At 52.4% G+C, this 141,074-nt stretch overlaps 3 protein-coding genes across 7 annotated transcripts; 2 read left to right on the forward strand and 1 right to left on the reverse strand.

Moving 5' to 3' along the window:
• Positions 1–1,490: 1,490 nt before the first annotated feature.
• On the reverse strand, positions 1,491–3,418 carry CCDC185 (coiled-coil domain containing 185). Its single transcript, XM_037069368.1, has one exon. The coding sequence runs from the start codon at positions 3,416–3,418 to the stop codon at positions 1,547–1,549; it is 1,872 nt and encodes a 623-aa protein (XP_036925263.1). The 3' UTR covers positions 1,491–1,546.
• A 9,016-nt stretch (positions 3,419–12,434) lies between these two features.
• Positions 12,435–101,940, forward strand: SUSD4 (sushi domain containing 4). 2 transcript variants are annotated; one of them, XM_037069356.1, is made up of 9 exons: positions 12,435–12,663; positions 13,284–13,466; positions 59,874–60,086; positions 73,729–73,902; positions 78,051–78,239; positions 96,130–96,327; positions 97,311–97,458; positions 99,590–99,966; positions 100,938–101,940. In XM_037069356.1, the coding sequence occupies exons 2-9, from the start codon at positions 13,319–13,321 to the stop codon at positions 100,964–100,966; spliced, it is 1,476 nt and encodes a 491-aa protein (XP_036925251.1). In that variant the 5' UTR covers positions 12,435–12,663; positions 13,284–13,318; the 3' UTR covers positions 100,967–101,940. The 2 variants fall into 2 exon arrangements, with proteins under 2 accessions (XP_036925251.1, XP_036925252.1); XM_037069357.1 differs by having other exon boundaries at positions 12,436–12,663; positions 97,314–97,458.
• A 21,845-nt stretch (positions 101,941–123,785) lies between these two features.
• TLR5 (toll like receptor 5) lies at positions 123,786–138,173 on the forward strand. 4 transcript variants are annotated; one of them, XR_005069892.1, is made up of 4 exons: positions 123,786–124,067; positions 124,165–124,308; positions 132,054–132,219; positions 134,110–134,171. XR_005069892.1 is itself a non-coding variant. In XM_037069419.1 (3 exons), the coding sequence occupies exon 3, from the start codon at positions 135,536–135,538 to the stop codon at positions 138,110–138,112; it is 2,577 nt and encodes an 858-aa protein (XP_036925314.1). In that variant the 5' UTR covers positions 130,313–130,779; positions 132,054–132,219; positions 135,532–135,535; the 3' UTR covers positions 138,113–138,173. The 4 variants fall into 4 exon arrangements, 2 of the variants coding, with proteins under 2 accessions (XP_036925314.1, XP_036925313.1); XR_005069893.1 differs by lacking the exons at positions 132,054–132,219; positions 134,110–134,171 and adding an exon at positions 128,244–128,519; XM_037069419.1 differs by lacking the exons at positions 123,786–124,067; positions 124,165–124,308; positions 134,110–134,171 and adding exons at positions 130,313–130,779; positions 135,532–138,173.
• Positions 138,174–141,074: the final 2,901 nt, after the last annotated feature.

Consider the following 141,074-nt stretch of genomic DNA (forward strand, 5'->3'; position numbering starts at 1 on the left):
AAAAGATAAAATGCCGCTGTTTTTGACAGCATGGATAGACCTTGAGAATATTATGCTAAGTAAAGGAAGTCGGTCAGAAAAAGCTAAGGACCACATGAGGTCACTCACATGTGGAACACAAAACCGAAACTCATAGTCACAGACGTCGGTGTGGTATTTCCCAGAGGAAAGTGGATGGAGGTTGGTGGGTAAATGGGGTCAGACAGATGGTGGAGGAGGAGGATTTGACCTTGGGTGGTGGGCATGCCATGCAATATACAGATCACGTATCATAGAAATGTACCCCCCAAACCTATACAATCTTATTAGCCAATGCCACCCCACTAAATTGAATAAAAAATAAATGTGAGAATGTGACTCTCACACTGATCTCCAAGCAAGGTTACCTTTTCATGTCATTTCAAAAATATTAATGGGACAAAAATCTTCCAGGGGGACTTATTCTATTTCTCTCTCCTTTGAAGATAAATGTTGCATTAGGGACTCTAAAAGAAAACTTCTAAAATGTTAGAAGCCATCTAGATGTGGTGGGTTAAATTCTACTTGGCTTCTGGCTCCTTATTCTAAAACATCAGCATTCTGAATCTCGCACACTCAGTCGTTCATTCAGAGCTGGCTAGGTTAATTAGACACAGTGGGGGCAGATGGAATGACATCATGTATCTCGAGCAAAAGAAACAGAGGAGGAAGAGGGGCGACTAGAAGGATTCCAGTCGATTTCTGCCCCAAAAGATTGGATAGTACTGACTAAAAGGGGTGGGGAAAATCAGAAGGAAAGTTTGCAGCGAGCTCCGGGGCAGTGCAGCTGGGGGAGAGCCGTGCAGTGGTAGCCCCAGAGGAACTGTAAGCATTTTCTATCCACGTGCAGAGGGAAGGCCTAAGCAGCTCTGGAAGGAACTACAGACAGCTGTATCCAGAAACACTTCACAGGACGCCCACGCCATGGAACAATCTGAGAAAAAAGAAGGGGCTCGCTTGTGGAGAACACTAATAATTCAACACATTAATTTCTTCACCGCAGGCCTTTTCAGAGCCTTGGAAATTTTGTGTGCACTGTAAACTCCCAAGGGTGGGATACAGTAGGCAGGGTTCCCCAATCTGCTTGTTTACGGAAGCCCCCCACCCCCCACCCCCTGAAACACACTTAAAAAAAAAAGTCTACCCCCAGCTGCCTTGGGAATTTCTTAGGCTTGGTACTTCACACTCTTCCCTTTCCTAAGTTCTGGGAGGGGAGATGCCAGGCACGGAAGTAGTTCTCCTCCTGGAATTTTTCTCTGGTGCCCCCGAGCTGTGCCGGATGTGTGCTTCTCAGATTACTTGAGAGCTAAATGAATATATTCTATTTAAATCAAAATTCACAAAGGCAAGTGATTTTCTTAAAATACCCAAACTTCTAGTCTCAAGATTCTCAGCGATTCAAATGAATCCACACACGAGTTCATGAGAGGAAATTGCAGCTATTTTATATATTTTTAAAAATCAGTGCTCACTTAATCGGATTATAAAATGAATCACAGCGCGACCTCCTAGCTGCCTGGACTGTAAGCTATTTGCCGACAGGTTCCCAGTAGCCCCCTCGGTGCTGGCCAGCCAGGAGCTGGGCCTTCCCCGCTGCGTGATCAAAGGCGCTGTTGTCCCTTCTGGAGGTCCTGGAGATCTTCTGGAATTCTTCGAAGGTGGCCTCTTTCTCTCGCGAGATCTGCGCCATCCTCTCCTCCTTTCTCCTGATGGCTTCCTTGATGCCCTCGATGTGGCACTTCTCCTCCTTCTCGGCTTTCAGCTTTAGGACGTGGTGGTTCTTCTCCCGCAGGAGGTTGAGCTCTCGGAGGTGCTGCGCTCTGTCGCTGACGCTCTTGTGCACGTGGCTCCTGGCCTGCTGGGCCCTCTGGTTCGCCAGCTCCACCAGCAGCTGCTTGCGCACTTTCCTCTGCTCCTCCAGCTCTTCCGCGCGCAACCTGACCTGCTGGGACCGCTCCTCTTCCCTCTGGGCCTTGTCCCTCAGCTCTCGGTGTCGCTCCTTCATCAGGCCCCGGTGGATCTCTTGGGACCGCTGGGAACTCTGTTCCAGGGACAGCTTCCGCAGGAGCTCCTCCGCCTTGGCCTGGCAGTCCATGAGCACCTTCCGGGCCTGGTAATTCACTAGGGAGCTCAGATTGGCTTCCCAGACCTTCTTCTGGTCCTCGGTGGTGGGCAGCTGCTTCTTGGGACAGGCCTGCTCCAGCCTCTTCTGCACCTCCAGGCTGTCCTGCCCGCGCTGGTCCTGCAGCGTCTCCTCTTGCTCCCGGAGGCCCTGCACCTGGCCCTGCTTGGTGAGCTTGGCCTCCGGGCGGGCCCTCTCTAGCTTGTCCTGGCTCTGGGTCTCTCTGTCTTCCGATGGCACCTTCCCCTGGTTCTCCTGCTGGCCCATGTTCTTGGCTTGGCTGTCCCGCAGCCGTGAGACACGGTGCTCCTCGCTCGGGCGAGTCTTGCGCTGCTCCTTCTCCAGCTGCCACTGGGCCCGGCTCTGCCGAAGGAGCAGCTTGCGCTCCCTCTCCAGGGTCATCTGGACCTTCTGGTCCGAGCGCTTGAGCTCCTCCCAGGCCACCGCCGCCTGCTGTTGCAGCTCCCGCATCCTCTGCGCCTTCTTGAGCCGGATCAGCACCAGGGCCACAATCTTCTGGTCCCTGGAAGACACTACCGCCTCTTCCAGCGTGTTCTGGAGTATCTGGGTGTGCCGGCACTTCATCTCCTTGCTGGAGACGGAGGGCTGGGAGTGCTGGCTGGTTAATGTCCCGATATGGTCACTGCTGTCCCTCTTCGGGGTGTACTCACAAGCGGACAGCGTCCTGAACTCGTGGGAGGGCACAGAAGACTTTTCCGAAGGAACCGATGAAAGGGACCAGCGATCGAGACCTCTGTAGACCCGCCCTGCCCAAGGATCTCCACTCAGCCGCTTTTCTGCCCGGAAAGTTCCTCCTAGGGGAGCGTAAGCGCCCTCGGGGGTCGGTGGGGGAGAATCTCCCCGGGCTGGAGCACAGTGCTGGCAGAGCTGGGCCTGGTGCGGCCAGGCCGTACTGTGCTGGCTTCCACGCGTGGATTGGGGCTGGGTCCTCGGCTCCCGCCAGGCATCTTTAACGCGCCAGCTGCGGGGCCTGGGCTTCCTGGCGCGGTCCAGGGGCCTCCTGGCCACATCGTTCAGGCTGCGACTTTCCCTCGATGAGTCCCGGGACCGGTGCCGGCGAGGCCGTGGGGTAGGCGAGCAGCGTGGGGGAGTCCAGGGAGCCGCAGTCTCGCTTCCCTCGTCCGGAGACCCGGCCCAGGAGCCCCGCGCCGGCTGGGTCTGGTGCCTGGGCCCGCGCAGCCGTGCGGAGGACACGCGCTCTTTGCTGGGCCGCGGGGCCTCCCAGAGGTCCCGGTAGAATTGGCCCATGCCCTCCATGCTCCCTCCCCGCGCGCCCAGCGTCTGAACCAAGATACCGGGGCCTCCAGGGGGCGCTGCGGAGACCCCCTCCGCCCTCGGATGCGCGGGGGTGAGCTCTGGGGCGCGCTTGTGACGCGGGGCCAGTTCACAATGCTCCAGGCGCGTCACCCGCTCCCGCCTCCCTAGAACCCCTCAGGGGAGCAGGGGTAAGGAGGCTGAGGGTGGGCTCAGGGGATTCCGGGGACTGTGTAGGAAATCAGGGGTGAACTTTAAGGCTCAGGGTGCTTTATGAACCGTCCCTAGCATTTTAGGCAGGAATTTGATCTTGCATCTGTATGCCTTAAAGTAGCAGGCTTCTGAAAGAATCTGGGTGGAGGCATCACGTCCAGAGGGAAGGTGAGGGGAAAGGGCCAGGGGCATCGGCCGGGAGGGCAGAGTTAGGAGTTCTCTGAGTAATCCTTGGGTGACCTTCGCAGAGCATGCAAATTAAGCGGCTGTGGACCGCACATTAACACAGTGTCCCACACTTTTGACGTTTTAAACGACATATTATGTTTTGTTTACTTTTTTAAACTTTAGAGCAGGAAATAAACTAGTTCCTTTACCCCCTCTAATGGCAATTGCTGATTTTGTAAAAACAGGAATAACGTGTACACGATATTCTGAAACAGCATCAGCGAACACTGGGCTGAAACCGTATTTGTTGCTTTTTGTCCTTTTTCTCCAATTTTGTGGAGTTATTTATTTCCTTGCTGAGGCACCCTGGGCTAATGGGAAAAGCCTTAGATTTGAATCTCCTCTGTCCCTTTCCACCTGTGTGGTCTTGGGCACATTGTCTGACCATCAAGTTCAGGAAAGGTGGAATGCAGGGCTGAGTGGAGAGCCAGAGGAAATCATGTACCAGAAGCTTAGCAGCTTAATGTGTTTAACAAATATTATTTTGATGTTCTGCTAGGCTTCAGTGAACAACTGTAAGATTGAACTAGGTTTACACAAGTTTGTACAGGTTCCCAGCTTATGAAAAGAAGAATGGACTCAAGGTAAAACAGGTCAAGGGTAGCTAGTGTGCCCAGGACGGCTGATCCCCTGTGGATCTTGGCTAAGTCACTTCTTCCCTCTGGCGTGCAGTGAGGACACAGTTCTGGATGACATTTTCCAAAAGGGGTCACTCCTTAAAGAAGAAAAATGAGTATTTACTCACCCCAGTCCTCTTCACTCCTCCCTCCTTGGGGTTTCCCTGTAACCCCAGCTAGACAGCACCAGTAGAATTGACAACGTTTCCTTAGGACAAATCTGAGACTGGCCATGATAATTGATCTCCTCTAAGGTCCCTGAGTTGATGGCGGGAGTGTTGACTTCAAATTCACTTCTCCTTCCATGACATCATGCTGTCTCTCAGAGACACACTTTGAATCGACATGCATGCCATGGATTGGATGTTTGTTCCCTGCCAAGTTCATCTGCTGAAACCTTACCCTCAATATGTTGACATTTGGAGGTAGGGCCTTTGCTAGGAAATTAGATATAGAAGAGTTCATGATGGGATCCATGCCCTTAGACGAAGAAGAAGGCACCAGAGCTTCCTCTATCTGCCATGTGAGGACACAGCCAGCAGGGGGCTGTCTCTAAGCTAGTGAGTGGGCCCTCCCCAGAACTGAATGTGCCTGCACCTTGATCTTGGACTTCCTAATCTCCAGGCTGTAAGAAATAAATATCTGTTGTTTAAGCTGCCCAGCCCATGGTGTTTTGTTTACAGCAGCTCGAGCTGCCTAAGATGACATGCTTTTAAGGAAACTATGATCGGATGTGCACCAGAGAGTCGTGGCAGCCATGTCACTGAGTCACTGCAGTCACTCAGTGCAGAGTCACTCAGTGCAGTCACTCAGTGCAGAGTCACTGAGCCCTCTGCGGGGGTTCCCTCTGCCTGGTGGGACCTCCTGGGCAGTCTGCAGCACCTCTGCAGCTGAGGATGAGTTGTTTCTGCCATTGAGTACCACTCACACACCATTGTTAGAGAAGCTGTTTTGTGATTTTGTAATTTTTAGGAAGAGGCAACTTAAAAAAAATTAAATCAAATTTGAAGTGAAATCATTTAACTTTAGGTTAGGAACTACCTGTCCGTGAACTGAGTCGCCCTGTTACCTGAGGGTCGTACATCTAGGTTAAAACTTGGTGAAACGTTTTGCACACCCAAATGTGGCTCCGGCCACTCTGTCACGGAGCGGTGCTGGGGGCGGTGGGAGTGGGGAGCACATCCTTGAGCAGAAGTAGGTGAGCATGACATCCAAACTATGGAGTGAGAGGGGCAGAGGACGGAGCCCAAACTTTGGGGAGAGAGTCGAGTGGGAGGAGAGCTGTTTTGGGGGAAAGTGGACACCAGGAAGGGGGGCTGAACCCAGCTTCCACTGAGCCTAAGGAACACAGGCTTCCTCCCATTGAGGAGCCCGGTTCTGGCTGTTCCGCAGTCCCAGGATTCCTTGCAGCTGCCCTGGGCCTGTAGAGGGTGGGGCTGAAGGATGTTGGAGCAAGTTTTAAGGCCTCTATTTCTGCTTTTGTCTCCGTCTCTCTGTCCCCAGAGTAGTCAGATGTTATCTGTCTTATATCCTGGGGCTTCTAGGGAGGTCTCATTGAAAGCATATGGGGTTCTGCTTATAAAAAAGTGGAAATCCCCCTGGCTGTTGTAGCTCAGTGGATTGAGTGCAGGCCTGCAAAACAAAGCATCCCTGGTTTGATTCCCAGTCAGGCACATACCTGGGTTGCAGGCCATATCCCCAGTATGGGGTGTGCTAGAGGCAACCATACATTGATGTTTCACTCCCTCTCTTTCTCCCTCCCTTCCCCATATCTCTAAAATAAATAAAATCTAAAAGAAAAGTGGAAATCCTCTATGTGGACAAGGAGGGGTCAACAAAAGTCCTGAAACCAAAAGAGTGACCTGATTTGGTCCATACTTTAGAAAGCTCACAATGGCAGAGGAGTGGAGGAGGAATTAAGGTGCAAGGGGAGGGAAATTGAGAGAGTGGGACCATTAGAATTTGGGGCCAGCAAGCAGAAAGTATAAACCAGGACAGTGGCTGGGAGACTGAAAGGGGTAGAGTCAAGGGACAGTTCAAAGGTCAAAGGACTGTGCCCTGAAGGCGAATTGGATCTGGAGAAAGAAGGCCTCTAACTTGGGTGCCTGGGCAGATCATGGGTGGCCGTGGCAAGAGGTTTCAGTCTAGGTGACATAGAAAACGGCGATCTCGGAAATCAGGTGAACAAAGCTGTAATAACAAGCAGGACCCCCAGAGAGCGGCAAACAGAATGTCTGGAAGAGACGACAGCCAGGGAAGATACCCTTGTCCTCGGAGGGACCAGGCGAGCAGGGCCGGTCTCCTCACCTGCATCGTTAGCACCTGATAAAGACCCCAGAAGGATGACAAGCTGGAAAGCCACCAGCAGCTCTTCTGGGAGAGAGAGAAAGAGACGTTTTTTCAAGTGTTAAGCTGCCTCGCAGTCCCCTGATACTAAGAACCATCAGCCTCCTTTCAATTTGGCAGAGAAATCCTCCGCGCACGTCTCGGGGAACTGGGGCCTCTTCTCCTCACTCAGAGAACGTGGTGAACCTGCTTCCACAGTTTGGATTAACCCCTGGAATAGAAACTCGCTCTGGGCCTTTGCTCGGAACAACCGCCAATGACTACAGCGGCTTTCCCTTCTGTCTCTCAGCAAGGCTCCCAGCTCCAGGACTGGTCAGGGAGCTGCCGTGGCCAGCGGCTGTGTCCAGCGGCCACCCACAGGGAAGAGCCCTCGAACGCAGGTCCAATGGGCATGTGCTGAAAGTATAAAGGGCACGCTGGATTTCCAAACTTATGATGGAAAAAAAGTAAATGTTTCAGCACATTTTTCGTATTGGTTACTTGTGGAGATGGTATGTTGAACGCGATGGACTCAATAAAAGATGTTACAAACATTAGTTTTGCATGTTGCTTGTTTTAATGGGGCTCCTGGTAAACTTCAAGCCACGTGGGTACGTGACACATGTCATGGTGTGTTTCCATTGGCTGGTACTGCTGCAGGTAACTGAGTGGTCATGACAGCTTTCAGGATTTGGTGGTTTTTATTTCACGTAAATGTACTGCTTTGAAATCATCCTTTTCTAAGAAAATACTATTTGGGTCAGAAGGCTTATTTATTTCTCAGTGCCTGGGTGGGAGGGTAAAGGATTAATTTTGGAAATTCGGTTGAGTTTCATAGGGGTTCAGTCCCTTCACACCCCACTTTTACTTTTCCCATACTTCCCAGGAAAATGGATGCTGCCACGTGGCAGTGTCTGAGAAGACAGAACAGGGCCCTTTCTCCAGGTGCCTATGAGTGATAGGGACTCATCAAAAATAGCAGCCCCACAAAAGAGTAAAAAAAAAAATCTTACGTAAACACTCAGGGCAGTAAATGAAAAACGTACCTTAATACAAAGGATAAAAATGGTAGATTAGAAGCTTCTTTTTCAGAAAAGCAGAAAATAGGGGGGGATAAGAGCCTGGGAAATATGGAAGTCAAGTTCCCATGGAAATAATCATTTACCCACAATGCAAATATTCCACGTGCACGAGAGTTCGCGTGTGTAAAAACGGTGGCGACACACTCTGAGCACGTGGCGGGGCGTTGCACATACAGTCCTCTGGCACACGGGCCAGGATGGAAACCCGCCTCGCCCCCACCTCTCCATGCGCGGTCTGGTGAGTCAGCGTCGCACGCAGTCACGGCCGGACAAAAATCACGTGCGGACGGCGGAGCAGAGGCGGATTCCGAGTATTTCCAGTTTGGCTGCATCTTAAGACTCCGGTGTTTTTCCACTTTTGTAACCTCAGTGCCATTCAGATCTGGAGATGGTAATTAACCGATTCTTTGGAAGAAAGGAAGGGCTCAAAACGAGTGCTTTCGGAGCTGAAAGGGAGTTCACGTCCACCGGGAGATAACCGGATGGAGTTACAGGATCACTCAGCGGAGACACAGAAACACCACACGCCACAATGAAGTTGCTGGTTTTTGGAAATGTTATCACAGATAGTTTGTAATGTTAAACGTAGGAAGGAATTTCCCAATGGAAACTTGAGAAAACAGTTGCGCTGAATAATTGATCTTCTTCTGAGTTATTTCTTCATCATCCTCAACATAACATAGATATTATATTGGATATTTCTTAAAAGAAGGTGTTTTGCTGAAACTTAAAAAAAGTGTGAGTTTTTAGGAGTTCTGTGTTTTGTTTTATTTTTTTTCTGTTCTGCTACAATTGAGTTTGGCGTTTTTAACGTCCAAGGAGATTGTTTTTCAGGAAGGTGGTGTCAGTGAGCGGAGAGACCTCCAGGACCATGTGGTGATGGACGGTGGGCGGCGACCGCTCCATCACCGCTGGCTCCGCGTGCGCGGTGACGCGTGGCACGCTGTGGCTCTTCTGCTGATGCCATCGGCAGGGTGAACACCCTCAGCCCACTCACATTCCAGCCTCGCGAGCTTAACATACTGTGGAAAGACTTTCAGTGGGCATCTCAGAGTGTTTTCACTCAAAGCCACCCCTACATGGGGCTGGAGTCGGAGCTTGGCAACTGTGGGTGGCCTTGTCTGTGAACCGCCGGGAATGGTGTTCTTTCTTCAAAGCTGGATTCGAGGGAAGACTTCTCTGACTCTCCTCCAGGTGAAATCCTCCACTGTCCACTCACAGTGCCCTTGGAGCACCAGGCTCTCTCCTTGGTGGTATGGGTCTGGTGCAGGGCTCCAGTGGGGGATTGGGAGCTATGTGAAGATTTGAAACAAACATTCAATATACGTCATATGAAAACCTTATATACCAGCTGGTGAAGTAAAATACAGGGCCCGGCACAAATAACGCCCCTTCTTTTTATTACAAAATCATAAGCATGTAATTCTATAATAAAACAATATCGCTCTCAAGCATACTATAGTTCATTTTAGGTAAAAGGCTCATATTGAAACTATAAATTATTATACTCATATTATTACCCTACTAATCACCCTCAGGCAGGTGATACTTCTGCTGGGCCCTGTATACCTGCTACCACGAGTTGCAAACAAAAGTTGTGTTTCTCTAGAGCTGTTCCTTTATAGTTGAGAAGGCCAAGACTGATATCCCAGAAGCCAGATCTATTTGCCTCTTCTCAGCCTCATCTTGATTTCTCTATCCTATTTGGCATTGAGGTCCACCTTCTATTTGAATTTTCCCCTCCCCTCCCCTTCCCTCCCCTCCCCTTCTCAGAGCTACTTGCACAAAAAATAAATCTAGGTGTTCCCTGACCAGCGTGGTCAGTTGGTTGGGGTGTCATCCTGTACACCAAAAGGTTGAGGGGTTCAATTCCCAATCAGGGCACATGGCTGGGTTGCAGGTTCAGTCCCCAGTTGGCGAGTATATGGGAGGCAATCAATTGATGTCTCTCTCTCACACTGATATTCCTCTCCCTCTCTCCCTTCCCCTCTCTCTAAAATCAATACACTTTAAAAATTACACCTATTAAAAAAAGAACTCCAGAATGTAGGGACATAGGTGGTCAGCCTCCAGGTTGCCTCGTACACCCATGATTTTGTTTCCTGTCACCCTGTGCCTCCTCCCCTCACAGCTGTGTAGCCAGCGGGATTCTGCAGAAAGAACCCATGTGTGACTTCGGGATTCTGCAGAAAGAACCGATGTGACTTCTGAGGCTGGGTCATAGAAGACACGGTGGTCTTCGCCTTTCTCTCTTGCATCACCATGGGATGAGAGCAGTCACCTTAGACTCAGATCCTCCGGCCCAAAGAAGCCTTCAGAGTCCGGACACCTGGCTGACCACTTGCCTCAACCTCATGAGTCGCCCAGCCAGAGCCCCCCAGCTAAGCTACCCCAGGGTCTTGATGCACAGAGGCCAGGAGACCAGCGATGCTGTGCTTTGGGGTGATCCGTCAGGCATCAGTAGATGAGGAAGGGGGTACGCTCTTTCGATTGTATGTTCTCAGACCCCATCCCAGGCCTACGGACTTGGGTTCTGTGCAGAGGGGCTGGGAATCTGTGTGAATATTTCTGCTTTTCCTCCTTTTTACTGACTGGCTTTCCTCTCCCCACCCCCCTCCTTTTCCTACAGTGCAGTTCCCCAAATTTCTGTCCAGGGCCTCTTCCCTTTTCCCTATACTCGCCCCAGGCGAGCGCATATATTCTGTGACTTTAAGGGACAGCCTTGGGTGATGCATGGACCCACTTTTCCCACTCTGACCCCTCTGCGAAATACCTAAGTTGTAATTTCCACCCATTCACTGGATATTTCCAGATGGACTTCCCTCCAGCTACTCCAGTTCAACATCATGTTCATAACCGTCGTCATAAAACCTCCTTTTCAATTGTGTTCCCTATTTTTATTAGCAGTTTACAGCTTGGTCTCCTAGACTGTGAATCTTCATGTCATCTCTGCATCCTGTCCCCACCTCTGAGCCATCCTGGTCCCTGAGATCTGACAAATCCCCTCTTCAGAGCCTTCCCTGGTCACGGCCATGGTCCCTGTGGACCATTTACTCTTAGGAATTGAAAACGATGCGCATGATCCACAGGGATTTTTGATTTGATGGCTATCAGAAAAGCTTTACAAAATTTACTGAGAAAGTAAATGAAATAAATATATATTCAAAGTGTGAAGGTCAGCCATAGGACTTTGGAAAAGTGGGAGGGTCCCCAACTAACACCCCCGAGCCCCCAAGTACAGGCTTTCGGCAGGAACGGACTTGTGTTAGTCAACATCATAAAGTGATTCTGTGCAAAACTGCCACCTCTAATTTCATAAAGCAAAAATAAATATAAATAAAAATGCTGAGTTTGATTTAGCTAGCAGAAGTTAATTTATCCTGAAAGAATTTGTTAAAGTTAATCCCAGTACGAGTGGACCCAGTAAAAGCCGCAATTTCCAGACTACTCTCGGTTTGGGAGATTGGGGGAAAGCCGGTAGAGGCAAGGGATGCTCTGGTGGCGGCACCAGAAACACGGTATTAATCGCAGCAAACTTCTCCGGAATGAAGGGGTGCCCCTGGTTCCGAAGTGCTGCCTGCCCCTATCACCTCGTTTGCACACACCCCTGAACTACCCTGGCTGGACAGCCGGCGGCCAGAGCCAGTGGGAATTCAGAACCTCACCCGCTACGGGGCGAGCGCGGGCACGGGAAACGGCACGGAGACGCCCAAGAGGCGAGCTCGCCCTACTGAGGGCTGGGAGGACAAACAGCCTAGATCCCCTTGGGTTCCCATTCACGTCCCCAGACAGGCCCCGTCCCCGCAGTGAAATTTCTGCAGCGGCACGTACAGATCCCTCGGCCCCTGACCACAGGAGAGCGCAGAGGGGCGGAGGTTTGGAGGAACCAGTGCACTCCCAAGACGGGCTTAAAAGAGTCCTCACGCAGGACGCCAGCGGTTTGCAGAAAGTCAAATGGCTAAAGAGTTGGGGAGGTGGACGAGTGTCCTTCTGCATCCGAGGGGGCGAGCAGAACCTTGGCTCTGGGGAGGGGACGGCTACAGTCCACAACGCTGGAAAATAGGCGTAGCCATCGGCGGCACCCGCCACCCACCTCCCCCCGCGCGGAGAGGTGAGGGTGAGGGCCTGGAGACTAGCGCCGCCGCGCCTCCCGTCCCAGGGTTTGGCGCCACCGCCGCCGCCGCAGCCTGAAGCAGAGCGCTCTCCCACGCTGCGCCGCCGGCGCTGGGGGCACTAGACGCCGCATGGAGGCCGCGGCGGGTACCTGGCTGTCGCTCTGCCCAGGCGGGGACCGAGGTCCAGCGCCAGGGAGGGGTCCACCGGGCCCGCGCGCGTGCGGGAGGTAGGTCGCCAGCAGTTCGCGCCCCGACAGGTGCAAGCGCGCAGGCTTCCGATTGGTCGCGGAGGTGGCGGCGGCCCCTTCCCACTCCCCGCAGGCTCCGGCTCCCTTCCCTCGCGGCCGCCGCGCGCCTCCGCTCCGCCCCTGCCACCTCCCTCCTTCCGCGCCGCCGCGGCGCGCTCCCGAGCTCAGGTAGCGGGAGCGCGGGCTCCTCCTCGGGGGCGCGCGGCCGGGCTGCGGTCCTCCCCCACCACCCCGCACCCAGCGGCTCGGGGAGCCAGGGGAGGGAGAGCGCGGGCGGGGGCAGCCGGAGCCCCGCCGCCGAGGCTTCCAGTCTCTCTGGCTCGCGCAGCGGCGGCGGCAGAGGTCGCGCACAGATGCGGGTGAGACTGGCGGGGGGAGGCGGCGGAGGAGGGAAGGAAGCTGCTTGCATGAGACCCACAGGTAAGACCCAGAGCCCCGGAAGGGGCTTTGCATCCCGGGGAGGGGCGCGCAGGCCCAAGAGGGGGAGTTGGTGCCTGGTTCTGCCCCCCGGGGTAGGATTTTTATTTATTTGTATATTTGTTTATTTTTGACGGCGCAGGGCAATATCATTGGGGACCGGGCAATAGGACTCATCCTCATCCTGGGGTAAACCGGAGAAGTATCCTGGGGGATCGGGTGCCACATGTGAGATTCCTAAGACTGACCTGTCTAGGCCCAGGAAAAAGTGTTTTTTCCGCCCCGAGACACTGGAAGGCTTTAGACTTTCCCCTCATGGTCGCAGCCGCTGGATCCCGGGGACCGGCGCAGAGCCAACGTGCGCTACCCCCGGCCCTCCCTCCCCTCCTCCATCCCTCCCCGCAAGCGCAGCATCCCGCCGCGGCTGTTACTCAATGTACCCGCGCTGGGGGGATCTCGCCGTGGGAGAAGGGGTGGGGGAGGACAGGGGATAGAGCCTGGAGCCGGGGAAGCCGAGCTTCACCCCCCGCCCCCCATCCCCGAGTCCCATGGCCGAGGAGCGGAAGCGTGTCCTCGGGAGCTCAGGCAGCCAGGGGTATTGTCGTGTTCGTTCCTGGTTGTAGACTCTTGCAAGCCGGATGCCCTCTGTGGATGAAAGATGTATTATGGAATGAACCCGAGCCATGGAGATGGATTTCTAGAACAGCAGCAGCAGCAGCAGCAGCCTCAGTCCCCCCAGAGACTCTTGGCCGTGATCCTGTGGTTTCAGCTGGCCCTGTGCTTCGGCCCTGCACAGCTCACGGGCGGTGAGTGACTCTGCTGTGACCAGGGGGGCCAGGACGGCAGGGAAGGGGAGGCTGGCTGGCAGGACAGCCCTGCCACTCCCCCCATACACCCAGACTTCTGGGGCATCTGAGAACCCGAGGAGCCCCTGTGTCCCAGCCTAAGACCATCCTCTTTCTAAGCTGCTGGAGTTCCCCCCAAATTCCTCTGGAGCCCGCACAGCTTCACACCCCCAGTCTTCTGTCTGGAGCTTCCCATCAGCTGCCTAGCCTGGCTTCTCTGAAGGAAGGACAATAAGCCTGGCCTATTATCTCACTTTGGGGGGGCGGCGGGGAGAGAGAGAGAGAGGAATTTGTGGTTCCTGTGTGCTTGTGGACCCCTTGTCTATGCCCTCAGCAGACACAGGGCAGGCAGGTTTCTGTTGCAGGAGCCCCCTTCATGAATGCAAAGGGTCTGAGAACAAGGCTGGGCTGGCTGCAGGACAGGTTTACTTGCAAGTTAACTTTCTCTTTCCTTGGGAGGTGGCATGTGCAGGCATGTCTGTGCGTGTCAGGGGTGGGGAGGGGATGCAGAGGGGTTTTTTCAGATGTGTTTCTGGAGGATTGCTTGGCTTCTCCAGGCCTGAGTTACAGGGGGAGCCAAGTCCAGTGCTTTCGTATGAAGTGCAGGTTGGCTGGGGTACAGGTTAACCTCAGACCCCACAGGCGGCTGCCCTGTAACATGCTCGGTTTTGGGGGGAGTGGGAGAGACTGAGGTCCCGCCTGCATTTCAGAGCCTAAGAATGTCTCTGCCTCCCCGGTCCACCACTGCCCATCACTGCTGTCCTTCCCACATTTTCCGTGAGAGCTTGCTGATGTGTCCATGTTGAAAGGACGGAACCACATTCCAGGGCCAAGATACCATTCATATATAAATAAGTTATAATTGGTGGAAAAATAGGTATCGATTGATATGCTTAAACCATTTTAGTGCATTAAGATATTGCTGTTTCGGAGAATCCCAAGGTGAAGATGGGGAAAAATGAGTGAAAAATTAGCAAAAGTGGGGGAGGGTAACAACAAGTTGGGACTTGAGCACGGAGCCATCAGTAATGCAGGGCTCCCCACGAGGGACGGGAAAGGCCTTGTCTGCAATGCACCGGCCAGAATTGGTGAGGAGACATTTGCTTTGGACGGGGGCCCTGTTTTGCTTTTCCCCAAAAGGTAACTTCTTTGGTGCTCTTATTTTTATGATACTGTCTCTCAGGCAGGTTCCCTCTTCATAGAGGGCAAAGTCAAATGTAACGCCAGGATGGCACCTGTGTGGGGCTCTGGTCCGAGCCCCTGCTGAGCCCTGGACACCTGAGCTATGCAGGTGGGCAGGGCGGCACCGAGCAGGGATGACTCATTTCCTTCCCCCTTCCCTTCTCTTGACTTCTGTTTAGCGTCTATTGCCCCAAACCAGGCCCACGTGATCTCCCCTCCTCTTGGCGTTTTCTCCCGTGGAGGTAGCAGAGTCAGGAGCATGCATCCATGTGCATTTTGAGGGTCCTTATTGAAGGTGTGAGGTCTGAGCACCACAGCCCGGACTTGGAGGCTATGTTCTTGGTTTTGCCACTTGCCCCGGGATCTCAGGGCGCAGTGAAGCCCCTCCGGTCTCACATCAGTCACCCACCAACATGTCTTGGATGCCTGTCTTCCGAGGGGAGCGGATGTCAGGCAAAAAGATCCTGAGCTTAGAGGACGAAGCTGGAAAGAAGGGTTGCTGTCCCCTCTCAGTTTTAGAGGTCTCCCTTTTTAGGTGCTCAGACTTTCATCTTGAACTCCTTCAGACGCAGGGTCTGATTTCTGGACGAACACTTATTAAATCAGGACTCCTCTGTGAATAAACAGCTTGGGTGGGGAAGGGTGGCAGGACTGTTCTGTGGAGTTCACTGTTCAGAGATGTCTTTCTTAGGGAAGAAACCCAGATGGTGGGGGCCCAGGATGGCAGTGAAAGGCAATTCACTTTAGTTCTAGATTTGACTGTGCATAGGAACCGACCTGGGATGTTGCTAAAAGGCAGGTTCTGGTTCAGCCCGTCAGGGCTGGGGCCTGAGAATCTGCATTTCCAACCAGCTCATAGGGGATGTCCTTGTTCCTGGTCCAAGGACCACACTTTGTTAGCAGCTCCGTGGACAGACGCCGAGGCGTTCCTGAAAATCAGCCAGTCCGGCACAAGAGTTTCGGCTGCCCCTCTCAGGCACCCAGATGCAGATGGCCTGGGCGGGGGCAGGTGTTCCCCAGAGTCTAATCTTCAGGTGATACACAGAGCCGAAAATTAGCCTTCTGAGAGTGCTCGCTTTTACTTTATGGACAATGAAAGGTGCATATTTAAGAGACACTGCTCTGAGATGTGGATTTTCATTTTTGATTGCTTTCAGTGGAAAAGGAATGCCGTAACAGCAAGCCCTAATAGCCTCAGCTGGGAGGGGAAAAAGCATGTGCCCGGTACAAGTAGGACGGAAAACGCCTGAACTAGAAAGGGAGAAATTGAGAAAATGATCAGATGAAGAAAAGGAGGGGGAAAGGACTCTTATCAGAAATGAAATGCTTTGTCCTCCAACGCCGGACATTCAGTTCAGTTCTTTGAGCCCTGGGAGAGCTTTCGGGAACCTGAATTGGCTTTCGGTGACTTTGGGGTGGCTCTTCCCAGGTTGTCTTTTGTAAATTAGGAAAACAGTCTTCACTTGGGGCCACTAAGACCACATACCCTGAGAGGACTCAACAATCGGGTTGATTGGGAGACGCAGGCCCCGGCTGTTTCCAGAATCTGTGTGGAGCCCGGTTTGGCTGATTCCCTCTTCCTCCCTCCCAGTTCCTGGTCACAGGGGCAGGGTTTGGGGGAGTTTGGGCGTAGGGGAAAAGAGTGAGAGTTTGCTCCATATACCAGTCCTTGACGACAGGCTCGTTAGCACAGCCCTATGTTCTCAGGAACCCAGGCCCAGTGCTGTTCCCTGAGAGCTTGGGGGCCTTTGAAAGCCCCATTAAATGAGGGTGATGCTGCCTAGCTTGCAGGGCGGGTGGGAGGGGTGGCAATCACGTGGGTGCTGTCTCTATAAATGCAGAGTGGTGGTGAGGAGGGGCTGAGACAACCATGTAATGACCCAGGCTTTTGCTTCGCTCTCTCCACGCATAGCGAGTGCCTGTCCCCACTGTTCCAAGCACAGAGATCTATGATATTCCTTTACCTGAAAGAACCTTTCTTTATTTTTTGCCCAGTGAGCAACTGTCTCCTCAAGACCCAACACAAATGCTCTAATCCGTTTAATAACTTCTCCGGTCACTGCATTCTGCCCTCACCTGGGCTCCCACTGCATGGGGTATAACTCTTCTTCGTAGTGTCTCATCCACCAGACCATAAGTCCCCGAAGGCCAGGACCCTGCCTTCCTTCATTTTTGTGTCCCAGGCGCATGGGACAGCCCTGGACGCATAGAAGGTGCTCGATGCTAGTTGACAGCAAGAAAAAAGGTCCCCCAATTACCGGCACGCCATTTAGAAAAGAATGAACACGGGTGGTGACAACGTGCAAGAATGTCGTGGCACTCGAGGCCACCTCCACTTGGAGGTGGTCTCAGAAGCTGGAGGAAAAATCAGGGAAGTCTCCCGAGAAGAGGTGGTGCTTAGGGTGGGCTCTGAGGGAGGGGGCCAGCGGTTGGAGCACCTCCAAAGGTTTCACTCTACAAAAAAAAAGAATTTTATTTACTTTTCAATTACAGCTGCCAGACCGTATTGGATTAGTTTCAGGGGTCTAACATGGTGCTGAGACATTTCTGTACCTTACCAAGTGGTCACCCTGGGAAATCTAGTGCCCACCTGACACCATGCATACTTACTGCAATATCATTGACTGCATTCCCCGTGCTGTACTTGACATTGCCCATGACTATTTCTATAACTGGCAATTTGTACGTCTCAACCCCTTTACCTTTTTCCCCCCGGCCCCTCCCACCCTGCTCCCATCTGGCGACCACCAATTTGTTCTCTGGATCTATGAGTTTGTTTCCGTTTTGTGTGTTTATTTCGTTTTTTATATTCCACATAGAAGTGAAGTCGTGTGGGATTTGTCTTTGTCTGTCTGCTTTACTTCACTTAGCATAATACCCTCAAAGTCCATCACAAAGGTTGACTCCAAAGTAAGAATTGGAGAAGATGGTCTGTGAGAGTCATTTACTCTGCTGCCCAGTGTGTGAAGGTCTGAGCCCAAGACACTAAGTTCTAGGGGAAATTCCGGCCCAGTTTCCTCTTCTTTAAGAAAAAGAATCCTGGGCTACTCTAAGACAGAAGAAATTACCCGTTCAAGAAGAAAAACAAATAGGAATAATTAAGGGAGTGGCTCATAAACTAGAGTTAAAAGTGCATTTAAGAGAGCCTTTTAATTGAGAAGATTGTAATTGCTTTATTAATTTTAAACAAGGTAAACTGGGGACATGAGAGAAGCACAGCAAAATGATTCTTGACGTTATTTGGGACTGACAGTGAACTTGGACACACTGTGGGGGAAAAGCCGCTATTACCCATATTGCCCCACTCCAGAGAGAAGTGCCCCAGTGGGGCAGGCGCTGCGGCCGGCACACGTACGAACCTGCAGAATGAATGCCTGGTCTCCAGACTTTGATTCTTCGAAGTGAGAGGGATTGCTGAGCTCCGTAAACTTGATCGATGATCATTTCATCATTATCTCATTAAACCAAGCTCTTCAAGAGAGTATGAGTAAGGTTTGCATTTGGAAATAAAGGTTCGACCTGGCTGTCTCATGTTTCTGTTTGAAATTGGTGACTTGAATCTCCTGGAATTACCCGCGTGGGAGCCAGGCTGCACAATCAGGGTCACTCATGGGCTTTATTCCCCTCTCTCTAAGTGACAAAATCCAAGAAGACCTTATTTCTTCGGTCTGATTGGATCTATCGAAGATATAAGTGATGGACTTGGGAGAACCAGCAACAGGGAGGTTCTTTAAAGAAAGAGATGAAATCCATGCTTGCGGTGGATTGTGTAAAATCTGTGCGTCTACGGCTTTGTTACAATCCAGCTGGCTTCCAAATTCAGATGCTCAGTGTATAGAAGAAGCCTTCCGACTTCCCTGAAGGCTTAACCTCAGAAGATTTCAGTTCTCTCCAGGCAAGAAACAACAGGTACTGCTTGTTCAGTGGACATCTGATAGGTTTGGAGGATTAATCTTGGGCGAGGCTCTTGATTGTTCTATTAGACTACTTCCGTTAACTCACTCTGAGTCTCAGTGTTAGAATCCCACCCAAGGATGCATTTTCACAGCTGCTTTTGGGGGGGTACGTCTGCAAATTTAAGCCATAGGATGACAGTAGATACTCGATGGCTGATTGGAGGAGCCACCTCTATGCTTAAATGATACACAGATAACATGGGGGAATAGGCTGTTTAGAGCCTTGAGTTCCTTCCGTAGAGAACAATCCAGTTCTGAATTACTACCTGGCCCTTCAAGAGTGTGCCCAGATTTCTCCCTTTGGCAATGGGGGCACCTGGTTGGGTTTTTTTTTTTTTTTTCTGTCACCTTTCTGTTTGCACCATTGTTTTGTAGATGGGAGCTGCTCATTTGCTTATCATAATGACTTAGAGGAAGAGACATTTTAGTTTCTTGAGGCAAAAAGAGCAGAGAGTTGTAATCACGTCCAGTAGGAAATACACGTGACCACTTGTTCCTGTCCCCACCTGGGTACATGGCAGTTCGCTAACCTCTGCCTCAGTTTTATCCTCACCATCTGCGAAATGGGAATGACATTGCACTGCTTGCCTCCCATGGTGGTTGCGAGAATCAAATGAGTTCATGGGAAAGTGTAGTTATTTGAGGTACCGACACTGTCACCCACGAACTGGTGCTTGCTCTTTTCACTGTGCAAAGGGTTTCTAAGAGCTTCCTTTGCTCTGAAAGGGTGCTATGTGACAAATGCATTGTAACGCCCAGTGGAGCAGGCAGAGATGCATGTGTGGTGTTGAGATCATTAGGTGGTCACCCATCCTTGGTCCCCGTAGCCCCCTAGGGCTCTCTGTCATGACCTGGCATCGTGGGTCCTACAGCGGCCTAAGAGCGTGACATTTGAGCTGAGTCTTTTTTATCCCCACATTTAAATCATTCTTCCTTTCCCGTTATAGTTGACATACTGATACCTTATTATCTTAGCTTCAGGCGTTCACCCCAGTAATTAGATGTTACATAACTTACTGAGTGATCGTCCTGATAAATCCCGCACCCACCTGGCGCCACACGCAGTTAGGAGAGTATTACTGACTGTGTTCTCTAGGCTGTACTTTACATCCCCATGACCACTCTGTAACAACCAATCGGTACTTCTCAGTCCCTTCACCTTTTTCACCCATCCCCCCAACCTCCCTCCTGTGAGTCTTGAGTGATAAAATCATTTTCCAGGCAGAGCAGGTAGGTGGTGAGAAAGTGCTTTTTTCAGGAGAGAGGAGAGCTAAGCGGAGAATGAGAAAGGATGAGTCCTGGAGACCAGGACTAGGGAAGGGCAGCCTTATGGAAGAGAAGAGACAGGGCAGGCCCGTGGGACTCACGTGGCAGCTGCGTACCGGGCTCAAATGTTTGGGGGTTACACCACACTCGGCCGGCGGGGAGCCTACAAAATGGTCTGCGGGGGTCTGGCATGGTGGGATCTTCGCGTTCAGAAAAGAATTTTTTTGCAACGTGGAAGCTGGAGGCGAGATCGGGAGGCCTTACGCATTAACGATTTCATTGTGCATCCCCCTTGACCAAGTGGAGGGTGGGTACAAAACCTAAAAGCAAAGCCCCGCTCTTGGGGAACTTAGATTTCAGAGAGGGCCAGTTAGGAACTCTTGCATTGGCCCAGGAGGGATGTGATGAGGGCTTCAACAGAGAGAAATAAAGGCATGTGAAAAAGAGGCCAGAGCCAGCAGCCGGCTGGTCGAGGGGGTGGTTCTTAGAGTCCCTGCAGTGGGCATTTGGAGGGAGGCTAATGAGTTCGTTTTGAATGAGGAGACTTGTGTGGCCTGCAGGACGTCCATTTGCGCACTGTCATCCATCACGCAGTTGAAAACGCGCTTGGGTGCTCTGGAGAGTGACAAGAGCTGGAGATTTGTGTGCTGTCTCCGTGGAGGGGTTGCCAGGGCCGCGGGTCGGGTGGGGCTCTCCCAGGAAGAGAGTGCAATGAGCCAAGGAGAGGGTTTGAGGATGAGGCCCAGGAAACGTGCGCATTTAAGTGTCAAGGAGAGAAGCCAGTAAGGAGGACGAGCCATTGTGCTGATAATCAGTTTTGGCAAAAATACAGTGACGAGAGAACTTGATCCTGGCTGTCGTTTGTCCACTCTGAAGTGGGGGCGGGAGATTCATCCTTATGTTATCATTAGGGTGAAGTTAGTGCTTTGAGCTCAGGCTGCTCACACCACTGGACCCAGAGGAGGGCAGGGCCAGGAAAGGGTAGGGCTGTGGCCGGGAGGGTGGTGGGTCTGCAGAGAGGTGTCTGAGACTTGACTGCGAAGAGTCAGAATCTTTTCCAGCCTTCACTGGGAGAACCGGAGTTCATGGGAGACTTCGGGTACTTCCCTTCTGGGGGTGTTGAGCAGAGGGGACCCTGGGCATGAGTCTAATGACAGTGGCTGGAGGGCTTCCTCCCTACTGTGGCCCCTTCTACATGCCCGGGGCACTGGGACTTTGTAGGCGCTCACTGCCGCCCACGCATGTCCTTCCTGCACAGGCCTCTGGCAGCCCTGTCCTCCAGCCCTTCAAAGATTCCTCTTCTCGAGCTGTTGGTGATTCTTCAAAGGCGCGATTGTCCGAGGGTGATCCCTCTGTCCCCTCCCCCGTGACTAGCTTGGTCACCTCTGTGGCAGGTCACTTAGCCTCTCCAAGCTTTGGTTTCTCCATCTGAAAATCAGAAGTAACGGGGCTGTTCTCTTCACTTCCCAGGGGGCGGGATGTGCGCAGACAGAGGAGGCAGGGTCAGGAGACCAGGCATTTGATAAATACAAAACAGTTGTGATCACAGGTCTGGAAGGACACCTGTCTCCGCGCGGCGCCTGGGGCCAGTTTTGCCCTTTGCTTCCCTAAGTCCTTGGCGGGGGAGGCTCAGGAATGCCCCGAGCAGTGTGGGAATGCCTCCCCACGTGCAGGTCCTGACCCCTGAAAGCTCATTTTGTGTGGACAGGATGTCAGGCAGCCGGAGGGGCTCTTTTGCTGCAAAATGGGCTTGTCGATCTGTGCTCTGTCCCTGACGCCTGGTGCGTTTGGTGAACAGTCTCGTGTGGAGATGGAGAAGGTCCTCGTGCCGTGGAGAGGAACTTCTCAATAGCTGTTGGACCAAACCCAGCTGGTCCCTTTTGTGGGCTCACAGAAGCCTTGGGGTTGGGTGCGGAGTGGAGAAACTGAACATGTGAGGCAGGCAAACGACTCATTACAGGTGCTTCAGAGGGCCCATGAGGGGGTCGGGTGCTCTGTGTCCCTCTATGCCTCCCCCTTGCCCTGGGTGGCGTTTCTGCTGCTGGGAGCACCTGGGCACAGCGGGCCAGCATCTACAGCCCCCGGCAGCACGGCGGGGTGAACGGGGAGCTGCGTTTAAATCTGGAGCATCACTAAGTGTTTTATCCAGGTTGGGTGCCTCCGCTCACCTCCAGCTGCCGGCTGCCTCTAATTCTTGGGAATCTCTTTATAGCTCTGCAGGTGGAATGCCGCTTTCGGGGATTCTGTGGGCTGGAGATCTTGGGATTCCTCATCCGTGGCGGGGATGCCTGGCAGTCTTCTGTGTTCCGGCCTCCGAGCCCTTCAGGGAAGCAGCCTGCCAGCCAGCCCGGGGCACCCCACTGCAGCCTGTTTGGGGGCTCCTGGAAGATCGCGGTCTGATCTGGGGAAGGAGTCCTTAAAATGAGACCTGATCCTCAGGCTTTGAGTGAACAGAACAGGTTCTTGCATGGCTTTGTGAGGTACCTGAGCACGCCACGCCCCCAGCCACCCCAGTTTGCCTCTGCCGACTTCACTTATGTGGCAATGAGGGTGCAGAGATTCTGCCCTTTGTCATCACCAGATGAAGGAGCCCCCAATTCTCTGGGGGCTCCCCAAACCTACAGAGGCCGTGAACCTGCCTTGTCTCTGTCACAGTCCCCTTTGCCTTGGGTGAATTGCAGCCCCGTGCGAGGGCCGATTCCCGTGAATCTGCTGTTCAGATTGTTCTCTCTCAGTTTCCTGCTTGCAGCGTGGTTCCCAGGGGCTTTCATCCACAGCAGAGCTGGTGACTGGTCCCTGCCTGCACTTCACAACATGGCTTGTGTGCATCTCACCTCCTACGTGCCTTGGCCTTCTAAGAGTTGGCATTTTCTCTGGTACCTGCTGTGTTGATGTGGCTGCTAAATTGGGTCACGTTCTCGGTGCTGTGGCAGGAGCTGACTTCCACGGAAATGCAAGAGGTTGTACCGAGCCTGTTTCTCCCTGGGCTTTCGATTTGCATTCAAGCTCCAGGTTTCCGGCGCTGTTCCTGGATTAAGATGGACACACACAGTCGCTCTCCTACAGCTGAAGGACAAGATGGCCACACGTTCACTATGAGTTCCAGAACATGCTGCACTAAGGATGGTCCGTTGACCTAGAAAGACGAGGGCAGAGGGTGAAGTTCAAATCACACTTGCTGTACCTAGTCCTTGCTTTGCCCTAAGGTGCTGGGTCGGTGCCTCCAGCTGGCCTTCACACAGCTGGGCCTGTAATCCCTCGTCTCCTTTCTACCATCACAGAGCCTTCCTCTCTCTTGTGACACAGCTTCCATTTCAGGTCCATTTTCCTGTGACCTTGTGGGTAGCCCCTGGCTCCCCCAGCTCTGAGAATTCTCAGAACACTGCAGTCTTAGACTGTTGGCCTGGGAGGGCCACGGGGACAGACCAGACCAGGTGGTGGATGCGAAGCCCCTTAGCTCCTTCACAGGATCTGCCTGGACAGGTGGGGACTGAGGGGACCTGGCCGAGCAAGCCACCCCGGAGCCTCTACCTGCTTTCCGTGCGGTGCCTCCTCAGAACCTTTCACCAGCCCGTGAAACCCCTGCACCCAGGATGGCCCTGTCGTTCTAAAGAGGAGGAAAAAGGGTCTCTGTCACCCACAAGGCACGTCGGGGTGGCCACTGAGAACAGGTCCCCCCGGGACTGAATCCTAGCTCTGCGGTGTGGTTGCTTTCTATGTGGGGCAAACTACTTAATCTGTCTCTGCCTCAGTTTTGTCATCTGGAAAATGGGGGGAACGCCCACCCCACAGAGCTGTTGGGAAGATTCAGCAGCTCACACGTGGAGAGCACACAGAACAGCGCATGGCACGTAGAGGGACGTGAATGAGTGTTGACCGTCTGTCTCCTCATTATCTTCATCGTTACTGTCTGTTTTGTTTTTACTTGTAGAAGCTCCTGGGAGGCTGGATCCACAGCCGAGTCATCTCCTTTTTTAACTTGACCGTGCTGTGCACATTCTAGATACTCAGGAAACATGTCCACTGATTAATAGACGGGCTGAGATGGCGGTAACCTTAAGGTCATGCCTCCACAGTGGGTGCTGTTTCTGCAGAGAAGGCCCCAAGCCCACCCCCAGAGTGTGGCCAGTGGGTTAGTGGGCTCTGCAGCTGGTTTGGTGGCCGAGACTTGCTACTCCATGAATAAGATACTGTTGAGCATCCGGTTATTACTAAGGTCTTCCTTCCGTCTTGCGTCTGACATCTGGGTCGGGTGGCAACAACAGCCACATAAATGGCGGGAAGGACAACGGGAGCATTGACGTCTGGCTCTGCCTTGAACCCTGTCGCTCCCCCGGTGCGTGAAACACTTGGAGAGGCTCCGTTTGCTCTACTGTGACCTGCTGGGGTTCAGACGTGGCTTTGACCTCCTAAGTTAGGGTGAGGAAGTGGGCAGGACTTTCAGCTTCCTATCTTCCATCATCCGCTCTTATGCTTACTCAGCAGGAATCACAAAGCCCTTACGATGTGCGAGGAGTGTGGTAGTAGGTACTGAGACTAGGAATAAGGATACGCCTTCGAGAAGCTCGGGTCTGTGTGTCGATGTGTGTTACCCATGCACTTGGGTGGCCATACCAAAGAACCGTAGCCTGGGGGACTTAAACAACAGAAGTGTGTTTGCTCACGATTCTGGAGGCTGGCAGTTCAAGATCAAGGTGCCAGCAGCGTTGGCTGCTGTAGGGGGCTGCCCTCTAGCTGTGTCCTCAGATGGCCTTTTCTTGCTGTGTGTGCGTGGAGGGAGAGAGGGGAAGGAGAGGGAGCACACTGATGTCTCTTTTTATAAGGACACCAGTCAGGCTGATTTAGGACCCCACGTTCATGACTTTCTTTAACCTTAGTTACCTCCTCACAGACCCTGTGCTCAAATACGCACGTCAGGGGTGAGGGCTTTAACCTAATATGAACACTGGGGGCAGATTCAGTCCTTAGCAGATGCTAAAGAAAGATAAATGTTAACTCTGATGAGAAGGGACCCAGAGCTCTTACCCTAGCCAGGGGAGAGCAGGGAAGGCTTCCAGGAAGAGGTGAAAGCAGAGCTGCATTCTGAAGGGCCAGTGGCAATGAAGTAAAGAAAGGGAGGCAGAAGCAGTATGAGCGAAGGCGTAGCCGCAGGAACTTGCCTGTGCACCGTGAGGGGGCAGGGTGGGGGGTGGGAGTTCACAAGCCATTCACTCACCTCTTCCTGCCTCTTGTGGAGACAGTGACCGAACGTTTCCTGAGGTTGGCCGGACACAGACTCTTCTGCAGACACTGCGGGCGGGGTCCAGAGGCGGTTTGGGAGCTCCCATTTGCAGAGCTTCCCAAATGCAGGACCTTAACCGTTTGCTCTAACCTGATCAACTTACTGCTAGACACTCCCATTACTCGATTGCAGCTGCTGGCCACTCCAAAATCAATGGTAAGTGGCTCCCCAGGCCACCCAGTGGGCTCACCCCTGGTTCAGGTCAGGTAGATATTGAATTATCACATGGAGCTAGTCTGCGGAAAAGTGACTGGTTAATATCTGCCGTAATAGGAGGCTATCTCTGGTTGTATTTTTAAGTCATTTCCAGTTTCTCTCTTAGGGCGCAATTTCTTCTCTCCTAATCAAAACATTTCCTTTGTTCCTTCGCTGATATTTGAAGTTGAAATGAGCGGAGATCCCGAATGATTTGTGAGTCCAGGTGTGGTTGCGGGGCCGTTCTAAGGCGCTTGTGTTCCGAGACTTGCAGCGCTTTTCATTGAAGCAGCGGTCTCTGCAGAGAAGGTGCTGGGGTCTCCCTCCCTCTGCCAACCATCTCTGCCCCCCACATCCCGGAGTGCTTAGCCTTGAGCCATGGACCAACCTCTGTTGCAAGGGGGTCTATAGGCCTCCCCCACTCTCATCCTGGAACATGTATGCAGACGTGTGTGTGCACCTCTCTGAGGGGGGTCTACAGCTTTCAACAGGCTCTCTGATGGGTTCATTACACAGAAAAGGCTCAAAAAAAAAACCCCCCCCACAGGCTCAGAACCAACTGCTTGGAGTGGGTCTGCGGCTAAACCATTGACTGAGGTCCTGCGGAGAAGGAAGCTGTTTTCAAGGGCGTGGGAAATCATGTGCCCTGTGTCTGATTGCCTTTCTCTTCAAGTTTTGGGCCTGAACACTGTGTGCTGAGGTTCAAGGTGAACTGGGGGAAGAGAAGATAAAGGAGAAAGGCAGACAGGGTGGTTGACAAATTCACCTAATCCCAGGGCCGTCAGACAGCTGCCCCTTTAATTTAACCCTCACCCTCCCCGGTAAGTTGTCAACACTGCACATTAAAAAAAAAACCAACAACCCTCTATTAAGTGAGTTCTCTATAAATATTTAAAAAATAAGTAGATTCAGAAGAGGTAGGATTTATTCAGCACTGTTGAGCTTTTATTATGTGCAAGACCCTGGATCAGGCAGGCTAGGCGAGTCTGAGATGAGTGATAGGCAGGACCCCAAAGCCTGTGCTATTACTGAAAATTATGTCTGGAAGATATCCATCTTTATTTTTTCCCCCTTGAAAATGTGGGCAGAATGAGAAACAGTCGCATGCACAGACAGGAGCAGTGCTTTTGTGTCGATTATGTCTGTACTTCCCGGTGCTGTTGTGACACGTTGAGGCTGGAGGGACCGACCGCACAGCTGTGACGGGGCCAGCGTTTCCAGGGTTGTGAGCTGATGGTTTCAGCGCCCGTGAAAAACGTTGAGTCTTTTTTGTTGTTGTTTTAGAGTTTCATTTCTGCCACACTGGATACTGGAAACATAACACATGCCCCTGTTGTTCACATCTCTGGTCCGCTCCGTCTGGGCCTTGGGCTAGTAGAGTTAGGCTGGCTTTGGGGGTGGTGTGGGCAGGAAGACCTGGGAGAGGGGTGAGTGGCCACTTTCACAGCTGGTTAGTGGCAGAGCTGAGACGGGGACCCCTCCTCTTCGGTGGGACGTTTCTGGAACATCGTTTGCCATCCTTCGGACAACTGGGGGTTATAACGACAGGCTCCACCTTTTGGGAGTAATTTGGATTAAATGAGATAATATGTGGAAAAAGCACTTCAAACCAGGCCTGGCCCAGACACAAGCTCAATGTGTGCCAGCCCTCATTGCTTCTATTATTCCTTCCTTTCTCTGAATCTTGCTTTCCATAAAGTCATTTACCCCTTCTGAATAGGTCCTTTCCCCCTCTGTGTCTTGGGCAATGTATTTCAGGTGCTTATAAGCTTCTAAGTACTTCTTTCCATTTCCTTCAAATACATTTTTAGTTCCAGGGGACACTCAGATCAGCCTTGCACTTTTTTTGGAGAATTTGGATATGCTGTTGTTTTCAGAGTTCACTCCCCGGGGAAGGTCACCGTTTGTCCCTGCCTGTGTCTCCTGGAGCAGGCTCCCCAGGCTGGGGCCCTCTGGTCCCCTGAGGCTTGGCCGAGGGGCACTGGCGGCCAGCTGTCTGAGCGTGCTGGTCCTCAGCCAGTACGACAGGCTTCTTTCTGATGACAGCCACAGACTGCTGATGGCCTCCTGCCGGGCGATGCTGTCGTCCCCGGGGAACAGAGACTCCAACTTGCAGGTCTGTCGGTGTGGTCCGTGGGTGGCTGGGAGCCTGTTACTGCAGGGAGACTGTGTGGTGTGAACTGCCGGCCCTGAGCCAGGCTCCCCTGAAGCAAACCTCCAGGGCCCGGGCTTAGAGGATGTCCCGCTGGGGACGCCATGCTCGCCAACCGTGACATCTTCCTCTGCCTTAGGGCGGTGACACCCACCATAGCCAACACAGCAGCAAAAGTACCATGAAGCAATTAGTGATCCATGGGAGAATATTAATTCAACACTTAACATACAAAAAAAGGCAGAGACATGGTATTTGTCATGCTTAAGACCTTGTAACCAAGACCTTAAAATTAGAAAACTTTTACAAGTCTGTGTTCACCGGATTATCAGTACAGCCAGCACAGCGGAGGTCAGATGTCCACATGCCTTAAAACGCTGGTCTCGGGCCCCGACTGGTGTGGCCCAGCGGGTGGGAGCATCAGTTTCTAGTCAGGACACATGCCTAGGTTGTGGGGTTGGTCCCCGGTTGGGGTGTGGTTGGGGTACCTACGAATGGGAACCAATCCATGCTTCTCTCCCATCCATGTTTCTCTCCTTCTCATCTCCCTCCCTTCCCCTCGCTCTTAAAGTGGGTAGATGAAATCTTACACAAATGTGCTTGTCTCAGATAAGAAATCACAGTATGATAAAACAGTGGCTTGGATGAATGACTTCCTTTGTGCATTCCATTTGGAATTACAAAGTACTTACTATGTGAAGGGCACTATCCCAGGTTCCAGAGAGTGATGTCTATAGTAGGACCCTTGCCCTCAGGGGCCGAGATGTGTTTAGTTGGGAAATAATTCTGTCACCTGTAATGGGGACAGAGGAAAGTCTGTGTTGAGGGCGTAATCAGAGCACTGTGGAGTCCAGCTTGAAGAAGGCGCGATTGGTAACAGGGAAGCCATTCCAGTTAGGGGAATGGGTGTCCCCTTGCGAAGGGTGTCCGAGTGCACAGGGGGGAATGGGGCCCAAGAGATTTCAGCAGAAAGAGTGTGGCCAAGGGCGTTGCCACGGGCGAGCACGGGGTCTGCTCCCTGCCTGGGAGGGACTCACAGGGGCTTGACCTGAGAGCATGTTTTGTAGACATACGGGCAGTGAGGCGAGACAAGCAGTAATAATAATAATAATAATGGTAACACTCATGGCTAATATTTATCAGTTACTGTTTTATGCCAGGTGCTTTACATACATGAACTCATTTAACCCTACGCATCAGATACTGTTTTTATCCTCATTTTCAGGCAAGCAGAGACTAAAGGACAGACCCAAGGTCCTGGAATTCAGAGGTGCCGGGCTGGGGTCTCCATCTAAGCCACCTGGCATGGGAGCCTGGCTCTCCACCACCAAGTCCTTGACTCGCTGCCACCAGAGACCCAGATGCCAGACTCCCAGTGAATTTATCCACCGCCCTGTCTGTTTCTCCTCATTAGACCCTCTTTCCCCAGTACCCCTTGAACCCTAGCCCAAAGGTGGGGAAGCCCAAACCCTCAAGCAAAGGAAAATCATAAATAGGAAACATCATTTTCTAATGTCTTGGAAACCATTTCCTTCCTTAGAAAGGCATCACTGGCGAGCCCCGGGGAGTGCTCGTGGGGGCAGCGTGGCTGAGCCAGGCGTTAGGGCCATGGCCCCAGCTGGGTGACTTCGCCTTTCCCGGGACTGTCGGCAGTACCTGGAGGCATTTTGGGTTGTCCAGACTGGAGCGGGGGAGGGTGTATGCTACCAGCTTCTAGAGGCCAGGGGTGCTGCTGCCCATCTTATTACACCCAGGGCAACCCCCCAACAAGGAAGTGTCCAGCCCCAGATGTCCATGGACCGAGGGCAAGAAAACTCCTCTGGGGTTCAGTCTGGCTGTGGTGGGGTGCCATGAAGGGAGGAGGTGGAGGCAGGAGACCAGGAGGAGGTGTTGCAGGTGAGGGGTGCTCGGGGTCCAGAGGAGAGACAGGCAGTGGCAATGGGAGGGGAGGGAAAGCCGTGAATTCGAGAGAACAGAGGGGGAAATCTGAGGCGCGGCAGCCAGAGGTCTCCGGCGTGTGCTCCGAAGGGAAAGGCAAGACCATTAGCTGTAATGGAGACGTTGTGAAGAAAGCTTATTTTAGGAAGATGATGAGCTTGGTCTTAGGATGATTTAAACGTTGACATGCAGGTAGATTTGCCCAGCAGGCATCTGAGAACAAGAGGATGGAGTGAGAGAAGCCGGGGTTATAAATGCGGATTCAGGAGTCATCTCCTGGGAAGTAGTAATTACCATGTTTTCAGTTGTCTAGAGAGAAGCCTGGGGGACAGGGGCCCCGGGGGCTGGGGAAGAGGGAGGGGTCACGAGGCCTGGCTTTGAATCCCAGCTCCAACAGTTAATAAGCTTGTGATCTTGAACATGTCCTTGAACCGCTCTGTGCCTCGGTTTCCTCGCAGGAGACCGAGCGACTGTTTAGAGAGATTGACGGAGACCCAGGTTAGTTGCCTGTCTGCCAAGGGACAAAAGGGTTTAGGGTCGGGGATGGTCAAGGATCTGAGACTCTGCAGAGTCTGAGAGGAGCATGGGAACTGAAAGCAGTCCCCGTGTGGAGACCTCATTGGTGACTTTGGGGATAGCTTTCTCACGATGGCTTGCGAGTGACCTGTCAATCTCAGCGGGCCTCCCTACAATATCCAATTTTTTTTTACAGTGCATAATAGAAGCTGTGTCTATGTGTACCTAATAGCAAATGACTGGTATCATCTTTTCTTTCCTCCCTTAAATAAGAGACAAACTGTGGAGGAGAGAGAATGAGATGAATAGATGAGAAGTTACAAATGAGAAGAGAGAGACCGCAGGCAGGAAGACATGAGTATTTCCACAGAATCTATCTACTTTCTAACCCCCAAACCCCTAGCCTTGCACAGAAGAAATAGTGCTAAATGTTCTAAACTGAGGAAACTTGTCCAGACGGACTCAAGGAAGCAATCTGCCTGCCTTCCAGGGGTCCATGTGGGACCCTTCTGGACCCTAGACAGGCCTGCTTTGTCTCAGAGCCCTTGGAAGGGGGTGTGCCCAGCCTCACGTGGGAACTGTCCATCCCAATTAAACCAGGGCCTCGGGGTCTGGAGGTGGGCCCGGCAATTTCCCCATGTTGAAGCCTCAGGCACAGAGCTCCCACACACAAGGAGCAGGGCCCCTGTCCTTGGCGGCTCTTCAAGGGGAAGCTTTTCTCAGCCGTAACAGTTCTTAAAAGCAATTTCTCCAGTGTATGAAGTGTATAGCCTGGCCTTTCCTCTCTTAGAAATAAGCCGGCCAGTTTTATTCTCCAGGAAGCCCGATGCCGGCACTGCGTTACTGTGTTAAGAACGCCGGGCAAGTGGGGAGCTTGAACTCTCACCTACTTTGAGTGGTGGGAGCCCCTCACGGGAGAAGCTGGGTCCCTTATCCACTCCTCCCTGACCTCTGATGGTGACACTTTCGCCTGCCCGGACCTCACGCCCAGTGCGTGCCGAACACACACAGTCCTCCCACCTCTCGGAAATACTGTGCGGGGGATCTTAGCCTTGCAATGTCGAAACCTGCACGTGCCCCTTCTTCCCCCTCACTAGGTGGTCAGCTGCCCGTCTAGGGAGGCATGGCGTAGACATAGCTCTCCAGGCGGAGCGTCGACAGATTCCCCAAAAGGTGTGACTCAAACATTCCGTTTGAACTGTTCTTGGGAGTCTGGGCGACTCCGTGGAAATCGAAGGTTTCCTTAAAATGTGGGGTGCTCATCCATTTAGTTTTTATTTTCTGAAGGGGCTGAGAATCTGGGGCTTAGAGGTAGCTAAACAGAGTTCGACCCGGTGCCTCGGGGCTGGGCTCTGTTCTCACTCTTTCCGGTGGCGGAAATGAAGATGAAGGTGTGAGGGAGGGAGGTCAGGGGGATCTGTGGGAAGGGGCACCTATGGTAGTGGCTACAGAAATTACCTACACGGGGACTCCATGGCTTGGAGTAGAAAACCGTAACTAGTTTTAATAATTTCCCCTTACTTAAAAAATATAATATATATATCTATATATATAATTTTTAAAGAAAATTTGGATAAGCAAAATTAAGAAATTAAATGTCACGCCAGCCCTCTGTTAAAAAATATGATGTATGTACCTTTCCTATGTATATACATTTTCCCCCAAAATGGTACTATAGACATTTTGTGACCTGTTTTTGCTACTTAACAATACATCGTGATATCATTTATACCCTTTTAACAGTTCATCTTTTTTGACATCACTTTGAATGTACAATGCTCCATTTTATGTGCATCCCATAATTTATTTAACCCTTGTGGCACACGTACAACGGTCAGAAAAGCACAGAGGCGGTTTGTCCATGGGGAGGGGACAGTCTGAGGATGACAGAAATAGATGTGTGCGTGCAAGCTGGAAAGAGTGCCACACAGGACACGACACAGAGGAGGGGGACCTGCTTAGACTGTGCTGGGGGAGTGAATGAGGAAGCCCGTGCTGGGGAAGTCGGCTTTGAGCAGAGGGTCAATGGCTTTCACCAGGTGAAGGTCAAGAGAGAAGGTGTTCCCGGCAGAGGGAACCGCCTGTGCAAAGGTCCTGTGGCAGGAAGTAGCCCTGGGTGGCCAAGAACCAAAGAAGACCAGTGTGGCTGGAATGAAGCAAGCCTCTTGTCTTTACTGGCCATTTGCAGTTTTTGTTTTGAATCGTTGGTTCGCCTTCTTTGTCAATCTTTCTGCTAATTCTTAACATCTCTCCCTTGTCCATTGATTAAGACTCCTCAAATATTCACCCTTTTACATATATCTCAATCATTGCTCCCACCATTTCCATTTGCCTTTAAATGCATTCGTGATCATTCTATGGACCTTTTTTTCTCGATGGTTTCTTCCATGCGGTGCCATGCTTAGAATGTTCTTTGCCAGCCCAAGGTTATTTAAATATCCACCTATCTTTTGATAGTTTATTATATTTAAACTTTTACTCAGTCTGGAAATTTGTCCCTGTGTCTTGAAAGAAGTAGGGATATAGTTTATTTTCATCTAAATGCCCAGCAGGTTGTACCAATACTACTTACGGAGTCGTTCGTTTGTTTTCCATTGTTTTTGAAATACCACCTTCATAATATACCAACATCATTGAGATATTTGGGTCTGTTTCTGGACCTGCTGTTATATTCCATTGATTTGATGTCTCGCCCTATGCGTCTGCCTCACAATTTCACTCCTTGCTCCTTTAAAAATCTTATAAAGCCAATCTCCACTTATTACTCTTCTCTTCCAACATGTTCTCCGCTAGTCCCGTGAAATTATTCTTCCAGATCCATTTCGGAATCATTTTGCTAATTTTGTAGATTAACTTGGGCACAAGTGACATCTATTCAATACTGGTGTTCTCCGAGTAATGGCAAACCTCTTTGTTATTTTAAATCTCCTTTGGGTTATTGGGTAGAGCATTTCTAAAGAAAACCTCATCCCCGAGGACGCTGCCGTTCTGTCTAGAAAATATCACAGACCCAGAGAACACGACTGGAGTGAAAACTAGACCAATAGCAGGATACGGAGGACCCTCGGGTGGTTTTCTCCGTCCCGAGTGCCCCAGGTGGCCCCCGTCCTCTGGATCCTGGTTCCACGGAGACTGTGATCTACCTCAGCTGTGGCTATGAAGAAGCCATAAGATTCAGGTGTTGCTGTGTCCAGGTCATTTATGCTGAGCGTCCATCTGGAGGCGGTGCATGTTACCTCACTTACCCTTCACATGACCAGCAAATTAGTGCCCACTGGCTCTGATCTACACCAGCGTGAGACCCTGAGAAAGGACAGAGTTTGGCCAAGACGGAGAAGGGTCATGATGGGCCGGCAGGAGGCAGTAGGTTGACATGGCTTTGAACCCAGGCGTCTCCAAACACAAAGTCCCACCTCTTTGCACTGTGCACGGTATTTGCTCCCTTCCTTCTGGCTGAGTGGCCCCCTTGCTGGCCATTAAGTGGGCAGGGAGGATTTGGGAGCACCCCCTGTGGGTGTGGGTGTGGGTGCACACACAGTTGTCAGTACTGGGGCCACCGGGCAGGAATGTGCATTGTCTTTCTATCTGTGTGTTTGAAATAAGATCTGCCCCCGCAGGCACTCGGGGACCCCCACAGTGGATCCAGGGACCACTGGCGCTTCCAAGCTGGGTGTTCTGCCTGGGGAACTTGATGGATTTGCCCCTTCCACTTCCTGCGAGGCTGTCACAGCTGGAAGGCGGCCCCGGCGGGTGGGCGGTGGGACCCTCTGCGGGCTCTGCTGGTGGCAGCTGCCCTGCCTCGCGGGGAGCCCGGGCTGGCGACATGCAGCCGCAGCGCGGCTCGGCTATTTTTAAGCTGTCCGCTCTGCTCCAGTGGAGGCTGCCTGTGTCTGATGCTGAATCATGATCCATCTTGCTAATTGCAGCAGCGCCGGTGGCCTGCCAAGCACCCAGACAGGCATCTGGCTCTGCGTTCTGGGTTCCCGTGATACAGCGGGGGTTGGGGGGGGCAGGTAGGATGACGAACACCCAGGAGAACACAAGTCCCCGGCAGGCCCAGCACTGCCACGGTGCCAGTACACACCTTGGGTTTCATAAGTGTGCAACAAGGACACTTCCCTAAAGAGCTCTGGGTCGTTACCGGGTCTGCTTCCAGGGGAGGCCTCTGCAGCCAAACGTGCATTTCAACAATCAAGTTGCTCTCGTTCCCTCCCTCGGCACAGGTAGCAGCTTCGTGCTGGTGGCAGTAAAAGACTACGGGAAACACACAGGAGGTTCGGTGCATGAGGTCAAGTACGCCTTTTTCTAGAAGTCAGCCTTGCCCGAGCATTTATTTGACTTCTGAAACAACGGCGATTTAAGGAGCGTTCCCACAGGGAGTTTGCACTGTGGACACGCTCTCTCCCTCCGCAGGCCTGTCTGGGCGGGTTCTTTCTCTCTCCCTAAGCACTTTAGGACTGCATGGGCCCACCTTTCTCCTCCTGTGGGGCAGAGGTCATGCTCTTGACCCCTGATCTTTTGGCTGGAACTTCTTAGACCCAACTGCCCAGCATTCAAAGCGGACCGAGCGGTAAGGCCTTTGGACAGAGGGCCCCTTTGCATGAGCGAGAATTTAAAGGTCTAAGGGCTGATAGCCCCTTCTTACTTTTGAAGGTGGCATGTCTGCTCTGCAAGGCCTCTCTGCACAGGGTGCTCTTCTTGCTTCTGCTCGAACACAAAGGGGACTGCGGTTTCACACAATGGGACTGTGCTCTTCAGTCACAGTCCTGTGTGCTTCCCGGGCTCTGCATCGCAGATGGAGGTCCCCTGGGGTCCAGCTGTCCCTTTGTGTCTGCTGAGATGCCCATTTCTTCCTGCCACCCCTTGGGAAGGAGTGACAAGTCCGAGGCTCTTCCTAGCTTCCCGAGCGTGCGTCCTGTCAGTCCCAGCAGGCAAGGTCAATGACACGGGAGCCCAGCTGTCTGGGGAGAAGGAGTGATGAGCACACACGTGGCCCCCCTGCTCCCAGACAGGCGGGGTATGAACCTCTGGGCACTGTTCATTGTCTTCTCAGGGTACCGGGCCTGGCCCCAAAGCCCGTGGTACAAGCCAGAGCGTTCTTCCAGGCCCGACTCTATATTCATCTTCGGAGAGCGTGATCCCAGCAAGGTGACTGCGGAGCTCTGTCCCCTGCAGTTCTTCCTAGACGGGAGGGGCACAGGAAGACACCTCTGAGGGGATAAAGGAAGGGTTTCTGTGTCATTGTTTGGTCAGAGGAGGCTGGAGGATGAGAGCTGCGTGCCCTTCAACTTAGCAAGTCAGTGTCTGTTTCCCTCGGGGCTGTCGCAACGCCCCCTGAACCGTGTGAGGGCAAAAGCGGGGTGCCGGTGTCGGGACCCACCGGCTCTGGGTGAAAGGTGGGACGGGCTTCTGCTTCCTGTGGGCCCTTAGGTGTACAATTTGCAGGGCTTTGTTCTGTCCACGGTGACCCAGTGCATCAGAAATGGCTGGGGGGTTTCTACAAAGATTGCTTGGCCTCGTGCCCGGAGGCCCTGGGAGGGTAGATCTGGGTGCAGAGTCAAAATTGATCTATTTAACAACCACCGCGAGAGTCTGATTGGGTAGCTAGCTAGTTGCATGTGGTGACTCCCTCAGCCCCACATGGGATCAGAGAGAACTTGACATCCCTAAGGGAAGATGGCCAAAACCCCGAGGCAAACTGGCCAGCGGGACATGCCATAGACCTGAGGAGGCACAGCAGACTGGCACGGTGGGGAGTGGGGGGCCATCTGAGTCACCCCACCACTGCCCCCTGGCTCCTGCTCAGCAGACGCCAGGCCGACATCTCCAATCAAAACCATTCCTTGATCCTGCCCTCTCCTAATGTTCTCCTCCCTCCAAAGTCGAGCTCCTGGAGATAATGGTCCATTTTTAGTCTCTCTCCTCACTTCCAACTCACTCTTCAACCCACTGCAATATGGTGTCCACCCCCATCGCTCCACTGAAATTATCCTGGTAAATGTCACCGCCAGAAGACACGTCAACACCACGTCCGTGCACGCAGCGGAGCCTTGCCTGTCCTCGTCTTTCCCGAGCCCTCTGCAGCACTGACGGCATTTTCTCGAAACTCTCTCCTCCCATGACTGCCATGACGTCACTGTCACGGCCCTCTTTGCATCTCAGTCCCCAGCGTCGGTCCAGGGGAGCTCCTCCACCTATATCTGGGTGCATTTGTCCCACTCTGATTTTTTCTCTGGACCCCATGAGAACACGCAGCTGCCTACTGGACATCTCTACTGAATTGCTGCCCACACACCTCAAACTCAACTTGTCTGAAACTGAACTATATTCCTCCTTCAAAGTGCTCCTCTTTCCCAGTTCCCCATCTCGGGGAATGGCACTACCAGTCGCTTGGCCCGCCACATCAGAGGCCTGGGTCACTCTGTGTCCCCAAGTTAGTCTTCCCTGGCAGTATTCCACGGTAGACTCCTGGGGTATCGCCCGCCTCCCCTCTCTGCTGCCCTCATTCCTGCTCTCTTCCTGTTGCTCCCAGACCGGACCTTAGGAGATACTTCCCAGCTCTGGGGCCACCCCTTGCAATGCCTCTCCCCTCCCAACAACAGCTTGCTCTTCCAAGCAGCTCTTTGCTGGCATTGTCTTACTGCTCAAGTCCTCCACTGGTTCTGTTGCTGTAGATGGTGGGTCAAGGCAGAGGTGTGACGACAGAGCCCTCTGCAAGCTGCACCCGTCCTTCTGTCCTGCTTCGTTTTTGCCACTTGTCCCTCCTTTCCGGCTGAACTCAATGACTGGACGCTCCCTGGCTGCTCTGTGCAGCCCCGATGGCCCTGGTCACAAAGCAAAGGACTCACATATCTCTCAGGAGGCACTGGCTCCCAGCCTTCTCCCCTCTGGTCCCTCTAATTCTCTTCTACCCACGGACTTTGTGATCTAAAGGAGAAGGTCCACCTTTATTAAGCTGCAGTTTCACCCCATTTTTGATGAAAGATGTACCTACATGAAAATATCTACGTGTTCACCATGAGCTAAGACTTCCACCGCATCGTATTTCCACGCAAACAAAACCTGCATTTTTACATGGGCCTGGAAGACCTGTCCTGGATAACTGTACTATTTCCACTCACCTGTTTAAAGAAACAAAAAGTAGTTCAAGCAGCCCCTCGGAGTCCAGGGACTTTGGGTGGAACAGATGTCGTCCTGTTTGAGAAAGAGGCCCCACCCAGAGGGCTGGAGGGCCTCAGTCGCAGGCTTTCTCGGCTCCTGGGATCTTCACTAAGGGATCTGGTGTGCGTTGGCCTCATTTTCTCACCCCGAGCCTCCTTTGTTTTTGCCTCTGTTCCTGCTGAACACAAGGGCTCTGCCTCCTGAGCACAAAGGCTAGCCTGAGCGATGACTTTGTAAACTGACCCTGCAGCAGGTGACCACGCAGCTGACGCGGGCGCAGGAAGGGGAAAGCGTGACCTGATGGTTTTGCTCCCAGGCCACCATGTCCTATTTATCTTCTGAGCAAATGGTTTGCTTCTGTGCAGTTGAAGTTCCAGTAGAGTGACTGCCGCTCACACGCACTTAGGCAGGAGCGTGTCTCCTCCCACCCGGCTTTCAGGAGTTTGGTATTACGTGGATCCTGACATCGTCTCTCACACTTTGAGCGACATCGAGACCTGTGAGGCTTCATCCACTCAGGGCAGTGTGGGAAGGCTCTAGAAGGCCCCATTCATGCCTGCTGCTAATATTTGAGCGCCAAGGGGCTGGCGGTAACTAAGAGACACAGTCCGCCCTCACAGAGCATACAGCCTAGACCACAGGGAAGATGACAATAAAACTTCTTGCAGGGAAGTGTGCTGTCGGGAGTATGCGTTGGCAGGGAGCAGGGCTGGCAGCAGGCCGCCAGTTGGAGGGCTGGTGGCCGTAGCCTTTCCCACTGTCCTAACTACACTGTCACTAGGTTCTAGGTTCTTCAGGGGCTGTTTCTGAGCCACGTGAGTTGGGCTGGAGTCCCAGGCTGTGGGACACAGCAAATGGTACCTGCACAAAAACTCTCAGAACGCTTCCGGGGGGCCAGGAGCTGGGGAGACAGAGCCCGAAGAGCTGGCGTTCAAGCCCACCTGGAGCATTAGCTGCGTGACGTGTCAAATCCTTACACACATAAGGACTAACACATATATATATATAGGCTTCTGTTGGGGGGACATGGGACAAAGGCTGTGCCAACAAGATCTACAAGGACAGGCTCGAGGAAGGCAAGGGGTCACGCAGAAGATGCCATTGCGAGCCACACCCACAACGGCCCCTCCCCTCCTCAGTGCCCCTTCAGCCAGGGGGAGCAGTAAGGAACAGACGCAGGAGCCTGAGGGGCCCAGCCCAGGGGCACCAGGCCACGGGAGGGAGTTGTCACGCCTGGCCCCGTTTCCCTGTGGCCTGAAGAAGGAGAGGCTTGTCTGTGGAGGCTCCCGTCTTCCCACCACTTCCTCCAGTCGCCGAGAACCACAGAATAACTCATCCGGTGCGGCCAGGCCAGGCCGTGTTTCAGCGCCGGGGATGTTTATTTGAAAGCCTTGAATCCAAAGTACAGCCTTAAAAATAAGGAACGGCCTCTAGCGGACAGGGACAGGCCCTCGGGAACTTTATATCTCTCTGGGCAATGAACTTGGCAGGCAGGTGTCAGGTAACGCTCCCTCCTGAAAATGACTAGAGATGCCAGCAGCAGCAAATATCCGATTTTTGCAAGAGAGAAAGTAATTTAATCCTTGCAATGCTTGCTGGAATTCAGGTGCCGTGTCCGAATATAGATACGTCATTAATAAATGCACGATGACGTTTTCCGTAGATGGGTGGGTATATGGTCAGGTTGAAAACAGGTTGCTCCGAGGTGGCCCAGCTATGCTTCCTAACAGCATCCTCCAAGTATTTTATGGGCTGAGTCTCATGTATTTTATGGCCACATATAGCATCCCGGACACATTGCCAAGACTGCTGTTTTACTTCGTAATTGGCACTCGACCAAGCGGGCTAGAAGCCAGGGAGAAAGGGAGCTTGTAACCAGGGCCAGGCAGGTGCCTGCATGCCCAAGACTCAGGCCTCCCCGCCAGGGTCCACGGATACCCTCTAGAATGGCCACATCGGGATTAATGGCCACATCAGGATTTCATGAGACATGGTGTAGGCGGGAGGTCGGCTGGGTGAGGGGGACGGGAGCCTGTTTTGCAAAATGTCCTTCTAGCATGGATGAAGGCCTGTCCCTGCCTTACCCATTAGCGGTTGTTTTGTTGTTCCCTCCGTTGCCGTTTCCAATACAATGTGGCCATGTCGCTGCCCCTCAGTGGGGTGATTTCTTGGTGAAGACAGATGAGCACATGTCCTTGCGGCGTCTCTGCAATGGCACTGCCAGGTTGGGGCAGGGATTGGGGGGGCTCCCCAGGCTCCTGGGGCTCCTGCATGTGGAAGCAGACGGCTTTGGTGGGGTCTCTCGGATAACCCACACCAAGTCTTGTGAAAGTCTTGCACAGTGTGTGAGTCAGGCCAGGGGCTGTTGAAACATCTCAGATCCCAAGAACCTCGTTTCTGCCTTGCGTGAATCGTGTCAGAGGCCTTGGAGAGAAACCAAGGGTTTTGAAGTCGGCAGAGGAGGGTGACTAATTTTCAGTCTGTGCCGGTATTGCTTTTAGGGGGCCCTTCGAGCTGTGTTCTGCCCAACCACGTGGAGAGACAGGGTCAGCTGTGTTTTGCTGGAAACCACAAGCTTTGTGGGCACACAGCGTTTCTCAGCTGGCTTGGATGGGAATGAAGGGAAGGGGAAAGCTAGCCTTCAGGAACTCAGTGGCCCAGCGCGTTGGCCGTGGGCTAAGGAACAGGTCTGTCTGTCACGCTGGAATTTGGTGGTGAACTCTGAAGCACCACCAGAGCCAGTCCAAGTCGTTCTGATTTTTACCCTTTTGGTAACAGGCAGGGGTCACCACTCTGAGCCATCAGAGAAAGTAGTACGAGTCTGATGGGGATGCAGAAGCATAGGCATTGAATAGGGGAGGATTCATTGAAGAGCCTGGTTGGGCCTGTCATAGAGAAACACCCTCCCCTGAAACAAGTCGGTCAGCCATAGCTCTAGCTGTTATGAAAATGGGGGCAGCCATTTTTATTGGAACAAGGGTTCCCAAATCACCATTTGTCAGAACTCCTCTTCTCTCTCTCTCTCTCTGTGCCATCCGTCCATCTTTGATTTCTGGCAGGTCGCCATGTGTGAGTCGAGGAGACCCTAGCTGTCTACATAGCACCCCCCACCCCCCAGGACTCTCCTATTTCCACATGAAACCCACCAGCTATGGTGGCTGGTACCACGAGGCTAAATGCTGCAATCAGTTGTGTCCACAATCTGTTTACCTGGATTTGTCTCCGCTGTACTTGAACTCTGGGGTTCCAATTGCCCGAGGTGCTAACTGTACATGAGCTGCAGGAGGCCGGGGACGTGCCGTTTCATTTCTATGAATGCCAGGAGAGAGAGAAAGTTAAAAGCAGTAACTGAGACAAATGGTGTTGGTAGTGGCAGATCCTCTTTTCTGCTGTCACTTAACCTATTTTATTTTTCTAACTGTGGACTTTATTTTCTCCTCCGTTGTTCTCTGAATCTCCTTGTTTAAGACTAAAACCATGGTGAAAACAGGCAAGGAGAGTCTTAGGAAGAAAGAATAACGATATTTCAGGAGAACTTAGGAAGCATATGGAGCAGGTGAAAGGAGGAAGACCTGGGGTGTTTCCCAAACAGAAAACGTTTATGATTTTTAAATATGAAATGAGAGCAGTGACATGTGGGTTGTGGTTTAGCTCTTCAAGTTGCAGACCTCAGATGGAGTGCCCTGGCCGCAGCCCGCCGGGATGCTTTTAATTTAGTGATGGCGGCAGAGAAGTCACAACAATCCGCAACTGAGAATGTGCTTGGGGATCCGATGAGTGTGGCAATGAAATGGGGATGAATGTGAGTTGCTTTTCCAAAGAAAGGCAAATGGAGAGTTAAGTTGTACTAGCACGCACAAGGAGTCTCCCTTCTCTCCTCCGTTTTTCCATGCACCTATCATTCAGCTATCTGTCTATCCTGCCATTTCAATGTCCATCCATCCATCCATCCATCCACAGTCATCCTTCTAGCTACCCTGCCATCCATCCACCTGTTCATCTACCTATCAGTTTATCCATTCATCCATTATCTATCTATCGGTCTCTTGCCATTTACTCATCCATCCATCCATCCATCCATCCGTCATCCATTAGTCCATTTACTAAATCACCTGTTACTGAGCTCTACCCATGTAAAGGCCAACAGGAAACACTTCAGGGATGCAAAGCTAAATCCGGAGTATGTGCCTTCTGATCGCTTAGAGTCAGAGATGAGCCCAGGACACAACAGACTATAAAATAGAGGAAGTGGAAAAAAAGGAATATGTAGGTAGAGGCATGTGGGAGGTTGGAGGGGGAGGAAATGACCAACTGGGGGGGAAAGGGCATGAATGGGACCGCATGGGACAGGCAAGGCAATTTCAGGCAAAGGTGTTTTCCAGCTTTTTGGAATGAGACTGTAAATGATTAAGTCAGAACAGACAACCCACCGTCATTCTTGTTCATTTATTGATCAAGAATAGGATTCTTTGGGGAAATGAAGGCTATTTGTAATTCCTGTCTTTTATCTGCATGTGGTTTAGCCTTCCCCCTGCCTATAAATCGAAAACTGGACTTAAAGCCCTTCTTCTCGGACTCTTCCTTCCCACTATAAGGCTGCAAGGCACAGAGAGCTGGAGAGGAACAGATGTTAGCGGAGGGGGCCCGCCGAGTCCCAGGACAGGGATATCAACTTGACCCGAGTGAAGGTCAATTGTCAGGACTGGACATGGGGGCTGAGTTTTGCATTCTCGGCACAACCCAGTGACAGATGGACTTGGAAGCCCAATGGAAGGTACGTGGTACTAATGGTCATCAAACTCCAGGCCAAAATAAAAGGTGGTGGATTGGTGGTAGGGGCAAATACTGTGACAGCCAAGAGCATCCATCTGGGAGCCAAACTTGACCCTGAGTGGCAGAGTCCCTGATGGATACTAAGGAGTCAGCGGGTCTACCAGCCAAGGAAGCAGGGACAGCCCCCGTGGCCCAGCTGTTGACATATGGCCCTGATGGCATTGGCAGAGTCAGGCTTACACCCAGCGAGCCTTTCGGATGCTCCTGAAGTCAGGACATGGGGCAATAATGAGGGACTGGGGACAAGGCTGATGAATGGCAAAGGCAGCTGTATTATTGGTCTCTCTTTTCCTGGACAGGTGCGTTGAGTCTTTGAATGGTGTGGGCAGTCGGGTGAGAAAAAAGCAATAAAAAAAGAGGGACATTTCGACCAGAGAGAAGTCCCCAGTATGTCTCATGAGAGGAATCGGGAACTTTTTGAAAACAGAGTTGGTAGATTCTGTACTCAGAGCAATTCAGACAACCCAGTGGCTAAGTGTCTATTGTTGGGTGCCCAGAGCAGGAAGGGGCCTGGTGCTGGTCTTACTTCTGGGGCGGCCACCTACCCTGAGACCGTGAGCAAGCCACTGAACCTCTCAGAGAGCTCTGGTGTCCTCAGGATGTCAGGGCCCCGTAGAAAGGACCGAGGCTACACCTGAGAACCCTTCGTACAACACGGGCAGTCAACGCGGGGAGTCAAAGGTATTTTAGTAACACTCATCCTTGGGCATTTGGACACTATGATGATCATATCTAGTGGCACAGGAAAAAATGCTCATTGTCTTTAAACACTTTTTTTTTTGGAGAACACTAATTATGTCGCTGCTGACAGATGACATCACCCCTGTAGTGTTCCGTCTCCATCTGAGCTTGAGTGTGGAGGGAAGGATTGAATGGAGGGGCTTGCGGCTTAGGATGGTTCGAGGCAGCTGTTGAGAACCATGTTCTCTGATTCCTGCTTCCCTGTGGACAGGAGTCAGCAAGAAATTACCCCTCAAGGAGATAAATTTTCAGTGGACTGACGCTTTCTGAACAATTAGGCAGTTTGGCCCAAGAGACTCTCTGTGCCAATGCAATACCTTATTGAATCCTTAAAGCTGGCAACAACTCCCTGAGACAGGGCTATGCCGGTGGCCCCTGACCCAGGGGTGCCAGGCGAGGAGAAGACTCTGTTCACGGCTGGGCTCTGGCCTGGAACCCCGTCCACCTTTCTCCAAACGCACAGAGGCCGCCTCTGGGCTGGCAGTGGCCCCGTGCCCCTCACTGAGTTAGAGGGACCCCAGCGCAGACAGGACAGCGAGCCGCTGTCCAGAGCTCCTCAGATTCCCTGTCTGCAAGCATGGTGGAGTCACTCAGTCTGCTTCGAACCCTACACAGAAAGTCATTTTCTTTTCTCCTCTGTGGCAAATCATTTGAAGCCGTGGGCTAAGCTGAACGTGGTTTACAAGAAACTGGATGCAAATGAAGCCTGGGATGACTTATGAACGGTCTTTCCTTAGAATTCTGTGGCACCACCGCCAGCTCCAAGTTTAGTCTTTGCTGTCACTCCCAGTGTGTTCCTGCCAGAGTCAGGTGTTTTTGGAGTGTTTCTTATGGCCAAATTCAATCCAATGATGGCATTATTGGGGGATTCTTTGATTTTTTAATAGGCTTCTTTTCTCTTTTAAGTAAAGACCTCAGCGCTGTGGGAGTGGGTGTCCCAGGGACACACAGGAAAAGAATCCCACACTGGAGCACAGGGAACTGATCTTGGGGTGGGGTTGGGTGGGGTGAGGGGAGTGTGCGTGTGTGTTTACAAACGCAGGTTCTGCTGGTGAGAACAGAAATGCAATGACACGGGCGATGCTCGGTGGTCCTGCTGTGAGTGCCCGGTGCCACCTCATTACTTGTTTGCAGACACCAGGCTCAGCCCTTGCTCTCCCAGGAGCTGATGAGGATGCTGGCTGTAGGGAAGTCTTGGTGTCGTCATGGCAACAGGGAGGGGCATGCTGGCTTTGAGTCTTCCTTCTTGTCCTCTGGTCACTGGACGTCCTGCTGGCATCCAGGGCCGGGGGTCCTCCCCTGGTGTAGTCCTTGGGCCTGACATCCCTCATCCTGGCCACCCGCTGACTGTGCACTCTGAGTCTTGTCCACATTCTCCATCCCGTCCCCGNACTGGAGCACAGGGAACTGATCTTGGGGTGGGGTTGGGTGGGGTGAGGGGAGTGTGCGTGTGTGTTTACAAACGCAGGTTCTGCTGGTGAGAACAGAAATGCAATGACACGGGCGATGCTCGGTGGTCCTGCTGTGAGTGCCCGGTGCCACCTCATTACTTGTTTGCAGACACCGGGCTCAGCCCTTGCTCTCCCAGGAGCTGATGAGGATGCTGGCTGTAGGGAAGTCTTGGTGTCGTAATGGCAACAGGGAGGGGCATATTGGCTTTGAGTCTTCCTTCTTGTCCTCTGGTTACTGGACGTCCTGCTGGCATCCAGGGCCGGGGGTCCTCCCCTGGTGTAGTCCTTGGGCCTGAAGTCCCTCATCCTGGCCACCCGCTGACTGTGCACTCTGAGTCTTGTCCACATTCTCCATCCCGTCCCCGGCCTGGGTGACACACCCTACAGTTTAGCTCTGAAGCCCCTTGCTTCTCCGACGGCATCTTCAGGACATGCCTGCTGGATCTCAATTTGCAGCTACCTTACATGTCCCCCACTGGCTCCCTTCATGCCATTTGCAAGCCAAGGGACCCCTCCGGGTGCGGGCATTGGGGCCCTGTCTGTCAGAACCCTGCACGTCACCATTGCATCTTCTTTCTGTTGTGGACATCTCCTGCTGATGCCAATGCGTCCTCAAGGCCATTTGCTTTACCCCGAGCCTGGAAGGGATGCAGGGAATGAGCTTTTATCTTCTTCCCTCAACCTCCCTGCCTTGCTCCCCCTCCCTCCCTTCACTCCTTTGCCCTGTGCTGAGGATCAGACCCAAGGAGAGGAGGCGCAGGTCCTGGTTCTGCCCTTTGTCCCTCTCTTGCCTCTTCCTCCAGCCCCCGACCGAAGGTGGAAGGGGCGTCCACTTCCTCTGCCCGCTGGGTGGCAGGTGGCAGCCGTTCCGCCCCTGTCCCCTCCTTCCTGCTCTGTGGCCTTCCCTGTGCTCTGCCCCTCTTCCCTGGGGAATGGGCTGCAGGGAACACGATGATAAGGACATGAAAAATGTATCAGCTTAATATTTTCAAAATACCATTCCTGTAGCACAGATATAAATAAAACATGGGCTGTGTCCACGCAAAGCTTGCTCTAGTTAAGGAGATGGATTCATAACCTATAATTTCAAAATAATTTGGTAAATTCACAACTACCGTTGTAGTTTTCCACTCCTCACCACACACACACACACCCAGGCCACCTGCCCTTCCTGTCACCTATACAAGCACATATTATGGCATTTTCCACCTTTTATCTTGCATCACAGTTACTGTGTACAGATTTTAGCCCCTGGAGGGCATGAGCCTCATCTGTTTTGTGGCACTTGGCAAAGACTCTTACATTTCTTAATTTTAAAAAATAACATAGTATGTTAGGACCTTCCTGTGTACCAAGCTCTATACTTAAAGCCAAGGTTCAAAGATAAGTAGAACAATGAACTCTCAGGAAACTCACAGTCTAAATCAAGGTTCTCAAGAGAATTCATGGGATCTGTGAATCTAGATTAGAAAAAAATTACTTTTTTATTTTCACTAAAACCTAACTGAAGCGTGGCATTTCCTTTACTTACAAAGGGAGGGGGAGACTGGAGCTCTCCGTCTCGAACGCTTTGGTTCCTTGGTGAATTTTCAGTGGGTTTGGGGCACATGCGCAGGAACAAGCAAAGGGGTTAGAGCGTGCCTCTTGGGGAGAGGGGGTTGGGTCAGTCCCGGTGCGAGGGGCGGGGCCTGTGTGGTCACTGACCTCCAACTCAGGTGGGAGAGCAGTACAGAGCCGCTGGGACGTGGGGTGAGTCCAGGCTGCCACAGCTGAGCAAACCTGGAGCCAATGGGTTTCTGGGCCCAACGAGAAACAGTGATTTGAGAAAGAAGGGAAGGAGGGAGGGAGGGAGGGAGGGAGGAAGGAAGGAAGGAAAGAAGGAAGGAAGGAAGGAAGGAAGGAAGGGAAGGAGGGAGGGAGGGAGGGAGGGAGGAAGGAAGGAAGGAAGGAAGGAAGGAAGGAAGGGAGGAAAAGAAAGGTCTTTTGGAAATAAGGAGTATGAACTTTGGCAAGGACCACTTCCCCAAACTTCTTGAATACTTTTCTGGAAGACTAAATGGAATTTCAAAGCAAAATCTTTCCAGACACAGGTGCAATCTGAGAAATTCCAAGACCCTGGCCCCTCACGCATGTGGCGGGCTCTCCCCTTGCCGACACCCTTGTTCACCAGCGCCCCCTGCAGGATCCCCATAGGCGCCCTCCTTCGCCTGCTTAAACTCCCCAGGTTCTGCAGGTCACAGGCTCCCAAGGTGGGGTCAGGTAGAGGGGAGTGAGCTGGCCAGTCCTGGTTTCAGATCTTGGCCCCGTGACCTCCTAACCTGAGGACCTCGGGTATAAGTCACGTAACCTCTCTGAGCCTCTTTTTCCTGGGCTGTAAAATGGGTGTGTGGCCATGAGCCCCAGCCCAGGTAGCTTCGCCCTCTTCTGGGCATGGCGCCAACCTGGTAGCTGGGTCCTGGAATTAGCAGGAGTGTATTTGAGTGAAGGATTCGTGAGAGACAGGCTCGTCCTCAGGGAAGGAAGGGGCAGGGAGATAGATAGCTCCAACCAGCGGCAATTATCAGGGGCGAGAAGAGTCCCAGTCCTGCGTGGTGTGTGTTGTAGCCCTTCCCCAATTGCCCCCACCCTCCAGGGTTCTGTCTGGCAGGAGCCCAGAGGAGGTCATGGAGTGAGCTAAGGCTGAAGGAGCTATTTGCAGGGGAACGCTGTAAGCCACGAATGCGGGGCTACGTGAGGTTGGCCTCCCCAGCAGAATCATGGAAAAGGGAGAGACATTGTCCTCACTTCTTCTCCCCAGGATCCTTGGTCGTGCCTGGTTACTGGATGCTGGGTAAACGTATGCATAGACACTCTCCATCCCTACCCGTCCCCCCACCCCCGGTCAATTTCTGCTCCTTAAACTTTTTGCAAGTCCTGTTAGGTTTTGTTCTCCATCCTTTCCTGTCACCCTCCTTGCATGCCCACCCCACAGCCCCAGTGCCCCCTTCCAGCCTCTGTATTCGGGTCTTAACATCCGCAGCCATTGTCCCCAGCCTGCACGGTTGGAAGAGCTTTGTTTGTGAGTTGGAAGCACAGGGTCTGTTCTTCTGGGGTGGCCGAGCCCCGACCCTGGGTCATCTCTTTAGCATAAATGAGCTGGGAGCCACCATGAGTAATGAAGACACATGTCACTCAGGAAATTCCAAGGACTGAGAAGGTACCTGCTAGGAACGGGGGCCAGAGGCCAGCCATGCTTCTTATTTTATAGCAGGGTTCTGCTTTTCTTTGCGTCTTGCCCCCCTCCCCACCTCTGTTGCTCGGCGTGGTCTGCGGGCTCCTATCAGCAGGTCTCCGCAGCTTGTCACCAGGGAACACCTCCCTGGTTTCAAGTCAGAGGTGACCTAGGAAACATCCTGAGCCTTTTTCTTCAGCTGCCTTGTGGCTGGTGGGAAACACCATGAATCACAGAGACGGGGAGGGGGAGATGTAGGGTTTTCCTTGAGTCCCTGAATGAGGGACTCTTTGGTTCCGGTCAAATCCCCTGCCCCTGGGCCTCAGTTTACCTATCATGTCATTTTTCAAGTTGCATTTGATTAACCTTTCAAAGCAGGTAGGGATCCTCGCCTCCTCAGGTGCACCCCATCTCTGAGAGATGCACAGGGTTGTTCCAAATTTCTCTCTTTTGGGTAAGGGACCAAAGCTCTGGAACCTTCTGTGATTTACTGAACACGTGAGCCACTGATGGGAAGGAGCCAGCTGAGCAGTGACGACTTCCGCTGACCTTCCTTCCCGTGTCTCGTGCCTTCGAGGCCAGAACCGCTTCGGCTCCCAGCCTCTCCTATGGGCCAACGAGCAAGACAAATCGTAGGCTCCATAAAACATTAAATAGCAGCTGCCTCATTTTCTTCCTCTCCCACTTTGAGAGGGTGACAACCTCATTTGCATGGCAGCTCAAGGTGTGACTGTCCCAGCCTGCAGGAGCCAAGGGCCCTTAAGCATAACCGGAATCATACGGTCTTTTCCCGATGGGCTGATATACAATATTTTGAGTACCGCCGTTTGTGCGTGGAGCCATTAGCAGTGCAAATGGAGCACGTGATTGCCACTCACCCCGTCGGCTGCTAATTAATATACCCGACAGGTGGAGACACTACCTACACTTCTCACTGGGATAATCGTGGAGAGATGAAATTAGAAAATGCATTGAACTTAGAGAAAACTAGCTGACAGCTGACTCCGAGAGCAGAAAGTCCTACGCTGTTCTTTCAGCGACAAGGGCAGAGACACAGGCCAGGGCCCGGTATACCTAAGTCCCAAATGCGGATTACCCCATTATGCTTTCTGGACAATAAGGATAGCACAGGCCGCGTTGGGACGTGAGAGAAAGAAAGACTTATTTGCTTCTATGTCACAGAGGTTTGGAGATTTTATAAAATTTTGCAAGAAAAAACAAACAGTGGCAGAAAAACCCGAGCCTATTTCTGAGTACACAGCTATCTGCTTGCATTTTTTTCTTTGCACACATCTTCAATGTACTCATTCCTGTATTTGACTGCGCAGAAACTCCCTCCACCCCCATCCCCACTGTAAGGTGGCGTTTTAAACTGCAAATCAGGGTAGAAATCTGCAGATAAAAAGAGGCAATTTTTCGATGCCCTTTAGTGACTTAGATTTTTTTTTTTTTTTTGGAAGTAAGCTGCTCCCTGGCCGCCTAAGGCTGCTTGGAGAACGTCTTCCATCGTCTGTAGTTTTTCTCTTTATCCTCCAGGTGGCGTGTAGATTAAGATCAGAGAAAAGGCCCTGGATGGTGTGCCTCAGTTGGATGGAGCGGTGTCCCGTAGCCAAAAGGTTGCGAGTTCGATCCCAGGTCTGGGCCCGTGTGATCCCCAGTCTATTCCAGTTGTGTGTGGAAAACAACCAATCAATGTTTCTCTCTTTCACCGATGTTTCTCGCTCTCTTTCCCTCTCTCTCTAAAAACAATGAAAAAAATGCTCTTTTTGAAAATGCCCTGGGTGGAATTTTTTTAAAAAAAATCAGAGAAAAAGATATTTGTTTTGGGAACTGGTGGAATTTCACCCAGTTTTGAGTCCCCTCATTTCTTCACGAACTGAATGGACTCCATGGACATACTTACCATACAGTGTTTTGGAAGTTAAGTAACTTCAGATAGGATGTAACGGCTCATTATCAATCCCCATCAGACGGCTGTTTCATCCTCAGCATCCAGCTGCTTTGCTTCTCCCCTCTCCTGGAGCCCGTTTAGTTCCCGCGTGCCGGTGACCCTCTCGGGGCGGAGAGCTGCAAACCACACGGACGGCATTCTAGACCTCGGCGGCCCTGAGACAGTTCAGAGTCTCGGGCACTCAGAGGGAACTCTGCTTCTCCTACAGGGTGGTAGCTAAGGAAGCCACTAAAGTGATGCTGTATCATTTGCTGGCACCTCTGTGGAATGTAACACCCACCAGAGCAGAGCTGGTCCTCAGCCCCACGCTCCCCTAGAAGAACCTCGCCGTTCTCGCCTTCCTATTGGGAACTGGGCCCTCTGTCATGCACCCCTGACTTAACACACCTCAGGCTAATCCTCTTTAAAAGAAAGGAAGAAACAGCCCTGGCTGGTGTAGCTCAGTGGATGGAGCGCGGGCCTGTGGACCAAGTAACCGCGGTTGGATTCCCAGTCAGGGCACATGCCTAGGTTGCAGGCCAGTTCCCAGCAGGGGACCCACGAGAAGCAACCATACATTGATATTTCTCTCTCCCTCTCTCCTTCCCTTCCCCTCTAAAAATAAATAAATAAAATCTTAAGAAAGGAAGAAAAAAAACCCCAATCTCTTCTTTGACTCAGCACTGAGTGTACTGAGTTCTAGCTGTTACTGGGACAGCTCAGTGGTGACAGAAAACAGCCTTCCTGCATAATACTGCCCTAGGTCCACCGGTGGTTTCTTTTCTGTGTTCCGTTCCCATGGTACCTTGCTCTCCTTCCCTACCGCCAGGCCCTAGAAAAGTCCAGGTGGTCCTTCAGATTGTAACCCCCCTGGTCTGGACGCCAGTTTGTGAATGAACCCATGCGGGGAGGGGCTGTGCGGATTTCCGACAAGATTGTTTTAAAGTCAGCACTGTTAACTGTCCATAAAGTGACTGTGGAAACGAATACTCTCCAACTGTTAGATGGGTCTCATGGGGTCATTATGTGGCTGAACTGAGACCGTGTATGTGAAAGGCTTTGTAAACTTCTCACGTGTGGAAGACGGCATTAGCGTTCCCCTGAAGCTGTTACTCATAGACAAGAGAGGAGATTTGGGTTTTTAAAAAACAGCAAATAGCCCTAAGCACTTTGGGAATGTGTTCTGGAAATTTTTTTGTTTGCTTTAACCCACCCCCCATGAATTGTCTTCTGGGCTGCCTCGGTTTAAGTGTTTAACATAAGTTTTGAGAGGTTGTTCCCAATTTGTATCAGACAGAGTCTAGAGATTCTGGGATTTAAAAGTGGAAGGAGCCTGAGAAATCACCCAGTTGCCTTGCTCAGTGATGAGACTCGAAACCCCTGGAAGGTCAAGTTCTCCGTCCAGCGTTGCAGAGCTTAGCTAGACAGGCAGCCTCATTATTGTTGGGAAGAATTTGCTTTGGAAAAGAGCCACAGTTTAAACTTACGGGTTTATTTCGAAACTCATCCTTGCCTTCTTCAGGGCTCTGTCAACCAGTAATCCTGAAGTTCGTGTCAATTGGGAAATTTCCAGGTCACCCTTTTCGTGTTGATGGAAGAAATCCTCAGACTTTGCTGATGAGTGGTGGTCTGTGCTTGCTTTGTTTTGGGTAGATAAAGGTTTATTCCATTTTTCCGTGTTATAATATCACAATCTGAAATGATGTTGTTATGTGGTGGGGCGTAGTTTTAGAAGGCAGAGTCATGAGATGGGAGTGGAAAAACCTCATTATGAGTTAGCACTGTTACCAGTTTTATTGGAGCTGAAACTGAGTGAAAGGATTTAGGAGTAATTGGGTAATCAAAGTGAATTAAATCAACAGGGAGGAAATATCAGCCCTGGCATTGAATGGGGAACGCTGTGACTTCCACATCTGTGGTCTTTATCCATTTTAATCAAGTCTAAATTATGCTATTAAGACTTATTTTTGCTGTATTTCCTTGCTCAGACATAGCAGGCTTTCTATTCATCTCTGGATCTTCCTTGAAACGTGAAAACATCCTCACTATTTCTAGGGAACTGTTACCTAACCTGATTACCATCCAAGTAGTCAGAGTTGCTATTATGTGTATAACTAATAAGTATAACAACGTGATGGTGTTATTATACTTATTATACATTATGGTGCCGTGTTCACTGTGCCCTGTGGGTAATGGGATCCAGGAGGCTGAGTCTTCAACTCCCATACATATTTCTGAATTCCCCAACCCACTGTAGTGTCTTCACAAAAAACTAGGTTCAAGTGGTCTCTCATTAGTGTAAATTTGCTGTAGTAAATAGTAGCCGGGGCCATTGTATGGTAGCAATATTACTTAGTAACGAGCCTGGTCTTTGCTGTGTTTTCCAAGGGACACACTGGTATAGTGAAAAACCTGCTTGGCCTAATAAATGGTAACAGTAATCGGCTTCCCTTCCCCCCACGCCCATACCTCTTAAATACGTGCCTGATAATACACTGAATTATGGAATGACATAGCTCACTGAGTTCACAAGCAAAATTAATTTAGAAACCTTTGGTTTCCTTGGTCGAGTTTTCCGTGTTCTCTCCTACGGAAAAATTTGTCTAAATCTGGTTCTTTTGCTCTGAGCTCTTTCTTCACGAGTCCTTGAATTCTTGTTGTTTTCGGTTTGGCCGGTTTTGGTCTGGCTCACGGGTGGTGTCTGGAAATGTGCACATTCTTGTGTCTGAATTGGGGGTTCCACGAGCTTGACCGGTTACCCTAGAAAGGACACTGAAGAGGTTTCTACCTGGGGCCGGCTGCGGTCTTCGTAACCAAGACCAGCGCTCTCGCCGCACGAAAATCTGCTTGCTGGCCCTCCGAGGTCCCCTCCGAGCTTGGGTCTGACGTTAAAGGTGTCAGGGTTCAATTCTCTGGAGGTTTGTGCTACCCTTGACTGTCTTACGGCCTAACCGTTGGCCAGGAGAAAGACTCCGATGCTATTCTTAAATTCAACGGTCATTTTCAAAGACACTTACTTCTAGGGCAAATTAGGGAAAAAATAAACTTGAATATTTTGGGGAATTAAGGTCGCCCTAGGAATTTAGGGATTGCCTCTTTACAAAATTTGTATTCTTTGTTCTTTAGGGAACTCATTGAAAATTATTAACATAAGCACTGAGGATACACATTGAGTGTGTGCCCACCACAGGTCACGCTTTGCATATATTTACATCTCACTTAAATTCACAGTTGTCCTAGAAGTAGGTGCTATGCTGATAATACTCATTTTATATATAAAGAAACCCGAGATGCAGAGAATTTAGGCACCGTGGCCAAGGTCACGCAGCTGGAAAACGCAGTCAGCATTCAAAGTGCTGGTCTCCCTCCAGAACCTGTGCCCTTAGGCATCACCCACATCATTGGAAGTAAATTTACGTCTTCACACAGAAGGACAAGGGATGGTCTTTGAAAGCAGGGTTCTCAAACCTTTCTGGCTGTGAGCCGCTGACAGAAATATATTTTACGTTGCAGACTAGCGTGCGTGCCCACAGAGGACTAATGAAACCTCACGGAACAATACTCTTCCCACGTGGATGCATCCTGACTTTTCCTTTCGATTTCATTTGTAGAAAGTGCTGGTCGTGACCCTTCGAACCGACTTCATGACCAACTTTAAGGTCACAGCTTGTCCGATAAACAAACTGGCAAGTTGCAGGTGCAGGCTCACCTGTCGGAGGCCCCGGTTCACATCCTCTGTTGAGTGAACAGCTGTCGGCTCCCTTCCCCCAGTGCCTGGCACTGTTAGTTGACTGAGTGAATGTATAAATAGATTATTAAATTTTTATTAAATGTTTTCTCCCATCTCTATTTTTTTTAAATGCCCTTCTCCCCCTTTTCTATCTTCTTTTCAAAAACAAAGGGGTGAAATTTTGCCAAACAGGGAGATAATTTAAGCTGGAACAGAGAAGGTCAAGAAACAATAATGACTTTATTATGGAACTGTGGATTAGAAAGGAAACTTCTAAAAGAAAATGACATTTCCCCATTGATTTTAATGGCAATGTTAACAGTTATGAATTGCTGTTTCTACCACACTCCGATTCTGGGACTTCCTCTTACTTCCTCCTCCATCTCTACAAGAGTTGAGGCATTCTGGGTGGTCTTGGGCTCTGCTTCACTCTGTTCTTCTAGAATTTTCTGGAAGATGTTTGGCAGCTCATAAGCTCTCCGTCATTGGTCGGGAGCAGGGAGGGGACCCTTATGTCTGAGCTTGACCTTGGCTCAGGACAGGTTTCTAGTGAATGTAGTACTTCTCTAGAAACCCGAGTGCAGACACCCATCTTAAAGCAATGACAAGCGTCTCTGGTAGGTTGGTGGGCAGAGCGTGGACCAGCCCAAATGTACGGCTGGCTGGAAACTCCCGGCATGCAAGGTAGCTCTATGTTATCAGGATACCAACAGCCAGGAGCACTGCGTTTAAAATATTGGTGTCAGAGAATTGTGTGATTGTCTGTTATGTGAGAAATACTTGATTCTCTGTGTGAGGAAATATATTGGTGTTAGAGAATTATTTAAGCTTATTTGCCGAATAGGTTTTGCCTCATTTGATTAAAAAAATATTGTCTCTTTCTTCCTCGTCTTTTTATTGCTGATGCCTTGTTAGAGATACAACACCAGCTGAGATAGGCTGTGCAATAAGACAGGATAGCAATGCACATGTTCGTTAAAAATAAAACCAGTTGCGGTAGTTCTGATAGGAAGGGATTTTTGAGGTGATAGGGAAGTTCAAGGTGTCGGAAGGCGACGTGTGCATTGGAGATGGTCAGAGGACCTGTTATCAACAGATGCTGAGCACCTGTGTGATTCTAGTTTGTGCTTCTGGCTCCACGAGTCCAGGGGACTAAGCTTTCAGTCTTTAAAAATCGGGAAGGGTTCTGAAGGCTTTTCTCTAGTACGATGAAGGGTTCCCTTCCTGATAGAAAGGCTTATGGAGGCACAGTGGTATTTTTTATTACTGGTTGTACGGGTTTAAAATAAATTTTACCTGTGTCGCCGGGGGTGAGAAAGAGGCAGATTTCAGCCCAGGGGCAGCTGGGAGTAGAACGTGCAGACTAATGGAGGAACGCCGCGTGTGGTCCAGGGGACTTTCCTAAGCTCCCCTGAAATTCTTCTGTCTTTATGCTCCACCCACGAGGGCCATCTGCACCGCCGTCTCTACACCACTTACGTTTCGGGAAACCAGCATCTGAGGTCCGGCCGTGATTTCCCCAGGAGCCTTTTCAACGGCAGCGATGCCCCCGAGAAGCGCGCCCTTGTCGGTAGCTGGGAGTGGCCGACTGCCTGGATTCTTGGGTGTGCTGGGTGGCAGGTCAGGGGCCCCAGCCCCGTGCCACCGAGACTGGGCGCTGGGAGGTTTTCTATGGAACCATTAAATGCTTCACCATCACTGTGCGAGTGTTAACAGATACGGGGACTCAGAAACATTTACAAACGTTCTTTCTTGTTTATCTACCTATCTGTTTATTTATTATCCTCGCCTGAGGACATGCTTATTGATTTTAGAGAGCGGGAGAGGGAGAGGGAGAGAGAGGGAGAGAAACACTCATGTGAGAGAGAAACATTGATCATCGCCTGTCTCAGGCACCTTGATTGGGGACCAAACCCGCAACAGGGAATCGAACCTGTGACCTTTTTGTGTACTGGACCATGCTCCAACTAACTGGGCCACGCTGGCCAGGGCCAAAGGTTCTTTCTGTGGAAGTGTGCATGACGTCATGAAGATCTGTGGCATTCTGAGGCTGAGATGGGACAGGAAATGGCTACCAGCGAAGGCCACATTCTAAGAGGCGAGGTTGCTGGGCGGCACATGGGAAGGCCCAGCCTTGCGTTTCAGCTTCGTCATTAGCTGTCAGAGTGACTGGAGTGGCCACATCACCTCTCCAGGCCTCGGCGTCCTCCTCTGGGAGACAAAAGGGTCAAAACAGAGACCTCCAAGGTGACTTTAATGCCAACTCGGTAGGACTGACAGTGAGTGCTATGGGGGAGGGTGGGGGGGGAGACTTGGGGGTTCCAGTTGAAATTTGCAAACATGTCTGTTTAAACTTTAGTGAGGACAAAAGCCCAGGACCCTCTCACGAAGTAAATGGGAAACAAATATCTGTTTTCCTGTCTTTACCCCATTTCTTTCCCCAAAGACTCATGGAGCAGTTTGCAGAGAAACTGAAGCCCAGCCCCCACCCTAAATCGATGTGGCTACATTTGATACACTCTTCCTTTCTAGAATATGACTTTCCGGTCATAAGAAGCCAATAGATGGCTTTCCACGCCTCTTTCGTTTTGCTGACTCTTTCCAAGGACGCCTGCAGTGGCTCAGAGCAGAGCCGTCTGGCAGGTTTCGGCAGACTTCAAAGTAACCAGCCGGCGACCCCCTAATGAGACGGAGGGTTTGGTGAGTCCCTGCGCGTGAGGACAGGGCCACTCTCACTCCCTGTCACTGCCCCAGCTTTTGTCTGGAGAAAGGGAGGGGGGATCTTGCCTACCACCAAGGACCAGAGTTTTTCCTGGGGTCACAAACACTGGACAGGAGATTCAATGCCAGTGACAGCGATGCCAAGGACCCAAGAGGGTGACACAGGCCAATGGAGCACCAGAGGGGACCAGCGGCTGGACTCTCCCCGGGGCTGTTCAGACGCTAGGGCCCGGGCACTGCCTCCCCCACCAACAGGCTACTTATCTGAACTCGGGAATGCAGGGAGACGTTGTGTCCTCTGGACATGGGGACCGTGAATGGGCATTCATGTCATTCTCATTTTTGAAGTGCCTGAGTACCTTTAGGAAAACTATATTTAGCCTAAGATCTCCAATAGAAGATTCTCTCTCTCTCTCTCTCATACACACACACACACACACACACACACACACACACACACACACATTCATAAGAAATTGGCCAGTGCAGTTACGGAACTCTGAGAAGTCCAAGGTCTGCTGTTGACAAGTGGAGTCTACCCAGGAGAGCTGTAGGCTCCATCTGAGTCTGCATCCGCAGGCAGGGGGAGAGGGATGTCCCCAGCTTGGAGACAATTGGTCAGAGAGAGCGGATTCTCCCTGACTCCACCTTTCCCTTTGCTCAGGTCTTCAACGGATTAGGTCAGGCCCACCCACAAGGGGGAGGGCAATCTGAGTGACTGAGTCAGCTCAGAGGTTAATCTCCTCCAGAATAACCCTCACACACCCCCTGAAATTCTGTCTGACCCCATATCTATCTGTGCATCCCTCGGCCAGTCACACTGGCACTGTAAGATGAACCATCACAAAGACCGTCTCTTGTCTAGAAGCGCCGCACGCTGAATCGAATTCAGGAGGAAGTGACAGCGGAGGCCACTTTGGCAGACCCAGAAAGTGGGGTGTCCCCTTCTCCCTCTCCCCACCGAAACAGGCACATTGGAAATCACCCTGCGACCCCTTCTCTTCTCCAAGCTGTGGCTCCTCAGTGCCAAAGCACACCCAGAGTTTAAAGAATGGGAGGGAGATTAGTTGGGACCTCAGGACTGCAGGATCCCAGGAGAAGGTTATTTAGTGGGCCCACATGCAAGTCAGTTTCCACTCTCCTCCTTAACACCGGAGCCAGCCTGGCGCCTTCCTGGACACCTTATCAGATGGGGCTGCTTGTCACTGGGACCGAAAGACACTGAGAAGACCTCTGCAGGGAAAAGGGCCCAGGCTGGGAGCCGATCCACTAGGGGGCATTCGAAAGGTGGAATCCGACGCTCTAGCAAGCCCTGGAAAAGTACGGCTTTCCTCAATGGGATTAGCTGTCCCCAAATGAAGAATATCTTCTTTTATGCCGCCCTGCCTTCCGATCGCTTTCTGTCCCCCCTGCTTGTTCTCATTCCCCTCTTCCGTGCCAGCGGCTGGATCCCGTGGCCAGCAGCATCCTGACCGTCAGCACAGTCCCAGGCCTGGGCACAGAGTCGGAGGGTAACTATGGTTACATGAACACAGAGAAACTGGATGGGGATGTTCTTTTAAAGGGGGAGGACCGTGTAAAAGAAGAGAGCAGAACTGGATGCATGAGGGAATTCTACTGTTCTCACATGCTGATTTTCACAATGCTTATATCATTTATTTATTAGTGCAGGAGGCATTTTTCTGATGGATTCGGGGCCAGATCTTCATCTCCCCCTTGGATTATGTCCTTCTCTGTGAGAAGACAGTTTTGTGGCTCAGGGTAGGCGGGTGTGACAAGCTGAAGGGTCCGTGCCTAGGACTCAGCAGTCAGCATGGCCCATGTGTTAGCAGGCTGTGGCTGGTCTAACAGGGTGTGTTGGGGGGGGTGTAGGGGGAGACACAGGTGTCTCAGCCAAATCCCTAGCATACACCTAGAGGTTGGGGAGCTCAGTCCCGACAGAGCTGCTGCCCCACGTGGGAGCAGGCTCCGAAGGCTGGACGATGCCGAGTGAAAGCGTTCTTCCTTTCGCTCCCACGTGGAATCTGAAACACAAAGCAGAACAGAAACAGACTCACAGACTCAGAGGGCAGACTGGTGGTTGCCAGAGGGGAGGGGCTGGGGGGTAGCTGGGTGAAAAACGTGAAGGGGAGTAAGAGGTACAAACCTCCAGTTATAACATCAATAAGTCACTGGGATGTTAATATACAGCACAGGGAACACAGTCAAGGTTAAAATAACTGTGCGGTGACAAATGGTTACTAGACTTATCGTGGCGACCACGTCGTGAGGTACATAAATGTTGCACATCTGAAACTACGATATTGCATGTCAGCGATACTGATCTGAAGCGTCCTCTGTTTGGTGAACTCTCAGGCCCGCTCCTACTCAAAGGTGCAGTCGAGTCAGGGGTGGATGCTGACCGTTCCTCCTGCCTCCCTCCTCGGCTGTCCACTTGCTCCCCACACCTCATGACAGCTGTACAGAGTGTCCATGAGCATGGCTTTCAGCACGACATCACTGATGAATGTCCGGGGTCATGAGGCCTCTTGGGGAGGGCAGCAAGTGAGTCTTCCAGGGGCACATCAAGTCGGGATGAAGCCCCACCCACCAGCCGAGCTCAGTACGTGAGAGAGGACCAGCCCGCTGATGAGTCCGATGTCTGGGTGTTACCTGAAAATCAAGCGAATCCTCCAAGAGCCCCAGGGGATGCTGCCTTCCGGGTCTGTGTTGGGATTTTATCAGATGGTCCAGACTGTTCCTGCTTCTCTCTCACATCTTGCTGGTGTCCGGTCCCACCTGGCATGAGCAGCTGTGCTGGAGAAGGTGCATGGGCCCACTACCGCCCCCAGTCACAAGTATCTGTTCTTGGTACCCACTCCACGAGCCCAATCATGTGCCCAATGATTTTGTGAGACCTCAGAGGTATGCGTACCTCCCTGCCCTTTGAGAGTACACTCGAATTACTTGGGGCACACAGAGGACCCTCCTTGTCCTTGGCTTCCCCAACCAGCTCCTGACGCCATGTTTGTGTCAGAGATCTGCCATCATCCCAGCCAGCTGGGCAGCTCCCTCACCCCGGCCTCCGGTCAGTTGACAGTGAGGACCTGAAATGGAATGCCTTGTACCCTCATGCCCTTCTTGCCCCTCTAGCCTTTTCCTGCTCTCTCAGGCCATTACCTCTTACCCAGCCCACCTGTTGGCCCCCCAGTGCCCACTGGCCTGCTCCCTGGCTCTACACCAGCCTCCTGCTTAGCCTGGCTTCTTGAGGTCCCTCCAGTATGACTTTACCTGCCTTGTCCAGCTCCGGTTGTTCATTCAGCAAACATTTATGGAGCAGTTCCTATGCAGGGTGTTCAGAGAGATTCTGGGGACGCAAAGGGGACAAAGTCTCAGGACCTGTCCTTGAAGGGCCCACAGCCCAGTATGAGAGACGGCCATTCTCCAACCCATTCACAGCAGGACTGTGTTCCCACTGCAGTGGTGGGGCACAGTGGTGGCTGCGTGGGGGGGGGTGTGCAGTTAAGGAAGGTCCCCCCAGGGAAGGGGGACCTTGGCAGAGGCCCAGCAGCTGCAGGTGAGGACCAAGGGCAGGGACAGGGGAAGGTTGGCATTCCCAGCATGCTTCTTCCACACGCCGGTAGTACTCTCATGCCCACGTGCTGCTCCCCAGACACGGACGTTCTCTCCAGCCCCAGCCATGGGTCCCGCCATTCCCGTCAGAACGCCACCCCTGCCTCCCTCTACGAAGTTAGTTCGGCTGCAGAACCCTCACCCACCTTTCAAGGCCGCGCTCGGATTCTATGTCGCCGCTCAACCCTCAGCTTTTTGCCCACCACTGAGGCTCTTACCCTCTTCTGTTCCTTTTGTGGTTTACTTTTCTCCTCTCCTTGAAAAACTAACTTGGCCTTGGGATGGGAAACTCTAATGAGCACTCTTCTAAGCAAGGAGCAAAAAAGCAGAGTGGAACGTGCCTTCGAATGCTTATCCTCTCGGCTGTGTGGTTGGGTGGTTGGGTGGGCCACCCACGGTGTCAGAAAGAACACAGTGCCCGCCATTTACCTTGGCAGCCCTCTGGTACAGGAATATGTTCAGAGTCACCTTTTCTCCTCTCTGTCCATGTAGGGCTCGATGACCCTCAGGTGTGTGCTGACCCGGGCATCCCCGAGAATGGCTTCAGGACGCCCAGCGGAGGGGTCTTCTTTGAAAGCTCTGTCGCCCGATTCCATTGCCAAGACGGCTTCAAGCTGAAGGGTTCTCTGAAGAGACTGTGTGTGAAGTTTTTTAATGGCACGCTGGGCTGGGTCCCCAGTGATAAACCCGTCTGCGTGGAAGAAGGTGAGTGCTTAAACCCGCTGCCTGGGCCCCTTCCCGTGGAAACCTCGCATGTGGCCCGCTGGCGCTGCACGGCTGCGAGGGAGCAAGGCTGTGTGGGCCAGAGGGGTCCGTGGCCGGGGCTGCTGTCATTATTTCAGAGCCAGACCAGCACAGAAAACCAGGCCTGCGTCCCAAGGGCTGGGGGAGATAAATTCATCCCAGCATTAGAAGGAATCATCTTCCTTCTCTATCTCAATTACTGTCCAATTTATCACCGTTTTTTGTCAATGCGGGAGAGAAACTCAGACAACATTAGGGCTATTTATTATTGAGCTGCCAACCCCACACTCATTTCCATGTTACTCAATAAAAAGCGCGGTAAATATATTGGGCAAAAACTACCCATAATGGTACAGACGATGCCTGTGATTCAGAGGATTAAATCAATTACGCTTATCAGTTCTCCGTTAGATGTGATGCATTTAGGGGAAGAACCGTGACAAGCAATGACAGGTTGGCCAGGTAGACATTTATTCTAGCAATCATCCCTACATTTATGGGTGGTGACAAGATATTCTTTTACTTCCTGCAATTATCCTTTAATCTGTTGGTTGAAACAACTTTATATATATATTGTTTTTACTCTTTGTAGATACTTTTGGAGTTTAAAGAATGCATTGAGTTTAACTCATTAGAATACCGAATTGATGATGTATTTCTGAGGGTCTGCAAGCCAGAAGTGGGCAGAGGTGTGAATTAAGAATTAATCCTATCCTCAAATTTCCATGAGGCATAGAACTTATATTTTGATGAGTTCATTAGAAATGAGTTTCAGTTTCTCTTAACACCATTACTGGTTTTATTTTGGGATGGGGCTTTTATAACAATGAGATACGAACTCCTATTCTGATTTAGTGTATATCTGTATGCAACTTTTAAAAGAATTTAAATTTGGGAAGCATTTATTGTGATCTTTCTGATGGAAATTTTACAGAATGGATAAGGTGGTGTCTTCTCCTTAAAGTATTTGCTATCTTTGCTTTTATTTTAAAGGTATTTTATTAAAATCAAAATTAATAGAGGGATTTAAGATTTCAAAAAATAAATTCAGCTTTCCTCTTATTATATGCAGCTCATGCAAGCTGTGGTTCCCATAAGATTCTATTAATTATAAGGTCGGTATATATGTCCACTTCCTTGCCTAATTCTATGCCCTCAGATACCCAGTGTTTAATTTAAAACCCCGAGAAGCTCAACGACATCAGAGAACAAGGAGAGCCAACAGCCTTCCTGAACGTTACCCAGAGGGGAAGTCCCTCTGTTATTTTGCCATCCTGGTAAATAAAAAAAGAAAAAGAAAAAAGAGGTTTATCCCTTCCTAGATGAGTATCTTTACAACCCTGTGTATAACAAATATAGATGAATTCTAACATCAGGAGTGGACAAGTCACCTTGGAGTGGGAGGCTTGGGTTGTACAGGTCTGCGTACATAAGGCTTGAACTTGGCCCCAACGGTTTGGTTAGGGGCTATGTAGGTGGGGGTCGCAGGCCAGCGCTTTCATTCTGCAAACTGAAATAAGAGCACCTGTTTCCAAGGGAGGGTCCAGGACCCTGCATTCTGGACTCTACGTGATGGTATACTCTAACTGCATGTTTTAGAAAGTGTGGAAGAACAGGCATCGCCTTTCTAAGTATGATGGTAGATTGATTTTTAATATCAACGGTCATTGTGTTGATCTTTGAAAGATCTGGATAAAGAGAGGGCCTTTGTTGCTCTGGTGGACAGAACCGCCGATGCCCATGCCCCAGGAACCGTTCTTTCATCTAAGTGGCTTGTGGGGGTGGGCGACCCCTAGAAATCTATACCTGAAGGTCATGTAGCTGCGAGGGAGCGAAACTGCCCCACACCCCACCCAAATTGTAAACGGCCTTTACCCCCTGCTCAGGCGTCCTGCCGGAAGCAGTAAGGTCTAGTGGATTCATTTCTGTCCTTTGTCCGGCAATTCTTAGGAGGCTGATAAATTTTTTTTTAAGATTTTATTTATTTATCTTTAGAGAGGAAGGGAAGGAGAGAAAGAGAGAAATATCAATGTATGGATGCTTCTCATGAGTCCCCTGCTGGGAACTGGCCTGCAACCCAGGCATGTACCCTGACTGGGAATCGAACCGCGATCGTGTGGTTCGCAGGCCTGCGCTCGATCCACTGAGCTACGCCAGCCAGGGCGGAGGCTGATAAATTTTTGTGTGGCGGTAATAGTAATAACAGTAATAAAGTATCCCCCTTTTTACAGGTGATTACAGGTTAAAATTTCATATTCACTGTCTCATTTCACATGCACAGCCACACCACAGGATGAAGTCCTGTTGTTCTCATCCTCTCGTTAGGAAACTGAGGCTCAGAGAGGTTCACGTACTTTGTTAAGGTCACACAGCTGATGAGAACTAATGGAGCTGGAACTCCTCAGCCAGCACTTCTCCCCCTACAAGGCTGCATGTAACCTTCCTGGTGTCACCGAAGCCCCACCCTGGTCAGCTGTGACAGCACAATGTTACAGTAAGTGGCCTCACTGAAGCGCAGGGTTGAAGGAGCTCGTGGAAACCATAAGACCCAAGCGCGCAGGCTGGTTCATTTTTTTTGTTTGACCAACAGAAAAACTGAGTCTTAGTTTAAGGGCAGTTTAGGGACCAGCCTGTTCAGCCCCAGGTCTCCTCACTGTCACCTAGACTCCCGCTAGCCTTTCACACTGTCAAAGTTCTGCCTGAGATGCAGATTTAATAGTGATACATTTATGCGCATTGAAATGCTGTGTAATAGGAAAGCGCTCTACCGAAGCCAGGTCGTTAGGAGACAAGTGTTTCCTTGTTTGTTTACGCAGGTTTCCTCTCTTTCATTCTCCGATTCATTCTGCCACGTGTCTCGGCTGTCTTCCGTCTCTCGTGGCCCGATCTAAGTGGTTTATTCCAAGTACACTGAATGTATAGAAGTTGGGAATTATGGGACTAATAATACACGCAATGAATTAATTTCATGGCCCCCAAAGGCTCCAACCTAGAGGTTAGACAGAGAGATGTATTCCTTGCTTCTCTGAGCTGCTTTCCCTGCCTGTCCCTGAGCAGGGGAGAGAATGCTTGTGGTCTGGGGCACAGGGGAGGTGACCAGAAAGGTGGAGAGGAGACCCTGGAGTCGGCAAAGGCCAGAAAATAGTTCCCTGGGGCACCTGGCTCCTGATATAAGTACAGAGATTCAAGGCCAGGGTGGCAGCCACCATCTGGGCTTCTTCCTCTCCCAAACCACTCACGCAGGTCCCCCGGGGATCACTCTTCCTGGCTACATACAGCCCTTTTCACATTTCATAAGAAAAGATGGACGTGAAGTGAGGTCGACTTGATGTAAATTCGCTTTACAAACACCTAACACGTGACACATCTGGACGTGTCCCAGCCTGCACACCTGAATGGGGTCTAGGACAGCGTGCCGGTGATACAGACTTAATTTACACGTATAAATTAGTAGTCTTTAAAAACAAATCAATATCCCAAAGCGACAAAGGTAAAATGAATGCAAATCCATTTGTGTTAGGAACAGCCCAAACGTATTTAATGGAAAGATTTCATTCCTCACCCATCCCTGGGTACAGCTGGGATGCTGAATACATCTCAGCTTTTGGGGCATTACTTTTACTGGCTACCTAGCAGTTTGGGGGTTTTGTTTTTTAAAAAGAGAGAAAATAAATAATGGCTCACAGTTCCCCGGGTTGGGCTTGAGCCTTCCTTAGGTGATGAGATGACGTTCTGTGGCCCCCAGGTCCCTCCTGCCTCGGGATTCTCACTCCTGGGGAGGGGGGTTGGGGTGTTTTTAAAAGTCAGAGGCCTCTAGCTGGAGCTTCAGCTTCTGGGTAGATTCAGGTATCCCCTGAGCACCTTCGGGCATGGGGGACCTCACACAGCATGGAGTGTGTTGTCTTTGACCTCCCTCTTGGAGTATGGCCCTGAGGAGGGATGGGAGACTGACCTGGGGCTGTGGCAGACCTCCACTGTCATGATCTGGTGTTTTATACTGTAGGACTCTTCCCACGGAGCAATGGGACCTTTCTCTTTTCTCCTCGCCTTCCCCCTTGAGCTGCTCTGTGAATAGTCACTGGCCGAGTTGGTTAGTCGATGCAGAGAAACTCTGGGTAGATCCATGCTCAGCCAATAAGAAAGGATTTGGGGGAAGCTGAAGTGCCGTGAGTTTCACAGCCAGCCTCGGTGTGAATCTTCCAGAGCAGGTTCCAGACCAGCCTAGGACCGCTGGGGTGCCCGCTGAACAGCCCCCGCAGAAGGCTGTCATTACAGCTTAGGTTGTCCCTGCAGAGTGTGCTGGCTTGAGAATGAACTGGCTGAGCCAAGGGCTGTTCTGGAAAATCCTCCCTCTCACTGGCAGTCAGCTCCTTCTGGGCTGGCGAGGAGCTGAGGGACGGGGTAGGAGGCAAAAGGACTGTGTGACTCTCACGTGCGATGCACCCTGGCAGCACAGCCTGTAAGGAGATGTTTTTCCCTGCTCTGAGAATCTCCGCGGCCACGGTAGCCCCTTGCTTGATATCAACCATGGCTGGCAAGACCATGGGAAGACCCCAGGTGGAGGGAAGTGTGGCTGGAACCCATGAACTTGGCCTGACCACCCAAAGAACCACCAGTCTGGCCCTTCCATGCTTCTGGGCAGAAAGATTTCCCTAATTAGAAGGGGGATGTGGGTACCAGGGACATGCTGTGGCAGTGGCACATGTGATGGCCAGGTCCACCCACTACCTGTTACCACTTATTGCCCGCGTGTCTGAGCCGTACTTGTCACCAGGAGGCAGGCGAAGGTGGACCAGGGCACTGCCCGCTGTTTCCTGTGGCTGCTTTCTGGCCTGTCCTCTTCTGTCACTTGGCTGTTGGCCTGCCCATGCCCTAACCTGATATCCCTTCGGACAGGCGGTCTGGCTATGATCCCTCGGTGCCGGGGGGAGGGGGAGCTTCGCCCACGTGGGCTCACACTCAGCTCCTTCAGGAGTGGCTGCCTTTAGCCCCTGGCCTCTTCTTTGACAGCTTTTCCCGATGTGTGAGTTCCCAGTGCATGCGGTTGTCTGCAGTTGCTTTTAGTTCCATGCACACAGGGAAAGGGCATGGGCGTTCTTTCCTTCCATCGTCCTGGAACCCCCTCCTGGCTTTGCCCACAGTGCTCTCCAGAGGGTCCTGGGGATCGAGGTGCCTGTCCCAGGTCCTGCTCTCTGGGGGTCCAGAGAGGCAACAGTGGGAGAAGGTGAAGATTCCTAGACATCAGTTCAGAGCCCACACCCACCCCCATCACTGAAGGCAAAGGCTCGGTGGAGTGCAGCCCCTGCCCATCCCCAACATAGACCTGCTTCCGGCCTGCACACGGATTGCCTTCCTTGTCTTTTCTCAATGAGGCTGCAGTGTTTGGGAGGAGGTATCTGTCTACGTATTGGGTACCACGCTTGGTGTGCGTTATCTACTCTGATGCCTGCAGCAGCCCTGCCAGGTAGGTTCTATTACCCTTCCAGGTGAGGGAGTGGAGGCTCAGACATGCGGAGTTTCCCACGGTCTCCTAGGCAGCCAGTGACAGAGTTGGGGTTCAGGTCAAGGCCCGTGCTTTCCAGTCTCCTCCTCTCACCTGAGCCAAGGCGGGTTTTCCCAGGGAAAGGGCGGGGAGCAGCTGACACATCCATCGCGGACCGGGCCCAGACCCCACGGGGCAGGCACCTGGCTCGGACCTGCAGGAACCTGTCCGTACAAGGCTCTGGTTCCCCAAACATGTGCCAAGGCCCACCCGCACCAAGGGTGTGTTACAAACACACATTCAGACCTTGTGCACTAGACAGGAGTGAGGCCAAGGACTACATACAGTTTTTTCAACTCTCAATGGGTTCTTGTGTGAAAAAAAAAAAGAGTTTGAAATCCAGACACGCAGGATATGTTCTGATGTCGCTTTACCCTGGGATCAAGACTGTCTTCCGCATTAAACAGAGCTCCTGGGGCACCATTAGTCCTCAGTGTCCGAGAAGTTTCGTGTGTCATTTCACAGGGAAGAGACTCAAGTCTCTGGCGCTTAAGCGACAGACACCTCACGTGGAGAACCAGCGGGACTGGGACCCACGTTCCGACTCCCCCTGCTCAGTGCTCTTCCCACTCTGCGGGCGGCAGGCACGCAGCCCAGGCTGCCTGTCAGTGTCGCCTGGGGAGCTCTGAGAAGTACCGGAGCCTGGCACTTTCCCCAAGAGGTTTCATGTTGATTGTTCTGGGCCGTGGGAGCTCCCAAGAGAATGTCAATGACCCCAGCTACCTGCCACTTTGTGTCACTCTCCCTCCCTGTCTGGTCCTGGCCAAAGGTCACACGTGGCACAGGAGAGCTGACCCTGTCCCTCCCCAACATACCATATCTCCATGCTTACCCGCTCAGTCCCCCGGTTCCTTGCACAGAGCAACAGGGAAACAAATGGATTCACTCAGCCAGCGTTGTGTTTAAGCACTTACTAAAACTATGTGAGGCCCATAGACCTGACGAGGGTGACTGTAAAAGATGAATAATTTGATGCTAAGAAATTTCTTTTAGCTTCCTGGGGGGAAAGGTGCAGTGTGAGTTTAAGCTTTATTATTACATTATAAATTTTTAATTAAAAGACACAACTTGTCTCATGAGCTAGAGGTGGCGGTAAAGATGGGCGCGAACTCCTGTATTCATTGAAACCGCGGGGGTGCAGGCATTTTTCAAAGGCAGGGCAGGCATACTTGTGTTTTTTTTTACCATCGCCCCCGTATTCAAGCGAGTTGTCTCCCAGCTCCAGAGACTTCGCCAAAACACATGGACGCTTTAAAAATGTTTTCTTTAGAATCCCTTTCGTCTCGGGTGCATCTTCCGTCATCTAAAATTTCTTTCTTGTTGCCTTAAACACGGGTTATCACAAACAGCAGCCTGTGCCCACAAGGGCACATATTTGCATGTCTTCCCCTAAGACAGTCTCCTCTGGTTTCCCACCTTCTCAGATAAGCAGGAGCGGAGGGGTGCCCCTCCCTGTCTCCGGGACTGCTGTCATGTCTTATTTATGCTTCTTGTAACAGAAGTCACTGCTTTCTGCTCGCCCCTCCCTTGTGGCTTTTGGTGTGAGTTTGTTTTTTCTTAAAAAGATTCTTTAACTTAAATGTGGTCATGACTTGAAAGGGAAAAAAATATCCAGAGGAAATAAGGTCAGGTCAGCGGGGGGCGAGGGGGAGGCAGCTGCAGCAAAGATAAGTGACAAAAATGATCGGCTGTCATCGTGGCAAGGTGACAGCCAGACTGCCACCCCAGACAGGGGTTCTCGAGCCTGCACAGCTGACCCCCCTGTCCCTGCCGAGGGAAAATCGAAATCAGAGCAGCCTTTACCAGCTGCCTCCTGCCATCTCCCAAGTCACATGAGTGCCCTTTAAGTTGCTTTAAGTCATGGGATTATTAGGCAAATGCAGAACAGCAGCGTCAGCACGTGGAGAGATCCTTGTCAGATCACACGTAAAGGCCACGACGTGATTGTTTGCAAACCCTGAGCACCAGGCCGCCTGTGGCGATTTCCCCAGAAAGCGGTTGTCCGTTTCACAAGTTTGCAGTGGAAACTTCCCAGAATTAGGTTGGCTGCATATGAAAAATGCAGGGCCACCCCATGGGTGTCTTTCCAAACCTGTTGCGGATGAAATTCATCTTCCCTCGTGGCAGTCCTGAGCAGTTCGGGGCCAGCCGGGGCTCCCCGGTCAGCATCTGAGAGCCCCGTGACGAATGCAGAGCTCCGGGAACCCCACGCTGGACCTGCAGGCACTCGAGGCCTCGGGTGCAGAGCTGACCCCCAGCCGCAGCCCGTGCAGATCGGGACCTACTCTTTATTAGACACAGATGCTAAGGCGTGGGCGGGGACTTGTTAAATCCCAGCCAGCCTCTGCATTTGGATGGCTGTCTGCAGTCTGGTCCAGCAATTCTCAACTTTTTCCATCTTGTGGCACATCTAAAGTAGTTACTAAAATTCTGCAGCACACCAAAAATATGCTTTTTTTCCCCGCTGGTCTGACAAAATATACATATGATTTTGATTTATTTACATCAGATGGCTATTTTTTTATTCGACAGTCAATGGGAAAAGAGGTCACTGACCCTGACTAGATAGATAGTCAGATGTGCATGTTTTAAAAATTCTTATGTACCCTGGCTGTTGTGGCTCAGTGGATTGAGTGCCAGCCTGTGAACTGAAAGGTCACTAGTTCGATTCCCAATCAGGGCACATGCCAAGGTTGTGGGACCTGGTCACAAATAAATAAATAAAATCTTTTTAAAAAGATTCTTGTGGCACACTGGTTGAAAATCACTGATCTAGTCAGTCATCTTACCTATTTATCAAGTGGTGGTTCTCAATATTTGATTTTGTGGGAATTGCCCAAGGGGCATGCTAAAGATGCGCATTTATGTGCAGGCCTCATCTTACAGGTTTTTGTGTGCTGGGAGTCTGAGTTTAGGAGGCACCTTGGTGATACTTGCGATACTTGCCATAGGCACTTGAAAAGTAGAACATCAAAACCCCTGGCTGGTATAGCTCAGTGGATTGAGCACAGGCCTGTGAACCACACAATCGCGGTTCGATTCCCAGTCAGGGCACATGCTTGGGTTGCAGGCCAGTTCCCAGCAGGGGACTCATGAGAAGCAACCATACATTGATAGTTCTCTCCCTCTCTCCTTCCCTTCCCCTCTAGAGATAAATAAATAAAATCTTTTAAAAAAAGTAGAACATCAAGATGTAAGGTGGAACTTCGTTCGGTAAGTTGTCAGCTCATGGGAATGACATTTGAACTGCCTTTTTTATTTTTCTTTTGAGCTCAGTTCTGGCAACCAAGTGCTTTCTGGCACTTTCTTGTTGTTGAAAGAGAAAGCTTCTCTAAAGTAAAATAGTTACAGCTCTGTTTATCAAGAAAAACCAGGAAATCAGGAAGATGTGTCTTCTAGGGCAAAACTCTCTGAACTAAATCCAGTTTCTCCAACAAACTGTGTATCTGCACAAGAGACCAAGTTGCCTCCAGAATATTTCCTGGAAAATAATCAAGGTTTTATGCTTTTGGAAATGTAATTGCAACCCCCAATAAGTTTAGTCATTTATTTCCTCAAATTGTGTGAAGCGCCCTGTACTTACAGGTCAGAGACTCCGAGTTTAGTCGGGAAAGGTCACACCGTTTTCAGTGGGTTCCCTTACCCTTCTTTCTGATTAATTCTGTTGTTGTCGTTATTGCTGTTTAACCTTTTAAAACTTTATGCACTATAACATGTGTAAAAGCACACAAAACCGACCAATCCAGTGAATTATCACAAAGCAAACACCCACATCGCCCCCATCCTGGTGAAGGCCAAGAACACTGCGGGTGCCTTGGAAGCCCACCGCCTCTTCCCGCCGTCTCGGCGGTGACCTCTCTCCAGAGGCACGGCGACCACTCCCCATGGTGAGCACTTAGCCGGGGACTGTGCACTCCTAAACATGCTACGATTGTAAGTTTAACTTACCTGGGCCTCATGGGACAAAGAGTAAGATTCCTGACTTTTTCTCTACCCCCAGCACCAAGAACATACCAGGCCTAGGGAAGTTCTCAGTAATTGACTGACTGACTGAATGAATGAATGAATGAACCCATGGGTGAAAAAATAATAAGCTTTTCAGATGCTGACTTGAACAAAAGCCGTTCTTTGGGACCTTTCCTATGCCAACAGGAATTGTGCGTCTCTGAGCGTGTGTCATGTATTCAAGTTCCTGGGAACACTTTTTGGGGAGGATTGATGTCCCAAGTTGCTATTTTTAAGGAATCAGATTTGTATTCACATGTAACATTTTTAAAGAAAGCAAACCTATCACATAACACCTATTCTTTAAAATTTCCTTTACTATTTCTGCTTCATCCTTTAGGACTTTGCTCTCTGCCAACTAATCGGATCAATTAATTTGCCCTGATCTGTAAATGTGAAGTACTGCCTTAGGACCTTTTTTTTTTACTGGTCCCCTTTTATTTATTTATTCTATTAAGTCCCCATTGTTACTAGGATAGAATACAAAAAAAATAATGAGGGTGGTAAGCTGGTGAACATTATCTCCCCAAAGAACCCATTGGTGCCCTATCTGCGTAAGTGTGGATTGTTGACTAGATTCGACCTGACAGAATCGGGCATTAGTAGACTGTTTTTCAAAGTCTTTAGTAACAATATTTTTGTTAAAATATTGCTAAAATATTTAAAACATTCAAATATTCAAAATATTTATATTTTAATTTAAATATTCAAATATTTAAATTTAAATATTTAAATTTCTTAAGTATTTTACTCCCTGCTATTTTTTAAGTGGCTTCTAAAAATTCTTCCTGGAAACCAGATGAATTTGCACTATAGAAAATCGTGTTCTTTCTATTGGATACTTTAGAATGGATGAAAATGATGCATTTCTTTTTAGAGACTAAAGCTCCTGGTTTCTCTCCATCCATTGAAATAAAGTCCATGGTTTTTCACTGCTGTTGACAACTTCTTCCTCTTTCACTGGGGGGATTAGGTGCCAGCACTGTGGGTAAAAAGATTGTCAAGGTTTAGTTTTAGGCTTTGCTGGAGCCGGCCTGTTTCAGTTTTGTCCTGGTCACTGGGGCACAGCCCCTCCTGGCCTCCCTACCTTGGTGGAATATTGACTCTGATGTCTGAGTTCCCACTTGGGACGTAGCTCCTCTCACTCAGTAAATCGGTCCTGTGTCACTCATTCCCTCTGGTGACCCTTCTTAGCCAGGTGCATGGTTACTGCGATTTGGGAAGCTGTGAATTCCCTTTGAACCTTGTGTGACAGGCTCCGTGGTCGTCTCCAACTCCTGCTTATGGACACAGAGTCCTAATCACAAGTTCAAAGCATTCTGTATTGTAGACCACGATGCAGAGAAGGCCTGGGGACTTCTCCTCCCGGTCAGCTACTCTTCACATGTTCCCAAGTCCAAAAAAGCATTTCTGCCCATCAAATTTACTCACTATAACCAGCCGCCTCCTGAATATACTGGTTAATTCTTGAATACATTTTAAATCAATCATGAAAACAGTCCGTCGGTCGTATAAATTACTGCCATAGGAATTATTCACAGCCAAGATTTTACAGACGGATGCCTTGATAAATGTGTTTTTATTTGCTGTGAATCATTTCTGCATAGTGATACGGAAAAAAAATGGAACCCACCTTTTTCATCACGAAGGAGGCAGCCAAGGTGGGCACAGATGCGTCAGTTATCTTGTGGCTCCAGGCAGGAGTGTCCTGGGAGGGACTTGGGGGAAATTCGGCTAGTCTAGTGCAAAGCCTATTATCTGAACGTGAACAGTTAGAAATGGCCTTTCCACAGCCTGAAACGCAAAGAGGAGAGAACACAGTTCTCCAGCCACGGCTGAGGTCTAGAGGCAAAGGGCTGGCTGCTGGTGGGTTTCCTCGGTGGGGAGGGTTTAGCTCCCAGAGCTGCCTCGAGAGCCCGTTCATCAGATTCTTGCAGGGCCAGGTGCTCGAGGTTTCTCGGGCAGAGGGCGCCATGGCGCCCCTCGGAATTTCTTCTGTGCCTCACGTATACAGAGGCCTGGGGGCCTGGGGGGAGTGCTGGGGAGAGGGTGGCTGTCCCTGCTCTTAAGCTAATGAAGGTCCCGAGGGCTGAGCTTAAGGGCTGAGCTTAAGGTAGACCTGGGCCTGACAGAATCTGATTGATTGATAGATTTATAATCCTCACCAGAGGATATGTTTATTGATTTTTAGAGAAGTAGAGAGGGACATGGATGGGTCGCCTCCTGTACGCAAGATCAAACCCGCAACCTTTTGTGTTCAGATGACGCTCCAGCTGCTCCAACTAACTGAGCCGCCTGGCCAGGGCAGCGCTTGACCTGTGATGACCGATGCAAGACAGAGGATGGCCACCACTGCTTGGCCCCCAGCTCTCAGGGTCCTCCCCGGTGAGGGCAGCCCCCTTCTGTACCAGGCTTTCCCACCACTGACATTCCGTTTTCTAGAGCCTGTTGTTGGATTCTTCTTTGCTCCCAGTCAACCCAGCCCCAGGCCCCCATCAAGCTCCTGGGACAGGCTCCTTTTAAAGCCACCCAAGTTCCCAGCCACCAGAGCCATCCACCAGCCAGCTACTGCTCCTTCCCATCTCGTCCCTCTGCATGAGAGACAACGGTCCAAAGCTCAGAGGAGCATGGTCAGGATACTCTTCCAACCATGTCGTGGGCTCTGTAGGCTTTTGTGGTGGCTGAGAAACCTGCAATCTTTTAGAGCATTGGGAAGTTTCTGGAGGAAGTTTCTTTGATTGCCAAAGGGCTGTCCTTGGATTTTGCCTGGTTTCAAAAAGTTTAGAAGCAGCAAACCTGGACTGTAACTCATCTGTAGGTCAGGGCCATCCGGCTCTAGCAGTAGAAATACATACCTCCAGCTTACAAGCCCACAGGCCTGGAAGATCAGAGATATTAAATGGAGATGTGCCAATAGGGAATGGAGAGACACGTGGTGGACCAGTGTGACTTAGATGGGATTTGTTGGGTGGTGTTTAGGGCGGGAGTGGGCAGAGGGGGCAGGATGTGCCCTTGGTGGCACAGAACGGAATGGCCTCTGTGGTCAGCTGGGTGTAGAGAGAGTTACAAGGAGGTAGTTATAATGGGTCAGTTTTGTTTTATCCTCTGCCCGTTCTGTTGCTTGGGCCTCCAACCCTCCATGCCCGTGCGGGTGCCCAGCCTCGCCTCTGCCCCTCCCCTTCCATCCATAAGCGTCCTGCTCCAACTCCACCTGCAGGCGGCAATAGTTGCTTGCTCTGAGCCTCGGGGAGATTGGCGGTGGTGGTGTGCGGCTCTGATGAGTGTCTTCTGCAAAACAGATGAGGTGGATGGGAAATGCTGAAGGCTAGTGAAACCGAGGCTCGCCCCCTGCTGTTCCGGAAGGCACCTTTTCTTATGAGGCCCAGGCGCTCACCCCACAGGCAGTGACTGGGGGAAGAATGGTGGGGCGTGGGGAGCAGCCAAACAAGCCCCCCCGTGCTGCGTGCTGTTCACAAAGACAGCCAAGGCTGGAACCGGATGGACAGTTTGTGTGGGCCCCCAACTCTAGTGTTTGTTTCTTTTTTTTAAAGAAGGACATATTTTTAAAAGATTTTATTTATTTATCTTTAGAGGGGAAGGGAGAGAGAGAATGAGAGAAACATCAATGTATGGTTGCCTCTCGTGAGTCCTCTGCTGGGAACTGGCCTGCAACCCAGGCATGTGCCCTGACTGGGAATTGAACTGCAATCGTGTGGTTCGCAGGCCTGTGCTCAATCCACTGAGCTACACCAGCCAGGGCTGGTGTTTGCTTCTTCACGTATTTTCAAAATCATCCATAAGCTCCACTGTGCAGTATGCGGTGTCACGGGCGGGAAACCAGGTTCCTTTGGTGGTTGGATCCCTGCCCCCCTCAGTCCCTCTTCCTGAGCTTGGCGTCCTGTCGGTGGGCCCCGAGCCCAGTGATCAGTAAGGAGCTGAGTATCAGATGGCCGTGTGCGTCGAGACCAGGTCTGAAAATCAGAGCTCTCTCGCGAAGCCATGAATCACAGCCGTTTTCAATGCCAAAAACTGTGTATGCTGTTTGCACCACTACAGTTTGCCGTATCCCTCAAATCGAAGATGCTGAGATTCATAACAAGACCTACAGGTACGGAGATAAGCTAATCATCGCTTGTCGCGATGGGTTCAAGATCCGTTACCCCAACCTGTACAACTTGGTTTCGCTGTGTCGCGATGATGGAACATGGGACAACCTGCCCATCTGTCAAGGTATGAGATGGAAGTCGTCGTTGTCGGCTGTTCTTCTCACAGAGCGTGTGGTAGGGTGTGTGTGCCTTCCTCTAATAGACTGAGAGAAACGACAGAGGGGGAACAAGGCCGCCCACGCTGCCCCGGGTGGTCCAGCTCTGCCTTCACCTGGATCCCCGAGCTCTGTTCTTGTCATTGTCACCTCACTTCCTGGGTTTTCTCCAGCTCCATGCCCCTCGTTTCAAGGCATAAATGGGGACTGCCTTATGCTTTAGCCTGTTCTATGTCTCCTTTACTGAGAAACCACAAGTAGGGGAAGAATTAGGAGACTCGTAGCTAGGCTGCGGACACAGTGATGAACTACTGTGTACTTAATGGGAATAACAAAACATTTGTTCTCGTTTCAGCCATGCTGAGAATACATTTCAAGCTGACCTTGCAGTGGCTATTTTTTCTTAATAATGGTATCCCATTTTATAACGCATGAGGAACAGAAAAATAATCAAATTCAAATTTCACTCAGACCCCATGGTGAATAGTTATCCTTTTCCTTTAAAAAAAATTAGCCTGGGCTGACATACAGAGCCCTATTTGTGTTCACGAGAACTCTGATTTGATCTCTCGACATGCAGCTTGGACCAAAGGACCCAGGAGCCGTTGCATAATTCACAATGCGAGGGGGAGCGGGCTTATTTGCACGGAGAAAGCACTGGTGTGGTCCAGTTGAGACGAATGTTAACGTTGGGCTTGGAAATCATAGCCGGCAGACTCTGCTGTTACCTCGCATGCCCCCTAGTTAGAAATCAATCATTTCCTTGTCTGAGAGCCTAGGAGTCATGGCCCTCGGGAGAAAACAACAGAAGAGATCAGGAGAGGCAGCCCGGCCCCCTCTCACACCTGGGTTTCTCCCCTGAAACTTCTTGTTATACATGACATTTTTCAAGGAGACACGTGATTCATTTGCACTTTCAGAAACAGTCCACAAAATCAGCAGCTTGCTCTTAGGTTGGGCTATTTATTCAAATGAACTTTATTAATCACCAATTCCTTCCAGTCCCATGGGCCTCTCCAACTAATGGCGAAGAAAATGAACTTAGTATCCAGCCACTTCTTGCCTTGATATTTTCTGTTTAGCCTTTTGTTCTCCTGCTTTCTATTTTATTTTATGTCACTTAAGTACAGGATGCTTCTTTAGGCATATTTTTTGCCCCTTTTTTAAGAATTCACCTCAGGGCCCTGGCTGGTGTGGCTCAGTGGATTGGGTGCTGGCCTGCTAAACAAGGAGTCACTGGTTCAGTTCCCAGTCAGGGCACATGCCTGGGTTGCCCGCCAGGTCTCCAGTAGGGGGTGTGTGAGAAGCAACCACACGTTGATATTTCTCTTTCTTTCTCCCTCCCTTCCCCTCTCTCTAAAAAGCAATAATAATTGACCCTATGGTGATGTGACCCTATGGTGACACCTTGGGGTATCATTTTCCCCTGGATGCTCTAGTCCCTCCCCTTCATCGCCCCTTACTCCACTCTCAGCCCAAACACAGCATTTAGAATTCTTAAACAACAAAGGAGCTGGGTGGCTGTTCTTGAGAGACATGCATGGCCCACAGCCCAGCTTCCTTCCTCCTCAGAGTCCCCCTCTGTCCCCACAGAGGAAGTGCCCCTGGTCTGTGCCCTGTCCTCCCCTCCACCCGCTGTGCCCCAGCTCCCTCAGGCTGCCCACCCGCCTGGGCACAGCGTGAGCAACAAGAAACCAGGTTGCCTTAGACGGCCTCCTGAGTCCCCAGGGGGAATATAATTGGCCCTCAGAATGACATTTCACTCTGTAACTCTTATCAGCACCTGTAGACCAGGAGCTAAAGCCTGAGGAGCCTTCTCTCTATTCTGCAGGAGTGCAAATAGAAATCACATTGAACTATTGAGTGCAAGCCAGTTTTCTCCTGTTATATTTAGAACAGGCTGCCTCCAACCAAGAGTGAGCATATCTTTCCTTCTCCGATTAGCTGCGTGAGTTAGAACCCCTCTCGTCTCCTTTTGGAGCGAGGGCAGAAAGGTGGTTCTGAGGCTGTTTTTTCCCCCTGTGGGAACTTCGTGTTTTGGAGAGCGGCGTCCTGAGGCCTCCTGCTCACTGGGAGTCAGTTTGTCTTTATTTAGGGGAAGCTAATTTATCCAGATGGGGAGCTCAGAACTATGGTGTGCACTGGCCTTGGCCGTTTTATAAGGGGCCTCGAACAACCACAGATTTGGGTATCTGTGGATTTTGGTATCTATAATGGGTCCTGGAACCAATCCCCCATGGGTACCAAGGAAAGATGGAAGTTTTGGGTTTTTTTTTCAGGACTTTATGTATTTATTTTTCAAGAGAGGAAAAAGGAGGGAGAAAAAAGGGGAAGAAACATCAGTGTGTGGTTGCCTGTCATGTAGCCCCCACTGGGTACCTGGTCTGCAACCCAGGCATGTGCCCTGACTGGGAATCAAACCAGCGACCCTTCACTTTGCAGCCTGGGCTCAATCCACTGAGCCACACCAGCCAGGGCAACACTGAAGTTTTTCAGGAGGCAAAAGTTATATGCCAATTTTCAGCTGTGTGTGGTTCACTGCCTCAACCCCAATGTTGTTCAAGTTCAAGTGTATATTTCTCAACAGGAGGCATGGGCGTAGTCATTGTGCCAACTTACTTGAACTATGCCCAGAGGGTCTAATACATTCACTTGTCCAAATGTTAATTTGCTTACCTTTTTCTCCACTGTCGATTTTATTTTATTTTTCTAATTCCCAGTCTCCTCCCACACATTTCACTTTTGCTGTAAACACTGTCAGCTCAGGAAGAAAACAATCACGTGAGGACGAAAGACATGGCTGAGCACCATGCCTTGCGGACACGGTCCATCCTCATCCTGAGCGTTGGCTGTTCTGGGCGGGGGCCGGCTGGGGTGCCCGAGCTCCGTCACCCAGCACAGCAGGGCCAGCCCTGGCACCCCAGAGTGAGCGCCTTCCTGCATTCCGCCCTGACCCACAGACCCCACACACTGGGGCGCTGGCTGATGCGATTGGTCAAACACCCAGCTCTTCTGTGATGCATAGGATGGTATCTGGCCAAGTCGGCTTGGAAGAAGGGTTCAGTCATCTGGTATAACTTGTGCCTGCGGATCGGAAGGGAAACTAGGTATTTCCACTCTACATAATTTACTTCACACACAATTAGTTCTCCCCAGGAGAGCGCCAGCTCGGCGGGGTCATTACACCCTCCGGTGAAACTGCGGAGACCAATGAGACATTCCATGATCACAGTGGCAGCCACACTAAATGGGACTCTGTGTCAGTGGGGATGACCCCTTGGGCTACACGGGCTTCAAGACCAAAAAGGCAGTGGCTGTTTTCAGGGTAGGAGTGAGCCATCCTGGCTTACTTCCGCTCAGAGAACACTCGGATTCCCACGGAGCGCGGCCTCACGGAGGGAGGGGCTTTGGAGGCTCGGTCCCCAGGCCTCTGGCAGCTGCGGCTCCACTGCCCCGAGACCCTAGTCATGCAAATCCTGGGGCCCACGTGGACCCATGGGACCGGCAGCTCTGTGTCATAGCAGACCCTCCTTCTGGATCATTCTCAAGTTTGAGAGCTGCCGCACCCCAGGTTTCCTTACCTATTCCCCACGAAACACAGCTGGATTTTCCAAAGTTTAACAATGGCCTGTATTTAAGTTTAACACGGGCCACCTGTCCTGTATTCTGCAACAGAGGAACAGAATTTGTGCAGTAACCTTCTCAAGACCTCACCTCTGTTGTCCAAATAGTAGGGTGTCTTTTTCCCCTGTGGCACCTCGGTGGTTGTCCACCCTGATGACTTCACTTGGGGACCTAGAAGAGGTAGAAAAGATAGGGGAGCCTGGGCTGACCCCCGACCCTGGGTACCGGGCCAAACTTTGTTGTTTTGTAAAAGTTCCACCAGCTACACCCTCCCTCACAGTTCCCTTCTTCCGACCCTCTAGGGCCATTTGCAACTATAACGTCAAATTAATGCATTTCAGATAGAATAGGGATGTCCATAAGGAGTCTGCTCATTTAAGGTGTTCACTCCTTGGAGGGCGGGAACCCGCCAGAAGTTCAGGGCTGTGTTTACCTGTTCAGTGTGCAAAGGTGACCGAGCGAGACTTCCCCTTTCGCCTTTCCCTCATCACAGGCTGCCTGAGGCCGCCGGCCTATTCCAACGGCTACGTGAACATCACCGAGTACCAGACCTCCTTCCCCGTGGGGACCGTCATCTCCTACCACTGCTTCCCTGGGTTCAAACTCGACGGCTCGGCGTACGTGGAGTGCTTACACAACCTTATCTGGTCGTCCAGCCCACCCCAGTGCCTTTCTCTGGAAGGTAACACATATTATTCTTTGGGAAGTTGAATTTGGGACGATGCTGTCTGTTTCCAGAGAAGTGTGGTCGGCAATCAGCTGTGTTCACTGCAGACGCATCGCTTGCCTCCGTCCTGGGCAGGGGCCCAGGAAACGCTGTCTTACAACCAGACACAAAGCCCACTTCCTCCCTCCTTCCGCTTAAGGGATAAAAAAGAAAAGTTTCAAGCATTAGAGGTTCAACTGCAAAACATTGCAAAGTTAAATTAAATGTCTTCCAAAATTCATTTTCTCCGCACCAAATGCAAACAGATTGGGTTACAGCATCATTCACCTCACTCCTTTGTTTTATTATTGCTCAAGGTGTCTTCCTGTTCCTGGGCATTTTTATGGCACCACGGTAAGTACGTTCGCTACACGCGGAAGCTCTGTCCTCCCTGTGTCTGTTAAGTATACGTGATTATCCTACAGTGGGGTTCAGCAGTGATCACTAATCAGCAATGAGGGCAGCAGGGAGGCCTGCATCTGTGGGTGCAGCGCCCCTAACGACTCCTGCCAGGCAAGCTGCACGTGCCGGGCTCAGGCCTCACTTGAACTCGGGGTCTTGAAATTATGGTGGAAGAAAACCAACCCCCGTTTGTTTCTTGGCCTCTCTTGAATACAGTGGGTGGGAGGAGGGCTGTGTGGAAAGATAAAAAAGGAAAGGAAGCCTCAGGTCGGGAGGCCATCCCAAGCCTTTCTCGGTCTTTCTCGGGAAACGAAATGAGACAAAATAGGATGTGGAAACAGGCGGATTTTCACCAGCAGCGTTTCCACCCTGTGCACCTCAGTGCGGGAGGAGGTTGGACCAGGAGGTGTGTTGTGGAGGGGACGGCCAGAGGGATCAGGGAAGGCATCTCTTACCGAGACTTGGATGGGTTGGCTGGAGCCATGGCGCTGTCTTGGAGACAAGGGTCGGGGAGCATGGGGGGCCTGGTGCTCCCAGGAGCCAGGATGCCCCTGTTCACCCCTGCTTCTCACCCATCCCCAAACCCCTAGAGGATCAGAATCCACAGTCGAAATGTCAGATAAAATACAGGACGCCAGTTAAATCTGAATTTCAGATAAACATCAAATAAATTTTTTTATACGAACGTGTTCTAAATATTGCATGGGACTTAATTCTGGCCAACCATTATTTTTTGTTTACCTGAAATGCAAATATAGCCAAGTGTCCGATGTTTTTATTTGTGAAATCTGACAACCCTAAATCTGACAGCCCCTCTGTTTCCATGGAAACGGCTGTTCTGTTGTCTGGACGCGGCCCGCCTGCCCCGTGAGCAAGGCCCACTGAGGAGAGGGGCTTCTAGTTCTGCGAGGTTTCCGCCGGCTCGGATGACTGAGAATCCAGGGTTGGTTAAAGGGGATCATTGTTACCCTAGACGTTGGAACTGCCTACTCGAAAATCTTCTCAGATTTGGTTTAAATGCCTTTCAAGCAGTCCTGTTCCGATAAGCTTCCTTTGGACACTTTGAAAGCAGTTTCTGTGGCGCCTAGAGAAGGTGATGTGAATAGATGTCACACAAAGAACTTCAAGGGACACTGAGCTGAGGTTCTGAACAGGGAGCTGTAACCGGCCTCGGACAGGGACCCCGTCTCCTGGGTCCCTTCGCTTCTGCCAGCCCGGCTGTGCCCGAGGGAGGGATGCTGACAATGCAGGATGACAGCTGCTTGTATCAAAGCCATCACTTAATGCTTTTTGATCTCACGTGTTTTTTTTTAAAAAAAATAATCTTTACATCTTCATTTTCAATCAACGTCCATTTACGTTATCTGATGGACTTTATTCGTGAGAACTTCACGTGCTCCAGTGGGTAAGGGCACCACAGCCTGACTCGGGGACTGAGAGGCACAGGGTGGACTAAAGGGTTTTTTGTCTCAAGAGTGAACAGAAACTGTGTGAAATTAAGCAATCGGTTAAAAGAAGAGATAAGGGTCACAAAACACTTACCCAGGGGTCCCTGGGTGTTGGTATTTCTTTAACTCTTCCTCGAATGGCATGTCATCTCTTTAAAAAGCGGGGCCTCACTTATGCAAATTGTCACAGGGCATTCAACACAGAGGGGTCGTTCCGAGGGAATCTGACCCTTTATTTTTATTTGTTTTAAGATTTTTAAAAATTTATTTATCTTTAGAGGGGAAGGGAAGGAGGGAGGGAGCGAAATATCAATGTATGGTTGCCTCTCGTGCATCCCCCGCTGGGAACTGGCCTGCAACCCAGGTATGTGCCCTGACTGGGACTCGAACGGCGACCCTTTGGCTCAAAGGCCCTCGCTCAGTCCACTGAGCTACACCAGCCAGGGTGAATCTGACCCTTTAATACGTCACCCACACTGGTTCCCCCCACTTTTCTGTCTTTCCTGGCCCACAGTGTGGTTTTTCTTGGCTGCATTCATGGACCTTGTTGCACTGTGCTGTGGAATCGAGATGCTCTTGGGGGCTTTCGGGTCCGCGAGGCTGTCCTGACCCCTTCAGTGGCCGGACGTGCTCAGCTGTGCTGGGGAAGTCCTTCTCCTTCAGCAGTTTGTGCCTTTCTCTTTCCCGTCTCACTGCTCAGCCATTGCTGTTGCTGCTCAGCTGTTGCTGCCCCTGTCTCTGTAGCGTTCCCTACCCCCAACCCTGGCTCCTCACCTGCTCTGAGCTGGGTAATGGGCTCAGCGGGGTGGTCGTGGAGCCAGTGTGGCGTATTGATTAGGAGTGTAGATGGACACCTGACTGGCTGGGCTCACGTCTTGGTCTCCTTCTTAATCATTTTGACCAGGGGCAAGTCACTGAGCTCCCATCAGCCTCCATCACCTCAGTTATAAAGTGGGGGAGGTGATCACCCTTACCTGGTGGGACTGTGAGGATCCAGTGTGATGACAAATATAACACAGTTAGTGAAGTGTGGGCACATAGTAGGTGGTCATTCACGTGTCCATCATTATCCTCGGTCTAAAACTGTGTCCAAAGTCACAATAAATAAGCGAGCACCCGGGCGTGACCGGATGGATCCTGTACCCAAGCTTTTGTGCACACACATTGGGGTGCTGTTTTGGCTGTTCAGGTGCTGTTTTGTTTTTTGCATACTTTTAGCTCTTTTTGTTTATGGTGAAGCCCAGATAATGAGAGGCAATACTGAATGGTAATATTGCCCTTCATTTTGAGGGCTTAGTATGCATCAAAATGCTTGACACAGAATCTGTTGCCCTCGGGTGGCTGGTAATCTTTTTAACCCCATTTTGCTGGTGAGCAAACTGTGGCTTCTAGAGGTTCAGCCGTTTGCCCAAAGTCACACAGTGAGTGGGTGGGGGAGCTGGGACTCAAACTTGCATCTCTGTCACTTCAAAGCTCATGCACTTAATTACCAGGGTCCATTATCTAATTCACTTGTTCCGATGGCTTTACAGTTCAACAGGGAAACAATTCGATATGTTTACAGCCCTTTTTTAAAGAGTCAAAAACATTTTAAAGGATTCTCACCAGGGAGGGAAGCGGGGAATCTGTCTTTCTAGTCTAGCTATTCTACCCGTAGAAATCCCAGCTTCCGGGGAGCTCCCACTGCCATCAGAGGCCACGTGACTGCTGCTTTGAGGCAGATTGGAAAGGCCAAGGGGACAGACAGCTCAAGTCACAACTTGAACTTGGAGGCTCCCCACCCCCGGAGATGCTTCTGTTTGCTCAGCTGTTCCATTAGAAGATGAGACCTTTTCACCGGAGTCCTGTCCACACATCTCTTGGGAGAAGGAAGGGCTTCCATCTAGAAAGGGCCAAACGTATTGTGACGGCAGAGTTTGAAAAGACACCAGGGTCCGTGTGGTGTCCTTGTCGATAAAGGCCTTGGAGGTCCATTTAGTCGCTCAGTGGACGTTTTTCAAATGCATGTAGGCTGAGTGTCTTGCAAGGTGCAGAGAATACGGAGGCAAACCACGGACCCCTGTCCTCCAGTCCTGGGCTCACAGACAGACTGCGTGGTTCTTGCAGTCTCACTCCTGCCCGGGGGACTCGGGTCCGAATATTCCACATGGAAGTTGTCCAGGACTTCTTGGTGAGAAGAGGCTTCCGTTCTCTGAGGCCACCCAAAGGGCTCTAAAGGGGGTCTCTGTGGGGTTGTTTAAAATATTTTTAAAAGATTTTATTTATTTACTTTCAGAGAGAGGGGCAGGGAGGGGGAAGGAGAGGGAGAGAAACATCAATGTTCCAGAGATACATTGATCAGTTGCTTCTCATGTGCCCCCAACTGGGGACCTGGCCCACAACCGAGACACATACGTGCCCTGACTGGGAATCGAACCAGCGACCTTTTGGTTTGCAGGCTGGTTCTCAATCCACTGAGCCACACCGGCCAGGGATCTCTGCGGTTTTGAAAGAGCCGGGGGATGGGGTGCGGGGCGTCACTTGACTGTGTGGGGTTGGGCCTGTGACGTGACACTGTTCGGTGTCTCCTCAGAAGGCAGCAGGGACACAGGCATCTGGGAGGCGTTGGCTGTGGACACTCGGCGTGGGAGTCTGTTGTGTTTGAGTGTCTCCCTTTTCCAGGTGGGGCGATAAGTCAGTCCAGCAAGCACAGGCACCGAACGCTTCACTGGCGATGACTTAGGCAGCGCCTCCGGGGATGCTGGCCTTTTCAATGGCCTCGCTCAGCCTGCGGGGCTGGCCTTTCTCCCAGCAGCAAACAAACGTGACCTGCTCAGGAGCTGAACGTCGGCAGCTCTGTGTCTAAACCCGACCAGACCGTCCCCAAACTCAGAATACCCGGGGCGATTCCTCCCCTTCCCATTCATTTCAGAGCTCACAGCACAGGCGATGGAAGTTTAATCAGTTTCCGATTCAATTCCAGGAAATGCAGCAGTGCGATTTCCTAAGAACCTACCAGCGCCCAGCGGTCCTTTTAGGCCTTCGCCTTTGTATAAGAAAAGGAGAAAAATAGGAAACTGCAAAGCCCTGTTTGGCCAAATGTGAAATGACTTGAAAGGTTCTAATTTAGGATCAAACCCCAAAGCCAGTTTGGACATGTGGAGGCTTCCCAGCTCCCAGGCTGCCTTGGCAGTGGGCTTTGTTCCCAAGTCGGGCACAAGATGCTGTGGCGGGATTTCTCCCTGTGGGAGCCCTGCCTCCGCGAAGAGGTACCTGGGGACTTCAAAGCAAATCCTCTGTGGGGAACAGGAAATCAGGGCCTCCTCAGATTTAAGACCTTAATAGCAGTGACAGCTCCTCGAGGACATGTGTCTGCTTTCTGAATAATCTGCCCAGCTGCCCATGGGTGACTTCTGAGTGGTCCCTGTCCCTGTCCCTGTCCCCAAACTCACTCCACAGTTTGGCCCAAGCTGCCCTGCCTGTACTGGCAGACACTGTGGGAATCCTTTCTTCCTTCCCTACCTCCCACCTGCCCAGATAGGGCTCTGGTGGCAGCCAGAGATGTCCCCAGGGCATGGGGGCATTGCTCTTAGGAATTCAAGTCCTGTTCACCTCCCCTGACCTGATAGTAGCAGTGACCAACTAGTCTCTTATACCGCCCAGGCCTCCCACCCTTCAGAATGGACCAACTGGCCAGAGTCACGGTCTCATTAGCTGTCAAATGCCCTGTAGATTCGCCTGTGATCCTGTCAGCAGCCGGATTCAATAGGAAATTAGCCCTGGCTGGTGTGGCTCAGTGGATTGAGTGTGGGCCTGCGAACCACACGATCGCGGTTCGATTCCCAGTCAGGGCACATGCCTGGGTTGCAGGCCAGTTCCCAGCAGAGGACTCACAAGAGGCAACCATACATTGATATTTCTCTCCTTCTCTCCTTCCCTTCCCCTCTAAAGATAAATAAATAAAATTTTTTAAAAAAGGAAATTAAATCAACAGAAAATGGAGAAAAGAGAAATGAATGCGCCTTCCTCTCTTCGTTTCCCAGTGGGGCAGTGGGGCCTCTGTAGCTGGGAAGAAGCAGGGCGCATTTCTGCTTTAGCTGCCTGCCGGAGCCTCAACATCACGGGAGAGGTTTATATCAGGTCATGCTTGGCCAGGTGGGCGGGGACTCCTGCCCTCCAGGTCCTGAGGCCCAAGATTCCTAGGAAGCAAAGAGGCCCGAGGTAGGTCGGTTCTGGTTCCGGCTGCCCCACCCCCAGGGGCTCTGTTTTGCCAGTCTGTTCCCACTTCAGCAGTTTCCGAAGGAAGTGCTTGCCATTGTCCAGGAGAAAAATCATTCATCTAGTTCCCCCTCCCTAGGAACTTGAGACCAGAGAAATGAAATGATTTGCCGTGTCACAGAAAAAAATTCCCCCACCCCCTCAGACTCCCAGCTTTCAAGTAAGCGAGTCGACAGCCAATTTAGAACCGTAACAAGGAACCCAGTTTACACCAAAGTCTTATGGGATTTTTTTTTTTTTTTTTTTTGTATCTTACTCTCAAACACTCAGAATCTTCCGTTCCCTTTGCAGACAAATGTGTGTTCCTTGGGCCTGGGGGCGAAGAAATCCTAGGCCCGCCCCTCGTCAATGACGTTAACTAGGGGAAGCCCCGTCTTGAAGAACGCAGAGGTCATTCTGCGAGCAGAAAACACGTGCTACCATCTTGGCGTGGATGGTAGCACGGAATGCCCTCTGCCATTGTGTTTCCTGTAAACATTCATTTCCGGCAAATTCCTCTGCCTGACACCGTTTGTATTATAACCACCTTGGCTGTGACCCTCGCCGTTTCAGGGTTTTTTTATTATTATTATTGGAGGGGAATACAAACTAGCAAGCAGTCTTGTTAATGTATTGTTCACATGCAATAGTAAATTATTGTAATACCCTTTCTATGCACTGTTCATACATCACAGCGGAGTGATTACGGAGAAGTGACTGCCTGGGTGTCCTACTGGCCTGTCTCCAGGATCCCTGTGCTTAATTTTCTCTCCCTCTCTCTTTTTTTTTTACAATGAGTAATTGCCACTGTGGCTTCTTCCTCTTCTCAGTCACACATTGCTCTTGAACTTGAGAGGAGACTGTGCTGCAGCCTCAAGCAGCTTCATTATTTTTTCTCTACATTGAGTCTGGAAACGTTGATCTTCCCGTGCTAAGGAAAACAAGAAATCTTCTTCCTGTTTTTCAAGTAGGACCAAGCTTTCAGGCTTCCCTGCTATTTCTGTTCAGCCTCTTTCTCTCTTGGGTTTTGTGAGGCCTGGCCTGACAGGCAATCCTGCCCTCGCCTCCCTTCCTCTCCCCGTGTCCCCTGGTCACTAGCCTTAGCCCCTCGACAGGCCCTCTGAGCACCTTGCCTTCCTTCAGCCTCGTTGGAAACACGGGACCATCAACCTTCCAGCTCTCCTGGACTCCTAGAAGTATTTTTTTTTACCTCATTCAAATGCAGAGGTTTACGTTGACATTGAAAGAAGAGAGATGATTCTTCTTCCCACTGAAGGGAGCAAAGATGGCAGAATTCTGGAGTGGTTTCTCCCACCGAATCAAGAAATGAAGACAACACCAACAGAGGATTCAGATGGCCCCTCCCCCACCACACACTCACAGTCAGAGACAGGATCCCCCCAGGCTCCAGCTACTCCCCAGCCCTCCCCCTGGGCTGTCCCTGGTTGGGGACACAGTGAATCTGGCCCCAGGTGCTACCAGTCTTGTCCCCATGGAAATGTCTCTTGGAGCTAAGGCTCGGGAAGGAGTTGACTCATTAACAAATGTAACTGAAACCCCCCTGTGCTGCGGGAGCCCGTTGGCAGTTTGTGTCCGTAGGGATGTTGCAGGTGTTTTGCAGAGACAGCCACTGGTCCACGATGAGAATCCTGCATGCCAGCTTCTGCCGGGGCGCACACCCTTTCTTCTCCTGGGTTTGTGGTTCTCCCCGATAGGTTCTCACTTGGCCACGTTGCTGCGTCAAAGTGAAAACCTCAGAGGCATGCAAGTGGAGGTCTTTATTTTGTGATATTTAAATGTCAGGTCACTTTCCCTGGCCAGTGTGGCTCAGTGGGTTGGGTGTTGTCCTGCAAGTTAAAAGTTTGTGGGTTCGATTCCAGGTCAGGGCACATGCCTAGGTGGCGGGTTCAGCCCCCAGTCAGGGCACATGCAGGAGGCCACCGATTGATGGGTAGCGAGTTCACTTCCAGTCAGGGCACGTGCTAGAGGCAACTGACCGATGTTTCTCTCTCACACCGATGTTTCTCCCCGTCTCGTTCTCCCTCCGTTCCCCTCTGTCTAGAATCAGCAGAAGAAAAAGTAAGTAAATAAACGTCAGCTCCCGGAGAGGGACAAGCTAGTGCTGCAAAGCGGGGACCAGTGGTTGGTCTGAGCCCCTAGCTTGGGCCAAGAGAGGGGCTTCGTGACGCTCAGGAAGCAGGTGACCTGCACAAACGAGAAAATCCCCACGTTCATCCTGAAACTCTAGGACGTCTTCTCCATCCCTGCTCCAGGCAGAATTTATTTCCTTCTTTCCTCTCCGGGAAGTTAGGGAACTTGTCTTGCATGGCTATAAAACCTCTCACAATCAGGAGCCACACAAAAGGTAATAAGCCTTAGAGTCTCTCCCTAGGCCCCTTTTCAGGGGGAATTACTTGGAAGTATTTGGCAGGGTGATTTGGGGTGGCCTTTCCTCCCCAGCTTCCAGCCCATTTCCACCTCTCTTCATAAACGATCACCCACATTCTCTGTCTTTTTCCCCCCAAAGTATTTAGGCCTGCGGACTGATCAGCAGGTAAAACATTCACGCCTTTCCGTGTCCATCTTGCTGTCTCATGTCATTCATTTTTTTCCCTGTAGGACCTGTCCCATAATGCCCACATCCACAGTCATGTTCTTTTTTTTGTACCAGAGGAGGGCTTTTAGTTGCTCTGGGGTTTGTTTTTGCAAAACGCCGGTGCGCGAGGCTCAGTCGCCCTGGATTCTGGCAGCGTGAACGTGCTCAGCAGGGCTGGCGCATCTCACAGCTCACCATTTTCTCAGGGACTGCGGTTCCCGTGGAAAAGGCTGGGAAGGGGCCCCATCTATTCCGGCCACTTTGCTCTTTGATGGATGAGAAGCCAGTGTGTTTCCTGACGCTGTCTCTTCCGCTCCTGTGAAGCGGTGTGATCGGCCCAGGCCTGAAGGAGGTGGAAAAACAGCTGGAGTTATAAAAAAAAAAAGAAGCCAATTGTGTTGGAACTGGGGTTTTAAAACCAGCCCTTACCTCGGTTATCACAGGTGAACAGCTGTGCCTACGTCCACCTGTATTTTCACACCATGAATATCATATTCAGAGGAATTAATTTTTTTTTTAAACTGGGAAGAAAAGCAAACTTGTAGGAAGCCCAGAAGCCAAGAATTCTGGAGGCCACTGTGGCTAAAGTAGCTTGTGAAAGGAAACTTCCGCCACCATCCTGCTTGACATGTTCAGGGATCCTGTGGCCCTTTGAGTTCACTGAGGGACACTCTGCTGTCCCCAAAGCATAAGGTTCCCCGACCTGGATTCTGCCAGCATTGCCCAGAGAGAAGAATTGGCTGGTATGTCCGCAAGCAACTCTTAGGTTAAAGGCCTGGGGCTCAGGCTCCCTGTGCTTCTTTACTCCCCCCGCCCACTGCACCGTGTCTCACGAATGAGCCACTGCAATGGTACACTGCTACTTTTCACCTCGCTTTAAAAAAACCTCCATGTCTCATTATCTCCAGCAGACACCTTGTGACCCTGATTTTTTCCCTTCTCAAAAGACGAAGATGCTCCAATTACCATCAGGAAATCCAGCCGTGGGGGAGTCCTCTTTTATAAGAGACCTCAGGACACGTTGGCACTGTAGACGTCTCGTGGTTTAGCCTCTCCTTGCAGTGACGCAAGCTGCTCTGGACTAAGCTGTTGGTTCTCAGGTCCCAGCAGAGAAAGAGGAGCAGCCTTGTGAGGACCCAGAGACACCTGTCGGCTTCGGATTCCAGCATCGGCCTTGTCTCGCAGGGAAAACACCATCCCAGCCGGCCCTGGTTTTACACCTGCTCCCTCCCCCTGAGGGCCGTCCTGTCTCCAAAACCAGGTGCTCTGCAGATTTCTTGTAGGTGAAGCTGTGATTTCCTTCTTTGCACTGAAGTGTCTCAGTTGTCATCGGATGCGTGCCGAATACCTCCAGGGACGCCCTAATGTGGTGATTCCGAGATGGAAAACAGAACCCACCTCCTCCCTCAGAGTAGCTGGGTGAAACTGATCTTGGAGTTGAGCCATCAGCCTACCTCCCAGCAAGTAAACACCGTGCTCCCTCCAGCCTGGGGACAAGCAAAGCCACAGGCTTGTCATCGTTCGCTCCCTCAGTGGACACATTGATTAGCCTTCTGTGTTGTCACGGCAAAACCAACGTGGACAATGTCAGGGGCTGTGTAATGGTCATTGATTTTCCCTGAGCCGAAAGCAAAGTTTCACACATGGCCTCAGAAGCACCGGGGCCCTGCATGGAGGGTTCAGTCCGGCTTCCTGGAATCCTACCCAAACCGAGATGGCACTGGGGACAGCGGGCACAGTAGCCGTCACGACTATTAGAAGCCAGCGGAATTCTGGGGGCAGAGGTTTGGGTGGCTCTGCACTCCTGGTTCCTAGGATCGCTGCTCCAAGCACCCTCAAGTTGACCTTGAAATGATGCTTGCTTGCATCCTCGGTACGTGGACTCGCTGGCTTGCCCACCACTTCCCTGTGCCTTTCCAGGCCGGCCGAGGTGCAGGTTCCGGCATCAGGAGCGAGCTCTCTCCCCACGTCACCCCTGAGCTCAGCTACAAAGTTGTCTCATAGTCAGCCCTGGGGCAGCACTTCCCAAACTGCCCCATGAGCGTGAACCCCCGGGACTCTGGCTAACAGGAAGTTTCCCCTCCGGCAGGTCTGGGGTGTGGCTTGAGAGTCTACATTTCTAACAGGCTCCCAGCGGATGGAAAGCTGATGGTTCAGGGGCTGGAAAGCAAGGATCTGGTGGACAGTGAGGCCCAGACCAGATACCATGGCCAGTTGGTTCTCACTGTGGCTTCACCAATGGCTACGAGTCATCCATTCCAGCAGGCAGTCTTGCTTTTCCCAGCTCCCTCTTGCAGTGGCCTGAGGGGGCTCTCTCTACTCGAAGGACGCGTTAGCATCCCCTGGGGAGCTTGGGAGGCTGCCCAAGCCCAGGACCCGATCCAGGCCAGTTAGGCAAAGCTCCCCAGCGGATGCTAATGTGCAGCCGGGGCTGAGGACTCTCTACTAAAGCCATGAAGACACCCTTCACAGCAGTGTTCACGTGACAGGAGGCAGGTGCTGCTTGTGATTGCAGCCACAGCCGGAGAGTGGGTGCCGAGCTGCTGCACACTGTGTACGGGGCACCCCGCCCCTGTAAGGGGGTCCTCGAGGGCGTGTCGTGGCTCAAATGAAACGGCCGTTTATTTTCGTCCAGCGGGATTCACGGCTATGGGTCAGTGCCCGCCTCGCTCCCACGCAGCCATCCAGGGGCAAGAGAGCGCTGCTGTCTTCTAGGTGTGGCTTCTAAGGACTCCCTGGAAGGTGTCTCCATTCTAGTGAGCCAGAGGCTGGGAGGGTTTCCTGGATCGGGCCTGGGGGTAGGATTGGTCTCTTCTGCTCACATTGCATTAACCAGCGCTTAGAGGAACAAGGGGTGCTAGCCATGCGGGCAGCTCTGCGCCCAGGAAGAAGAGGGGAACCGGCCTGTGGCAAGCCTCCAGCAGCCTCCAGCACTACCCCGTGGGGTAGATCGGGGTACGGAGACTAAGGAGCAGCAGTTTCCTGCATGAAGAATTCCCAGGGTGCTGCACGAACCCGTNGAGGGCGTGTCGTGGCTCAAATGAAACGGCCGTTTATTTTCGTCCAGCGGGATTCACGGCTATGGGTCAGTGCCCGCCTCGCTCCCACGCAGCCATCCAGGGGCAAGAGAGCGCTGCTGTCTTCTAGGTGTGGCTTCTAAGGACTCCCTGGAAGGTGTCTCCATTCTAGTGAGCCAGAGGCTGGGAGGGTTTCCTGGATCGGGTCTGGGGGTAGGATTGGTCTCTTCTGCTCACATTGCATTAACCAGCGCTTAGAGGAACAAGGGGTGCTAGCCATGCAGGCAGCTCTGCGCCCAGGAAGAAGAGGGGAACCGGCCTGTGGCAAGCCTCCAGCAGCCTCCGGCACTACCCCGTGGGGTAGATCGGGGTTCGGAGACTAAGGAGCAGCAGTTTCCTGCATGAAGAATTCCCAGGGCGCTGCACGAACCCGTAGAAGACGAAGAAGGGTGGGAAGATCTTATCAAAGCATCCGGGCCTGTGCCTCAAAAGGATTAACAAGAAAAAAATAGAGGCTATACGTTATAATGTTCCACGTTCTTCTGTCTCCCCAGGATAATTTGTGTGAATATTCACAAGGCACATAGACTCTAGTTAAACCTCCTTTTCCTCTTTGGCACATAGCGAAGTATATAAATGGGTTAAGGGCTGCAATAAGTGATAGGTAATTCTCAACACGAAGCTTCTCCCCCACCTCCCCTCACCCTTCATTCAGAAAGTGAAAGCCTTCAGATCTCGGCTCACCGACCTCTCCACCATCCTGGCTTCAGATCCACCCGTACCTGTGTCCAGGTCTACCATCCCTGCACCTTCCTCCTGCACCTATCCAAGGCCGGTCTGTTCGTTCATGTCCACGTGACTGTGCGCCTTCTTGTGACTTCCTCTGTGCTCATGACTCCTGAGTTCTGTTCCCACCCCAGATGTTTTCTCCAGCTGCCTGGCTGGTGTGGAGGTGGCTCTCACTGGCAGCGCAGACAAGACGGGTGCGGAGCCAGACTCGGGACCACACCCTCCCCACAGACAAACGAAACAAACCCCTGACACGGTGAACGGCACAGCCCCCTAACCAGGTGCTAATGTCAGGAATCGGGCTCCACCCTTGATTCTTCACTTGGATCTCCAATTCCATCTTCCGACAGCCCCAGCTGCAGAAACAGAAGATTCTAAAATATGTCCCATCACCCTCTCGTTATGTTGGTGGCTGCCACTGTCCTGGCCCAAGCCACCGTGCTTTCTCACCTGGTGGTGGCAGCAGCCACTTCCGTCCCTGCAGTCTGTGCTCCGTACCCCAGCTGGAGCATTCTCTGGGAAACATGGCCGTGCCTGCTTGTGAAACGATGACATCCCCACTACTTGCCACGGGACCCAGGCATTGCCCACACGTGACCCCCACCCCAGCTCCTTTGTGTGCTCCGGCTTGCCTTCCCATGTCGTTCCCCTGGCCTGGAACGTCCCTCCCAACATGGCCCTCGACCGGGTCCTTCCGAGTCTTTATCAGGTGTTTGTGTGCGTAGCTAGGCAAGTATCGGTGCTTCTCATCCATCTGTAGAGAAAGAACCAGTGGCTTGGGCTTTTATCTTCCAACACATTACAGACCATTAACTGTATCATCTTCCATAAAAATGGCTTATGGGAAAAAATAAAACAAGAAGACAGACAGAAGGCAAGTCCCATTTTTTTATTATTTGACTCAACAGTAGTAAAATTGCGTGTTAATAAACAGAAATCGGAAACACCCGTGAATGTTGTGGTGTGGTCAAAACTGCAACAAGACGCTGTGAACAGCGCCTCTTGGCCTCTCTGTTTATGTCAAAACCGTGGGCTTGTAGTGCGCTGTTGCCGCGCCAGTCCTGGTGTGGGGCCCGCTGGGCTGGGACGGCTCCCGATTTCGGTTCAGGGGCGATCTCTCCCCACAACAGCTCACCTGAGATCCGCCCTCCACACGCACCCCTGACAGCGCACCGTCAGCGCAGCTGCTCTGCTCCCCCTCGGTCTCCGTCACGGCCCACAGACCTGGTGACCCCGTGCCATTTGAGCAGTTCTTGATCTTGACATTGGTCTATCGTGTAGCGGATGGTGATTTCTCCCGACTCTGTCTCTGGCTGCCATGCTGCCGGTTGAAGATGCCCCTGGCGCCTGCCCCTGCTGGGGCTTCCGGGAAGGGATGGGGGGGAGCCACTCCTTCCACCCGCTCCCAGGGAGCAATACCCGACCCTCCAGCAGGGCGGCAGCGGTCTGTAACCCCCACTTGCCGCTGTGGAATGCAACCTGGAGTTTCAGGGTGGGGTTGGAGACGAAGGTGGGGCAACGTGATGAGTCGGGGCTCTCCAGAGACACAGAGCAAACAGGAGATTAGACGGATGGATGGGGAGAGAATAAAAGAGGATTTGGGTTTGGGAGTAAACAAAGGGTTATTTATCGAGAAGGCACCAAGAAGATGGGAGAGCTCATGGTGCCTCAGATCCCTCTCGCTCGCTAGACTACGTGAAGGGCTTTGAGGGGGTGGGGGAAGGATCGGATGTGGAAGCCCTGGAGGGGCAAGTTTTAGGTGAAGGATTTCGGAGCTTGGCCATTTACGGTAAAGGGGCATGGATGCCGCATTGGCCTGGCTGCGTCTGGCTACCGAAGGGATTCCGGGGTTACGTTCCAGCCGTGTGCTGGCCCTCTGGTTCCACGGCGGGGAGGGGCGAGACTTCGGTTCCAGGTGCAGCTGGAGGTCAAAGTTCTCTCCTCTGCGCGTGCTTCGGCTGTGTGACTCGCAGTTTCCATCTGCTGTCCCTGAAAAAGCAGCTCGGCATCTTGTTCAACAGCACAGGGACATTTTGAGTTGGTGCTGTGGTTACACACCCTCCCTTTGTTGTTCTTTCCTCAACCTTGAGCAAACCGGGGCAACCGGGTCCAGGTTCCATTAAGAGGGGGCAGTCTGCACATCGTGCTCCCCACACCAGAGTCTTCCAGCCTCACACGCCCACTTTCTCAGTGGTCCCTGAGCCTCAGAAGGGGCATTCCGGGGGCTCAGTGTACAAGCAGAGGCCACAGCGACGACAGAGGTAGAGGATATTCGTTACAGGAACCGGCCTGTGTGATGGTGGAGACCGAGGAGTCCCACTACGTGCTGTCTGCACGCCTGCGTGCCAGAGGCCCAGGGAAGCCAGGGGTATGATCAGGTCAGAATCTGCAGGCCCGAGAACCAGGGGGCCAATGCCCGAGGCAGGAGAAGAGGGGGTCGCAGCTCCAGCAGCGAGGGCGGTCTCACCCTTCCCCTGTGTGCGGGAGACCGTGTGTAATCAGGGTGCTGGGGCGGGAGCGTGAGGAGGCTCTCCTCTCAGAGGGTCCAAACGCGGCCTGTCCAGGACTCATCAGCTCCCTTTTCGGCTGCTCTGGTGCTGATAACGCGAAACGGGAAGAGACGGGGAGGGGTCGCACTTTTCTACTTTGCCCGCATCAGGCTTTCCTCCAATTTCGCTTCACATCGGGCACCAGGGCTGGCTGACCTTCTCTGTGTTCAGACACTGGGCACGGGGGTCTGTGTGGGCACAGGACAGAGGGGCGCTGTGCTCTGACCACACACTGGTGTGGGGACAGCATGGGTTTGTGTTTCCAGTCACCCCCAGACACAAGGGGGGGATTTGCTGCCTGACCCTGGGGCCCTTGGGACACCCACTCCCAACCTGGACCCCGTGTCATGAACTGCTCGCACCGAAGAGGCCGGGAGTCCCCAGCGGAAATGATGAGAGGCCAAGGGGTGGGCTTGGCGATTGGGTGGGAGGGGCAGCTCTGCGTCCCCATCAGGGCAGAGGGGCCGGGTTAACTGTGTCACGGGGAAGCCCCATCGATGGAGAGGGTGGTGCCGTCCAGCCCCCAGAAGCAGCCAGCCAGATGACAGAAAGCACGGTGGGCAGCCCGGAGCCTCTGCCTGAGAGCCAGGCGGTGTCCATCTCTGGGGAGGGTCCTAGTGCAGGAATGACCACGGACCCAGTGTGCTCTGGAGTGACTATCTGGCCAGGGGGACACTCCTGACTGGACCGAGTTCTTGCTGAGGGGCAGGGTGAAAAATCTACCCTGAGGCATGTCATTCAGGAGTCCGGGATCAACATGGGGACACCTGGCCCAGGTCAGAGGTAGACCACAGGAATGCAGGAGTCACAGGCACTGGGCGAACGCTTTCTTCCCCACACTGCCCAGCAGCTCCACCTTGTGGTGGGAAGGGTGGGGGACACAGGTTCCCAGCACCCGGCCATAGTAGTACCTAACAGGCAGGCCACTTCCTTGGTGCCCTTCGCCCAGAAATCCTCACAGCACCTCTGGCTAGCGGGGTCTGTTCTCTCTGAGTGGCAGAGGAGGAAGCCGGTGATGAGGGGGGTAACTTCCCTGAGGTTATTCAACCAGTGAGAGCAGAGCAGCCCCATCCCTGGCATCTGCCTCTCCAGCCACCACCCGGCATCATGCCTACTGGGCGGACAGGGCTGGGCCTCGGGCCAGAGCTGAAGGTGAGGGACAGAGAGAGGTCCCAGGGGTGGGGGACCCTAGGGGCCTCAAACACATCCAGGAGTGTTTTGGGAGGGGCTGCTGGTATTCCCCAGGCCACCCGGGGATGTTGATACCCCCCGTGAGGTACACACAGTGTCCAGGGACAGTCCCACACATGGAGCTACCGCCTGCCCTAAATGCCACGGCACCCCGGCGAGGGGCTCCGCAGGCTTAGCCCCTGCCTTCTCCGGGCTCTTTGAGATGCCACACGATGCTATTAAGAAAGGACTCCGATTTCTCCCAGCTCCCCGGCTGCCCCACAGAAGGGAGACGGTGGGGTGTCTTCCCTCAGGACCAGTTTCCAGGGTTCTGAAGGGCATACCTGCCTCTTACACTGGGCAGCAGTCACGCTGAATCTGGGTCGTGCGTTCAGGGTCGGGCACAGAGCAGCCGGCCAGCCCCGGACCACTGGGTCAGAGGTCACTGTCCACAACCCTTGCTGGTCTCAGCCCGTGAAACTTCAGTGGTCCTTTGAAAAACCTTTAGGGGGTTTTCCCAGGGAGAGAACTAGAATCTTGGTATGGTATGGTGGGCTTTTTTCCCCCCACACTTTTTTTTTTCAGGAAGAATATCTGTCCTTTATTTTCCACACTTCAGAGTAGCAGCTGCTGCATTTTCTTTTCTTTTTTTAACTTATTGATTTGACAGGAAGGGAGGGAGAGAGAGGAAAAGAGATTTGTTGTTCCACTTATTGATGCATTCGTTGGTTGGCTCTTGTATGTGCCGTGACTGGGGATCGAACCTGCCACCTTGGTGTATTGGGGCGACGCTCTAACCAACTGGCCTACTGGGCCAGGGCTGCATTTTCTTTTCACATCGTGTTAATGTGCCTCCTGCCCCAACACTCACCTTTCTCTCAGTGAGCACCCACGCCTCTCTGCTCTGCCATAACGCAGGGAGCAGAGGGGACCGTGATGACGACCCCTTTCTGGCTAAGTCTCAGCCGAGCCTCCCTGGGACGCTAGTGTCCAGGCCCCAAGCCTCTCGACGCCCACAACTGGTGCTAATCATTTCTAAGTGGTAGGAAACATTATTTAAAAACAGCATTGCAGAAGAATCTCCATTCACACCGCCCTGCCTGGGTTTTCACGGCATTATTCTGCTTAGAATTAGCAACTGCTTGGGGCTGATTCACCAGCTGGACCCCCTGGGGTTCCGGGGTCAAGCAGCTGCACCTGGACCAGCCGGAAGTTCCAGGATCTTGGTTAGGGACATGGCAGGGGGGACCTGGACAGTCCACAGCCACAGGAACAGGTGTGGGGTAGCTGTTTCTTTCAGCGCTTGTTTCGTCCGTAAATATCTTAGTTTTATTTGCTACCTTGTCTGGCACAGAATGCCATGTATTATTCATGGAAGAGCTTAATGCTACCCGTTAAATAGCACCCTCTTTTGCGATGTAAAGCGAACCTCTGTTTGACAATGCACTTGATGAGGCCACGTGAGAGCAGTGTGTGCTCAGAGTGTCATGGGCTCCCATGAGAACACGGAAGCTGGGACTGTGTGTGGGGCAACTGGCTGGCCTGGCGATGGGCGTGTGGGCATGACTCTAAGGAATACGGTCCCCTGACGAGATCTATGCGTGGAGGGCTCCGTGCAGGGTGAGCACGTGGTACTGAAACACTTATTCTTCCCCACTGGCCGAGTCTGCCCGCTGCCTCCGATGGTGAGCCACGGCGACTTCATCTGCCACCCGCGGCCTTGCGATCGCTACAACCACGGCACCGTCGTGGAGTTCTACTGCGACCCCGGCTACGGCCTCACCAGCGACTACAAGTACATCACCTGCCAGTACGGGGAGTGGTTTCCTTCCTATCAGGTCTACTGCATCAAGTCAGGTGAGCGCAGGCCTCGGCCTGCTGGGGGGCCCGGGCCCACGGAACGGTATTGCTGGAGGTAAGACGTGCTTTTGCTTATAAAAACATAAGCCGTGCGCAACCGTAAGTGCTTCCTAGTTATCAGCGAGTTCCTAGCAAACCAGCCTCACCACTGGTCTCGTAGTGGCCCCACGACTGAGCACCAGTGACCTGCCCACTCGCCCCGCCCACTCACCCCAGTGTTCTCCAGGTGTGCCCGTGGCCACCCAGTGGGACGGCTGCACACTCTCCCCCTGGGCACAGCGTGTGAGGGGAGCGCTCGTTGACTGGGGCACCTGGAGGCCCGAAGGCGGCCACGTGAACCAGCTGGAGGAGGGTGTGGAGCAGGGTGTAGAGAAGGGTGTGGAGAAGGTCTACGGGAATGCTCCTGAACAAGGGGAGGGGTGTGGGGAAGAGGCTTTGGCAGCCACAGAGGTGACCTGTAAGACGCGGGGTGGCTTGTGTCAAAAGGTTAGGACTCTATTTTGGAAGGGTTGCCTTGCCCACCCCCGTACCTGGCAGATGTGACCCCCCACAGAGACATGGCCTTTCTGGCCTTCTGTGCCTTTCTTCACCCTGCCCTATAGTCTGTTCTGGAACACTCACAAAGGCCCTCAGCTCAGCTCCCCTTCCCCCATCTCCTGGTCCATCACAGGACATGACTTCTCCAGGGGAGAGGGACCCCTCTTTCCTTCTCCGCCCCAGAAGCAGGCACTTTACTTAGCCCCATGCCTGGCTCTCACCCCGGCCTGGAGTGTGAACCTGCAGGTCTGCCTTCAACCTGGCAGAGACCCCGTGGGGGGCGGAGGTTAGCGCAGTGGGATCCTGACGCCAGCCTGGAGGGCTCGCGATGAACAGCTCCTGGGCCGGACTCCTGCAGCCATGGGCACGTGGGGACCATTGAGCTGCCACAGTCTGGGAGCCTCACGCACCTTTGTGTTCTCTCTCTCCCCTCCATCTCTCAGCAGAGCAAACCTGGCCCAGCACCCACGAGACCCTCCTGACCACGTGGAAGATCGTGGCGTTCACGGCCACCAGCGTACTGCTGGTGCTGCTGCTCGTCATCCTGGCCAGGATGTTCCAGACCAAGTTCAAGGCCCACTTCCCCCCCAGGTCAGTACCAGGCTCAGTGCAGCCACCTAGAGCAGCAGAGAGAGGAAGGAGAGCTGGACCCTCGATAAGTGCAGAGTTGAGGGTCTCATGGAGAATACAAGGGGAGTTAAAGTTCCCTGGGACATTTTGGGGGTGTCTGGGGGTCAGAGCCCCAAGCTGGAAACAGACCCCCTTTCCCTCTTTTGCCCCCACCCCCACCTGCCGTGAGCCTGTGTCTCCCTTCTTCCCTGGAGAGATGTTCTCTGAGGGCATCTTGGGTGTGGGAGGGAAGCACAGAGATGGGGCTGCACTGTGCCTGTCCCCGAGGGCCACCACATCCGTTGCCACCTGCATGCGTGTGGCCCTGGAGCACCCAGTCCATGGAGAGGACAGGAACTATACAGGAGACACAGTGTGGCCCAGCAGAAGTTCAGGGACAGTGGGTGGCAATGAGAGGTCTCAGGAAAGGACGCTGGATGGAATGTAGGGGCAGGGCTGTCCCTCCCCCTCGGCTGCACAGATGAGCTTGGTTTGGCCTCTTTGTCCTCCCGGCCATCAAAGGGGAGACAGTCACGTTCCCTCACAGGCAGGTCCTATCCCAGCACCTCCCAGCGCCGCCAGCACCTTTGGGACAAAAAAGTGCCCCCAGCCCTGCTGCTGGCAGGTCACTGTTCAGGGCACCAACTGTCACAGGACACGAGCCAGGCCTGTCACTGAGGAGTCATCACTTCCTTGGATTCTGCGATCCTGTCAATCTTCTCTTTTAGGGACCTTATGCATCAGAAAAGGGCGCTTGTTTTTTGCCCACAGGGACAGACCAACCCCCAGGGCGGTGCCCACCACCCCCTGGAAAGAGAACGCTGCCCAGTGGAGAAGGAGGCCGCCGTGAGCTAGGTGTGGGGCCACCTGCCTTCCTGGGCTCAAAGCATGTCGCCGGCGTTCTGGTGCCGGAGCGAAGCTTTGCTGACGTGCCGGAACCTTCTTTCCTCTTAAACCTGCCACTCATCCCCTCGGTCCTCAGCATCACTATTTATGAACCAAGGGACCATGCTCTCTCATTGCGCAATTACACTATCCGGAAAAAGGCCTGAGGATCACAAAGAGAGAGCTAAGCTCCACACTGTGATTCCTGGCACACTGGAGTTTATTAAAGTGGCCTGGAGAGCTATTTTTCTACATCTGCTTGGAAGAAAAGTTGTATTGACTAAATATTAAGATTTTTCAAATCCTCACTGAGGATACGTTCATTGATTTGAGAAAGAGAGAGACATATTGATGTAAGAGAGAAACACCAATTGGCTGCCTCCCAAACCCGCAACCTTTCCATTTGTGGGGCGAGGCTCCAACCAGCTGAGCGACCTGGTCAGGCCGAGTCATGCATACTTTTTTTAAAACCCTGACAATTGTTTCTCTGACAATTGAGCTCCACCTGGGCGCAGCTCCACTGGGCTCAGATTGTGACAATATGCAAAGGGACAGCAGGGCCAAGAGCGTCAGGGCGCCACGTAAGGGCCCACCCCCAGGGTCCCTCTTGGCAGGCTGCATGCATGTATCTCATGTTCCAAGCGGCCGCTGGGTCGGCAGGTGGAGGTGAGGATGTAACTTGAAGCGGGTGGGGAGATGGTGCTCGGAGCTCCCTTCTCGTTTCCTGTTTTTCTGTCTTGACGAAATAGTAGTGATTTTTATGCTGTGACGGGAAGCGGAAAAGCGTAAGAATCGCAGGGGCCAGCCTTTGCCTGTGGCCCATAGGGTCCCGCGTTTCTTCTGCTCTTAATGCTGTTATTCTGTCACCATGAGGGACACCATGGAGGCAAGCTGACGCTCGGTTGGAATGGGCCACATGGTCCCCTGCCCACGGAGTCACTGCCCTAAGGCCAAGCCCAGAGGTCAGAGAGGGAGGCAGGAAGCAGGAGGAGAGGGCAGAGAGGACAAGCTGGAGGGCACAAGACGGGGCAAGAAACCCCTGCTCCCCTGAGCGGCCGCGATGGCAGCACCACCTGCCAGAGGCGGCCCAGGTGGGAGGCTGGTTCTTCTGCACCCTGTCCTTGCGGGGCTCTGCTGTCCACGTGGGCCCTGAGGAGGGGGCCCCGGGTGGCTTCACTCCTGGGCTGGCGTGTCGCTCTGACAGTCGGCACCACTTTTCCTTGCCCAGGGGCCCTTCCCAGAGTTCCAGCAGCGACCCTGACTTCGTGGTGGTGGACGGCGTGCCTGTCATGCTCCCGTCCTACGACGAGGCTGTGAGTGGCGGCATGAGTGCCTTAGGCCCCGGGTACCTGGCCTCTGTGGGCCAGGGCTGCCCCTTGCCAGTGGATGACCAGAGCCCCCCAGCATACCCCGGCTCAGGGGACACGGACACAGGCCCGGGAGAATCAGAAACCTGTGACAGCGTCTCGGGCTCTTCCGAGCTGCTCCAGAGCTTATATGCATCTCCCACGTGCCAAGGGGGCCCTGCCTCCGAGTACCCTGACTCAGCTGCCCACACGTCGGGGGAGGTGGCCTCCAGCAGCCCAGGCATCGACATCGCAGATGGTGAGTGTTGGCCCCGAGACCTGAGCACCCCGCACACCCCTCTGCACCCAGCATCTTCAAGCCAGCATGGCGCAGCAGCAATCTGTTTCCCTCTCACTCAGCTGAAACTGTGCCTTGCTCTCTCTGCATGTAGAGGCCATGGGCAAGGCCAATTAGGAGGAGGAGGGCTCATCCTCTCACAAGTGATGAGCCCATTAACCGAGATTTCCGGAGGCACGCAAGGGCACGGAGCCATCCAAAGCCGAAGGGCTCCAGCGGCCGGCGCTTGGTTTTCAGGGCATCTTTATGATCCAGGTTGCTCATCTCATTTGTCCCTTCATTAGGCAGGACTTCTGCAAGGGGTGCCCAGCGTGGGAATGACACACATGTGGGCCAGGAGGGAAGACCCACCTGTGTGCAGAGGGGCCCAGCCCTGGAGAAGTTCCGGGTCCATGCAGGTTTTTTTCACTGGGCGAAAAGTAGAATATGCATGTCTGCCTGTCACCAGAAAGGCAGCCTGCAGCTTGTGGTAAAGTAGAAAAAAACGCAGCGGACGAAATAGGGCTGTTTCCCTGGGCAGGGACTACCGGCTCCAGTTTTAAAATGAGACACACTAATCCCAGCTCCTCGCGACAGTAAGTGACAGTAATGACGAGGGAACAGGGGTCTCCTGGTCCCTGCCGAGCTCCTTATGTGCAGCTCCTGCTGTCTCCGGGCCCCTGAATCTGTCACCTCTTGGCTTGTATGACTGTGAGGGGCCATGGTTACAATCTAACATCTCTGTGTTTATGAGCTGGGTCTGAGATCTCCCGGCAAGTAGGCGTTAGACGGAGGAGTCGGTGCGTTTGATTATTAACCAATAGGCGCAGCTGACCGTTTCCTTCTCCTTGCCGAGTCCAGGACTTGCAGATGTTCTAACAGAATTCGTAGTCACAGGCAGCCGTGGTGTGTCCGAGTGGCGTGCTGAACCATACCCGTCTCTCTTTGCACAGAGATCCCTCTAATGGAAGAAGACCCGTAGCCAGGCCGGTCTCCGTGACTCTACCGCCCCTCCGGGAACGGGGACCTTGTACCTTGGGGTGAGGCTGCAGGAGGACAGAGCATGGAGCCTGGGGGAGGTGTTGCCTCTGTCTCCACAGGGACAGTGACTCACATGGTTCATCACGGACTCGACAGTGGGTGACAAACACGGACAAACTGCGGTGGCAGATGTTTTCAACGAGACCTGAGGATTTGCCAAGACCCAGGGGAAGCCCCAGTGTGGGCCTGGGGGACGGAGTCCGGCGTGCTTCGTGCTGTTCCACGCACGTGCCGCTGAACCCTGCGTCCCACGGACTTAAGTCATGAGTGCTACCTGCCTCCTCCGAAAGCATGTTCACATTATGTAAATTTGCTTCCCAAGTCTGCTTCAAACTGTCTCGGGATTCCAAGTTAGGCTGGATCAGCCTGTGCGGGAAGTCTGGGCTCAGCTGCAGGGAGCGCAGCAGAGCGCCCCCTGGAGGCTCCCAGAGGGAAGGTTCTCCTACGACTTTTGGGCGATCTTCCCTGACCTGGACACTCGTACTCACACAAGACTAAACGCGGGGTGTGGCAGTCCTGCGAGAAAGGAAAGACTCAGGCAGACTCTGCTTTCTGGAAACTTCTTCAAAAAGCAGAGCTCGTGTACTCCACGCTGTCCTCTGGTGAAATAGCGTGAGTATTTGTGTTCCTGGTCTGGCACCTGGATTTGCGGCCTTGGATGAATCCTGTGACTTCACACATGGTCAGAATGTGTTCCGCTACGTCTGGCGGTGGAGAAAGTGGCCACGGCAATGGGCCGCGGCGGCATTTTAAAGAGGTGCCACGTGACAAGTGACCTCCGTGTCACCGGCCCTCCCCAGTGAGCTATTACGGATGTTGTCCTCACTTCCAAACTCAGCCATATTTTATTTCCCCAAACAGAAATTGTTTCTGTAAACACCTTCCTCCTCCCAATAAAGCGCGAGGCTAGATTTATTTCTTTTTTCCTTTTATTGTTGCCCCGCCAAGTCTGCAGGCCGGCCTCGCAGCCCGAGGACGGCTCTGGCCTCCCACTGCTAGGTGTGGTTTCTAAGAAAATGACAGAGAAGGAAAGTTCTCCAGGTCCTGGAGGGGCTCTTCAGACACACGTTGCTCCGCGGAGCTGCTTCCTTCCCTCCTCCGGGTGTTGGACGAGTGTAAACAAAACTCTGGCCCACACCAGGGCTGTGCCGCGAGAGCCGAGAGAGAGCTGGAGGGGTGACCGAATCCTGTTGCTTCCTGACTCAGACTCATTAAAAAGGGGAAAGGAAATGTCAGTTCGAAGCGTGACTTTCGTAGTGAAGCGGAGCTGGATGGGCAGGGAGGGGCAGTGGCAGTGACCTGGGGTGACAGAGATGACTATCAGCTAGTGCCTGAGGCTAGACGAGGGGACGGGAAGTGCCGGCCCAGCCCCAAGCCCTGGGATGTGAGTGGCTGGGCAGCACTGGGCACGGGGGTGGCAAGCAGTGTTTAGTAATTATAACTTTGTTCACTGATGGCCTCACCCGCCACCGGCACCCCTTTGTACCTCGAGCCTCACAGAAGGAGGTGGTTTTCACAAGTGTCTGTGCTTAAACGCCACCTTGGCGGTGCAGAGAGAGGTGATGTGGGCAGCTGGATGGATGGGGGTGGGAGCGTCCAGGGCTCACTTTGGGCTGCCGCCCCCAGGCAGCCTTCCCAGCTTCTCCCTATCTTCTCCATGCCTATGCCTGTCTTCCCTCCCAGGCCCCTATGTGGAGGGTGTGTCTCAGAGACCACCAGACAGGCAGGAAGATGCCTGAGAGTCTGTCCCTATGCCTGGCCTCCCCTCATTCCAGAAACAGTCTCCACCCCAAGTAGACTGCAGCGGCCCACTGCCCCCCACCCCCACCCCGAGAGCCAAGCACCTGCATAGACACCTGTGTAGCCCTCACACCTGAGGGATAGGTACCATGTGTGTCAACACGGTTCTAAGAATCGAGGCTGGTAGGAGGAAAAGACCCGCCCAGTGGCCCCAGCCGCAGACAACTTCTCACCAGGTCACCTGGACCCCCCTCCTCGGTCCCTTTCATTTTTGGCCACTCACCAACATTGTGTATGATGATGTCTTTATTTGTTTCATTTGAGTGGGCTGCGGTGGCAGGAAGGAATCCTTACGATGCCCGAGCAGGTTTTGATTCTGGCTCTTCATTCATTTCAAAGTCTCAGGAGGCCCTCTGGGTATGAACGGAATCAACCTTTCTCGAACTGCCTCAGGAACTAGTTAGTGGGGGTGAGCGCACACGGGCCCCATCCTCGTGAGTGCCCAGAGGTGAGGTGAGGAGAGAGGAGCTGCCCTGACGCAGATACCCCCTGCCCTGGGGGTGGGGGTGGGGGTGGGGGAGGCACCTTCAGTACCAAGGTCGGGAGCCTGCGGTAGAGAGCCTGAGGGTGCTGTCCCCAAGTAAGCAGGTCATTCAAGCAGCCACGAAGCAGCGGTTTCCTGGCTGGTGATTGCCTGTCGCAAGTGCATCAGAAGTCACAGGACGTCTTCGCCCTTGGCTTCCATATAGCCTTTTTTAACTGCAAGGCTGTGGTTTGCCGGCGTGGGTTCCTTAGGGCCACGGCACCCTAGTTACAGCCGTCCCCGCAGCTGGCACCCGGGCAGCCTGCCTCCCATTCCTGCAGAACTACTGTGGCCCTGGCCACACAGCAGGGCCAGGCCAGTGGGCATCAGATGCAAAGGCTCAGGGGCTCTACCTGCTGGGTCCAGATGCCCAGCTACTCCTTTGCTGGGCAGCCCTCCCCAAGTGGCCGGGGTCCCACAGAGGCAGTGAAATGGCTTGGGAGAGACGGGGCTCTCCAATGGGTGACACCTGGCTTCAAACCCCGCCTCTGCCACTAACCGGTGTGTCCTTGGATGAGCGCGTGCCCGCCCTGGGCCTCCGTTTCTTCCTGCAGAAATTAGAGGTAATTCCCTCTGCTTCCCTCATCTCTCTGTGTGGGGATGACAGCCGATGGAAGTCACAGCACACAGTCGGTACTTGGTAAGTGGCAGCCGGTCTCCACTTGTTGCCCAGTGTGAGGGAGGGTGTCGTGTGGGTGATCAAGTCACACATGCGTCCCTCGACTCCTCTGACCTGCCTGTGTCTCTGTCTCTGCCACCCGCTGACACATTCACAGGCGAAGCTTGCTTCAGGGCTGCCCCACGGGGACCTCCTCCCAGGAGCCCCTCCCCGGCTTCTATATGCTAAGCTGTCCTGCGGAGGGAAATTGTCAGTCTGTGGCCTTTGTCCCTCTGCCCTCCCTCCCCGCTCAGCCCTCTCTGAATGCTATAGACGTCTGCTCAGGGAGGACAGGACAACCTCAGCAACGTCCCCAAGGAATCAGAAGGACTCAGCTCACCTCCACAGGCAGCCTGGAGATTTACATTAACCTGCTTCCCTGATTTTATTGTCTAGTTTGGATTTAAAGCACCAACGTTTCTGCCCATTCATTTCCAAGGTGATAAAGAGGGAGGGCCACGGTCAAGATGCCTGGTCTGGCAGCACAGGACTCAGGAGAGCAGTGGCCACTGTCAGGCTGGGCAATGCTATGCACGGTGACCTTGAAATCATAAAACTTCACGCAGAGGGCGGGGTGTCGACACAGTTGTGAATAATGGCCCACGGCAGGCATCAGCTCCACGCTGGGCAGAAACCAGGCCCAGGGACCGCAGGCCACAGTGTGGGTGGCCCCGGTACCAGAGTAGGAGCCTCACCCGTGTGGTCAGAGCCTGTGGGGACCCTGGGCCCTGGTCCTCCAAGGCCTTGAAATAAAGAAACCAAACGTCAGCAGATGTGTAGAGAGTTATGGGACCAGTGGGGACGAGATGGAGCCTGAGGAATAGCGAGACTAATATTTTCTGCTTGGAGCCTGTGAGGAATATTTATAGACCCGGTTACAGTCGATAAATATTTATTAAGCGCCTGCTGTGTGCTGGGCCCTGTCTGTGTCCTCTAGACCAGTGGGAAGTGAGGGCTGGTGAACAGAGAGCTGCAAACGGAGAGCCATGAAGCACAGGACCCCAGCCCCAGGCCCAGGCTCGGGGAGGTGCCCTCAGGCAGTGGCAGTGAAGCCGGGAGCAGGGAGCACGGGGGTGCCTGGAGGTGCAGGGAAAGCCCGGGGCAGGGAGCACTGGGAAAGGGAGAGTTGGTCTGCGCTTCCTCGGAGCCTTGAGGTCCCAGGTGAAGCACAGGCTGCAGGGCGGGGCGGGTGGGCGGCACGGGAGAGAGATGGAACGGGAGGGGTGACTCAGGGCCGGGGCCCCAGGGCCTGGGGGCCACACTCAGGAGGCCAGGGGTACCCTTGGAGTATGAGAAGCCAGGAGGGTGAGACGGAAAAGCAAGCAAGTGGGAGAGCCGTGCTGCCCACTCGATTTTGGGGATCACAGGCCTGGGAGTAGGGACACCCAGACACAGCTTGGGGCTGCTGCTGGGTCTCTGGGGGACCCCTCTGGGCCCTGGGAGCTGCATCAATATGGTCAGAGATGACCATCATCAACAGATGATCTCAGGGTCACAGAGGGGCTTCCTTGTGGCATCTCTGGCCAGGAGACCAGTCCCTCTTGACCTTGAACTTACTGAAATGTGATATCCTAATGAAAACAGGACTAAAAGAAAAAGCCCCCTTGGTGGAGTACCCAAGCGTGGGGGCACAGCTGCTGTCAGCCCCAAATAACACCCTGAACTCATCTGTCGCGGTGGTTCTGCATCAGCTAGTTTTGCACACCCTCCCCTCCCCACTAGGGGACATTTTGGCAATGTCTGGAGACATTCTGGGTTGTAACCACGTGGGGAGGTGCACTACCGGCACCCAGTGGGTGGAGACCAGGAATGCGGCTGAACAGCTCGCGGTGCCTGGCAGAGCCCCACCCAAGGGCTCACCAGCCCCGCTGTCCGAGTGCAGAGGCTGAGAACCCCTGGGGTAGGAAACAGGTTCCACGAGACGGTGGGCTGGGTGTCCTGTGGCTGCCTGGTGGGACGGGTGGGGCGTGGCTCAGCCCCCTGCTCTGGGTCTGGAAGCTTCGACAGCCCAGGGAGGTCTATGGGACCTCTGTCAGAATAGTGTGTTTGAATGCACAAACTAAATTCAACCAATGAGTTCTATGGAGGTGCCGTGACTGAAACATTTTTTAAAACTAATATGTAATGTAGTTGTTTTTTCCCCACCATGGGAGAAGGTCTAGCAGCCGATCTTACAGCTCCCTCGAACACACACGGCCCGTCACGGGCCCTGTGTTCTCTGAAAACGCCGTCATGTGGTATGGAAGTATCTGTAGCTTCTTTTGGCGACAAAGTCACAGGTACAGCCGATACTGCAGTTTATCGCTTACTCGGTAGTGAGAGAAACACTGAATTCTGTTAGAGGTGAGTGTGAATGAGGTGCAAGTGTTTCTCGTCCAAGTCCACGGTGCCCAGGTGGTCCCCCCACGAACCCAGGTTTAAACCCGGGCCCTGGAGCGCCTATTGCCGAGCGGGATCGTGCCTCCAGACTGGTTCAATTTCTCCTCCCTATGGGCAGGAGCTCGGGATCCCTGGAAGGCGCTGCGGGGTCTTAGCCGCTGTCATTAGCCCTGGGCTTACCCCTGTCATTTAGTCTGTAGCCCAGGGGGGAAGCATGGGCTTTAGAACCAGCAAATGTGAATGCCTGTCCCAGCTCTAAAGTTCGTGGCTGCGGGAGCCTGTCTTAGTTACTACTGCCTGGAAGCTGGTTCCTTCACCTGTAAAGCGCAGGGAACCACCTGCACGTGTATTCGGGACGAAGAAGACAAGGTGCCTGATGCAACGTTCAGCACATGGTGGGGGGGGTCAGAAACAGGTGGTTGTTATTCTTAAGGGAAGTCAAGAGTCAAATGCTATTCTCAGGGGGATTCTAGAAAGTGAAAATCACAATGACATATGGTCTCTCGTCTCCATCCAAGACATCATCCATGTCTTCCACCTGGTCCAGTGACTTGTCACCAGTTCCGCAAGCAGTCCTGTTCCTGATCAGCACCTGGCTCGCCGCTGCCCGCCACCGCCACCCCCGAGGCAAAAATTCCAGAGGCTCAGGTTTGGGGATAAAGGAAAGAGGTCTTTATTCAAAAGCAGTTACTTAAGCCTATCAAGGCACAGCTTTAATCACTTAAGCCTATCAATTAAGGCTAAACTTTAATACCTGAGTTCTCCTAGCTTTCCCCTGTGAGTTTCTATAGCACAGGCGACAAACACAAGGCCCCAGGGCTGAATCCGGCCTTGTTTTATCCGGCCCCACACCTTGTTTCTGCCTCGTGGCAGCACCAAGCTCCTTGCTCCTAGTTAAGGAGTAGTTACGGGTACACAGTTCTAAAATGACATCAGGCCCTTTGAAGGCAACCTCAGGGCTGATGTGGCCCCCGGTGAAAGTGAGTTTGCCCCCACCCCGTTCTATAGGGTTAGTTTACACACTAAAACAACACCATACACAAAAGCGACACAATTTCAGAAGAATGGCAGGCCTCTGCCTCAGAGCTTCTTCCCTGCAGGACACCCAAAGAATGAACTACCACCCTCTGCCAGGCCAGCCTCTCCCTGGGCTGAGCCTGGAGCTCCTTCCCATACAAAATGCTCTCACTGGGAAACGCAGGCAGCTGCAACACGTCAATCCGCATCCTCTGGGAAGAAGAGCCTGACGGCCCGAGCCAGAGCCTGAGAGAGCCAGCTCAGCAGCCAGCGCGCCAGCCCTCTTATTCCCATCGGTCCTGGAGGCCGTCAGCTCCTCAGCCGGTCCATCCTAGACGGCCCCCTTTTGCCTCGGCAAACTCCTCCTACGGGCCCTCCCGACTTCTCCCCAGTGGTCGGAGTTATCTTAATCAGATCTCTCCGAATCACTCCTGCCATGGCCCCTCTTCTCTGATGCACATATATAGCAACTGTTTTCCCGGTTATTTCACCCTTCAAGCTGCACATTTATGGGCAAACGTGTGTCTTCCACACCTGCCACTTTCCACTTCCTGGCAGGCAGGCCTGGCGCCTCTGATGAAGCTCAGCCACCCGGACTGAGCTTAGGGACAGCACTGGCACTGTGTCTCTGCTCTGTCTCGACAAACGGCATCTCCCAGTGCAGCCAGGACACCAGGCTGCTGGGCTGGCTGTCACTACATGGTTGACCCAGAGCAGGTCTTCCTCCTTCTCGGGGCTGAGGGCGGGCACCTGTCCGAGGAGCCAGCTGGAACAGCCTGGGCACCCTGCAGTGGACACAGCCCTGGTTGTAGAGTGTCACTGTCCACGCCAGTGTTTCCAGGGCAGGTATGTACTTGAAGGCCCCAGGGCGTCAGCTCGCCGGGAACGGGGCCCCTCCTCCTCCCAGGCCCGTGTGCCCAGGGGCCTCTGCACGATGAAATGCTTTGCAGCAGCAGGGCCTGGGCCTCGGTGAGCCCACAGGGGGCGCTGTGGGTGCTCCCGGCTCCCTCTGGAGACCACAGGGGCCTCCTCTGCAGCTGGCTTTCCCCAGAACTGCCAGCAGCATCAAGTTCTCTCCTCACTCTCCGGACGGAGACTGGCAAGAGGCTGTAGGAGGGTTTCCAAGGACAGGTGCCAGGGCGGCCTGCAATCCGGTGGTCAGCCCTGGGGGCCCCGAGCTGGGGGGATTGGGCAGGGACCCTGAGCCAGGAGCCCCCCTGCTTCTGACTACCTGTGGAAGCCTACTCCTTCCATCAAGCAGTCATTCAACNATCAAGTTCTCTCCTCACTCTCCGGACGGAGACTGGCAAGAGGCTGTAGGAGGGTTTCCAAGGAGAGGTGCCAGGGCGGCCTGCAATCCGGTGGTCAGCCCTGGGGGCCCCGAGCTGGGGGGATTGGGCAGGGACCCTGAGCCAGGAGCCCCCCTGCTTCTGACTACCTGTGGGAGCCTGCTCCTTCCATCAAGCAGTCATTCAACAAGCACAGAGCCCCTCGGTCCCAGGCCCTGTGCTGCCCCCCCCCCTTTGACCAGGGCCTGGCCCTGCCCTATCCAACCCCCTTCCCTCCTGATCACCCACTGGGCTCCACTCCCTCTCCTCCCATTTGCTTCAAGTCCTGAAGGCCCCTTCTCCCAAAGGGCCCCCTGCCCTGTCCCAGCCTCTGTACAAAGACTCAAAGGGCCACACGCCTCAGGAAAGGACGGGCAGCATCAGGGGGTCCCCAAAGGATGGGGCTCTGAGATGCAACCCGGTATGACCATGTGCTCCAGGTTTGGGGATAGAAATGGGGAATGGGAGAGGGAAGGGAAGGGGAGTCAGGGAGAAGGAAGAGAACGGGGTGGGGTGGTGGGTGTGAGGAGGTGGGGCATGGGACCTGGCAGAAGGGAGCCCCCAGCCCTCCGCCGCACCCCAGGCCTGTCCTATCATCAGTGGACAGACAGCCTTGGCCCCCTCCTGCCCCTACCTGCCCACCGGCCTGCACACCTGCTCTGTACTCCAGTCAGGCTGGGCCTTGGGTCTGACTATCAAAGCAACGCTGTCCCTGAGACTCCGTTGTCGGCTGTCAGGTTGACTCCCTGACAAGTCCTTCGGCCTCATCAACAACCCAGGGCCGCCGCTCCGCATGCTGATGGTGCACTGAGGGAAGGCTCCCAGCCGCTCCCGCTGGACTCCTCGAAGCTCGGAGACAGCCCGGCCCCACCTGTGTCTCTGTGGAGTTCCCTGCCTCCCAGCCCCAGGTCAGGGCAGGCCTGGTCCTTCAGAGGGAGCAGGGGGGTGGCCTGGGCTGCAGGGAGCGGCATGACTCCCCACCTTGGCTCACCTCTCCGGGCCTCAGTTTCCCCATCGTTCAAGACAGGGTGAACATCGACAATCCCTAGGGTCCTCTCTGGCTCAGATACCCCCCGTTTCCACTCCATTGGGTGTCTGCAGAGCCCTAGGTCCAGCCTCCAAAGGCACAGGAACACAAAGAACAATTTCTAACTATTTAGGAGCCAGCTGTTGGGCACAGGAGCCGAGGGTGGTGACAGAGAAGGCGCCATCCTACCAGCTGAGCAACTTGCCTGTCACTGGCTGAGGGCCGTGAAGGCGGCCAACTTGAACCCCCCGCCCGCCTGGGTCCTGCTGGGGCCCAGCTGTTCCAGGGGTATGCACAACCTTCTTTCCACACTTAGGCTTTTATTTTTTAACCTTCCACTTATGGAAAGTGACGATTGTTTTTCGTTATACTGCCAGCCAGAAGAATACATTGTCACTGGGTGAAAGAAGGTGAAGGGATTAGGCAAAGGACAAAGGTGCCATAGGACAAAAGACAGAGTTGCACGACCCACGGACACAGACAACCGAGGAAGCATTGCCTGAGGGAGGGGAGGGGCTGAAGGGAGAAAAAGTGGGCACAACGGTAAGAGCAGAAACAATACAATACAATAAAAATAAATCTTCCAAAAACACATTCTTCTTTTTAAGTCAGTACATTTAATTTTCAGCTGTTCCACAAAGAACAGGTCACCACATAACAGCACATTCGGACAAAGAAGGTGAGTGTGGGGAATGACATTTGGGAACCCCTGGAGTAGAGAGATGAACTCTGGGCACCCCCGCACCCCGTGGCCGGCCCCAGGCCATGGCCCGCTGTGTCTTTAGCTCCACACAAGGACCACCTGCTGCTTACAGAAGATAGTCCCCTAGCCTTTAGTGTGAGGTGGCAAAGGCCACCTTCCGAGATGGTGTGTCACCTGCACCCCGGTGAGCAAGGGGGGCTGGGGAGTGGTCCTGGCCCAGAGGAGCTGACCCAGTATCCCCACGAGCCCTCATTCTTAGCCCAAAGGGACACAGGGTACAGGACGCTGAGTCACAGGGACACTGCCCCAGGCCGGCTTGCTCAGACCACCGGACGTGGGCTAATTCAGGGCTCCACTGAATCCCACCTGTTCTACTCTGCAGGCACTGAGGTCTTGGTCTGGCTCTGGGCTCAGAGGCTCTTGACTGATAAAGCATTTCAACAGCCTCTGCCTCCCCACACTGGCTGGGCAGGGGAACGAGCCGGCACCGGGGGCCAGCAAGCCTGGACAGGTGCCTGCGGGCCATGCCGAGAAGCCTGAAGGCCAGGCCAGCAGGTGCCAGCCAGCAGGTGCCAGCCAGCAGCCGCTGCTTCCGCTAATCAAGGGGCACCTCCTCACCGTTTACAACCTGTAGAACCGACCTTACGGTTGCCAGCCTTGAGCCTCGGGGACTTCCTATCGTCTTCGATGTGTCGCCATCTCCTTCCCCCAACCAAAGGGCCCTCCAGGCAAACCCAGACCCTGTCCCTCCTCCTCACACTGCTTCTCCTGGGTTCCCACACACCCCTGGCCCCTGACCCCGGGGGCCAGTCGTGCAAGCTGCCCCTCTGCCTTCCCCTTTGCCTGGCTCACTTCCTTCAATCTTCAAATCTCAGGGTGGGCATCACTAAACACCGTCCCTGTCCTCTGGGCCCAGAGCACCCCTCTGCCATCAGAAGGCTCACCCCGTTTTCTGTCACCTCCTGTCCCATGTCCTCTCCCCCTCTGGCCTGGAAGCTGCTAGAACACAGGGCAGGTCTGCCTCCATTACCTCTAGTTCCCTGGTGCCCAGTGCTGTGTCTGCCATCTGGTGGGCGGGGGGTGAGGGATGCTCTCGGAGTGAATGAATGAAGGAGTAATCATGTAAACAAAGGTATTTGCTCTTTTTTTCCCAAAACGTCCTGTCTTACTCTCTTAGTTAAACCCTCCAGAGCCATGCTGATCAATAGTGGTGAGAGAGGGCACCATACCCTGTCCTTGATTCGCTGGAAGTGACCTCAGCATTTTTTCCATTTAGCTAAACATTTGATCTTGGTTCTTAGTAAATAGTCTTTATCATGTTTAAGTAGTTTTTATTCACACTCAACAACTTCTCAGAGGAGAAAAATAATGTGTACTTGTCAGATACATGGGTAGAACTCCCAGATATCTATGAAATTGGTTACATAAATGGCAAAGCATAAATCGTATTTTATTTTCTCTGCAACAGTATGAAACTCATAAATTATTTGTGGTTAGAAAGTGTAAAAGAGCACGGGCCTGCGAACCAGAGGATCGCGGTTCGATTCCCAGTCAGGGCACATGCTTGGGTTGCAGGCCACTTCCTGGCAGGGGACACATGATACATTGTGTGTCCTCGGCAGAGGCAACCATACATTGATATTTCTCTCCCTCTCTCCTTCCCTTCCCCTCTAAAGATAAATAAATAAAATATTAAAAAAATAAAAAAAAATAAAAAAAGAAAGTGTAAAACAACAGAAACCTTGGGCCATTTTGGAAGAACCTAAATCCACCATCTTGTAGAGAGAACCCCACAGCCACACCCCCCAAGCATTTTATTTTTTTATTATTATTTAAAACTTCTTAGTTCCATTTGCTCCTAGTTCTTCACGCTGGGTTCCATTTCTAGAACTGCAGTACCAGATTACCACCAACGTGGCTGTTTAAAACAACAGAATCAGACTCCCCAACAGTTCTGGAGATCCCAAACCAAGGGACCCGCAGTGACACAGGCCCTGAGCATTTTAGACACCCTTCGGATTTGCTGGCCTCGGGGCTCAGGGGCCCAAAGACCACCCGCACAGTGGGCCTCCAGTCCAGGGGAGTGGCAGGAAGAGGTGAACGGAGGGGACGTGAGCGCCAGGTGGGATGTAGCACAGGGGACACAGGGAAGCTGGTGTCCCAGGCAGGGGTGGAGGCTTAGAGAGGAGAGGATGAAGGAGGCCAGACACCACACGACAGAGAGGGGACAGTATCTGGTTCTTTGCAGCTGTCCCACCTGCTGTCTGCCCGGTGCTGTTACGTTGGTGTGTAACCTCACTTACCCCTGGGGGTGGGGGCTGTGAAAGTCAGTCTCCCATCATGCCAAGGGACCTCACAGGCCTCGCAAAAAGCCCGTTCACAGCTGCCAGGAGGCCCTACTCCCACCGAGGTCCCAGAGTGAGGCCCAGTGTCCACTGTCAATCTGCCACATGGGGAGAGAGGATGGCAGCCCTGTCTGCTGGGGAGGGGTGTCTAGCACTCCAAAGGTGGCTCAGGAGCACACAAACATTTGGCTTGGGGGTGCCTGACTCAACTGCAAGGTGGTGCCCCCAGCCCCCACCCAGGTGAGCTCCCGCCCTTCCCCCACCTGGCTGCCTACTGCTGACCCCCAGTCCTCAGGTGGCGAGGGCAGATCCACCTGAAGCTTGCACATGGTCCCTTGGAAAAGCATCCCTCTTTCCCTGCCTCCTCCCCTGCAGTTTTTCGCAGACAGGCAAGGCCTCCATGGTCTAAAAGAGCAGGACACGTTCTCCAAGAGTCCGAGTGTCTGCAGGCCCTGTGGGGACGGGCTGAGCCGGGACTGACCGTGGAGCCGGAGTAGCACATGGGGAAGGGAGCCAGGATGGAGGGAGGAAGCAGTCCTACCGACAAGGTGGGGATCTGGAGCCTCACACGGAGGGCCTAACACTTGCCCATGATTGGGGCCCCCAAACCCACTGCATGGCTCATCGGCCCCGACTCCTTTTCTTCTCCTTCCCTTCCTCTTCTTCTCTCTCTTCCTCCTCCTTCTTTTTCCCCCTCTGTGTTTTCATTTTCCTTCTTCCTCTAACCCTTTACTGCCTGCTGTCAGGATTGACGGCCATTGCCTCTCCATCTGCCCACCCACCTTCCTAACAAATAGGAAGGCACATAAGCCAGGCATTGCTCTGCGCACAGGAGACAGAGCTGGGTGGGCCCCACCCCCACCCCCACCTCACCTCACAGGCATACTCCAGGCTCAGCCATCACTTTGGAGAAATCAGCCATCACTTAAGGGGAGGTTCGCAGGTTGTTTTTCCACCATTTTTCCAGGTACTAGGCCTGCAGTGAGACTGAGATCGCTGATTTGAGACTTGCCCGCACTTTACTCCAGACTTGCTGTGACCTGTTCTGTGCTGCTTGGAGTGATGTCCTCAGGGGTGGTCGCTCCACAGACCTGGTGCTTGAAGACTCAGCATCTGCCCCTGGAGTGCCGGCTGGGTGTCTGAAGGGGAGACCCAAAGCGAATAGTCTTCATTTTTCTAACAGTTGGGAAACGAATTCACGCAGGATGAACATCTGCGCAAAAGTGGTAGGCGCTACATTGCCCTAACTAAAGGGGGAAGGAGCATTGGTATGCACTGTGCGAAACCAAGGCCGCCTTTGAGCCATGATTTGCATTTTCTCCTTGCAGAGCTATTTATCTAGGTGTGTTCAAGTTCTCTGTCAACGGCAAACTCTCATTTAGCCTTCCATAAATGGACTTCTTCTGAATCCGGGTGGTTCGGGGAGATTTCTAGGAGTGGGCAGCCTGTTCTCTGGAATAGCTTCCCATAACTCTGCATAAACCATTAGACTGGCTCGTGTATCAAGGAAAAGCTGAATTGGACATCAAGCCTTTTTTCTCTAAGAGAACCCCAGAAGAGATGACTAAAACTGCAATCCCAGGGCTTTGGAGAAAAGTCTCATCTCTAGGAGGGACTGTGGAGGACAAGGTCATGCAAAGGTCACCTGCAAGTTAGGAAAACTCTTTCCCCCAGCCAAAATAGAGAAAAACATGCGCTACATATTTAATCAAACATTGGATGGTGGGGAGCAAGAAGGTGTGACCAACCCTGGCTTCTAAATCATCCCAAGAAAGAGGCTGGACCCAAGCTGAGTCAAATTGATAGACGTTTCCAGGGCTGGGTGTGTCTGCCTCACACGGCTGCAGTGGTCACTGGGCAAAAGCCACAGGTTAGCCATCTGTCAAGGCTGCATTGAGAGCTCCCGGAGAAATTTGGGCTGCAGGCTTCTCCCTGCTCCGTTCCCATGTGGTCACGTGACTTAGCTCCCAAGGATCTGAAAAGAAAAGCGTGGATGTTTGGATGAGAGTGTGTATATCTGGTAATGGATGTTCTTGGGCCAAACGTGCCCACGATCGCTGACCTGCCCACACACTTGCTCCCGTTCAGAGACCTTATTATATACACGTTTTTCTTTGCTTTATGGTGAGTCTCACATCCCCAACCAGACTGTACATTCCTTCGAGACTGGACAGTATCTCAGACCTCAACACGCTCCAGCACCTAGCTCAGTGCTGGGCTCCATGGGGGCTACGTGGACTGCAGAGGGCCTGAGAATGGCCTGTGGAACGCATTAGCCCGCTGGGGCCGCTGCAACAAAAATAGCAAACTCTGTCGTCTTCTTCTTCTTCTAAAGCCACTAATCCCATCATGAAAACCCCACCCTCATGGCTTCATCTACTCTTAATTACCTCCTAAATGTCCAGTCTCCAAGTAACATCACATGGAGGGATAGGACTTCAATATGGAATTGGGGGTGGGAAGGGACACAACACACCAAAGTCCACAGCATCACAGTAATTCCGCTGGTCCTCTTCAGACCAGGGAGGCTGCTGGGGAGGGAGCGGGACCATGAAGGGTCCAACTGAGACACTTGAACAGAGAAGGGGACTTTGAAGGAGGTGGAAATCCAAGGAACAGCCACAGGATAGAACTAGTGAAGGGAATATTTCAGCTTCTTGAAGGGCGGGGGCCACCCATCCCCAAAGAGAGTTCTCCACCTTGGACATTGCAGAACGTCCCAGAAGTCATCTCCCTGCCTCAGGGGCACGTCCCCGAGGGACCAGATTTGTAGCAGGTCTTCCTCACTCCCTGAGGAGGATCAGTGAGGGTGGCTGGGCTCCATGAGGGGCCTGTCCCTCTGTCCGGTGGATCTGGTTTTGTCATTTCTGGAGCCCCTTGTTTGGGACCAGGATGCCTAATCTCCTTCCACTCCCAGCCAGGGGGTACAGGACGTGACATTTTAAAGATAGCTTCACTGCAAAGTAGTTTATAGTCCCCCTCGAGGACAAGGGTAGAGACAGACTGGCCGGGAGATTGGAGAGGGCAAGGCACACAAATCTCTATGCCAATTCGATTCAGTTTTTAAAAAGGAGAAGGACAGAAATACAAAGGGATTTCATGGGCTTCACTCTCTGTCTCTTTCGCACACACACGCTCAGACGTGCACACACCCCAGGGCAACTTGACTCCCCGCAGGGACCACCTGTTTACCTGCACTAACCTCAGCCTGCCTCTCTGCTTATCATTCTCTTGCACCCTCACTCCTCACTGACACTTCAGCTTCTCCCCGGCCCTGCCTGCCCTTCGTTTAATTTCACAGCTGGTCACGGTGCTGTGATTCTCAGGCGGAGTTATTTATAGGGCCTCTCCCGTCTCTCCAGCTCACACCCTTTTCTCTCCAGCCCCTTCCCTTAGCTGACAGGCTCCGGTGACCCTGCCACACACGCAAGATGGGGTGGATGGAGATTCTTTGCTGGTCCACCAGGCTGTAATTCTACTCTCGTCTCTAGATTAACAACTCAGCCTGTGAAAATCCCACCCGCCTGAGTGAGAGCCCACAGCCAGGGCTGGTTCTCATGGTCACGCGGAGCTGCGGGTCTGGGGAAGTACCATGGCTGGGGAAATAGCAACAGGTGGCCTTTCTGTCTTCCTGTTTGTAGGAGTTTTTTTAAAATTTTAAATGTATTGATTTGAGAGAGAGATTGAGAGACAAGCATCGCTCCATTATTTTACTCATTCATGCGCTCATTGGTTGATTCTTATATGTGCCCTGACCGGGGACTGAACCCACAACCTTGGCATATCGGGGGCGATGCCCTAATCCACTGAACTCCCCCGGGGCCAGGGCTGCAGGAGTTATTTTTACGTGGGGCCATTTTGGAAACAATGCAACATTCTCTGGGAACTGAGATCTTGCTTGGGTCGCACACCCCGGCTTGAACATCACCCTGCCCAATGTGTCTATGTTTCTATTTTATGCTCGGGCTGCCCTGCGTGCTCCAAGTACGTGTGAGACTTTGGCCAACACGCCGTCCCTGACTTCCTGATTTCTTGCTCTCAGATCCTCAAAAGGCAGCGGTGGACAGGGCTGGAGGGTTTACAGTCAAGCAGAGTCCAGGCCCAGCTCTGCCGCTGTCTAGCAAGTTAATTCACCCTCCGCCCCCCCCCCCCACACACACACCCTGCACCCTCTGCCACTCGCTCATCTGTAAAGCAGGCATAACGGCAGTGCCTGCCACAGGCCGTTGAGGCAGGGAACACAGGTGCCCTGAGGGTTAGCAGTGGGCACCAGTATAATTTTGGAAAGCAAGGCTCCAATGGCAGATCGAGGCCTCTAGAGCATCGTGGGACAGCAAGGACCAAAAACCTGCAACACAGGGGAATCTGTGGCTAAAACTGACCCCTAAACGCTCTGGGCCCGGCCTCTGGAACCTGAGGGCTGAACAGTGAGGGGAAGAGTGGGCAGGGGGTATTAGGCCAGGGAATAAATCTAATGCTTAATGACCAGTGGTTTTTTTTTCTTACAAAATAGAACTGAACTGAATAGACTAGAACAGAATAGAAAATTTCAGAGTGCCTGGCATATAATATGAAGAGACACCGTATCACATAACTTTGGTTTCATTTCTGTGTTTTGTGTGTGTGCGTGCTGTGAAATGTGTATTCTGTTGGGTAGCTGCCAAGAAAAGTTTGAGAAACACTCTCTTGGACATTAGAATGTGTACTGATTGCTGACCGCTGCATTCAGAGCAAACAGACTTTCTGCCCGCCCCCTCAATTATTCTATTCTGAGGGGGAGTCAGCAGATCCCCCTCCACCATTTCAGTCTGGTGCAATGACATGAAAGAAATTCTTCCAAGTCAGCTTTTGTGACGGGGCAACTTCCTTCCAGCGCTGACGTCTCCGAGGCCTTCCCATGCTTTACAGGGCAAGTCCCAACCCCCCTGACTCCTCACTGACCACCTTCCCAGCCTGATCTTCTCCAACTGCTCCTGCCCTACTCATTTTCCTGGGGTTCCTTCCATCTGCCCATGAGGAGACTGCCCTCCTCTCCCTCACATATCTCTAGGCCCCAGGCCTGTCCACATGCCACTGCCCCCTGAGGCTGTCCTCCCTGGGACAGGACAGCATTTCTTGAGTAAGGAGCCCACGGCATCCCTGGTTGTCCTGGGCCAGTGGTTAAGGGGCTGCCTTAAACACCACACTCCCTCAGCACAGTGCTTTTGAGATCCATCTTTGTGTGATGTGTACCTATGGCTTGTCCCTTGCTTTAATCGCTGAGTTCTATTCCATTGTCCATGCCACCATCTGTTTATCCCTCTTTGCAAAGTCTGAAGGAACCCTCCCACCCAGCAGCCCAGGGCTGCCCTCCCTCCAGAGAAGCTGGCTACAAATGGGGGAGTCTCCGCAACCGTCCTCGGGTTCCATCAGTTGCTAGAACAACGCACAGAACTCAGGAAAGGGCTATGTTTAGAATGACACGTCTATTATAACAAAGAGATACAGGTTAGATGTCTTCAAAGGTTCTCCCTCGTAGGGAAGAAGCGGGGAGGGTTTCAGACCCCAAGTCTGCCTGTCCCCAGGAAGGTGGTACCCGCCTGGTATCAGTGGGTGGCAAGGTGCACAGAGGACGGCAACCCAGGAAGCTCCCTCAAACTTTCAGTGTGTAGAGTTTTTACTGGGACTTGATCACAGATTGACACTCGGCTGACCTTTAGTCCCCAGGCCTCCCCGGAGGTTGGCACTAACCTATCATAACTCACCTCGTCCACAACTCAGACCACTGGGTGGTCAAGCCCCCAGGCAAACAAAGACAGTCCTACTAGGCAGGATAACCCAGGGGCCCAGAGTTCGCCTTCCAGTAGCCAAGGCGAAGGACAGACCTTCTGGTTAATTCTCCACACACACTGTGTACCTGCTGCGGCACATTTGGAGGGTTTGCCGTTGGGGGCTGTTAGGAATTAGGCCGATGATACACGCAATGACATCGGTGAACCTCGACAATATTAGGCCAGGGGGGCTCATGATTGCATTTAGATGAAACTGCAGGAAAGACTAATTTAATCCACGGTGATGGTAGGGTAGGCTACAGCTACGTCATTTGTGGGGCCAGCTGCACGTCACCGTGTCAGTTATACCTCAATTAAGTTGCTTTGCCCTTGCTCTGGGCCGGCCATTCTGCTCAGCACTTTACAATATTAATGTGTGTGTGTGTGTGTGTGTGTGAGTGACACCTTTATCCACTCAGCCATTGACGGGCCCCTAGCTTGCTTCCAAAGCTTGGCTGTTATAAATAATGCTGCCATGAACATGGGTGTGCATGTATGTTTCCCAACTGTCTTCTCTTTTCTTTTTTCAGATACTAAATACCCAGAGTGGAACTGCTGGGTCATATGGTAGCTCTGTTTTAAATTTTTTTGTTTGTTTTAATTTTTTTTAAGATTTTATTTATTTATCTTTAGAGGGGAAAGAAAGGAGGGATAGAGAGAAATATCAATGTGTGGTTGCCTCTCCTGAGTCCCTTGCTGGGAACTGGCCTGCATCCCAGGCATGTGCCCTGACTGGGAATCGAACCGTGGTTGTTTGGTTCGCAGGCCTGCGCTCAATCCACTGAGCTACACCAGCTAGAGCCCGCTTTTAATTTTTTGAGGAAATCTCACACTGTTTTCCCTGGTGGCTGCACCAAGTCCCATCCCCCCAAGAGTGCATAAGGTTCCTTTCTCCACATCCCCACCAACACTTGTTATTTGTTGACTTTTTGATAATGGCCATTATCAAGTGTGAAGCCAGATTGCACTGTGGTTGTCACTTGCATTTCCCTGATGACTAGGGACGTTGAGCATTTTTTTCATATGTGTATTACAGGCCATTTATTATGTTAATATTGACAACAGTCTGATAAGGTAGGTATTACTCTTTCTAGTTTAGAGATAAGAAACTGAGGTTCGGAGGGACTGAAAAGCTCACCCGAGGTAACCAAGCTGGCACAAGCACCCAGAAGTCAGACACTCTCTTCTTCATTTGCCCCTTTTGTAAAACAGGGATAAGGATGGTTCATACAGCTGTGGCAAGAATTGAATCGGTGAATGCGTGCATCGTGCTGTCTTCCAAACAGGGACTCATTTCAAAGGCCACAGGTTGGGAAGGGAAGGCCCTCTGCTGTCCTGACGGTTCAGGTTCAAGTTGCCAAACCCCCAACGACCTCACCTGTCAAAAGACAGGGTCAGGTAGACATCATCCCAGGTCTGACATGGGTCCCTGGAGCCAGGCAGCTGGAACCCATATGCAAAGCCAGGTGCCACCCAGGGGAGAGGGCTTTGGGGGTCCCTGGGGGGCCGGAACACCACCTGGAATTGTCCTCCCCTCCCTGCACATCGCCAGCGCTCTGGCTTACGTGATATTCTAGGCCCCTGATGGTCTGGCCCTGTCCACCTGCGAAGCAGGGTCAAGCACAGGAAACAGGCACCAAGTATCAAGTTCCCCATGTGTGCTCTGCCTTCCACTGACAAGAGGGAACCCTGGGCCTGCCCTCCCCAAGTGTGGTTTAGGGTCGAGTTCCGGCCACCGAAGCTCCCAGCTCTCAGCACTCCCTGGGTGCCCTTCGAGCCCCTTCCCCACGGCAGCCCCACACAGTGGAGCGTGAGCACCCCTCCCTCTCCACAGCCCCCACGGTGGGGAGGCGGCCGCATCCCTGCCTGTGAGATCCTTGGAGACCTGCTTGAGGCAATTTGTCACTCACTCTTCAAGCTGCCAGCCAAGGAGCGGAGCGAGAAGACTCTGTAATGAGATCTCCCTGCTGTAATTAAGTGCCAGGCTTCGTGTTCCACCCATCTCTCCCACCTTGCCTGACCACACCGCCAAGCGTCACTGGCCAGGGAGTGTGAGGGCTGGCTGTTCTGGGATTACACCATGAGCCTACAGATAGCTTCGGGGAGCGGGGGTGGGGGCGCGGGCACCTGCAGTCTGCACCCCTGCCCCGTGCTCTCCCACCCGAGTCTTGCTCAAGTCAGCGCCATGTCTGTCTTTGAACTGGGTTTCAACCAAAGAGCCCCTGTACCACTTGTTCATAAAGTCACCTCTCTTTAACCCTTTCTTGGCTCCAGCTTCTAGGGAGCCAGTTTTTTTTTTTCTTTTGACACGTCCCTTTTCCTGCAAACCCCAGTAGTGGGGACACAGGCAAGCAAGGAGACGAGAAGGCCTGGCAGAAGGAACACCTCGCTCACAGGACCAAAAGGGTCTGTCCCCTCTTGGGTCCTCCCGCCAAACTCAGGGCTTCTTCCTCAGAACATCCCAGCTCCCACACCTGCGCAGTAGCACTTGCTGACCGGAATCTGTTATTAAGATCTTCCCAACGGGGACTTCCAGACAAGACGGAGGCATAAGCAGACACACTGTGCCTCCTCACACAACCAAAAAAAAGACAACTGCAAATTTAACACCAAAAAACAACCAGCACTGACAGAAAATCGAACTGTATGGAAGTCCGACAACCAAGGAGTTAAAGAGAAAACATTCATCCAGGCTAGTAGGAGGGCCGGAGACGGGCAGCCAGGGCAGAGGGGATGTGCAGCAAGGCCATGGCTGGCGTAGGGGGTGGTCCCACATTTGCATGCGGATAAGCCGGGAGAAACAACTGGAAAGTGAGACAGACCATGCAACCCAGGGTTCCAGCAGGGAAATGAAGTGTCAAGCCTCTTATTGAAAACACCTGTGGGCATTGGGGCAGCAATGGGAGAGATTCCCAGGCCCACAGGAAGGTTTGCTGGAGAGACCCACGGGGCCCTAGAATGTACACAAGCCCACCCACCCGGGCACCAGCAGCAGAAGGGCCCAATTTGCTTGTGGAAAGCGGGGGACACAGCTGAAAACTGGCAGAGAGCAAGCAGCACTGTTTCCTCTTGGACCCCTCCCCCCCCCCACAGTGCTGCAATGCAGCCAGGTGGGTTGCCCAACCCAATATTCACCCAACCCTGGTGAATACCTAAGGCTCCACCCCTTACTACATAACACATGCACCAAGAGAGAAAAAAAGGCCGAAATGAAAGAACAGATCAAAGCTCCAGAAAAAATACAACTAAGCAATGAAGAAATAGCCAACCTATCAGATGCACAGTTCAAAGCACCGGTGATCAGGATGCTCACAGAATTGATTGAGCTTGGTTGCAAAATCAAGGAACAAATGAAGGCTAAACAAAGTGAAATAGAGCAAAACATACAGGGAACTGACAGTGACAGGAGGGAAACCAGGACTCAAATCAACAGTCTGGAGCAGAAGGAGAAAGAAACATTCAACCGGAACAGAATGAAGAAATAAGAATTCAAAAAAAAATGAGGAGAGGATAACTTTAAACATTCCAACATCCAAATCCTAGGGGTGCCAGAAGGAGAAGAGGAAGAGCAAGAAATTGAAAACTTGTTTGAACAAATAATGAAGGAGATGTTCCCCAATCTGGCAAAGGAAATAGACATCTAGGAAGTCCAGGAAGCTCAGAGAGCCCCAAAGAAGTTGGACCCAAGGAACCATACAACAAGGCACATCGCTATTACATTACCCAAGGTTAAAGATAGGGAGAGAATCCTAAAAGCAGCAAGAGAAAAGAGACAGTTACTTACAAAGGAGTTCCCACAGGACTCTCAGATGATTTCTCCAAAGAAACCTTGCAGGGAAGAAGGGGCTGGAAAGAAGTATTCAAAGTCATGAAAGGCAAGGACCTACATCCAAGATTGCTCTATGCAGCAAAGCTATCACTTAGAATGGAAGGAAAGATAAAGTGCTTCTCAGATAAAGTCAAGTTAAAAGAGTTCGTCATCACCGAGCCCTTATTATATGAAATGTTAAAGGAACTTATCCAAGAAAAAGAAGATAAAAAATATGAATAGTAAAATGACAACAAACTCAGTTATTAACAACTGAACCTAAAACAAACTAAGCAAACAACTAGAACAGGAACAGAACCACAGAAATGGAGATCACATGGAAGGTTATCAGTGGAGGAGTGGGAGGGAGAGGGAGGGGGAAAAGGTACAGAGAATAAGTAGCATAAATAGTAGGTAGAAAATAGACAGGGGGAGGTTAAGAATAGTACAGGAAATGTAGAAGCTAAAGAACTTATATGTATGACCCATGGAGATGAAATAAAGTGGGGGAATGAGGGTGGGTGGGGTGTGCAGGTCAGAGGGGAATAAAGAAGAGGAAATGGGACAACCGTAATAGCACAATCAATAAAATATATTTTTTAAAAAAAGATCTTCCAGCCCTGCCTGGTGTAGCTCAATGGATTGAGCTCGGGCCTGTGAACCAAACAACCGCCGTTTGATTCCCAGTCAGGGCACATGCCTGGGTTGCAGGCCAGTTTCCAGCAGGGGATGCACGAGAGGCCACCATACATTGATACTCTCTCCTTCCCTTCTCCTCTAAAGATAAATAAAAAAGATATTTAATTTAAAAAATCTTCCAAATGTGGCTTGAGGTTTGGTGCAGGTGAAGGAGCCCTGCTCTGGACATGGGGAGTCGAGTTCCTGGGGCGCCAGCTTGTGGCTGTGCCTCTGGGCACTTACTCGGGGTCCTGGGGTCCGGGCCTCCTCCTCTGTCTGATGGGAGAGGAAAGGCAGGGGCGATGCCGGTCTGGAGGACCTCGATGGACATCTCGGATAACTACAGAGGCTGCAGCTCTGTTCCCCTCCCCTGGCCCCCTGGCCAGCTCTTCTCGGATCCAAGATACAACTAGCACACCCCGCACGCACGTCCCAGCGCCCCGCCGCCTAAACCCACCCGCACCTGTATTCTTCCTTGGCAAACGGACACTTTGCCTGGTCCCCGCAGCCGCAGTGTCTCCCAGGCACCGGCAAGTCCGAGGCGCCCATCGTTGGGCAGAGTTTACCCCAGGCCACTCAGAGATTACTTGGGGGCCCGGGACCGGCCGGGTGGGCGGGGCTGGGCCCGGTAGGCGGGGCCTAAGGCTCCTCCTTACAGCCGCTGTGGTGTCACCTGTTGGCGGCTGGGAGGAGCGAGTGGAAGCGCAGGCTGCTCTCGGCGGAGGTGAGCGCCTTGCAGCGAACGAACCAGGCGAGGGCCCACGCCCCCCGCAGGAGACTGGGCGAGGTTGGAATTAGTGGTCTGACGTCTTTCCCTCCCGGAAGTCCTGGGCTCTTTCCAGCCCCGGTCCCACGCTGCTCGGGAGTCCCGTCCCAGGACCTTGCTGTCTGCACTGGCCCCGCCACGGGGGCCCTGGGCAGCGTTGGGGAGGGGGCTGGGGACAGAATGTGGATACCTTGTGCCAGGTAGGTGGGACACAGGGGAACGCGGCTGTGCAGAAATCCCTTGCTTTCTCACAGTCTTTTACCGGACTTTGTTTTCACTTTATCCCCGCCCACGAAGGGGCAGGTGGCTTCACTGTCTTCCTTGGAAGAAGGAGACACCTACCTCCAGCAGAGCCCTGGAAGTCCCAGACAGCGCTTGAGCTGATCAACAAAAAGCCTTGAGCCCCCCACCCCTAGCACCGGGGAGAGCAGCGGGGCAGAGGTAGGCCTTTATGTTTCTACATGTGAGCCACGCCCCGGGAAAACCACAGTTGGGGTGACATTTCCCAAGGGTGAGGGTGGGTTTGGCAGGTTGTCTTCCGGGTGAGGAGCGCTGTCCCAGCAAGACTGCTGAGCCCGTGATGATTGACAGCTGAGGGTGGGACTTTCTCCTAGCCACGGGTTAGCTCGTGATGCTTGAACTGATGCTTGAACACATTCATCCCGCACAGCAACGCACCCACAACTGGCTCATCCCCGGTGTCCTTCAGGGAGATGCCGCTGCTGAGCCAGAACCTAGTCAATACGGTGCCTCTGTGGACATTAAGTGCATCTGGGTGTCATCCTCCCATCCGGGCCTGGGAGAGGGCATTAGTGTTGCGTGCCTGATACTAGACCAGGTGGGCCTAGACGGATTCCTGGTCTGGTTGCTTTTCCCTACATTTACTCGGCTAGTCTGGGCTCTGACTAGTCTGTCTAAGCGCCCCAGGACTCCCTGGCCTGTGTCACCCTTGTTCTTGTGCACAGAAGCCAGTGGCCAGTAACCTCCAGGATGCCGGGAAACCCTGGGGCTGAGTCTGGGAGAAGGTCTCGCCCTCCATGCTAAACCCTCACTGGTGGGATGGTGGGGAGGCCCCAGTGGGTTCCCTTAGGGGGGGACCCAGGCCAAAATTATAACCAGTCATATTTTAACAATCAGTATGCCCACCTTCGCGCATGGTGGCCAGACTGGTACTCCCAACCTAAGCCATGTCCCATCATCCCCTTGGGCGTTAGAGCCCTGAGCAAAGCAGGAAGCTTTTGATGACCTGGTCTGAATGCAAAGCCAACCCTTCTAGGTTTCTGGTTTTGTTTCTGAGGCCAGAAGCCGTCTGTACAGGGAAGTTGGCTTTGCCGAGTGTCGAAATCAGAGCAGGCCTGTGTGTTCGTCTCTGCGTACTCCCAGACTCGGAGGGCGAGAGAACACCGAGATACACTCGTGCTGATTCCACATGCATCGGTTTCACTCTTACTTTCGGGGGGAAGAATACAGGTGGCGGATGCAAATCCTCGGCCAGGCCTCGAGCTTCAGGGATCCCCAGTGCTGGCTTGGCAGCGCCCCCAACTCCCCATGTGAGCCAGGTATGCTCGGCCGTATGACACCAACTCAGCTGGGAGCCTAGAAACCTCCAGGTTCAGGGAGGAGACAAAGCCGGTGCCTGAGCAACAACGAGAGCGCCAGTAAAGCGGGAAGCCACGCAGCATCCTGTCTGTTCAGAGGAGACGTGAGGGCTGAGGAAGGCAGGGAGGCTGGAGCTACGTGGTCTTAAGTAGCATTTAGAGACCACAGGGCCAGGCAGCGGGAAGGAAGCCCAAGACTAAGTTGAAGCTCAGAGCAAGCAGAGAGCTCTCTGCCCCCACATACAGCCCTATGTCCCTGCCTCCCTTTCCAGCTCTGCTTCTTGTCGCTCTCTTCTGTCCCCTGCCACAGTGGCCTTGTGTCAGGTTCTGACCAGGTCTTTTTTTTTGCATGCTGCTTCTCTCTTTGCTGTTGGGGAGCCCTCTACCTTTTGAAAGTGTACCTTCTCCATTGAAGACATCCCTGCAGCCACCACACTGGCCCCCGCAGTCTTCCAGCAGAGTTGGGGAGCTCCTCCTCCACCCTCACTGCTCCTGCGTGAACCTCTACAGACGCTCTTACACCCTGCCTTGCCAGTTGGAGTTGAGGGGTCTCTGCCCCGCTTGCTGAGGCTGGGCTGTGTCTCACTCAGCTTGCAATCCTCTGAGCCCAAGCTGGTGGCTGGCACAGAGCAGGCCTTTGGGAAATGATGTTGGACTGAAAGTGAGCCATACATAGGGTGCGTTGAAGCGCCTCACCTCCTGGGAACAGAAGGTGTGGGTTAAGCACGATTATTGGGAATTTAAGATTAGACTCATCTGGTAGAGCTAAATCCCCGGGCCTTAAGGAGTCTGAGTTCAGTGCGATGAGGGTACCCAAAACCTTAGCAGCCCCCGCTGCCCTCAGAACAGGATGCAGGGTCCTTCTTGGTTGGACCCCAGGGTATCTTCCCCAGCCTCAGCTTCCACGGCTCCCACCTTGAACTCACACTTGCTGAGCCTCAGCCCCCTCCTCTCCCTGGACCACCAGCGATGCCCATGACTGCCTTCAGTTTATTCTTGGTCCTTAGGACTCCGTGTCTCTCTCTCCCTGGGTGTGACGGTCTCTCAGCTCCGGTGGGCGTCCTCTGCCCCACCACATGGGTGCACCACCTCTAATGGCCTCACGCCCCCTTTCAGCTGACTCACTGCTCATGGCTCGGCATCCCAAAGACAGTGATGGGGTGTTTCCTGGGGAAATCTGGTTGGATAACATTTTTTGTTGAGAGAGGGTGCCCAGTAAACACATCTCTGATGGAAGACTGAACCCTGGTGATGAAGAGTAAATGTAAAAGGAAGAACAGCTCTAGAGAGACATTTGGAATGGAGGAAGCTAGGATTTGGTGATGAGTTATGGGAAGAGAGAGGAGGGGAAGGGGGGTCTAGGTGACCTGCGAGGCAGAGAAGATGGCGTCACACATGAGATGGGTCCCCGGCCAAGGGAGAGGCCCACTTCTGACTGCCGTGCAGAAATGCTTCTGTTTCTAGATGATTTCCAAAATTCAAAGTATTATTAAATCATTTTGGGCCATGTTGAATCTGAAGTTAAAAAAGGGCCCTTTAATCAGCCAAAATAGCCACACACTTGGGGTGCCAGTGAGCTCAAGGCTAGAGGGAGACTGGGGGAACGTAGTGGGGAGGGTCCAACTTGTGAAACCAAATGAGCCCACTGAGGGAAGAAGTCCAAGCCAAGATCAAGAGTGTGAGCAGAAGAGATAAGCTGAGGGGCGGGGCGGGAGGAGGAAAGGAGATAGTGAAAAACAGAATGACGGAAAGAAGGGGAGAAAATCAGAGACACTGGGGTGTGAGGCGGGAGGAGGGGGAGAAAGAGCTATTTCAAGAAACAGGGGGCCAACACTCTCTGTGCTAAAAGAGAATGGAGACGTTCAGGCGAGGGTGCACCAGAAGGAGGTGACCTTCAAGAGGGTAGTCCCCTGGGAAAGCCAGATCTTTTGGGGTCAGAAAAAGGCCAGTTAATGGGCAGTGGGAACCTTCGGCGGAGTCTGTCAACCTCATGTCTGAGGAATTTGGCCATGAGAGGAAGGAAAGATGAACTCTCAGCAAAAAGGAAGGAGTGATCGTGTCACGAGAGGGCAACAGAGGTCTGACCACAGCGGAATGGGGGAGAGAAGGGGCCATTTATGCTGAGGAATTTGGATCAGTGCCCCTCCCCACATGGACTGTATTTCACATAGACCTTCCCCCTGTCTCTTCCCTCCCCTGCAACGGGCCCAGAGAACTTCCATTTTGGGTGTTCTCCAGAGTCAGGGAATCACTAAATCCATTTCAGCGATGCTGAAATGATGGTGGCTCCCCTCTCCTGCCCGGGGCAGACGTGCCACCCGCACCCCCAGACTTGACTTGCCTTCGTGACGGTGCTGGCCAGACGTTTCCCCCTTTGCCGTGCACAGACTAGTACCACTGTACTAACAGCAAGCACCTAAACCGCATTTGCTCTGAGCCGCACACTGGTCTGAGTGCCTCTGAGGGGGTACTGTTATTATTACCATTCTTCAGGTGGCAAAGGGCAAGTTCATGCTTTAAGGTAGATGACTGTTCACGTTCCTGATGCCGCTCCAAGATTCATAGTCCTGGTACTGCCAACAGCGTGACTTGTCCGAGGTCACGGAACCAGTGATCTGTCGGCACCCAGTTTCACTGCGGGGTAGACTGCCTTTCACAGGTACTATGTAATTTGATAGCCAACAGTTAATCTGCTGGGTGCAAAGCATTGCAAGGGACCCCAAAACAGGGGCTGTGTGTCTCATTGCATTTAATCTTTAGCGCCCTTCTGTGTCATAGGCGGGGAAACGGAGCCAGCACTTGAACTCAGACACGGTAAAGACAGGCACTAAAGCCACCTTCAGCCCCAAGTTTCTGCAACCCAAGCTTCCTCTGCATCGCAGTTGGAGATACAACTGGTTCTAAGTGCACAGAACTGGTTCTAAGTGCATGGTCCCCGACTTGTGGTTTTGTGACTTGATAATGGTGCAGATAATCCTTTTGTTATGTGCACCATGTAGCAGTCAATAAATGATATCGTGAGATATGCAACACTTCATTATAAAACTGGCTTTGTGTTCGGTGATTTTGTCCCCAACCGCAGGCTACCGGAAATGATCTGAGCACATTTAAGGTGGGCCAGGCTAAGCTGTGATGTTTGATAGGCTGGGTGTATTAAATGCATTTTTACTTATGATGGGTTTATTGAAATGTACCCCGTCGTAAGTCAAGGGGCATCTGCCGTTCCAAGGCTAATTTATTTTCCCGCCCAGCACACAAAATCAAAGGATAGAGAGCAGGAATCTCCTGCGTGCTCAGGTGTGCGTGGGGTAGTGCTTCTCTGCTTCTTTCCTAGATCCTTGTCCCATCAGACTGGGAAGAACAGAAACCTCCCCACCGTGGTGGCACTGCTTACAGCCGTTGTGCATTGTCAAAACCTCGGGGCGGAGGTGGGGCGATCCTGTCCTTCTGCCTGGCCCACGCCGGTCACCAGTGAGCACATTCGTGTCCCTGCCCCCTGGTCCCTGCTGCTTTCAGACCACGAGCCCCACTCTGGGGTCTCACCAGAGTCCTGCCCTCCTGGGACCCACAGACCTGCCACCCCTCCTATTCCCTCCAAGCCTCCCTGCTTTTCCCCTCCAAGGCCCCTCCTCTCTGTTCCTGGAAAAGCCTCTGGGTCTTTGACCTAAGGCCAAGTTTGGAAAATCAAGGCTACTTCTGGGTCTGCTCCTGCCACAAGCCTGGCCTGGGACAGTGACCTGGGGAGGCTGTGGGAGCCGTGGGGGTGAGCGGGAAAAGGTGGGACAGGGGTGTGTTCTACTCAGAATGTTGTCCAGCCTCTGCGACAACCTCCTCTGAGAGTACATCCTTGGGAGGACGTGCTGCTTAAGGCCAGGATCTGTTTGGGTCCATTTGATTTCTTTATTTTCGTAACATCATGAATGTTAATAACATTACTTTCCACTAGATATTTTCAAGACCCCCTAGGACAGGGTTGCACCTTTGCCAAAAGGGAGGGTGCACCTTCCACCCCGAGAAGGCCTCTGCCCTGGCCCGTGACTTCGGTCACGCCGCTCGGCACGTCTCGTCAGGTCGTTGTGGGGCAGACGACGGGGGTGCGGAGATGCTGCCAGCTCACGCTCGCCATCGCACACGCACAGAAACGGGACGCGGGAACCAAAGTGGTCCTGGCACCTGGACAGTGGTGGGGGAGGACGGGGCCCCAGGGGTCCCCTCTCCCAGCCCGGGGCTTTCGCAAGGGCCTCAGGCATCTTGGTGTTCCCACCCATGGGAGGTGGAGCCGAGAGCCTGGCTGACCCCTCTCACACGCAGAAAGGAGCTCAGCCGCCCCGGGCAGCTGGCCCAGGGCAGATTCCAGGAGCGTCCCCATGGCCCAGAGCACTGCACACACAGCACGAACAGTGTTTCCAGTAGGGGTGTGGTTCCCAGTCTGCCCCACCCGCCCGGAACACCCTGCTCACCCAGGCAATGAAATGTCTTTCTTTCTCTGTACCTAGTGGGCCTGGAGACCCGAGACCCACGCCCGCTGGCCCAGCTCCTGTCTCTCCCCTTCTTTACCTGCGCCAGGGGGTGTCTCCTTTAGCTACAGAGCAAACTTGATTTTAGCCTGGCACAGACTCCAGATCCCACCCAGGACAGCTCTCAAGGGCTTTATAACCTCTTCGCCCATCCCCATTGCCTGTGTCTAGCAGACCACAGTCTAACGAGGTCTTTCTGCCTAGGGCCCCCACCCACCCAGCTGCCTCCAACGGCATCACGGTCCAGAGGATTTCTGCGGCGTCCAGCTCAGAGTCTGAGTCCTCTGCTCTGCTTCCTGACCTTGCCGTTGCCCCTCTTCCCTGGCAACTCACTTTGCCCATCCACACGGCAGCATGAGCTGAGTCGCGTGCCGGAGTGCTGGCAGCCCGAGCTGTTAATTCTCTAATTGAGAATATGGGCGCTGCCCGAACTTGAAGACGGGCGGAGATTGTGCCATTCCTTGCGGAGCCAGCTTCCCCCAGAGGTTTTAACTGTGTCCTGCTCGCTGTTCGTTTTTTAAATAATTGCTCGGGTGGAATTTTCTCTTTGCATTAGATGCTTTAAAACTGCACGCGAACCATTCGGGGTTTCAACCTCCTGTCTTCAGAACGTCGGCGCTTGTGGCCACTGTTTTTGTTGTTTGGGGGTTCTGGGGGACAACCACCTGAAGACGGAAAGACAGTAGGGGGAGCTTTTACAGGCAAGAGAGAAGCCGGCTCGCCTCTGTGTGTTGAGAAATTCCATTTCCTCCTCTCACCTCTCCCCTTCAGTGGTTTCTAGAAGGAAGACATTTCTGGTGAGATGCAGTTGGGTAAACGATGTGTGTCTACTTAAGCAAGCAAGAAATAACAGAGGCTCCTGCACCAGTAACTGGTTCTCTGGTTCGGGCCCTGGAGTGTCCTCAGATGCCCATGTTGAGGCTTCCCCGGGGGAAGTAAAAACCGTTACTGTGGCTGTTGTACAGGCCATTAAACTGATGTTCCGAGAGGTTAAGTGCTTGTTCAAGGTCACGTGTCTATTAAACTATAGAGCTGGAATTTGAAGCCAGCTACAGACTTAGTTATCATTTTAAGCCTTCAAATAAATCACAATGGTACCTTGGCTGGGTGGCTCCGCTGGTTGGAGCATCGTCCTGCGCATCAAAAGGTTGTGGGTTTGAATCCCAGTCAGGGCGTGAAGAGGAGGCAGCTGATTAATGTTTCTGTCTCACATCGCTGTTTCTCTCTGTCAAACCAATAAACATATCTTTGGGTGAGGATTAAAAAAAAAGAAGGAAGGAAGGAAGGAAGGAAGGGAAGCACAGCACTGTATGTCAATTCAACTTCCAGGATCCTTATTCTAAATCTGCAACCTAGTAATTACCCAATGTCTCCTAATTCACCTAGCCGCACTGCTTAGAAATGCCACGCTCAGAGGGTGATCTTAGCTGCTTTTCCCTAGAAATCTGCAAGTTCTCTGCTCACGGTAGACAGCACACTATGCTCACCCTTGGGCTTGAGTCCCCAGTGACCAAACGACCACAGAAATGCCACGAAAGGGACTCCTAGGTCCACAGCATTTCCCTTCCTGCAGCTGCAGAGAAGGAGGCTGCGTGTCTGACCAGCCGGCTTATACACCCACCTTGTGAAGGAGAGGCTAGGCCTGGGGTTTCTCCAGATCTCTTCAGCTCTGAGGTGCCACAGACCTTGACTGACAAAATGACCTTGATCTTTGCCCATTATATCCCACTCAATAAGAGACACACCTAAGGTTTTAAATTCTTCCACGAAGCAAATGGCTGTGTGGCACAGAAAAACACCTGCATAATGTTTTCTGTTTCTCTCTCTTTTTAAAGATTTTATTTTTTTATTTCTAGAGAGAAAGGAAGAAAGGGAGAAGCAGGGGGAGAGAAACATCGATTGGTTGCCCCTTATATGCCCCCGCCTGGGGGCCTGGCCCGCAACCCAGGCATGTGCCCTGACTGGGAATTGAATTGGAGACCCTTTGGTTTGCAGGCCAGTGCTCAATCTGCTGAGCAACACCAGCCAGGACTGTTTCTCCCTCTCACTTGGACTTCCTGTTCTTCCCTAGGAAAACAAAAACCCTTTCTCGTGATTCACTGGAAAACACTGACCAGCATTGCCTCTGTGATGAAGCTCCCATAGTCTGGGAGCTAACGTCCTTAAGTAACCAGGACTGCCTTCGCCTCCCGGCTCCAGAAGAACACGTGAGAAGCACCTTGTGTTAGGACTGGGAGGTAAGTACTCCTGATGAAAAGAAATCTTCTCCGTGGTGTTTATAGGGAGAGAAGGACAAACCTCCAGTTACAAAATACGTCTCGGGGACGCAAAGGGCAGCACAGAGAATACTGTTGATAATCTCCTAGTAACTCTGTAGGGTGGCAGGTGGCCACTGGACTTCCTGTGCCGATCACGTCGTCAGTATGTAAGTGTTGAATCACGACGTGGTACACTTGAAAGTAATATGACATTGCATGTCACCTACAAAAATTGTAAAATAAATAACATGGTTTCAAAGACTAAGAAAGGGAAACATTACTAGGGTACTTAAGCTGTGCTGTGTACTTCAGGCTCCTTGTTCTCCAGAAATGGACAGTCTGGGGGCGGGGCGGGAGGCACACTATGATGAAAATGCCCTCGGGGGGCTGCAAACAGGAGGTCAGGGAGGGAGATGAGGCGTAACTGCTTCATGGGAAAGCTGGCCCTCGGGACGGGGGAAGCGGGAACTGGATGAGCAGATGAGACAAAGGCACCCACTGAAGCCCAGGCGTTGGCCTAAGCGGAGGCATCAGACAGAGGCCAAGTTCTGAGAAAGAAGTCATTCCCGGGACACGGGGCCAGACTGTGGACGCAGCCAGGAGGGTAGGCTGGCTTGGCTTTCGCCCTCTGTTCAGAGAGAGAAGGGTCAAGTGCTCAGAGCCCCCTCGATCAAGCATTCCAGCGATTGTAGTCCATGGGGAGGGCCCTGAACTCACCCAAGCTCAGGTGAGTGGCCACGGTGATGCTGTCCAGGCAATTAAGTCGGGAAAGGGGACCCGCTCCACTAATGGCTGGGACTCGAGCGAAAGGAATCCGACTCGGATGAAAGAGAGGCTGCCCCTTCTCCCTCTGGTCTCATTATCTTAATTAACGGCCTTGGCAGGAGTATGGAGACAGCATTGACATGCTATTCCTGTCACCCCTCAAGGCTGCGGATACATGGTGGCCCAGCCTTTGCAATGAAGGCCCAGCATTGAACCTCGGCCTGCATTTCCTACCAGCCCTTCTTCTAACAGAGTCACGGGTTTCCGAGGGGGCTCCTTTAGACCAGGTTTCCTCACGCCATGGCCTGAGAACCCCGTGCTTCAGAGTGCGTGGGGTTTGGCTAGGAAATGGACTTCCCAGGCTCACCGGACCCACAGAACCCGAATTCCAGGACTCGGACTTAGGTTTCAATAGTGTCGGAGTTTTTCTATATTTTTTTATTGCAGTAAATTATACATAACATAAAATTCACCATTTTAACTATTTTCAGTGTACAGTTTTGTAGCATTCAGTACATCTTTCTGTCTGATACCAAATCACCTCCTCCTCCCCGTAGGCCCTCGGACCCCCACTTCCACAGGCAGGCATCGGGTTCTTTCAAGGTACAGGGATATTTTTTGCAGTGTTCATGTACTTCTTAGCCATGCAACATGTGTGAAATGGGGCTGCTGTTTTTATAGGGGTTTTTTGTGGGTCACTGGTGAAGTTTTGGAGTTTTGTCCTGCCACCCCTTTTCCCCCAGGTGCCCTGTGGGCTTCTTGTAGTTTTGCACAGCACGGCACTATATGTAGGAAGGCATCCATATGTCACCTGATGGCAGAACTAGCCGCATCTGTGATTGTACTTGATGCTTCTCGTCCTTTTGTTAGTAAATGCTTCAGGAGCACACTGCCAGTGTCCCCAACTCGCTTTGCTTCCTCTGGATACCACTAGAGGGCGCACTCCTCTGATGGGGTCCAGTGCAGCTCCCTGAGATCGGAACTTGGGGAGAAGCACGTGGCCCAGTGAGCCTCACTCCTCACACTCTCATTCTTCCTGATCCTTCTGGCTTCAACCCATGTAGGGCTTTCGGTCACTTGGTCTTCTCTCCTGGATGCGCCTAGGTTCACACCTGCGGCCCACCTGCTCTCTCTCGCTGTCCGAATGGACCCCACTTTTGAACGCCCATCCTTCCAAGGCTCTATTGCGTCTGAAACAACTGCACCGTCTGGTTGTCATCTGTAGGTGAGATTTCCCCTGTGTCCCTGCTCATTTATATTTAACTTCACCCTGCTTTGGCCTCTGGCCCCGTGCCATCCAGGACACCCCCGTCTGGCGGTCCCTCTTCCCAGCTGTGTCTTCATGAGCAACCCCTCCAGACTCCTGTCAGCTGACAGCTCACCTGGCTCCTCTGGCCCTTGACCCATGCAGCCTCAGAGATGAACACGTAGTTCCATCATGTCTCTCTGTCTTTCGTAAGAAAATAGCTCTGAATGGTATCATTGCAACACAACAGAAACCCACGTAATTGTCTTTAAAATCTGTTCGTTCAGCTGGCCTGATCTACCTGACTGTTTCATTTGAGCTCCCCTGTTATGGACTTGAAGATTCAGGGTATTGGGACCAATGTGGTTTGGGGCTCTCTTTCATCACTTGTTACCACAAATTCAAGGTCACGCCACGTAGGTGAGTGTCTGCATTCAGGGGCCAGCACCGAGTCATCTGTGCCACTAGACAGGAGCGAAACTAGCAACGTCACCTCTGTCACCCTGAGCCGGCGTTCTCTCCCCCACCCCACGTCTCTGCAGGGATCTTCCCGTCTGTTTACACGAGAGGAGAAGCCGTTCTGGTGCTCGGATAAAACATCAGCTGCAAAAATGGCAGCGCCCTGGGGGCCGAGGCAGTTCTTTTCCGCAAGTCCTGGTAGTTCAGGATCAGGACGCGTTTACCTGACAGTCACTCAAAATCTTCATTTGTGAAATCAGAGCGGCCATTCTCTTTTCTTCCAGAACAGAGGTCAGCAAACTGTGGCATTTGGATGGCAAAGCCTGAAATATTTATCATCTGGTCCCTTACAGAAAAAGCTTTCCAAGCTCCATCATGGGTCATAAAATGTGGTGAGTGCTACCTGTAAACTAGGGGTTCTCTGTGGGAGGTTGACAGGGGCAGGCTTCAGGGGGTCCCTGTGTCCCCTAATGTGGGGAATAAAACTTGGTTTGAGACGCAAGAGTGCATTTTTGAAAGGCAAGGAATCAGAGCTATTGTCAGATTCTTGAACGGGTGCGTGACCCTCAAACCAGTTAGGAACCACCCTGACATGCAGCAAACGCAATATAAGAGATAGAAAGACAGTGAAGACTGCCGTTCTGTGTACATCAGACAGCGTTTGCCCATAGCCATGTCCACGGAGCCGGAGGACCAAAGGGTCTGAGATGACAGCAGGCACATCACATTAAAGCTCAAAGGGCTCCCCAAGTTCTAAGGATCCATGTGTCACACCTCAAGCTTGGAGGTAGCTGTGTCTTCATTCTCCCTTCTCTCCACAGGATCATGGGTGATCACCTTGACCTTGTCTTAGGAGTGATGCTCATGGCCAGTCCGGTGCTTGGAATTTCTTCCTGCTCCTCTGATGGTCGGATTGCCTTATATCGGTCCTGCAACCTCACCCAGGTGCCCCAGGTCCCCAACACCACTGAGAACCTCCTGCTAAGCTTCAACTATATCAAAACCATCACAGCCTCCTCCTTCCCCTTCCTGAAGCAGCTACGCCTGCTGGAGCTTGGGACTCAGCGGACCTCCTTCACGATTCACAAAGAAGCCTTCAGAAACCTGCCCAATCTTAGAATCTTGGACTTGGGCGACAGTCGGCTAGACTTCTTGCACCCAGAGGCTTTCCAGGGACTGCCTCGTTTGTTCGAACTCAGGCTCTTTCACTGCGGTCTGTCTGATGCTGTATTAAAAGATGGTTATTTCAGAAATTTAGAGTCTTTGTCTCACCTGGACCTGTCCAAGAATCAGATTCACAGCCTTTCCCTTCATCCTTCATTCCGGGAACTAAATTCCTTGAAGTCCATCGACTTGTCCCTCAACGAAGTGCCCACGGTGTGTGAGCATGACCTCCAGCCCCTCCACGGGAAAACACTCTCCTCCTTGAAGCTCGCTTCTACTCAGCTGTACAGCAAGATCTCAGTGGACTGGGAGAAGTGCATGAACCCATTCAGAAACATGGTCCTAGACACCCTAGATGTGTCGAGCAACGGCTGGACTGTGGACATCGCCAGCAACTTCAGCAATGCCATCCGTGGCAGCCGGATCTCCAATCTGGTGCTTTCCCACCACATTATGGGGTCTGGGTTTGGCTTCTATAACATCAAAGACCCCGACCAGCGCACATTCACCGGCCTGGCCAGAAGCTCGGTGAGAGACCTGGACGTTTCCTACGGATTTATCTTCTCCCTGAACTCCCGACTCTTTGAGACCCTCACGGAGTTGAAGCTTCTGAACGTGGCCCACAACAAGATAAACAATATTGCAGATGAGGCGTTTTATGGGCTCAACAGCCTCCAAGTTCTTAATATGTCTTACAACCTTCTGGGGGAACTGTACAATGCTAACTTCTATGGACTACCTAGCGTCACCTACATTGACCTGCAAAAGAATCACATTGGGATCATTCAAGGGGATACATTCACAGTCCTGAAGAGATTACAGACCTTGGACCTCCGGGACAATGCTCTGAAGACTATTAATTTTATCCCAAACATATCTACTATCTTCTTGGGTGGCAATAAACTGGCGACTTTCGGAGACATCAGACTCACAGCCAACTACATCCAATTATCAGAGAACAGGCTGGAGAACCTGGATAATCTCTACTTCCTTCTTCAGGTCCCTCACCTCCAGACTCTCATTGTAAACCGAAACCGTTTTTCCTTTTGTGCCCAGACTCGTGCCCCGTCAGAGAGTCTCAGTTTAGAACAGCTTCTCCTGGGAGAAAATATGTTGCAACTGGCCTGGGAGACTGGGTCCTGTTGGGATGTTTTCAAGGGGCTTTCCCGTCTCCAGGTCCTGTACTTGAATCAAAACTACCTGAGTTTCCTTCCACCAGGAGTATTTCGCTCTCTGGTGGCATTGAGGGGGCTCAGCCTCAGCTTCAACAGGCTGACCGTGCTTTCTCCTGGCGACTTACCCCCTCACTTAGAGAAGCTGGACGTGTCCCAGAACCAGCTCCTCGCTCCTGACCCTGCTGTATTTGCGTCACTTAGTGTCGTGGACCTAAGTCACAACAAGTTCATCTGTGAGTGTGAACTTAGCAACTTCATCAAGTGGCTTAACCACACCAGTGTCACCGTATTCGGGTCTCGCGCAGACGTATACTGCACGTACCCCGACTCGCTGGCTGGGACTTCCCTCTACTCTCTGTCCACCGAGGGCTGTGACGAGGAGGAAAGCTTACAGTCCCTGAAGTTTTCCCTTTTCATCTTATTCACTGTCACGTTGACGCTGTTCCTCGTGACCGTCGTCACAGTCACCAAGTTCCGGGGGGCTTGTTTCTCCTGTTACAGGACAGCCCAGAGACTGGTGTTCAGGGGCCAAGGCAACACGAGAGAATCCGACACGTACAAATACGACGCCTACTTGTGCTTCAGCGGCAAAGACTTCGAGTGGGTGCAGAACGCTTTGCTAAAGCACCTGGACGCTCAGTACAGCGACCAAAACAGACTGCGCCTGTGCTTTGAAGAGAGAGACTTTACGCCGGGGGAAAACCACGTCGCCAACATCCATGACGCCGTGTGGAGCAGCAGGAAGACTGTCTGCCTTGTGAGCAGGCACTTCCTCCGAGATGGCTGGTGCCTGGAAGCCTTTAGCTACGCCCAGAGCAGGGGCCTCGCTGCCCTTGACAGCGCCCTCATCATGGTGGTGGTCGGGTCCTTGTCTCAGTACCAGCTGATGAAACATGAGTCCATCAGAGGGTTTGTACGGACACAGCAATACCTGCGGTGGCCCGAGGATCTCCAGGATGTTGGCTGGTTTCTTCATAAACTCTCTCGGCACATACTGAAAAAAAAGGGAAAGGAAAAGAAGAAAGACAGTAACATTCCATTGCAAGCTGTAGCGACCAACTAACCTCCAGTCAAAGGAGTCATTTTCCACTGATCTCAAGCCACAGATAACACTTCACCTCATGTTTGCACATGGGGGGGGGGGTCCTTTTTGAAGTTTCTTTTTTTCTACTATGAAAAAAAAACCATAAAGCTCTTGATTTGCATAGTAATGCTCCATGGATTTTCTTTCAGACTCAATAATACTGTTCTCTCCTAGTGCATCAACTACAAAATATTTCCCGGTCACGGGGAGTGTCCTTTCCCACAGAGGACAGGCACCCTTTCTCCAGCGTCCAGCTCCAGAAGGCGCTGGCCAGTGACTCCCAGCCCTCTGTGCTCCGCAGGACAACACTAGGTAGAAAACAGAGAAAAAGAGGCATGCTTCCTACTTCCGCCATGGGAAAAACATCCTTGCTGGGTCAAGGTCATGCTCAGTCTCAGGGATAAGAGGTGGCACCAAGGAAGCCGGGATGAGAATAACTAGGTCTCTTCCTGTTCTTACCTTTGGCTCCTCCACATGGAGTCCTAGTGGGCCATGAACCGTCTTTTTGGCCGGTGACCTCTCATTCAGCCTCACATTGAAGACCTTCCATGAGTCAGCACCAACCTACCTCAGCTTTCGTTCTTTTCTTTTCTTTTTTTAATCATTTATCAGCCACTCAGCCTCTTGTAGAAGTCCTGAGCCTTGGGACCCAGACCCTGGTTTGTGTTCTGATGCTGCCACTCACTTGCTTGATGACCTTGAGCATGAGGCACACCCCGATGGGCCTCAGTTTGCTCACCTGTGGGCCTGGCTGCATCTACCTCATCGAGTCGCCGTGCAGATTAAATGGGCAGAGAATGCCAGGGCTTCTCAGGCCTTGTCCTCAGCTGCCCCAGTGGCCACAGGAGGGTGCAAACACTCAGGGCCTCCAGGACGGAGTCAGGATTTCTTTGAGGTTGTATTTGTTTGACCATAAAAGAAACCCACACATATTTTGCATTCTGCTTCAGTATTTTCTTGTTCATTTTAACATAGAAATGGTTTTCTGAAATTGAGAAAATTTAAGGCGAGAAAGTTTCACCGAAATGACCCATGGCTTCACAAATAGCCTCTTCTGCATCCAGCTCGGCCTCAGGATAGTTGCTGTGGTGTGAGGAGCCACCTAGGCCTGGGACTCAGCTGTCCCAAATGTCACCCCCTCTTCTCACGGTGCCCTCCTTTATCCAAAGTCCTCGGACACACGTACTGGCTGTTCCCACCCTGGCCTCTTTGGGCCCCTTCGATCCATGAGACTGAGCTTGGCCTGCACGTGCTGATACTATGTTTGAACAATGGCAGTGCCCACAGCCCTGTTCATATGCACGGAACACACACGCCCTAGTCTACCCTTCCTTCTAGAATGTTCTCCCATCCTACCTGTTCTTTGAAACCCAGCCCACCAAGCCTCCTGGGATCCCTCCCACCCAAAGTCCCCTCTCCGTTCTGTGCGAACTCTTAGCCCTTTAGGTGTTCGTTTAGAACGAGCTCTACTTCCTGCCTCCCGTGAGCGTGTGAGCCCGTCTGGCCGCCCCACCCCTGGACTATATGCTCCCTGAGGAAAGACCCTTTCTGCTGTGCCCCACCCCCAGCAGCTGGAAGTCTTTCCGAGGCCACTTTTCCAAGTCCCACTTCGCAAGAGTCGCTGCATGTATGGTGAGAGCAGAGACTGGCAGTAATGCATGGAGATGTGGGTACCAGGGGGTCGGCCGAGGTGCTACTTGCCAAGCAGCTGCCCCTGGATTCCCCTTCACAGTGATTCCAAGTCAGGAAGTTGATGGATTCCACAGAGCGCGGTCCTTCGGCGTCACTCCTCCATTGCAGGGACCACAGCCACTCGGTCTAAGAATGCTGACAGCTTGCTCTATTTGACATTGAGACTGTTCTGGAAAATCTAGAGTGTCATCTGGGCTGCTGAAAACTTCTGAAAGAGTCCTACTCACCACCCCAAAGACAACCGACTTTGAACATTTCTGATCAGCTGCTTGAATCTGCAGAGACTACTATTTAGATAGACCTGATATAATATAAATTAAACATGGTTGAAAGTTTAGAATTATAAAATAACTCTATTGAGAGGATAGGAGAATATAAAGTACAGGTGTAAAGTAGACAAGTGCTCTCCTACCACAAGACAAAATCAAGATAAAATGTCTAGGGTGTTAAGTCAAGAAATGGCATTCTGAGCGTGCACTGAGAAATGTGAAATGCTGGAAGAGAGAACTACAGGAATTAATGGGGACTGCTGAAGGATTTGTGTCCAGTTCTTCCACTGGAAACATTGAGAAAAGCTGGAGAAACTATTTTTAAAATCTGTTTAAAGGCATTGGAGAGCTAAAAGGCGGTAAAGAAAGCCAAGACCCAAGAGAAGAAGGAAATCAAGAGAAATGACTGCATTTAAAGCAAGACCTTCTGCCCTGGCCAGTGTGGCACAGTTGATTGGATCTCATCCCTCGTTCTGCAGACCACAAGGTCACCAGTTCGATTCCCAGCCAGGGCACATGCCTGGGCTCTGGGTTTGGTCCCCAGTTGGGGTGCGTGTGAAAGGAAACCAATCAACGTTTCTGTCTCACATCCGTGTTTCTTTCCCTCTCTTTCTCCCTCCCTTCCCCTCTCTCTAAAAATAAGAACTCAAAGCAAGACCTTCTGCTCTGGCTGGTGTAGCTCGGTGCATTGAGCATGTGAAGCAAAGGGTTGCCAGTTCGATCCCCAGTCAGGGCACATGCCTGGGTTGCGGGCCAGGTCCCCAGTGGGGGACGCATGGGAGGCAACCACACATTGATGTTTCTCTCCCACTCTTTCTCCCTCCCTTCCCCTCTCTCTAAAAATAAATAAATAAATAAATAATTGTTAAAAAAGACCTTCTATTCATCAAAACATGCCATCCCCAAATAGACCAGAGTATTAAAAATTTCCCAAAGGGATACCCCATGTCCAAAAGCAAATGAAAAGGTGTTCGACCTCC

The sequence above is a fragment of the Sturnira hondurensis genome, unplaced genomic scaffold (assembly GCF_014824575.4).
Source record: "Sturnira hondurensis isolate 20B ecotype Veracruz unplaced genomic scaffold, ASM1482457v3 Scaffold0018525, whole genome shotgun sequence".
NCBI lineage: Eukaryota > Metazoa > Chordata > Mammalia > Chiroptera > Phyllostomidae > Sturnira > Sturnira hondurensis.

Coding starts and splice junctions, on each gene's coding strand:
- CCDC185 (XM_037069368.1), bottom strand. CDS start 3,418: ATGGAGGGCATGGGCCAATTCTACCGGGACCTCTGGGAGGCCCCGCGG.
- SUSD4 (XM_037069356.1), top strand. CDS start 13,319: ATGTATTATGGAATGAACCCGAGCCATGGAGATGGATTTCTAGAACAG. Junction 73,903..78,050: donor CAACCTGCCCATCTGTCAAG/GTATGAGATGGA, acceptor CCCTCATCACAG/GCTGCCTGAGGCCGCCGGCC. Junction 78,240..96,129: donor CCAGTGCCTTTCTCTGGAAG/GTAACACATATT, acceptor TCTTCCCCACTG/GCCGAGTCTGCCCGCTGCCT.